This window comes from Symphalangus syndactylus, chromosome 22 (genome assembly GCF_028878055.3).
Source record: "Symphalangus syndactylus isolate Jambi chromosome 22, NHGRI_mSymSyn1-v2.1_pri, whole genome shotgun sequence".
Taxonomy (NCBI): Eukaryota; Metazoa; Chordata; class Mammalia; order Primates; family Hylobatidae; genus Symphalangus; species Symphalangus syndactylus.
The window spans coordinates 56,824,502-56,968,680 of NC_072444.2; the positions used below are offsets into that span (position 1 = coordinate 56,824,502).

Consider the following 144,179-nt stretch of genomic DNA (forward strand, 5'->3'; position numbering starts at 1 on the left):
TGCTGGTGTGTATCCAACAATGAACATGTACATTCCCCATCTCTTCCAAACAGAGAGAACTGGTTTTGTTCTAGTAGGACACACCCTTTCACTTGGTGTCTCACTAAGCCTGTCTCTGAAATCTATTCAACCTAGACACACGGTGCAGTTCTGACCATTAAGACATAAAGAACTCTTCTGGGAGACTTGTAGGAACATTTTCTTTCTCTTACAAAAGGCCACCCAGGAAGAAATCTCTTTTCTTCACATGGATTTGATTACGTCTGGGCCTGAAACAGCAACCACCGTCTGTCAACAAAGGCAGGAGACAACCTAAGGACAGAGCCTCCATGCTGAGAATGACACAACAAAATGTGGGAAAATACTGGGCCCCCGATGATGCTGGTGGGCCACTAAATCAATCAGTCCTGGAGCCTGATGTGAGAGGACATTCTTATTTAATTAATAATTGGAATTGGATTTTTCTGTTACTTGTATCCAAAAGGGTCTAGGCAATACTCTCTGTAACCTTGGTCAAGTCTTTTATCCTTACAAAGTGTCAATTTTCTCCTTTGTAAATGGAGTTGGCAATGCTAATTCATGAAATGGTTGCAGGATCAAATGCAAAATATCTAAACATTGCCTGGCACATAGTAGGTGCTTGATAGTTTTATCTTTACCTACTTGGCAGCTTTGTTTTCCGGATGTACTCCTTTAAGTACTTTCTCTAATTAATCATTTCTAAACCTGATTTATCTTAAATAATTTAACTTAAATAATCTTTCATGGAAAAATGATCAAAACCAGACTTAAGATCATGACTGGGAAGCTTAGTTATTTTTAATTTAACGCAGTGCATTCAGGGCTTGCTGATGCGCGTAGACTGTTTCTGTCAAATGTGAGAAGAGGAGCTCGACACAGGTCTGACAATCTCTGGCAATGCATCTGGTCCTGAAAACTAGACCCATTCCCCAGAGAAGGACTGGGGCAGGCAGGACTTGGCAGAAGGTGTAGAAAGAGACCCAGCCAGGAAGAAAACCATCCTGGAGACCTGGAGACGTTCTGTTTAGCATCAGGAGATTCCATCAGCAGACACATAAGATAGTGATGTGTAAAACAGTGGTTGCTGCTGAGGGAGAGAGCGTTACCACCTCACAATAATTTTCTTCTCAAGAATGGTTCTCTCTCCTTCCCATGGTCCAAGGGAGAAATTCAGGTTGTCCCCCAACTCCCACCCACCCAAGAAAATATTTCTTGGTGTCTGGAAATGTCTGCGTTTTACCCACCAGTTGGAGGTCTGGCCAGCCTCAGAGTTGAGAACCAAGGCTGTGATGAGATGGGGGTTTGCAGGCTCGTGGGGCTGCCACAGCAGAAGGGAGCTGTGTGTGCTTCAGTTGTGGCTGCCTCTCCCAGGAGGCTCATCACTGTCAGAGGAACCCAGGATGGCTCCGTTGTCATCAGGGCCCAATCTTCCACCATCTAGCCTTAATAAATCTATAGCATTAGGAATCAGATTGGCAGCAACAAGTCATCACAGAGAGGACAGCAATCTCCCCAACCTCTCACCCTTAACGGAGCAGGAGTAGGGAAGCAGGGAGAGAAGTCAGACCCTGGGCCTCTTAGCCCCAAGTTGCTGGAGCAGTCCTGCCTAAGTCAGCTTGTAGTAAAGGATAGGAGCTCTGAAATGACTTCAGACTGCAATTTTAATATACTCATTAGAACACAAGAGTGGACTGCAATGGATTCAACAGAAGAGATGGGTTCACTCCCTCCTGTTTCCTTCAATGAGTTGGGCAGGGGAGGGGCAATAAAACGGTTCCAGGCCGTTCTTGGCATGTATATCTCTGAGGTACTCACGCTTCATCAAACCAGTCAGAGCCTAGAAGGATGTAGGAACAGGGACAAAGGTAAGTAAGTCCCTTGTCACTAGCTCAAAATATAATATAGTGGCACTTGTTAGGGAACAAACACCAGAGAACAAAGCTTCAGAACTTTGCATCAAGCAAGCAAGAACTGAAGAGACATACTATGTGGTAAGAGAACAGGCTAACTTAGAATATTAACTTTATCAAATCCTTTTTGGCTACTCAAAAGCCTTTTTCTATTAATTCCCACTTTTGGAGGTTCTATGAGTAGGCGAGGTCACTGTATACCCAAGTTTCAAGTAAGGAAAAGTGCCACTGTAGGTAGGTCAATGACATAGATCCACTTTTAGCCATAGAGAGGCAGAGATTTCTGTTCTCCACTAATCCTCTACCTAAAGGGCATGGTCCACCTTGAAGGCACATCCAGTAAACCGAAGCTGCTTCTTCTACACTACTATATTCAGATCTATTGATTCTTCAGTGGTATGCTGAGCTATTTTTAATTTATGGTTTATTTCACTATGCTGTGACTAAGGTAGTGGATGAACAAATGTAAACATGCAAAGCTTTGAAAAACAAATTAGATTGGGGTGAAGAATTGTCCATTTACTTCTGCACATTTTCAGGTGCAAATGACATTCTATATTTCCTTAAGAGTAAAACCTGACAGCTATGACCTCTTAGTTCCTATGCATCTATTTCATCTCTAATGACACTACTAACAAGGGTTATTTGCACTTATCACACACTACGACAAACACATCTATCCACTGACATTTAGGTGACTGCAGACAAATGGAGCTATTAAAGGCTTCAATTGCACAGCGCCTCATTGCTTAAGAGTAATTTGTGCTTTATTAGGCAGAGGTGAAACTGTGATGAGGACGTCACTGATGATCTGTTAGGTTTCAAACTTTAGGAAAGTTCCAAGGAAATCGCTAAGATGGGAAACTTCTTTGATTCAATGTGGAAAGTATTTATTAAACATTTACTGTGTGTCCAATGCTGGCCAACGCAATTTTAAAAATCAGGTGGAACTGGCTGGGCACGGTGGCACACGCCTGTAATCCTTGCACTTTGGGAGGCAGAGTTGGGCGGATCCCTTAAGGTCAGGAGTTCGAGACAAGCCTGGCCAATATGTTGAAATCCTGTCTCTAACGTACAAAAATTAGCTGGGTGTGGTGGTGCATGCCTGTAATTTCAGCTACTCAGGAGACTGAGGCACAAGAATCACTTGAACCCAGGAGGCAGAGGTTGCAGTGGGCCGAGATCATGCCACTGCACTCAAGCCTGGGTGATAGAGCAAGACTCTGTCTCAAAAAAAGAGAAGAAAAGAAAAAAAAAAAAAAAAAAAAAAAAAAAGAAAAAAAATACAAAACCATTAAAAGTGGAAAAACCAGGATAAAGAGATATATGTTACGTATTATGTAAATACACATATATAATGCTAAATTGAGAATTACTGAAATAAAAAAATCAAGTTTTCTTGGTCTCATGTCTGCAGTATCAAATACTGTTAACAAACCTATAGTCTGACAAAGATGACCCATTATCATGAAGGAAACTATACACAGAGGAACCACCGAAATTAAGATTTAAGGGAAGGGTAAAATTCAAATGAATCAGTATTTCCATAGGCTCAGAACAAAGCAGGGCTGTGTCTAAAGGGATCAGGTGTGCAAGTGGGCCTAGGATCCTGTATCCATAGAAACTATAGTTAAGATAGATGTGGAATGTGTGTCCAAGAAGTCCTTATCTGAAGTTCTGCATCTCCTTTGGGAATCAAGGCTGCTTCTCTGTATGAAAGTGAATTATGTTAAAAGTGGGATGTTTCATTCTTACTGATAGAACTTTCAACAGTAAAATTTCTGATAGTCTATGATTTTAGAGAACAAAGTTTCTCAGTGAGTAAGAAGGGAAATAGTCACTCGAAGGGAGTTATGACAGGTGATAGCTGTAGAAGGTCCTTGGGAGAAATATTGTCTCCTGGCTTTATCTGTGTGTGATGAAGGACAAGGCAGATTTATACTTTCTCAGTCTGAGTTAATTTTTACTTACTCACTTCCATTACACTAAACACACAATGTCCTGCATTTTGGTTAGTAATATTCAGGGCTGTCTCCATGCTAGGCTGTAAATACAAAGTGCACTATATTCCGGCCAAGGTCTTAGCACAGTGTCTCTCATATGGCAGATACTTAGAAAAAAATTTTGGACTGAACCTGATTACCAAGAAGCAGCAGTATTTCAAGTTCATCAACCTAAAGAGGTGAGGTCAAGTGGCAGGTTAGGGAGCTCTTCTAAAATTAGAAGAGCTTCCCACTTGCAAAACTGAAGGCAAGCCACTCCTCAGCTGGAAAAAACATTATTTTAACAGGATTTCAATAGGAATCCATTCAACAAAGTTGCTCCAACAAAGGCAACTTTTCAAAGGAAACAGCTATGCACACAGGATAGCCTTCTGTGTAAATCCTGTTTACATAAATATACTTTCAAACCTGCACCTTTTAGATTTTGCTCTTTTTATGGATGATGACGAGCCTTTTCTGTCTTATCTTACCCTAGGCATACATTAACTGCTTAAAAAGGCATAGCCTATTGAGTTATTACTCAAATAATGTATGTTCAATCATCTCAGCTCAAATATGTCATTATTAAACAATCGCACCCATTATAGAGAACATAATGACACCATTTGGAGTGGAAAGCTGTTCTCAACCCTGTGGTACCCCTTGAGTAAAGGGCTTTTGTGTCATAGGAACACTTTCCATTTCATCTCATCATGAAATGTTAATACACTGCAAGGAGTTGTTTGTAAACTAAGTCTGGTGGGTGTAAATCAGAGAACAGATAGTACAAAAAGCTGTTGTTCAGAAGCGTGAAAAGACATGAAACTAGAACTTCTCTATGTTTTTAACAATTCTAGGGTAAACTTACTGGGATTTAGTGAACATGAGACAAAACTTCCCATCTGATAAAGCAGTTCAGCTCTGCACCAAAATATAATCAAGTTCATCAATGTTTAGATTACTTAATTAAAACTAGATTAATACATGAAAACCATTCCTAAAGAGAAGTCCTTACCAAGTATTCAACCATGTCCTGTTGATCAGCCACATGTATTAGAACTGGCCCTTATCTCAGAGATGACACATAAGGTACACATTCAAAGGCAGCAGTGATGACAAGTGTCAGGAAGTCCTCTCCATGTAAGATTGCTTTGTTTTTACTCAATGTGTGGAGCCCCCTCTTGAGGTCAGGAGCGACATCACATATGCATTACTACAGCTGCTTAGAGCCAGGTGTGTAAGACGTCTTAGAGCAGGAGTCCTACTTGGCACAATGAGATGCGAAGGGAAAGCTCTCTCACTCTAAAATAACTCAAGGCTACCTAAAAGACTTTTATACTGTCAGAACACATATTCCATTTTTCAAAATATTTACAAGCCTTCATTTGTATCTAACCTCAGGCAGCTTTTATCTCAATCTGAAGTGCTATCCCCAAAACTCACAACCTGGGATGTGTTAGCTTTAAGCTATCAATTTTGAGTCTATTTTGCAGGTTTTATAAGGATACTCTAAAAGAATTTCGCAGCACATGGAAGAAAGCTGCTTGCTTTCTTGATAAAGTGTAGCTTCAGCTCGTTTGCTTACTACTTAAGCTAAAATGGCCCGCATCCACTTTCTTAAGGAAATTTACTTCCTTCTATAGTTGCTCATTTGTAAGTTTATAATAAGCCCAAGGAGGCCAGCTGCTTTGGAAAGGGTAATGATCTAGCCAAGGATATAAGGGACCCCGAGCACATAATGCCTGGACCTCAGAATACCATACATTTTGAGTTAGTTCTTAACGTAATTTTATAACTTTGAGCATTTTTAAGTTATTGAAATTTTTCGTGGAAAATAGCCAACTTAAATTATTAGGATACAGAGGAAAGCATACTTTGAGTAAATATATTTTGGGATATAAAATCAAAATCCCAATCTTCTTCCATGGTAAAGCTCACCTTAGGAAAATTATCTTGGGAGCGGGATGCCAATGGTCAGTTCTATGCTAAAATAATAAAGAGCAACTAGTTAAACCAATCCATGCTGTCACTTAGGATTCAGATTGAAACATGAAAAACATACCACTTATGTAGTTCTAGATCACATGTTGCAAATAATGGAAACAGTTTCTGAACTTTCTGTTCCAGGGAAGAAACTTTCATTTATAGTGCATGTATTTTCAATGGACAAATGTAGGGCCAGTTTATGAGTGCCTCAAATCTGCATGATGAATTAAAGCCAGTTATCATGTATGTGTAATGTAATATTAAGGGATGAACATGTCTTACGTTTCAGTAGATTATGCAATTAACTTCGCATCTTTTCAACTGGAGAAACTGTACAAAGTCTAACCTTAAAAAAAAATGTAGAGAACACTAGCAAGTACTGTAAAAAGAGAATTTTAAGGGCAAAAAAAAAAAAAAAATCTTAGAATGTTACTCAATCCTTTACCTCTCCTGGATTTCACTAATGCAAGAATGCAAACAATTTTATTTCTGATTTTGAAATTTTAACATTACTTTGCTGTAGCTTGAATATACTTTTAAAGTTTCAGAATGCAAAAATCATGTGATTCATTCACCACTACCCCCAGCACCTTGAAGAGTGCTTAGCATATACAATGTTCCAAATCAATACTGCTGATAAATAAATCCCACTGCAAATTACTGTCACAGCCTAAAGAACATCTTTGGTTTTACTGAAGTCATGGGTATATTACTGAAAATGGCATGCCTTAAATGGGAAAATGAAATGCATTATTTCCATAGTCCAGATTCAATTTGCTTTTAGTAGCAAGCCTTACTGAAATATATTCACTTATAGGTAAGGGCAGGAAAGAGAGACATCTAGTGGGTGGACGGAAGGAGTAAGCTCAGAAGCCACATCTGCCACTCCTTCCATCTCTTGGCTAAATGTCTGAAAAAGTCATTTGTCAACTTTGTGAAACAGGTCAAAGGCATGTTGCTACTTCAATTTCAAAAAGAATACTAGAATACTAATGACTGAACGAAAAATCTTCCACTTGGGGTTTAAGAAGTCATTTCTTTCTCCTTGAGGGGAAAATACATAACACCATTTCATTCATTGTTCTAGTACCCTAAGGAATACTGCCCACAGAGTTGCAACCTCCCACTTTATAGAGGTGAAGAAAGATAGATATATAGAAAAAGACAGTACTGCCCAGACCAAATAATGCTTTCTTTTGAGATATACCAGTGGCAGGGGACTCCACAGACATTCAACTCAGATGTTATCTAAAGGTGAGATCACTAGAAGATCTCTGAGCTTGAGGTCATTAAAACATATATAGACAAATAAGGGTTTAAGCATCTGCCACGCGTTTAAGCATCTGCCACATGCCAAGCATTGTATTTTATAACATCATCACAAATTTCCCTTTTATTTGTAGCCTAAAAATGTTTTACCAGTCTTCAAAAGCCAAGTGAGGTACTTTCTAATTCATAAAAGATCCAGTTATGTCACTGGCAAGTTGAACTTTCAGCATTAGTGAAATCAGAAACGAGGTACACAAATTTAGCACCAATGTGGAGATACATAGCCAAAATGTGAAAGACCTCAAGTATGCCCTGTGGAGAAGCTAAATTAGGCAGTCTGAAATCCCCATAGTTTTTCTGTATATGGAATGTCATTTTTAAGAGCTCATTGCCTATTCATAAAGTCCAATCCAATCTCAAATAGACTGCTGAGTTTTAGGCTCCTGCATTAGCTCAGCACATTAGCCTGGTAACTACCTGGTAACTATAGTATCAGACATGACTTGGTCATCTGATACCTCCCTCTAGTAGTCTAGCACAGTAAAGTTGCTATCAGCTTTCCCAATAGAATGAGTCAGAGAAGCTAAGAAAAGTTGCCAAACTAATTTTGAAAAAAACATTTAATAAACCATATGCTATTCAGTAAAATATCCAAAGAATTATAACCAATAAGTTCTATTCTGCCACTACCTGTGTGGTCTTTGCAAAGTGACTTTTCCACAATGTTATTTATGTCAATCATGTGTGTGATTTCACCCTGAACTGCATCAACTTTTTCAGCCAATGTTTGTGTTTGAGGGTGTGTTTGAAGGTGTCAGATATCCTTCAGTCTTCTCTCCCACTCTTCTCCTAATCACAATATTCTAATCCCTTCCCCAATTGCTGTAACTCAAGTTGCTTCTGCCATATCTAAAATATCATCCCCACCTACTCTCCATCTACTAAAACATTCATCTTTCAAGGTTCGGGCTAAGAAAAATCAGTCTACTGCAGTAGAAACTACCCCACCAGTGCTTTAGTCATCTCATGAATGTATACATTATTCCAACTAACCATTATAGCATTTAAAACAAGTCTCAGATTTTCTTGTTGCTCAGGCATTTATTTGGGAAAGATCCCATGTACCCACAATAAGAAAAAGATATGTGGTTCCAATTCCAATATCGACTTTCTAATAGAATTCCAAATAAGATTAACAATTTACTGCAACCTTGAATCTTATTAATCAAAAATGGAGGAAGTTTAGAATTAAGTCATCTCTAAATCAAGTGGTTTAACATGGGATCTGGACAATATCAAAATTGATCAATAAAAGCAAGGCAGAAATTAGGCCTGTTTCTACTGTTAATGTTGAATGTTACATTTCAGGACATGTCAATTACCTTGTACAACAATCTGATTTAGAGCCCATGATCATTTACACTACAGAGACTTCGAAATGACTGAACACTTGATTATTTAAGACGTACTTCAGAAAAGTTATGATCACTTAGTAATCCCCCACTACTTTACACAGAGTGTCACTTTTAAGGTAGAAACTAGTGGAACAGAGAAAAAGTCGTAATTCGGTCATATTTGACAAATATGGGTATTTTGAAGGAACAGAAGTTGTATACTCATGTAATTCAGTTTTATTTTAACATGAAAAATAATTTTTATTTATTCATTCATTCATCAAACACATCTACTAAACAACTACTATATGCCAAGCAACACGTAAGGCACTGGAAATATGAAATGAATAAAGCAGATGCTACTGTCGAATTACTTTCATCTGTTGTTGCATGTAACATTTAGGTAAAAATTTTAGGAGCAAAGTACTAATTTTTAAACCATAGATCCACTTTTATAAGCCCTACTTTCACCCTACATAGCTGGACTTCTCCCTCTAAACAACTATCACTACCATTTTTATGAAGAGAAATTCCACACTTACTATCTCTCAAATCTTATCTAGGCAAAATATTTGTCCCTCCTCTAAGAGTGCCTTTACTATTAGACTAAGCCAAGGACAGAATATTTACTCATCTTTATGCACAGTACTTGAACCACAATAGACAGTCAATAAATGCTTCTGGGATTGAAGGCTCAAAACCTGATGCAATATATAGGTAATATAAGTGAATGTTGGTGCTTCAATAAAAGGGAAACTTTAATTCAGCATCTTAGTTTTAATGTAATTATAAAAGTCACCAAAAATTGACAGAACACTAGAAAACAAGTAATTGCTAAATCAAAACAGAATATCATATACTTTTAATCTTTCATTTTTTTTCTTTCAGGTTTTTCAGTTGCCTTCTTTCCTAGATCACATATTTCTATCGTTGTTCCTTTTTTATTGTTCCTGTGACCACTGGAGCACCAATAATAAATCCTTAACTCAAATAGGTTATATTTAATTTCAGCACCCAAGCTCCAAATGCATCAGCTAAACTGGGTTATAGCATGGAGAATACCTCAGACGACCACAGATTTTAATTTATTTTTGTTAAGATTCTATCAAGACCAAGGCAAATTATAATAAAAGTTCTCATATAATAGAAAACAAATTACGTGGAAAAGGATAAACATTTATACAGTACTGAAGCATTATCAACAATGAGTAGCAGAAATTCTTTTTCACTGAAGTCCAAAAGCCATCCCAGCCCTCCAGCAGATCTAAAGATTCTTGCTAAAGGTCAATTCAGGATATAGACCTAATATAAGAACAAAATATTTACTGTCAAGATTTGCTATGAAAGTTCCACATAACTTGTAACAACTCTGTCCTTGGGCAACTATATACACAAGGTGCTGTTACAATGAAATACATTTTAAGGCACAGTATTTCAAACTGAGTAGAACATTTTGCTCCCAGAGTCTGCACAGATTTTGGATTATTTATACCAGCTAATAGAATTAGTACCAATTAACCCGAGTTGGAAATCTGGGTGCTAACAGAGAGACTTCAGAGGGCTATCCAAGGTACTCATGCCTGGTGACTACGAACTACGAAAGATCAGAAAGAATGGGTCACAGGAATCAAGGTTGAGCTGGTAAGAAAAGGGGGAAAAGACTGGACTTCAGTATTGACAGATTAGCCCAGAATGAAGAGGAACAAAAACATCCTTTACTATTATGGTACAAATAAGGTTTTATAACACAAATAATCTTCTCAATAATTTTATAAACATTCTAGTATCATCTTTAGGGCTATCTGAAAGAAGAAGTTTCTATAGATATATTCTCTAGTACTTTTCTGTAGCAATTAAAAATAAAGATCATAATTGGCCTATTATCCCAGTATTATTTCTAAAAATATCCTAGAAATATCTGCAAGAATAGTTATTTTAATCTTTTAAGTAGCTGTGAAAACAAACCAAAAAACTGTATTGGGGGTATGAATAACCACTTTATCTCTTATAGAAAAGAAGATAGGTAAGAAGAGGGTGAGTACTTATAGTAGGTGCCATGAATTAATGTCTAAGGGTTAAGATGTGAAATTTGCTCACTTTCTGAAAAGCAGGCATCAACTTAGATAATGATCATTGATTTTATTTGTCCATTACCATTTCCCACTTGATCAAAGCACTGCCTATTAAAAAGGATAAATTAGGTAATACCTTTACTACTACAAATGAATCAATAGAAAAGGCTAGGTTTTGCAGTCAGAATCTATTACACTGCTAATATTGCTATTATTAAGCTACATTATATTCTAACAACTCAAAGAAATTGCAGGATAATCCAGCATAATGCCTTTACCTTACATATAAATTGAATCGAGGTCCAGAGAGTTCAAATAATTTGTCTAAAATAATACAAATATATTTTCCAAGTTTTAACAAAAAACAAAGTTCAAGGAGCTATATCATCAATTATCAGAATCAGAATTAAAAATTAAATCACTGGCTTCAGTTGGTGCTTTTAGTACCATGCTCATGTTGCTTGATATCTAATCAGTGTTACAGACTTTTTAGTTCACCTTGGCCAACCTCTACATATTTCCAACTGAAGTTGCTTTAAGTTGAAAAAACGGTATACAATCACAGGGGGGAGATATAAAGAAACAAGAATGCTGCTACCATCCTATTAGGGTTCACTCCTCTAAAAGTAGAGCAAAAGGGATATCAGAAAATATACAAGAAGGGCTAGAGTTTTGTTTCCCCAAATAAGTGTAAGCTTCAAGAAAGTTTTTGACCTTCATGTTTTTGTAGCAAACAGTTAAGAACACCTCTGTATAAATATGCCTGAGATTGTCATCAAATAGCTTTATAAACATGTCTTTCTAGCTTATTCACTTACTACCCAACCATCGCCGGTGGAAAAGACATATTTATGACAATGCTAACAATATTTTATTGGGCCAGGAGCATGACACCTTTACTGCTTATCAATATAGTTCTTTATCAAAAGATCTTTAATAAAAGCAAAGTGCATAACAGTATATACAGTAACTTCCTATTTGTGTAAAATAAGAAAGCTACGTTTATTTCTACCTACACAGAAAATTACAATACAAGGACATCTAAGACATTCCAAGTAGTCTGTGTAATGATGGAAAAATGAGACAGGCTAGGGAAAAAAACTTACTTTTGCTAATCTACTCTTTGGTACTGTTTGAATAGTATTTTTATAATGTTTGTGAATTACTTTTCCAAGTAAAAAATAGGAGACCTTTGATACTGATGATGATACTACTGTAGGATATACAGTTTGTCTTTTACAATCCCATACTCAAAGAATGAAGATTCACAAAAATTATTACAGGATTTTAAATATTCAGATCCACTCTAAACAAAAACTGAAGTTTACTCCCCAATTCTATCTTTATAGTAAAAACAAAAAACTAAACACTTTATATTCTTTCACTTTTGAATAGAAGTATTCTAATCCTAACGTGTTATTTTCAAGAATAATGGAGTTCAAGTGTTCACTGATATTGCTAGTAAAAAGCCTATAAAACATTTCCCATTTTATCTTTCTATAAATAACTGGTAAAATTTTAAGGTCACACGAAATTTTCTACCATACAGATTACAGAGATTTCAGTAACTCCCAAATCTCAACAGAAACAGGAATCATATCACATACATAAAAACAAAATAGAATTACATTACTTAAAAAAAAAAAGCATTAGAAAAGGTAATTCAGTTTTAATTTATTTTCATCACTTTTTCTTCATAATCCAGATATTTTAAAATGCAAAGAAAATTAACTTTCAATGATATGTTCAGGGACTGGCACTAAAAAAAAATTTTCAGACTGCAAATGAGTTATACAAGTGAAAATATCAAATGGAGATCCAGTTATCAAAATGAAAGCACTCAACATATTAAAAGTTCACAAGTATTTGTATTGAGCACATTAAAAAAGTCAGCTTGCTAACTGTTGTGATTTTAAAGAACTATTGCAGAAGTCTGAAGAAAATAGATTTATTAGTTAACTTATAAAGAGATTAAAGAGCCTGAAACAAGTATTAAAAAGAAATTTGTGCCTTTATTAGAATGTTGTTAGGCTTTAAATATGCCAATTTTGATAAATTATTGTTGTTGTTTTGTTTTTTATAAGAAATGACACTACAGAACTGCAATACTGGTCCAACACTCTTGTCTTTACTCTTCTTTTAAAGCAAGAAACAGAATGCAAGTAATCAGAAAGCACTAGCAGGCATCAGTTAATCCAAGATACTAGCTCTTAGTTCCAAAAGCACTTGCAAAGAAAACCTTTTGGGTGGAAGGGGTAGAGAGGGATGGAAGCACTCCATAATAACTGGAATCCCATGAGTGTGTATGCCAAGTCTCATGAGGCTATTTTTTGAATTTATCCTTTACTTGGTCATGGTTTTTTCCCTCAAATACAATTTTTCTTTGACTTTTTTTCCTCAAAGTATAAAAAGTATGAAATATAAACAAGCTCTTGCACTGCACACTTAGAAGTGTACAATTCAAGCATTATAGAGCTATCTACACACTGATAAATCCCATCGAATCTTGGATAATTCATTAATATACAAAATATTAGGGCACAGAAAGAACTAAAACCCACTTCTTTTTGTTACACGTAAGATTCAAATATTCAATCTAAAGAAAAACACAATCACTTTCGCTCTCTTCTACATCTGCATGGTGATACACTTATTAAAATATTCCTGTATAATCATGTTTGGTGTTACTATTTCAAGTTAGGTTTAAAACCTCAAAACCAGCCATCCAGACAAAACAGGTAATCAGAAAGATTATCTCTTCCCCACCTCCCTAACCCCAATAACTATGAAGCCAATTTTACGACATGACTCCAAACACTGGATTGTGACGACAAATGCTAGGTCCAATTTCTTCATAATCCTTTTTGGTGTGGCATACTTGGTAGAACTCAGGCTGAAAACAAAAAATATGTATTTTTATAAGGATCAAAAATCTACCATCTTGAAGGTATACTGAAATAAACTTTAAGAGTGATGCTTTAAAATAGATATTAAGTCTAAAATGTTTATTACTAGTCCATTCATGGCATGAAAGCTTAGAAATTCTAGCAGCCATGACTTAAAACCAGCTATAAATCTTTATCGGAACTCCAAAAGAGCAATTAACTCCTGTCCCCAATCCTTGTCTCACACACCTGCTGCGAGGATTCTGAAATTTTGAAAAACGGAACGTTCTCAAATGTCTAGTCTGTTCTGTTGAGACTTTCCCATACTTTCATTGCACCAATAATGTAAAGAAGTGGCATTCGCCTAACTACAGATAAACTACTCCTAGTCATGCTATGACTATTTTTTGTCTAGTTCTAAGAAATGTCTAGATCATTTGCCTTCCTCACTCAAGGTCTGGAAAAGATAAGACTGTTCCATGCTATGTTACCTCATTTCTCAAGGCAAAGTCACAAACTCAACTAGGTTATATGGCCCAATTGAAGAAGACTAAAATTGAGGAAGAAAATAACTTTCACCTCCTATGTTTGAAATGGTTTTAAATCCAAAGTTGTACAGTTATTCAATAATTCCGATAAAAGCTCCTTTATTTTAATATTCCACGCACTACCAGAACAAAGCACCAATACTTCCTAGGTTAATGGTATTAGAACACTACAACACCTTTTAAGGGGGCTTTAAAGACATTTTAATTTGGGGACAGGATTCTTAGAATAATTCCCTTTATTCACTGTAAAACATCATACTGTCTATGCAATCAAACTTAACTTTTACCTTAATGTTTTTAAATACTTAAACAGAACAAACAAGGACCTTCTGATGACTAAATTACCAGTTTTAATAGAACTTTCCCTACAGATAAACTTTAAAACATAGTATCAAATGGTCACTCTAAAATGTCTTGCAAGCTAAAAAAGAAAAAAATTAAATTCAAATGACTTCCAATTAAATTTAAATTACTTCCAATTTTTAAAATACTACAAACACATATATACAAAGTTTCCTATTATTTTTAGATACAATTTAAAGGAATTTGCTTTGTTCTTCTCTAAGTATTGATGGATTCTTCTATCTTAAACATATACATATATATATATATATATATATATATATATATATATATATATAAATTTAAACTAAGCTTCAGTCAGGTGCAGTAGCTCACACCTATAAACTCAGTGCTCTTTGGGAGGCTGAGGTGGGAGGATCACTTGAGCCCAGGAGTTTGAGACCAGCCTGGCAACATAGTAAGACCTCATCTCAATAAAAATAATAATAATAATAAAGGCCAGGAGCAGTGGCTCACGCCTGTAATCCCAACACTTTGGGAGGCCAAGGTGGGCGGATCACCCAAGGTCAGGAGTTCGAGAGTAACCTAGCCAACATGATGAAACCCAGTATCTGCTAAAAATGCAAAATTAGCCAGGTGTGGTGGCGCATGCCTGTAGTCCCAGCTACTTGGGAGGCTGAGGCAGGAGAATCACTTAACCCAGGAGGTGGAGGTTGCAATAAGCCAAGATCATACCATTGCACTCCAGCCTGGGTGACAAGAGTGAAACTCCACCTCAAAAATAAATAAATAGAATAATAATGATAAAATAAAACAAAAGTAAGCTTCATCACACTCACCGTGGAAGCCAGCATTGATCCTCCAAACCAAACTGCATATCGCTGCATGTGGTGTGTAATGACTTGTACATCAATAGGTTTTGGCTAAAGAAAGACATAGTAAGATCATCTTCATAGTAAATTCAAATAACAATTTCTGTGTCATTTAACCTTAAATGTACATATACAAAAATAATACCTATACTAAATTCAGGTGGTATCTTACAAACCAGAAACAACTGAGATTGGCTGTCTCAGAGGAAAGGGGTTGGGAACACTGTGGAAGAGATAGGGAGGGAACAGAGCAGAATAAATGGAAGGGAAATAGCAATGAGCACACGTTTTATACAGCTCTGACTTTAAGAATCTAAATGTTAGTGTTTTACATATTAAAAAATAACACCTTAAAAGAAGGGGAGGTTGGGGCAAAACAAAGTACAACAAAAACAAATTAAACTAATGGTACTTTTTTCAAACATAGGCACACTAAGGTGAGGAAAGGGACTAACCCAAGCAACTTGTGAACACAGTATTTTGAATCTTATAAGCCTTCAGGCTGAAGATAAAATATAAGCAAATATTGAACTATAGTTTTGGGTCTATTTTTCACAGTGGTGTGGATTAACAATTCTGAAACTATTATATACATATTCCAAGATTAAGCAAAAACATAAATATATTATAGATAATAGGAGCCAGGTTTCTCACTGTCAGAGAAGGGCATTACAACATGGAAGGGCAGAAAACTAGAGTGAACCTTCTGTAACTTGAGACATCTGTAAAAATTCATGGTTTTAATCTATGTAGAGAATTAGATATAGATGTATAGACACACACACACCCCTAGCTCTCATCACTGGGAAGGCCTAGACTCAGTGATACCCCAGCAGCAATGAGCACAAAGCTTGGTTTCTTAGTAACGTTCTCCACTAAAAGGAACAAGACAAGCTGTCTTGAAGAAAGAAAAGGAGAAAAAAAGGGCTGATTCCAGGGCCAGAAAAGAGAAAGTACAAGATCAGCCTGAAACACCTTGCTGTGCCAGGAAGTACAGAAGTAGGCAAAAAAAGATGCGGCTGCATAAAAAAAAAATCTAAGAGCCATTTGAATAACTCCCACTGGTCAAATCTGAAAAAAAAAAAAGGGGCATTAAAATTAATGATGAGTGGTATTACTGATATTATGATATCACAGTGATATTAAAGATATAGACCACAAAATGAGAAATCAGGAGTTCATATAGATATTACTAAAAGAATAAACGAATGTGGGAGAATGGAAAACTCTTGCTTATAGTAAAACAAGACTTAAAAACATAGAAGGAATGATGGAAATTGCAAAACGCCATTTAGCAACTACCACAGTAATAACTGTTTTAGGAAAGAATCACAATGGATGCTAAAAACTAGTGATTGAAACTTTAACAAGAAACAGGATAGTCTGAAAGTGTCTCCTCATAAGATTCTTATTAAATATAAAGGAAAACATAATAACTTTATAGTGAAAAAACCTGGCAGACACAACTTCAACCAAAAGCTCAAAATTCACACACAGGACAAATTCTATGTGTCTACTGATACAACGCACTAAAAATGATACAATATCAATTCTGTGGCATCACTGCCAAAAGTACATAATCTGAACCTACTCGAGCAGAAATATTAAACAAACCCAAGCTGAAGGATATGCTACAAAATAAATGACTGTACTCTTCAAAAATGTTACATTCATTCATGAAAGACAAAAAACATTGAGTATGTAACAGATTGAAGCAACACAGTAAATGAAACATGCAATCCTTGATTGGATCCTGGATAAGGGGGAAAAAGGTATTTTGTTTTCCTTTTGTTATAAGGGACATTAGTGAAACAACTGGTAAAATTAGAATCAGTTCTATAACTAGATAACACTGGATCAAGGTTAATTTCATGACTTTGATAATTGTAATATGTTCTTGATTTTAGAAATATACTAAAATGTTTGGGGATAATGAACCATCATATCTACAATTTAGTGTGTGTCTGTGTGTGTGTGTGTGTACACACACATATTTATAGAAACAGAATGATATGGCTTTTTTCAAAGCTGTTTGGTTGCCATTAAAAATTACAGACTGAAGGAGAATAAAGCCAGAGACAGACAGATAGATAAAGACATGCTATTAAGACCTATAAAAGTTAAGAGCAAGTAAAACTAAGGTGAAGAAGGCAGAGTCCTCCAAAACACAAGGTTTTTCCTATACATGATGAGCATCCCAAGTCTGAAAATCCAAAATGCTCCAAGATCCAAAAACTTTTTGAGATGATGTTCAAAGGAAATGCTCAGGATTTCAGATTTTTGGATTAAGGATGTTGAACCAGTATATAATGCAAATACTCCAAAATCCAGAAATACTCAAAACCTGAAACACTTCTGGTATGAAGCAATTCAAAAAAGGGACACCCAACCTGTTTCTTTCGATATGTCGATACAGTACTGATCACTGGGTAAATTTATTTATTTACAAGTGTAAAAAGAGCTTAAAAATGTTAAACAATCTTACTTTATTAAAATACTATACTCAAAAACATACAGCATTGTTTTGTACTTATATATCTGTAATGAGTTATTAAAAACTAAACGGCTACTTAATACATCCATAACCACACCATTAGGACAATCAACTTCAATCTTTCTAAGTATTCTAACAAAAAAAACAGAACATGCACTATGTTCATTCACTTAATCAATGTGATGAGTAGGATTCTCAGTACAGAGAATTTATACTTGCAAAACCCAATGACTTCTTTTTTAGGTAGGAGGTAGGGTAGATAGATATGTGGGTAAGGGGAGTAGATGGATGGGCAAATGAATGGATGACTGGGGGTGGGCTGGTGGTTTGGCTGGTTGGGAAGGGGATGCAAAAGCAAATGCAACATTTTAGAAGTCTATTGAGTAGACTTCCTGAAGTGTGAAGTCATGACATTATAGGGACAGAGTTCAATATTTTGCCTTCCACCCAAAACATACACTTTTTACTGCATTCCTAGGGATAGTTTACTCAAGATAATCAAAATATAGGCACTGACAACAGTCAGCCATCATGCAATTTCTCAACAATCAGCAAACCCTACAGTGTTGTGCTTTACTTTTAAGTAATTCTGAATGATTGTGGAGGTCTCAGATAAAGTCCTCATTCTTGGTAATCTTCCAAGCAGAAGGTGTTTTATTCAGCATGAAATACCTTTTTTCAAAATACCTTTTTTCAAGCAGCTTTGAAAAAAGCCATATCATTCCTCTAAATCAATGTTCTGCTTCAATATTTAACAAGGATGAAAAAAATGAAAAATCTATCTCTAAATATAGAAAGTAGACATCTAAGAATTTTAAATTAATTTTGATTTTTTTTTAACCTCAAGCCTAAAGGTCCAGGACATGTAATACAAAGGTTACTTTGTTAAACCACCAATTTGATTGCACACTTTGAGGTTGCTATGTGGAAGCTAAAGTCAGTTTTTGAGAGCAGGCTTAACTACTCAACAATGGCATCAATCTCAACTCAGCTTTGTTGTCCTTCTATAGTATATAAAATTTTGTGGATCCATAATTAATTTTGTTGGTGTATGCAAAGAAATCTACTATATTAATTATCTATGAGAGGTATTTAAAAAAAAGTCTTTCCACAGGTATTACTAAGAATTATTTTCCAGAAATACAGACAATATCCTAAAAAAATCAAATGATCCAGAATATCACAGACATAAATCTATAACATTAACCATTTCCATTAGAACACCTGACAAGTTCCTCTTATTTTCCTAAATCAGAGTGAATGTTGGCAAATATTTCTCATCCCAATCAAGGAAGGCACCCTCAACCTTCTCACCAATAATCAGGAAAACCAACCTTCAATCTACCGCCACTCAATTCCTCACTTAATTTCAGCCGGGCATCTACAGTTCTTTTCAAATCTCTTTGCAAGCGACGTCCAAAGTCCCTGAACATGGTTGAACCTCCAGAGAGGACAATATTCTAGTGGAGAGAAAATAAACATAATATTTAAACAGAGAAAAGTTTAAAGATATAATACACAGTACTGAAATGCTATTATATCCTTTTTATGAGAGGTGTTTAAGTTTTTTTAAAGTAAGACCTTGAATAACAATTTTGCTATAAATACCTTGTAGAGAGGACGTCTGACATCAATAGGACAATTCTGAATTACTTCATCTACAACTTCTGAGATAGGTTGTGTAAAGTCTGGATTAGCAAACTGAAAAATAAGTTGGATATATAATAGAGATTATATCACTACTGACAAATATCACAATAAAAGGTTAAACAAAGTTTTCAGTTCAAAAACAAAAGGCTTTTAGAAACTACTAACACTGGTCTCTAACAGATTCAGATTGAAGACACTGAAATCAGAGAAAACTCAAATATATGTACCATTTTATAACTATCAGAATAGCAAACATGTAAAGTCATACATATACTATGAGCTGGCAAAAATCTGGGTAAATGGAAACTTTCATATAACGCTGTGAGAGTATACGCTGATGTAACCACTATGGAGAATAATTTGGCAATAATAAAATAGTGACGTGGTCTGGCTCTGTGTCCCCACCCAAATCTCATCTTGAATTGTAATCCCATAATTTCCACGTGTTGTGGGAGGGACCTGGTGAGAGATGATTGAATCATGAGGGTGGTTTCCCCTATACTGTTCTCATGGACTGAGTAAGTTGCACAAGGTCTGATGGTTTTATCAGGGATTTCTGCTTTTGCGTCTTCCTCATTCTCTCTTTACCTGCTGCCATCATGTAAGACAGGACTTGCTCCTCCTTGCCTTCTGCCACGATTGTGAGGCTTCCCCAGCCACGTGGAACCGTAGTCCAATTAAACATCTTTCTTTTACAAATTGCCCAGTCTCAGGTATGTCTTTATCAGCAGTATGAAAACAGACTAATACAAATAGCTAATAAAATTTTAAATGCACATACCAGTAACTCCACTTCTTAGAACAAACCCTGAAGAAACTCCCCAAACATGTATGCTATTACATACGCATATTTACTATAGCCTTGTTTCTAAGAGGAAAAACCCATAAGTCCATCAATAGGGGATGAAATAAATAAATGTGGTCTAATCTCATTATTCATGGTTCCATATCTGTGAATTTACCTACTCGCTAAAACACATTTATAACTCCCCAAATCAAAATATGGTTATTCATGGACATGCACATGTGTAGAGCAACAAAAATTTGGGTCCACTGATGTGCACATTCCCCATTGAGGTTGAACAAGATGATACTCTGCTATCTAGTGTCAGCTCTCACACTATAAACAAGTGTCCTTTTCACAGTTCTATTTAGTGGCACAGTTTTCATATTTTTGTTAGTGATTTCATTATTTAAAATGGCCCCCAAGCATACTGCTGAAGTGCTGGCTAGTAAACACAAGGAGGCTGTGATGTGTCTTACAGAGAAAAAGCAAGTTAGATAGCTTTGTTCAGACATGTGTTTTAGTGCTATTGAATATAAACGAATATACTAAAATAATATACTAAATGCAGTGCCCTAAAAAGAAACACACATGAAACAAGGGTATACGTTAATGGGATAACAAAAATGTTACCAGAGGCTCAAAGAAACCTAATACTGTATTTCCCCTAGGAGCAATAGCTAGCTCAGTGTTCACTAATTCAGTGCTCTCAAGAACTTTTTGGCACATCTACTTTGAATAACAAACATCAGCTATATATTCAAACGATGATATACCATAGTCAAAATAAACTTACTATTTCCAAACAGCTGGCACTCAAGAAAAACACACTTTTTAAAAAACTAACTTAAAAAAAAAAAAAAAAAACAACTTGATGCTGGGCATGGTGGCTCACACCTATAATCCCGGTGCTTTGGGAGGCCAAGGCAGGACGACTGCTTGAGACCCAGAGTTTGACACCAGCCTGGGCAACATAGTAAGACCCTGTCTCTACAAAAAATTTAAAAACTAGCTAGGCATGGTGGCACATACCTGTAGTTCCAGCTACTTGAGAGGCTGAGGAAGAAGGATTGCTTGACCCTAGGAATTCAAGGTTACACTGAGTTATGATCACACCACTGCACTCCAGCCTGGGTGACAGAGAGAGACTCCGTCTCTAAATAAATAATCAAAATCTAGCTCTCATTAGTCAAAAACAAACAAGTATTGTATATCTCCTCAGCCACTCATTTTTATAATTAGGTTGTCCTAATTGAGAGACAATATTCCTTTATTTATTAAACTGAGTCTATAACTGTACTGATAATTATTAGGCATGTGTCAATTTTTTCTTTCTTTCTTTTTTTTTTTTTTTTTTGAGACCAAGTCTCGATCTGACACCCAGGCTGGAGTGCAGTGGCGCAATCTTGGCTCACTGCAACCTCTGCCTCCCAGATTCAAGTAATTCTCCTACCTCAGCCTCCCAAGTAGCTGGGATTACAGGCGCTCACCACCACACCCAGCCAATTTTTGTATTTTTAGTAGAGATGGGGTTTCGCCATGTTGGCCAGGCTGATCTCGAACTCCTGACCTCAGGTGATCCACCTGCCTCAGCCTCCCAAAATGCTGGGATTATAGGTGTTAGCCACCACGCCCGGACGTTTTCCAGTTTTTAAGATTAGTTCTAAATTATTTACAGGCTGTGCATACAATGAAAAGAGATTTAATGTTATCAAAGTGACACATACTAATACAAAATCTTTTAATTTAGATCATGTAAAACATCACTAACAAAGATTCTACTGACCTTTATTATCATAATAAAAGAAAAGAACCTGGCAGCCAAAATCTATCTTTTTGAAGCATGCTGAGGAGTGTACATAAGGAATTCAGAGAGGAATATACACTGGGTATGAAAATGTGGCTCATACTGAGCCTTTAGAACCCAACCTACAGACTAGGGTAAATTTTATCTGTCAGGGAAAATAGAATAGAGCTCAACTCAGCTGGCTCTATAAGTAATTTAAAGACAAGCTCATGTGCTGGCAGAAAATGACTTAGTTACTGATTAAGTGGAGTGAGCAGCAGAATCAGAATCCTAAAAATTTTATTTTCCATGAACACATCCATGATCTTCGACAATCATTTTCAGCTTCAGACTGTGAAATCTTCTAAAGAGCCTTCAGTTCTCAAAGCACTGTATTTTTATGATCCCATAGTGACACTTTAACCCGAGAACCTATCATTTGCTTTAACTATAAAAAATTTACTTCTCCAAAATCTGTACAGAGAATATTAACAACCTGACAAAAACGTGTTCCATAATACTCATTTTTAAAAGTGTATCAAATTGCTAACACAGAACTTGTAAATTCTTTACATCGTCCTTTGTTGGCTATACTCTTCAGTATTTGCCTAAAACAATAACACACACACACACACACACACATTAACCTTCCCATAGTCCTTTTCCTACCTATAAGATAGTTTATCTGCTATACTATGTTCAAGCAAAAGGAACAAATAAGGTTATTCAGTACTGTGCTATATCTCTGTGCCTTTTTTTTTTTTAGATGGAGTCTCGCTCTGTTGCCCAGGCTGGAGTGCAGTGGCGCCACCTAGGCTCACTGCAACCTCCGCCTCCCGGGTTCAAGTGATTCTCCTGCCTCGGCCTCCTGAGTCCCTGGGATTACAGGCACCTGCCACCATGCCTGACTAATTTTTGTATTTTTAGTAGAGATGGAGTTTCACCATTTTGGCCAGGCTGATCTCGATCTCCTGATCTCGTGATGCACCCACCTTGGCCTCCCAAAGTGCTGGGACTACAGGCATGCACCACCGTGCCAGGCCCTGTGCCCTTTTTATAGTAGTTTTTAACCAAGAATGCACAGAAGAGGCCAGGCACGGTAATCCCAGCTACTTGGGAGGCTTAGGCAGGAGAATCGCTTGAACCCAGGAGGCAGAGGTTACAGTGAGCCGAGATCACGCCACTGCACTCCAGCTGGGTGACAGAGCAAGACTCCATCTCAAAAAAAAGAACGCACAGAAGAAAAAAAAATACAGAACTTTTAAATATTAACATACCCTAGATCCACACACAGAAATGCTGATTTATTTTAAAAAATGAAGTCTGACTTGAGTATATATTTGAAAAATATATAGGGACTACTGAACCCCAAGTGAGAACTGGTAAAATACTGAGTAAAGCAGCAAGCAATGACTATTTAGTACATAAATGAAGAAGAAAAAGAATTAACAATTTTAAAAAGTGACAATAAATTGTTAACAGTATTCAATACTTTAATACTAACAGATTCAACCTAGGGTCTCTCAGTATTTTTCAGGCCTTTTCTTTCACTGCCAGCAAAAGAGTCAGTTCTGCCTCTAACTGCTCCCTGGTCAAGTCTTAAGACACTGATGTTGAGAACATTAGAAGAGACTGTCAAGGAAAGAATATCTTTTCTCTCCTCCAAAAAATACATGGGGTAGCAAATATACCCAAGTAAACACAGTAGTCCAAATCTTTCCTATACCTGGAAACTTATTACACAAGTTTTAAAAACTTAGGATGATTTTGTTAAAAAAACAAAAAATTTCCCTTTTAAAAACAAAATCCACATGCCAAACCCACTCTTTCTAAAAATAGCTCTTTCTAGTATTTGTGATGAACTTATAGAAGTACAAAAATAAATTTCCTTATTCTTTCATACATTTTATCTTCGGCACTGAAGTACCGGACAGTTCAGATGCCGACACTTTCATCTAGCCAAAACAAAACACCAAGTGAATCCTTCAAATGACAGAACTAGGACACAGAAGTATCCATTTAAAATTACAAAAATAAAAAATAAAAAGGTGTGTATGATACACTTTATAAAATACAAAAATCAGGTCTATTTTGAGAAAACATGGTGAAGTAAACATATGTATCTAATTTTGTTCTCTTCCAAAACACTACTCAAAATACCAGTAAAGAGAATTTTATTTTCTTTTTTTGAGACAGAGTCTCGTTCTGTCACCAGGCTGGAGTGCAGTGGCACCATCTCCGCTCACTGCAACCTCCGCCTCCCGGATCCAGGCAATTCTCCTGCCTCAGCCTCCTGAGTAGCTGGGATTACAGGCACACGCCACCACGACCGGCTAATTTTTTTTTGTATTTTTAGTAGAGACAGGGTTTCACCATGTCGGTTAGGTTGGTCTCAAACTCCTGAGCTCGTGATCCACCCGCCTCGGCCTTCCAAACTGCTAGAATTACAGGTGTGAGCCACCACACCCAGCCTGAGAATTTTTTTTTAAAGGCAAAATAAAAGTATTGAGAGCAAAGCAAAACCAGCAACAAATTTGGTAAGCTGGAAAGCAGATGGACAAGACTTTGCAAACACTCCAAAACACTTAATAAGTCACCAGTAAAAAACAAGTTAAGAACCAAGCTATTTTATACCACAAATTCCCTCTCCACATTCCCCAAATAACTGGCTGCCCCGGGTAGCTTTGAATTGGGGTGGAAGGAGGGCAGGAAGAAGGACAGGTTGAAAGTCTCTCTGAGAAGCTGTTAAAGCTCTAGATCCTCTCCAAAGAAGCATCAAATGCCGCCTCCTCATCCAAAGAGAAAAGTGGTTAACCCTATTCTCTCAACTGAAGAAAAAGAGTTTCCAGCACTCTAATACACAGCAGAAAGTACTAAAAGGGGAGTTTTATGTGAAGGTAGGCAACCTGCAAAGTCTCTTCCCGCTTGGCTGCCAGCCTTTACCTAGCAGCCAGGAGTCTTCTCTGGGAAGTAGACTACCTAAAAAGACCTAAAGTAACACATATATGGCATTCCCCCAAAGAAAGGCCACAGTCAACAAGCCCCACCCACAAAACTCAGACATCCAATCAGGTTTTTAGTGTCTCTTTTTTTTTTTCTTTTCTTTTCTTTTTTTTTTTTTTTAAGAAAGAGTTTTGCTCTGTCTCCCAGGCTGGAGTGCAATGGCGCGATCTCAGCTCACTGCAACCTCTGTCTCCTAGGTTCAAGCGATTCTTCTGCCTCAGCCTCCCGAGTAGCTGGAATTACAGGTGCCTGCCACCACACCCAGCTAATTTTTTGTATTTTTAGTAGAGACGGGGTTTTGCCATATTGGCGAGCTGGTCTCTAACTCCTGACCTCAGGTGATTCACCCGCCTTGGCATCCCAAAGTGCTGGGATTACAGGCATGAGCCACTGCGCCCAGCCTAGTGTCCCCTTCTTAAATGACTGGCCTGCGAAAGTCTCTAGCAGGAAAAACATAGGAATCGAAACAGAGAAAAAGCAACTCGAAAGAGACTAAGCAACTTGGAAGAGACTATAGAAAGAAGAAAACTTAAAAAAAAAAAAAAAAAAACCCTATGATTAATATCCTTAAAGAGCCAGAAGATATGCAACAATGAAATAGGAACAAGGTAGCATTTAAAAAAGAATATTCAAAAGCAGGGGTGGGGGAAGCTCTTGACAATTAAAAATGTCCAGGAATTTTAAAAATCCAATAAAAAACTCAGTAGGTAAAGTTGAAGAAATAACCTACAGATTAAAACAAAAAGACAAAACACACACACACACACACACAGAGAGAGAGAGAGAGATGCTAGAGGACAAAAGGAAGATCCTACAAGCATCTGTACAGGAAAAAAAAAAAACAAAAACCAGGTCCTATACATATAAATCAGCTTTTATTAACTTCAAGTTATAATGGAAAGCAATTAAGCAATGGCTTCAAAATGCTGAAGGAGAATTATTTCCAATCTAGAATTCTATACCCAAACTATCAACAAGTGTGAAGATAAAATGAATACACTTCAGACATTTTCCTCTCTCGTGCACCCTAAAAGGAACTCTATTGGAAGATGATCACCAAAATAAAGAACTGGACAGTAGGAGTGAAAAAGACGTAGGATATACGAAAAAGAGATTCAACATGAGAGAGAGGGAAAGGGAATCCCTAGAATGATAGTAAACGAATATGGCAACTCTATACTGGGTACAGACAGAAGCAAGTTCAGATTGGGATGTAACAGACACTTCAGAAAATTAAACTGATGAATGAACCCTATACATCTGAATATCCTGAGAAGAGATTTATATAACTACTGAATAGAGTTTGGAGGTGAATGAATGGTAATTATTTTAGCACTAAGCAAACAGTTTATTAATGAATTCTTGGAAAACAAAGTTACTTACAGGAAGGGAAAAGATTTCCTGGTTAACTACATGGCTCAGATATGAACAAAATTTGTGGTCACAAAAACATAAGCACTGAATTTCAACCTACTTGAAATTATAATGTAACAAATGAGATGAAAACGGAATAGAAAGGTCCTGTCCGTGATGACAGAAGAAGGATAAAAAAGACAATCTTCCTCTTCCATAGTTGTATTCGATAGACAATGCCTAACACAGGGCTGGGCACAATGGCTCATTCCTATAATCCCAGCGCTTTGGGAGGCCAAGATGAGTGAATTGCTCGAGCCCCGGAGTTCAAGACCAGCCTGGGCAACATGGCAAAACCCTGTTTCTACAAAAAATACAAAAATTAGCTGGAAGTGGTGGCACATACCTGTAGTCCCAGCTACTTGGGAGTCTGAGGTGAGAGGATTACCTGAGCCTGGGGAGACTGCAGTGAACCATGACTCAGCCACTGCACTGGGTGACAAAGCAAGACGCTGTTTCCAAAAGAAAACAAAAAAAGCCTAACACTGAAAAAAAATTTGAAGTTGCAATATAACCAAGCAATACATAGCTAAGGAGGCAATCAGCAAAAGAAGCAACTAAGACGGGTTTGAAGTGTTTACCTCTAGAAATAGAAAACAGGGAAAGAAACATGCAGGGCACTCCTAGTTTTTGTTAGGATACGCAGACCAAGACTTTCAAACCATGTGCATATATATAACTGATTTTTAAAAACAGCCTTTAAAAAAAAGAAAACAAAACAGGTTTTTTAAAAAGAGAAACAGGTTTCTCATAGAAGAAATTACTTATAAGGAACATAAAGCTATAGACAATAGAAAATGTTTTAAAGTTAAAAAATAAAGAAAAATTGGTGTATGACACAATAAAGGTTATTCAAATTAACAGAAAAAATGATGTATGAAACATTAGCAGCAAGATACATTTTCATCCAGCCAACTATACCTTTCCTAAACAATATGAAACACATTTTATTTACATATCTAAAGCTTCGGGGTTATTTATGAGACAGGGTCTTGCTCTGTTGCTCAGACTGGAGTACAATGGTGCAATGCCAGCTCGTTGCAGCCTCGACCTCCTGGGCTCAAGCAATACTCTCACCTCAGCCTCCCAAGTAGCTGGGACTACAGGCACACGCCACTCACCTGGCTAACTTTTTGTATTTTTTTGGTAGAGACGGGCTCTTGCCATGTTGCCCACGCTGGTCTTAAACTCCTGGGCTTGAGTGATTCGCCCACCTTGGCTTCCCAAAGTGCTGGGATTACAGGCGTGAGCCACCACAACCAGCCTACTTCAAGGTTTTTAAGAAAGCCAAGGCATCAGCTAAGCTCATTTGTCAAGCATATTCCATTCAAATGCTCATCTCCTATATCCTATGCTATTATCCATCTTGTGGTCATGATCCTATTCATACAGGACATTTGCTCAGGATCTTCTGCAATTTTCTAATTCCTGTCCCCAACTTGGAGCTTTAATATTTTTCTCTAAAATTTCAACTTCAAATTGACGTGCCTTAGCTGAAATGAGGTCTGGGTCTGACACACTTCTATTAATCTACTCACATATAAATGGCCCATACAAAAATCTGTCCTAACTTCCAGCTACATGTGGTTATCTCTCCAGTCTCTTGACTCTCCGCTAAAATGACAGCAAGAGAATTAAAAGGAAAGATAAATGACCAAGGATGAATCAGGGGGCAAAAAAACAATAAATAAAATATTTCAATACTGTTTGGAAAAGAAACTGTTAAAATCCTCCATATAGAATGAGACCCACCCTCCTCGGTTCCCTTCCAGACCTTGTATAACAAGAAAGTTAATTCAAACCCCAATAAATAAATGAATGAATAAATGACTGTACAAACAAAATGAAGCAAATTATACCATTCTGGACATGGGTACGGGCAAAGATTCCATGATGAAGATGGCAAAAGCAAAAAATGACAAATGGGATCTAATTAAAGAGCTTCTGCACAGCAAAAGAAACTATTAGCAGAGTAAACAAACAACCTACAGAATGGAAGAAAATCTTTGCAAATTACACATCTGACAAAGTTCTAATATCCAGCATCTACAAGGAACTTAAATAAATTTACAAGGAAAAAACAACCCCATTAAAAAGTGGGCAAAGGACCTGAACAATTTTCAAAAGAAGACATATATGTGGCCAACAATCATATGAAAAACAGCTCAACATCACTGATCATTAGAAAAATGTAAATCAAAACCACAATGAGATACCATCTCAAACCAGTCAGAATGGCTATTATTAAAAACTCAAAAAGTATTCTCACAACATCCCTCCTAAAAAATGAAGGAAAGAGAAAATATTTTTAAAAAATAAATACAATTTAAAAAGAAAAATAAAGGTGCTGGCAAGGTTGGAAAGAAAAAGAAACGCTTATACTCTGTTGGTGTGTATTAGGTGTAAATTAGTTCAACCATTGTGGTAAACAGTGTGGCAATTCCTCAAAAACCTAAAACATAAATATTCAACCCAGCAATCCCACATACCCAAAGGAGTATAAATTGTTCTACCACAAAGACACATGCATACGTATGTTCACTGCAGCACTTCACAAAAATAAAGACATGGAATCAACCTAAATGCCCATCAATGGTAGACTGGATAAAGAAAATGTGGTACATATACACCATGGAATACTATGCAGCAATAAAAAAGGATGAGGTCATGTTCTTTGCAGGAACACGCATGGAGCTGGGGGCCATTTTCCTCAGCAAACCAATACAGGAACAGAAAACCAATTACTGCATGTTCTCACTTTTAAGTGGAAGCTAAATGATAAGTAAACATGTACATACAGAGGGTAACAACAGACACTGGGGCCTATAGGAAGGTGGAGAGTGGGAAGAGGGAGAGGATCAGGAAAAATAGCTAATGGATACTAGACTTAATACCTGGGGACAAAACAATCTGTACAACCTCCATGACAAAAGTTTACGTACATAAAAACCTGTACATATACCCCCGAACTTAAAAAAAAGAAAACAAACTGAAGCAAATGAATAAACAAGGTGAAAATGCAGGAAAAGCTGAATTTTAAGGGAAAAGAATCACATTACACTACTTGCCTCAAAAGTGAACAACAGTCTCAGGTATAATACTATAAATATTACAATACTATTGATTTACCTAATAACAATAACCTAACATGTGGGCAGGCTGGAAGAAAAGAGAGTCTAGAAAGAACTAATCTAAAAGGAGGCTAGCATTTGAACCACTAACAGTGACATATCAAGAAACAGCTCCATCCAGTTCCTGCAATACCATCACAGTATTTAGAAATCTGGGGGTTATTACCAAGAGCAATAACTAAGAGCTAGTGGATGCTCTATAGAACTCAATGGCAGCAGGAGGGTGAAGAGCTGCTAATTTTAAGTCTGTCAGTGTTATTTGACCTTTAAAACTGTGTATATACATCCTCTTAATTTTTATGTTTTGAGAAATTGCAAAGAAAATGTACCACCAAAAACCTTCACACTCCAGTATACTAGTCTGACCACAATTCCTTATCCTTCTCATGCTCACTCCTCTGCTACCAATTCACAATTATTCATCATGATCTCCAATCCCTGTATCCCTCACTATCCCTAGATAATTCAGCTTTCAGGACTTGCTCTCTCCTCTATGCTGCAATACTTTAATCTCTGCCTTGTCAAAACCTTTTGCTCCTTTCCCATAACTGTCTGGGGGAGGTGAGGGGACACTATTGTACAACTAAAAGTTTTGGGTATCTAACCTGCTACCGTGAGTAGAGAATGGGTGCCCCATACTATTAATATGTACTCACTAGTCACCCTCTCAATTCCCCTCAACAGTAAATATGAAAGTCATTATTCTTCACAAGCCCTCAATTTTTCTTTTTTTTTTTTTTTTTGAAACGGAGTCTGGCTCTGTCGCCCAGGCTGGAGTGCAGTGGCGTAATCTCGGCTCACTGCAAGCTCCACCTCCTGGGTTCACGCCATTCTCCTGCCTCAGCCTCCCGAGTAGCTGGGACTACAGGCGCCTGCCACCACGCCCAGCTAATTTTTGGTATTTTTTTTTTTTTTTTTTTTTTAGTAGAGACGGGGTTTCACCGTGTTAGCCAGGATGGTCTTGATCTCCTGACCTCGTGATCCACCCGCCTCGGCCTCAATTTTAGTCCAGTCCCTTCTCCCAAAACATAAGCTTGATACCACCTCATAAAAAAATTAAAACTATGAACTATGATAATGAACTTCTTCAACTACCTACCTGTGCTTCTGCCCTTCTTAGTTCATTTTCCTGTACCTATACTTAATTCCTTCCCTCCTGTCACTGGAGTAAGCCCTCTTAAAAATTAAAACTATCTTGAGCCTTATTCTTGCAACTGAATTCTTACTAGTCCACTGTCTTTTTCTTTCATAGCCATCTCTCAGAATGTCCACACTGCTGATTTCCAAACCTTCACCTCTCACTGAGGCAAGAAGCTGCTCTAACATATCACTCCATTGAAACTGCTCCCCTATGATCATCAACAACCTAGATGCTGAAAAACTCCACGTACTTCTAAGGTTTCCTCTAATGTTACTTCACTGCAGCAACTGGCACTATTTACCCTTCCTTCTTGGAACATTCACTCCTCTCAATTTTATGACCATAATCCTTTAGCTTGGCTTCTACCTCTCTGTCATCTTCAGTATTCTTTGCAGGTTCTACTTACTCAGCCTGTCCATAATGTGTCTGTGTTCACGAAGGCCCTATTCTTCACCTTTCTACTCCACAGCCCCTTCTCAGCCAACCTCTTCCTTTGTGCCTTACATAGGGTGATGACTTTACAACACCCAAGTGTTTTTAAACCTTTTAAAAGATGCATATAATAAACTCATCTTTGTCTATTTCACCTACTCCTCCCCTTCAGTATTACAAATTTCAGTGGATGGCACACTGGGTTGCCCAAGTTACAAACCTGGGAATTTTCACAGATTCCTCATATTCTTACTCCCCTCATATCTAAGCAATTACTAATTACGTTGATTCTATTTTTCTCTCACCTCCTTCCTCATTCTCATTGACCCACAAATACTATTCATCTTTCATCTAAAATACCGTAGTAAAATCACCTATTTCCAACACAATTCACAACTCTGTTCCAACCCGTCCAAACCAATGCTGCCACAGTAACCTTTCTAATATGGTACACAATATCTTCTATGCTTAAAATTTTTGCGTGACTACAGAATCCAGCTAACTCCCTTGCATAGCATATCTGCCCTTCAAGACTGGGTCCATGAATACCTATCTGGATCCCTCTCCTACCAATCTGTCCTTTATACTTTTCTTATCTAGCACTCTCATGTCTAAGACCTCTGCCTAGCTAACCTTCTGACAGAAATACATATACTCCCCTACCACACATGACTGACAAACACCCATTCATCCTTTAAGTCTCAGTTCAACCATTATCTCCCGAGATGCTCTCCCAAGCAGACTTAGATGATCTTTGTTCCTGTGCCCTCACCAGATACACACACTCATTAAAGCAACTATAACCTTACGTGTTTAAATACTCATCTCTTTTATTCTTTGAGCTCAATAAGAGCAAGATAAAATAATTTTTCATCTTTAAATACCCAGTGCTTAAGCTGGGATCATGAAAATCCAAACCATTTAACATTTGCTGAGTGAATAAACAAAATTTTAAAAATAACTATTCTTAACATTAAATAAGCAGAGTAAGTACATAATATTAGTAATTCTATTAATAAAGTTACAATTCTGATACTAAGTTACCAGAAGAATTTTCCATCATTAAAAGCATGTATTTCTTAATAAAGCCTTTATGTTGCTAAAACTTCATAGACAGAAGACTATTTTGCTACTAGTTATATATTTTAATGGTCAATTGAAGGTTCTTTGTATAACGGTAATTTTACACAAATGGGGAGGCAGGAGCTTTCTAGAACCTTTCCCAAAATATTTTATTTAAATGATTACAAAACTTTACCTGAGTCCATGACTGAGGGAAGGAAAAAAAAATTTAAGGGCTCCCCTCTTTTCATGACCCCCCCCATAAGACACACATATTTTTGAAAAAGTTTTTTCTAAATCTACAAAAAATAGCACCAATTTTGCTTATTTTAACAAAAGGAAATTTTTCTTTAAAAAGTTCATAAAATTTTTTTATAAAACTTTTCAAAAAAACTCAAACTTTTATTTTAGTATACTAATAAAGTTTCTGAGATTAATTCTCTCTGAATATCTATTAATTCATATTTGCTGCTGAATATTTTTAAACAATTCCCTTAAAAAAAAAATTACCTCTGGATGAAAAAAGATTTCAGGTCCCAAAAATCTCTCATAACCAACATCGATAGAAAATTCTTTCTTTGAGATAGCATTGATTCCAGTATACTGTTTAATCCATTTTGACCCATCTGTATCATACTTGTTAAATTCTTTTACTAAATCTGGGCAGACATAACTATAGCGCTCCTGAAAAACAAAGAAACAAAAGTAACTTTTTTTACTTATTGTAGGAACAGTAAAAAAGAATGGCATGTTTTCAGTAAACTATAAACAAATAAAAAAAAACTATTCAGAAAATAAAATTAGGAAATTAAGCTGGAAGAAAAATTTGTTAGGATATTATCATATGTGTAGTACAAATAAACATACTCATCTCCTACACATATTTTCTGACTTTAAATATAAACAATATTTGAGAGATTGGAGAGCTGATTTCTACTATTTCAATGTTATTTCCTGAAAATGTTCATTAATGTCATTTAACATTTTCTGTCTCAGTAATAATGAATCTTGTGCTGTAGGTAAGGAGAATAAATAAAATATAGAACTGAAGAATAAGTAATAATTGTGATAACCACACAAATTAATATAGATCCTTAAATAGCTGAAACAAAACTGAATTCAGTCTGAGTAAATTAATGAGCAAAGAAAAAAGGCTAAAAATATAAACTACTCTATTTTGTTGCATATTTGGTTATATGACCTAAGTAAGTTTTCATCAAAAACACTGAAAAATATATTATAGATTATAACATATTTGTAATTAACTCCCAACTGCCAACCTATATTTGTTCTTATTTAAAAAAAAAAAAACTTCCTTTTCCAATATTTTTACACATCACAGGCTCCATCCAAGATAGATGCAAATATTACTAGTAATAATCAAAATACACAAAGAGAAAAAATACTGGAAACGAAAGACATTTAATTACACTATTGGAGGTCTTCTCCAAACCTTGGAAGTGGGAATGACAAAGAAATGATATTCCTTTAAAGACATTCAGACTGACCATCAATCTTCTCTGGAATAGATTTAAATCTCTGGTGTTTTCTCGTTTTGCTTTAATTTCACAGATTTCCCAAAGATGTTGAATCAGTAGTATTCACATTAACTTTTTATATATTTAATTCTTATGCCACCAACTTGGGGTAATTTTTGGTAGTCATTTACTAATTTACTACCTAGGAAGTAGTTGATACATTTTCATTCTTAAGCTCTGACGAGCAAGGAAAATCCGATAAACATGCAAAGAGGCCCAGGCATGGTGGCTCACATCCAGCATTTTTGAGATTCCGAAGCAGGAGGACTGCTTAAGGCCAGGAGTTCAAGACCAGCCTGGGCAACACAGCAAGACCTCCATCTCTACAAAAACTTAGCCAGACATGGTGATATGCACCTGCATTCCTAGCTACTCAGGAGGCTGAGGCGGGAGGATCACGTGAGCCCAGGAGTTTGAGGCTACAGTGAGCCATGACTGTGCCACTGCACTCCAGCTTGGGTAGCAGAACAAGATCCCATCTCTATAAAAAAATAAATCAATAAAAATAAGAAATAAAAAATTTTAAAAATTTATAGGTAATTAAAAAAAACCATGGAAAGAGAGACAAGTAAGTTACTTTTGCCATGGCAGTTTTGCTTTTCAAAACATGTGAAACCCACCAAAATTTTTTGGTTATGTGGCAAATAATAAGTTTGAAATACAATGCTAAAGTATTTTGATAGTTTGCATGAAGCACTGATATAATACTTACATGGCAGAAAAAAATTAATAAAATACTTTAGATAGCCTTCATGTTTTTCTTCTATGTGCCCTATCACTTGAGCCAAGCACTGCCTCTATACTATAGCACAATAAGTCAATTGTATCAAAATAATTTTTATGACAAAAGCTTTTAGAATTAAAGAATTCAGTGAAGAAACTGAGATGCAAGGACTTTACAGTGAAATAATTATTTATTTTTAATAAAGAGAAAAATCACAAAAATTTATGTTAACGTCATTTGGTAAAATGTTCTTATATTACTCCTCTCAAATATAAAATATGAAGAAAACAAACTGCTGTAATAATAATTTTCTTTCAAGAAACACAGAAAATGTAAACATATTTAAGAGTAATAATTTATAACTGGTTAACAAGATTATTTTAAGTACTGTTCTTCAATTAAAAATTTCTCATGTCAATGTTATAAATGTGATTTTAATTTTTAACTAAATTACACTTCTGTCACACTTTTTACCTTTACTGCCTTAGCAGTTTCCAAGGATTGTTCTGGAGGGATTCCTACTTCTCGGTCTCTCAGCAGTTGCTGAATAAAATATGTTATATCTCGTCCTGCTATTGGAATGTGTTTAATACAGCTGCCAATCACATACCCTTCAGCCTAGAGGGGGAAAAAAAGATACCAAATTTACTTTCAATGTTTTGAAAATTAATATAACCTAAAAATATGAACCAATAAAGACCAATTTATTAAGTTAGTGTATTTATGTTCTCAAGTACTGCTTTATCCCAGAATTCACCTTTATTCCTCAGAAACTATAACTAAGAATAGCCAGCAACTTTTCCCATTGACAGTTTATAACTATGACTAAAATAACTCAACAATATAGAAATAAATTTCAAAATATAAATATCAAATGGTTTAGATAGCAGACTTTATATCAGACGGTACTATTTTTAAATCATTTATAATTTCAGTAAAAAATTTAGATTGTGTCATAAGAAATTTGACAAAGTGCTTATCATTTTCCTAATGAAGTATGTATCCATTTCACAAACCTGAAGCTTTCCACACAACATCATAATGCCAAATAACTAAATTCTGTAGAACTAATTCACAAATTTACTGATGTGTCCGAAGTATAACAGTGTGGCAAAATTAAATTTCATTAGGAAAGAATATTAAGGATGCCTTCATCATCTGGCATGACAAAATATTAGGGATTGAACTTACCCTCTCAACTTAAAGAGAAAACAGGACAATTAATAAGAAATAAAGGTTTTCAGACATTTGACAATCGGCAGAGTAGGGCAGAGATACTTTCTAAGAAAAGGGAAACAAATAAACACTCTATCCTACTGCCTAGGGAGAGTTACTAGGCCACAACAATGGGAAAGAGAACTCAAACAAAACTGGTCTCATTAAGTTAGGGATACAGAATTTAAAGGTCAGAAAGGCCAAAGTGGCTGAAGTTTGTAGGCCAAATTATTGGAGGAGGAGCAGTTCCACCAACAGAGAGCTGGGAAGATGTGAAGAGAGTACCTCCTTAACTGAATACTGATCAGCACATTCCTGTGAGGAAACCACCAAGGTGAGAGAAAGAACCTCTAGAAAAAAGTAGACAGAACAACCACCAGAGCTCACACACAGCCAGAAATAGTTCCTGATCCCACTAGCCAAAGTTGAAAGATGTTTTCAAACACAAGACATGAAGTAGAGTCCTCAGAAGAATACTGCCTCAAGAAGGGGACAAACCAGCCCTGGACAAAAACCTGTTATGGACCTGCTTAATAACATTTAAAAGGAGCCCCTGAGAGGATCAAACTAGTTCCTGGTATCTTAACCATGTCCCAGGGAAAAAATCCTAAATACTTATTAAGAACTCCAAAAATACAGTACACAACAATGTACAGAGTGCCAAATCAAAAATCATAAGCATGCAAGGAAGCACAAAAACACAACATTTAACGAGGAGAAAAATCAAACAATACAGAGGAATGACAAGGTCATTAAAACAGCAACTATATACTCCATATAATGAAGAAGGTCAACAATGAGGATGAGGAAGAGAAAAATGGAAGATATAAAAAGACCCAAATGGAACTTCTAAAGAAAAAAATATAGTATCTGAAATTTAAAAATCTACCAGAAGAAAAAAAAAAAAAAACACTAGATGAGATTACAGTAGACTACACAGTGAAGAAAAAATAGTGAATCTGAAGACAGAGCTATAAGAACTATCCAAAAAAAAGAAAAAGATTATAAAAAAAATAAATGAACAGAGAGCATCATGACCTTTGAGACACTGTAAAGCAGCCTAATATACATGCGATTAGAGTACCTAAAGGAGAGAAAAGAGGAAGAGAAAAAATATGTAATCAGTAACGGACAAAAACTTTCCAAATATGATGAAAATTACAAACTATATATACAAGAAGCTCAATGAACCCCAAGAAAAAGAGACATAAAGAAAACTTTACTTAGGTACATCACAATCAAATTGCTAAAAACCAATGAACCAGGGATAAAAAGAAAATCTTGAAGACAGCCACCCAAATAAACATTACATTCAAAGAAACACACACAAGAATAACAGCTGACTTATTTTCAGAAACAAGGTAAACCAGAAGACAGTGGAGTGACATCTACAGGGGAAAACTGTCAACCTTCTACACCAAGCAAAAATCATCTTTCAAAACTAAAGGAGAATAAAGACTTCAAAAGATGTACAAAAGTTGAAAGAATTCAGAGCCAGCAGATAAGCACTATAAGAAATGTTAAAGGATGTCATTTTGACAGAAGGAAAATGATACTAGGTGGAAATCTGGACCTTCACAAAGGAATAGAGAGCACTAGATATGGTATGTGAATAAAAGAACTCTATTTCAAGGCCGGGCACAGTGGCTCACGCCTGTAATCCCAAGACTTTGGGAGGCCAAGGGAGGTGTATCACTTGAGGGCAGGAGTTCGAGACCAGCCTGGGCAACATGGTGAAACCCCATCTCTGCTAAAAATACAAAAAAATTAGCCAGGTGTGGTGGCACATCTGTAATCCCAGCTACTCGAGAGGCTGAGACACAAGAATCGCTTAAACCCAGGAGGCGGAGGTTGAAGTGAGCTGAGATCGCACCGCTGCACTCCAGCCTCGGCAACAGAGCAAGACTCTGTCTCCAAAAAAGTTATCTTTTAAAAATAACTTTTTGCTACTGGGTAAACTGTGTTTTTCCTCCCCACCAAATTCCCATGCTGAAGTTCTAATCTCTACCTCAGAATGTGACTGTTTTTTGGAGATAGGGTATTCAAAGTAGTATCTAGTCAAAATGAATTCATTAGGGTTGCTATCTCTAATCCAATATAAGTGGTGTCCTTAAGAAGGGGAGATTAAGACACAGACATGTATGGGGAGGACTATGTGAAGACATATAAAGAAGATAGACATCTAGAAGCCAAGAAGAAAGTCTTCAGAAGAAACCAACCCTGCCAAAATCCTGGTACCTATCCTTTCCCACTCCTCACATTGTAGTTATATCACAATTTTTGGTTCTAACCTCCAGACCTGTGAGAAAATAAATTATTCCTTAGGTACCCAGTCTGTAGTACTTTATTATGGTAGTTCTAGCAAACTAATACACCACTCAAAATGAAACAAGTTAATAATGTATTATTGAGTTCACAACATATAAAAGTAAAATGAATGACAATAAAGGAACAAAGACTAGGAGGTCAAAGCTGTTGTATAATTATTATTTATGAAGTAGTAGAATGTTTTTTGTAATTAGACGGTGATACGTTAAAGATGTTTACTACAACCCATACAGCAACCACCACCAAAAACAAACAAATGACAACAGATATAGCATAGCTAATAAGTCAATAAAGAAGAGAAAATGAAATAATAAAAAATACTCCACTAATTCTAAAGAAGGCAAGAAAAGTAAACAATAAACAGGAATACCCCCCCACCTTTTTTTTTGGAGACAGGGTCTCACTCTGTTGCTCAAGCTAGAGAAGCTAGAGTGCAGTGGTGAGATCATGGCTCACTGCAGCCTCAACCTCTCCAGGGTCAGGTATCTTCCCTCCTCAGCCTCCAGAGTAGCTGGGACTACAGTCATGAACCACCACATTCAACGAATTTTTGCATTTTTTGTAGAGACAGGGTTTCAGCATGTTGCCCTGTTGGTCTTGAACTCCTAGGCTCAAGCGGTCTGCCCACCTTGGCCTCCCAAAGTGCTGGGATTACAGGCATGAGCCACCATACCAGCCAGAATACCCACTCTTAATGTCCTTACTAAAACTCATTCTTTTCCATATTGATAACTTCTATTCTGCAAATTACCTATTCTAATTATCAACATACTGATAGTACTGCTCAGATGTGCGGGTGTTAAGAAAAGACTGAAGAAAGGCAGAACCAGGTCAAATCCTAGCCTCACTACCTATTATTTGGTGACCTTAGGCAAGTCAATTATTTGCATTTAATTAATGAGTAAACTGAGGTACTCAAAGAAAAATATAATCTTTATCACAGACTGATTTTCAGATTTAAATGATAATTTTACGATGAACAATTATTTTATGTACCACTAAGAAAGAAAAATAAACTGCCAAGTAAACTAAAAAAAGCTATCAAATGCTGGACACGTCCTAATTTCCAAGCTTACTAAAATATCTCCCAAAGGCTACATAAAATCTCATATATCCATATAATGAAATATTATTTGGCAATAAAAAGAAATGAAATACTACATATGCTAAAACATGGATGAATCTTGAAAATGTTCGGGTAAGTGAAAGCACCCAGTTATAAAAGACCACAGTGTTTAACTCCACTTATATAAAATGGCCAGGACAGGCAAATCTAACACAGACAAAAAGTAGATTCGTGGTTGCCAGGGGCTGAAGGCATCAAGGGGAAATGGGTGGTGACTATTAACAGATACAGGGTTCCTTTGTAGGGTGATGAAAATGTTCTAAAATTGGGATGGATGGACTTTGTGAATATACTAAAAATCAATGAACTGTACACTCTAAACAAGTGAATTGTATGGTATATGAATTTTATCTTAAGCTATCGTTAAACAATGGCAGTTATTACTAAAACTATTATGACACATCATGAGGGTGAAAGTGGTGGAGGACCAGGAGTCTAATCCAAAGGTAGTCACCCTGAGGATGTAATCTTCAACAGACATTGCCTGATGCATTAAACACTGGAGTGAGAATAAAAAAATAAAAGTTCAAAATAATGTAAATCCTTAAATGATATTCATTATAATATAAAAATTACTTTAGAAGATAAACCTTTCTATATATACCCATTTAATAATAATCAGTATGAATTCTAGCAGTCATTTTGAATTCACTAGGCATAATTTTTTTAAAACTTGATTTATTATTAAGAACTGAAGCACAACGGCCTTGGAAGAAAAATGTTATTTCTGACAATCTAATTTGATGCATTTTTCTTAATATGCTTTATTAAATGCAAACCATAAAGCATCTCCTAAAGTTCATGTACTTACAACTAACTGTTATACAGTTACCCTGTATACCAGTCTGAAATCTGTTAATTATGAATAAAAGAGGTCATCAAATGGCTAACACACATCCAACTGAAAAACAGAATGAAAGCCATTAATATACTTCCATTCCAGATATTGCAATTTGTAATTTTCTTAATTGCAGTACAACCCTACAGTAAAAGAAACATTTTGAATTGTTTATAAAATTTTTAAAAGGTGAGCAAAACATAGCTATAACTGAACAAATGACCAAATTACAGCATAATTTTTTTTTTTTATTATACTTTAAGTTTTAGGGTACATGTGCACAATGTGCAGGTTTGTTACATATGTTTCCATGTGCCATGTTGGTGTACTGCACCCATTAACTCGTCATTTAGCATTAGGTATATCTCCTAATGCTGTCCCTCCCCCCTCCCCCCACCCCACAACAGTCCCTGGAGTGTGATGTTCCCCTTCCTGTGTCCCTGTGTTCTCATTGTTCAATTTCCACCTATGAGTGAGAACATGCGGTGTTTGGTTTTTTGTCCTTGCGATAGTTTACCGAGAATGATGATTTCCAGTTTCATCCATGTCCCTACGAAGGACATGAACTCATCCTTTTTTATGGCTGCATAGTATTCCATGATATATATGTGCCACATTTTCTTAATCCAGTCTATCATTGTTGGACATTTGGGTTGGTTCCAAGTCTTTGCTATGCTGAATAGTGCCGCAACAAACATACGTGTGCATGTGTCTTTATAGCAGCATGATTTATAGTCCTTTGGGTATATACCCAGTAATGGGATGGCTGGGTCAAATGGTATTCCTAGTTCTAGATCCCTGAGGAATCGCCACACTGACTTCCACAATGGTTGAACTAGTTTACATTCCCACCAACAGTGTAAAAGTGTTCCTATTTCTCCACATCCTCTCCAGCACCTGTTATTTCCTGACTTTTTAATGATTGCCATTCTAACTGGTGTGAGATGGTATCTCACTGTGGTTGTGATTTGCATTTCTCTGATGGCCAGTGATGATGAGTACTTTTTCGTGTGTTTTTTGGCTGCATAAATTTTAAAGTGCAGTATTTAAAGTTTTTTAAAAGTAATATTAATTCGTATAATTTAACTTTGCCAGATGTGTTATTTCATGTTCTGTTCAGTAACTGTAAAATAGCCTTACCACAGGAATGACATGAGTGACACCATCTCCACTGTCTATTACCGTACCGGTCAACGTCCGTTCTCCTACTTGTCTTGAGGTCCAAGATGCAGCTAAGGCAAGAACAGCCTTCAGCACAAAGAAAGAAGAAAGGCAAAAAAAAAAACAAAAAAACAAAGAGTTAATCGAAAAAATAAAAAAACTAGTTTCCTGGAGTACTTTATTCAATTTTAAATGCAGTATCTGTGGAAAGAAAATACATAGAATTAATTTTGTATTATGCAATAAAATAGCTCACTCCCTACATTTTATTAAGACAAACAGGTTTGCATTTGCTCTTAGGAGCATGATTTGTAAGATTTATGTATTTTATAAAGGCTATTTCTGTCCTAAAGCTAAAAATATGGAAGATTGCATTAAATAGTATAGAACTAACTGCCTGTAATCCCAGCACTTTGGGAGGCCGAGGCGGGCAGATCACGAGGTCAGGAGATCGAGACCTTCCTGGCTAACACGGTGAAACCCCGTCTCTACTAAAAATACAAAAAATTAGCCTAGCGTGGTGGCAGGCACCTGTAGTCCCAGCTACTTGGGAGGCTGAGGCAGGAGAATGGTGTGAACCTGGGAGGCAGAGCTTGCAGTGAGCCGAGATCATGCCACTGCACTCCAGCCTGAGGGACAGAGTAAGACTCCATCTCAAAAAAAAAAAAAAAAAACAAAACAAAACAAAAAAAAAAAAACTGTATACACTAACTTGCCACAACTTAAACTATGTCCACCTGGGCTGGCCTGTTACAAACTGCAATGTAAGGCAAAAAGTACACAACCACCCTACCTCCAGTTATTCAACACATATATGGCCATAAACAATGATTACTAAAAGATTACCTTCTTTTTTTTTTTTCTTTGATACAGAGTTTCTTTCTGTCACCCAGGCTGGAGTGTAGTGGCGTGATCTCGGCTCACCGCAGTCTCTACCTCTTGGGTTCAAGCAATTCTCTGCCTCAGCCTCCGGAGTAGCTGGGATTACAGGTGCCCACCACTACACCCGGCTAATTCTTGTATTTTCAGTAGAGATGGTGTTTCACCATCTCGGCCAGGCTGATCTTGAACTCCTGACCTTGTGATTCAATTGCCTCAGCCTGCCAAAGTGCTGGGATTATAGGCGTGAGCCACCGTGCCAGGCCTACCTTCAAATTTTTTTAAGGCAACATGTGTTTAGGACTATATGACATAGAGAAAACGCCATCGCACACTTCCAAATACTACTATGATTTAATTACGGAATAACGTTGATAAAATTTTTCTATGAAAAACCTTGGTACAGACAATACAACACAATTCTTTTTTAAGTGTGAGAATTAAGAAATTAACATAGTTCATTTTTTAAAAAACTAAATTTCTTACAATCCAAGCCTCAAACAAAGTATATGACTAGTAATTAAAAACAACTAAACTTATACTGGCCTTATTTTACCTACCTGGACTATAATAGCTAAAAGGAACCTAGAAAGCTATCTGGGTCACCCTCCTATCTGAACACAAGATCATACTAACACAATCACCACATTATCACTATAGGCTAACAGAACTATACATTATTTTTTGACAATCTCACAATGAAAAATTCCATCCTAATACTAGTAAAATAGATAGATAGATAGATAGATCGATCGATAGATAGATAGATAGATAGATAGATAGATAGATAGATAGATAGATATAGGTATGTATCGGCACATCATATTACAGAAATGTTATCGACTACTGAACATCAACAAAACAGAACAGAGATTAAATAATGAAATTATGAGCACTCAGAGGCCACTAAGGAAATCACTGAAATACCAAATTATGACTCCAGAGGAATGAAACAAAGCTCATGATGCAGTGTTTTAAAGTAAGCTTTACCTGACAATATGGTTAAACATAAATTTATTATATTTAATATAAGATGAGAAGCAAAAACTCTCAAGTGAAAGATGAATTCTCCCAACTCCTCACTTTATTCAGATTCTAAGAACTAAAAAAGGGCCTCCCACTCAAGACTGAATTCTTCTATAAAGTTCATGACAGGTGTAAGTGACTCCTTAAATATTTTTAGCAACAGAGAACTTAAAAGGCAGTTCATTAAATTTATGGATTGCATTAAACATTAAAAAGTTCTTTGCTATCCAAGTTAAAATATTCATCCATAATTAACATTTCTTGATTCTGTGTACCATGGAGTTACAAAAACCAGTGTGATCCCAAGAAAGAGCGAAGTCAGACAGACCTCAGCTGCCTGGTATCACAGCTAACCATTTAACTCTGAATAAGGTGCCTTCCAGCTTTAGTTTTCTTCCTCCACAAAAAACAGAAACAAAAATATCTACATTTAATAGAAATAATGAATTAATACACATATAAAGCATTTGTGTTATGTCAGGGATTGCCTTTGCTACAAGGAAAAAAAAAATGAGGTAAGCTCTGATCCTGAGGGGTGGGAGAGAAGCTGTTCCATACAGATAAATGTACAAATTAAGAGAAGTGAAATATTAGGGTGTCAAATATACTTAAAGATAAGTCAATCAAAAAGACTATAATAAAGGACAAAAAGATTTATAAGGATAAATGATAAACGATTATTTACAAGGATAAATATATATACAATGTTCTTGTCATGGAGTAAGCATTCCATAAATATTAGCTCCTTTATTTCTGTCCTATGAAAGCCCTTGAAATACCCAAACACCACTAACTTACTTTTTTAACACTTCTCTTTTCCTGAATAAATATCTCCACTTCCCATATTACTTCTAAATTAACAATTCAGGAGAGAAGTATAACATGCTTTGACATTATGTTTAAACCTTTGCAGAAAAAACAAAAGTATGTATTTTAGGCAGCAAATTAAACTAGGTTAAAATTTAAGAACCAAACTTAGATAAGTATGAACCTGCTTACCTGCACAGCAATGTACAAGCCTGGAACATTGAAGGACTCAAACATTATTTCAGCAGTATATTCCCTGTTTTCTGGAGTATTCAATGGAGGTTCAGTCTATTGAAATAAATAACATTTTAAATAGATAATATCAGATTATTTTGATAACTTTCTTGACAATTTTTAAATGAGAAGTAATTTATTTCAAACATTTTATTTAAAATGCATTAAATTTACAAGTAGAAAGACAGACACAGAGATCAAAGGAAAACTACTGAGAATTCAAACATATCCATACGTATCTGAAAACGATATGGTAATTCACATTTAAAAAAAAAAAAAACCTTGAATGCCTATATCATACCACTCATACAGATTAAACATTAGAAAGAAATGAAGCAGGGAGACAGAGGGCTGGAGGGAGGGAAAAGGTGGTCCAGTCAAATCATCCTTTAAATATGGTAATGACAAACCTCCAGAAAAAACATCGATGGTATTTGCCAGTGGGAGAGCCCTCATTTAAGTAACGCTTTTAGAAGAATGTCCCCGAACTATATAGGATTACAGTAAACAAGCCGAGATTCTACAGATCTAATGGTACAGCTTTCTGAAAAATGTTATATTAATTTACCTGTTAAGAGCATAGAATCAAGATGTTTCCAGAGCACTCTTCTGTTTATATGACTGCATACATCACTTAGAAACCTCATAGGTTAAGTCTGGGACAGAACACATTCTAAAGAGGCAAGGAAGGACTCAGAGATCTGGCAGTCTTGGACTTCATATTTCACCTATGCCTCATGATCACTTAAATCGTTTCAATTTTTAAAGATTAACACTGGGTAAGACCTCTGACTCTTGTGAGTCTGACTAGCAATCTAATAGGTATCTCAAATACTTAAATGTAAAAGAAAAAATTTTAAATTTGAAAGACAAAGAATTCTCTTTTTGACCTGAAGGTAAGGAATAATTCCTTAAATTTATGAAGCACAAATCCCAAAGGGAGAAAGTGATAAAATTTGAATCCATTAAAAATTAAGTATTTTTAAAATTATTATTTCAAAAGAAATATAAAGCAAAACAACTAAGTATACTGTTACCTTACATAAAACCTTTATAAGCTAAACTCCCTGCGGTGTTTAAACTTCTTTAGAAGAGTTCTGGAGCTATGCTTAAAAGTCTGGAGACAATTTACTGATGAATACATACAAAATTAAGTAAACTAAAAACCAAGGCAGTGAAATTATAAACTCCAAGAAAAAAAATCTACATAAAAGATAATCAGAGGACCCCACAAAAGAAAATATACAAATAGCTAGTAATAATAATCGTACATGAAAGACTACTCAACATAATTAATCAGAAAATGAAAATTAAAATTAAAAGCAAATGAAAAACCTTACACACCCACCAGAATGGCTAAAATTTTAAAGACTGACAAGCCAGCAGCACAGTAGCTCACACCTATAATCCCAGCACTTTGGGAGGCCAAGGTGGGCAGATTACTTGAGGCTAGGAGTTCAAGACCAGCCTGGCCAACATGGCAAAATCCTGTCACTACTAAAATTACAAAAGTTAGCCGGGTGTGGTGATGCATGCCTGTAATCCCAGCTACTCAGGAGGCTGAGGCACAAGAATCCCTTAAACCTGGGAGGCGGGGAGGTTTCAGTGAGCCAAGATCACATCACTGCACTCCAGCCTGGGTGAGAGGGCAAGACTGTCTCAGAAAAAACGTATAAAAGATTGATAAGCCAGGCGCGGTGGCTCACGCTTGTAATCCCAGCACTTTGGGAGGCCGAGGTGGGTGGATCACGAGGTCAGGAGATCGAGACCACGGTGAAACCCCGTCTCTACTAAAAATACAAAAAATTAGCTGGGCGTGGTGGCGGGCGCCTGTAGTCCCAGCTACTCGGAGAGGCTGAGGCAGGAGAATGGCATGACCCAGGAGGCGGAGCTTGCAGTGAGCCGAGATCACGCCACTGCACTCCAGCCTGGGTGACACAGCGAGACTCTGTCTCAAAAAAAAAAAATAAAAAAAAAAAAAAAAAGATTGATAAGCCAAATCTTGAATAGAGCAACCAGATTACTAATGCATCACTGGGGGGTGTGCAAAAAGGTTCAACATCTTGGGAAAAGTTCCCACGAGTTTCCCTAAAAAAACCAATCAGGTACCTACCCTATGATGCTGCAATTCCATACTTACGTATTTAGACAAGAGAAATGAAAACATATGTCCACAAAAAGTCTTGTAGAAGAAGGTTCACAATGGTCAAATTATTTTATTATAACCAAAAACTAGAACTAAGCCAGACATGGTGGCAGCACTTTGAGAGGCCATGGCGGGAGGATCACTTGGAGCCCAGGAGTTCAAGACCAGCCTGGGCGACAAAGTGAGACTCCATCTCTAAACCAGAACACATTACCTGGGTGTGGTGGCCCGGGCCTGTGTGTTCTAGCTACTCAGGAATCTGAGCTGGGAGAACTGTTTGAGCTGGGAGGTCAACACTGCAGTGAGCCATGATTGGTCCACTGCATTCCAGCCTGAACAGAGCAAAATTCTGTCTTGAAAAAAAAAAAACAAAACTAAAAATAGCCCAAATATTCATCAACAGGAAAATGGATAAAGTGAGGCAAATTTATACAATGGAATACAATCCAGCAACAAAAAGCAACAAATCACCAGTATATGCAACATGAATCAATCTCCAGATTATGCTAAGTAAAAGTTTCACCAAAATGCACATATTGCATGATTCCATTATTTGACACTCAAACATGGGCAAAGCTAATCTCAGATGAAAAAGAAACAAAACAGTGGTTGTCACTAGGGCACGGCGGCAGAGACTAATTACAAAAGGGCATGAGAAAACTTTCAAGCCTGATAGTAATTTCTCTGTATCTTGGTAAGAGTTTAGGTTACACAGATGTATGTAACCGACAAAGATTGGACAAACCACATCATGCATCCTGTAGGTCAAATACAGCCCACCACCTGTTTTGGTAAAAAAAAATTTATTGGAACCCAGGCATATCTCTGAATTTAAGTATTGTCTATGGCTGCTAACATGCTACAACAGCACAGCTGAGTAGCTGTGACAGGGACCATTGTATAAAAAGTTCCCATTAAGTTTCCTCAGGGACTATATCCCCTGCAAAGCCAAAAATATTTGCTATCTGCTCCTTTAGAAAGTTTGCCAAACCCTGGTCAAAATCCACTGAATGGTGCAGACCGGTGATTCATGATATGTAAATTTTATATGAAAAGAATAACCATACACAAATGATAGCTCTAGTTGATGAAAGAAGTGCTAAAGTATTTAGGGGTCAAATGACTCCCACTTGCAACTCACTTTGAAGTGATTTAAAAACTAAAATGAAGTGAAAGATGGATAGACGTCATGAAGCAATTACAGCCAAATGTTAACGTTAATCATCAAATCTAGATTGTGGGTGTATGAGTGTCCATAGTATGGTTCTTTCAACTTTATAGTCCATCAAAATCACCAAAAGACACAGAATATTGATTTAACCAAAAATTGTGATATAACTACAATGTGAGGAGTGGGAAAGATAGATATTTTGTGTTGAGGGAGAGAAAAGGAAAAAAGGGAAATTCTCATTTTTCCTATTAAGAAGTTGGTAAATAACGTATAATATTTTTAAAAACATAAGAAATAAAAAAAAATGTTAAATAAAAGAAACATGTTAAAAGATTACTACCAGGGCAAATTTTGTTAAAATTGAAAATGTTTGCCTCCAGGGAATATGAACCAAAGGTTGGGACAGGTAAGAAAGGAAAGTGTTATTTTGTTGTTTTAAATCTTATAAAGTCATTTGATTTTTTAAGTTATGAACATGCATTGCTTCAATAAAAAGATGTTTAAAAGTTAAATTATATTGTATTTTTGTTATGAAGAAATACCAACGATATAATAATCAGACCATTGTTTTTTAAGCAAAAAAGGAAGTGCCACAGGTTTCCAACATTTTTCTGAACATTACTTACTGTTTCTATCATAAAGATTAGATATTAGCTACCAAAAGCACTTCTTAGGTGTTTAAAATGTGGTGCTTTGACATACTACTATTCTCCTGTAGCCATAACTAGATGGTCTTAAAGATGATACAGCTTTATTACAAAGTCATTTAGACATATGACAATTTAATAACCAAAGTATACCAAAGAAGTGTGATGAAAATGTTCTCATTAAGTGTATTCAAAAATTTCCTCAGTGAAATTATAACTTGTAACTTACCAAAAGAAAATAATGGTCTTCAGGTTCTGCCCTTAAATATTTAAAGATCACTTGCTCCATAAACCTTTCCATTAAGTCCCAATCTTCAACTATACCATGGCGGATTGGCCACTATTAAAACAAAAAGGGAAATACAAATTAAATCTTATTAATATAAAAAATAAATAAAAATACAAAAAAGGAAATATTAGATCATTAGTGGATATTAGATGAGGATATATTCATAGGTGTAATACTACAGAACATCCTTAAAAGGTGTGTACTTAAGGATTTAAAGATAAATTAGTTCAACAACGCATTGTCAGATGGATAGTTCAATAAAAACAAAGTGAGTATGTCAAAATGTTAAAAACTGTTAAATCTAGATGGAAGGTCATTGTACTAGTCTTTCTAGATTTTAAGTTTTGTAATAAAAGGATAAGTTAGCCTACAAAAATTAAGCCTAAAAAAACTATATCACAATTTCCTTAATTTTTAATGCATTAGGTCATTAACAAGTATTTATTGTATGCCAAATATAAAAAGTGCACCTGGTAAGTACATAACTAGAATAATCATAAGAATCAAGCATATAAAATGTTATAAGAAAAGTTTTATAAATGTTTAAGAGTCATGCTTCCAAAACTGTGTGCCAAGATACCTACTATGATTTGGATGTGGTGTGTTCCCACCAAAACTCATGTTAAAATTTAATTGCCAGTGTTACAGTATCGAGAGGTGGTGGGGCCTTTAAGAGGTGATCAGGTCATTAGAGGAATTAATGCAGCTCTCAGCAAGACTGAGTTAATTCTCCAGAGAGTTGAAGGCAGACTGTTATAAAGTGAGGCTGTCCCTTGTATTTTGTCCCTTTCCTCTTCCATTCCCCAATATGCTGTGAAGCAGTATGAGGTCCTTACCAGAGGTCAATCAGATGTGGCCAACTCATCTTGGACTTCCTCACCTCCAGAACCACGAGCCAAAATAAACCTCTTTTCTTTATAAATTACTCCATCTCAAGTATTCATTATAGCAACAGAAAATGAACTAAGACAGCACCCCAGTGTACTACCATAAATTCACAAAGGCGCCACAAAGTTATTTTAAATTTTCCAGGGAAATACAGTGTTACTCAACATCAGTTGGACACTGCATGATCTACAAGTCACAGTAATTCAGTTTCAACAATAAATCAAACTATTATATATTCCTATCAATGACATTATTTCTTAAGGAAGTTGGTTTGTCAGCAGTTGCTGGCATAAAAACCAAGTTATCACATAAAATAACATCGATGTAAAACAAGAAATCAGGGTGGCAATGTCCCATCTGATTCCAGGTTTGAGAAGTTGTGCAACGCCTAAGCATCCTAACAGAAATGTGATTACTCAGCAGTGAAATAATATTTCCAATTTAAGTGTCTTATTTTTTTTCAAGTGGCTACTAAGTTGCCTGGACCTAGGTATTTAATAAACAGAACTATCAGACACTTCTTTTGATCCAGGTGGCACAGTGAAAAATGTTACTGAGACATTAATGGCACTGAGAAAGTTTGTGAACCTCTGCAACAGAATATAATTCCATGAACATAATACACATTCAGTACCTAAAGTTAAACAAATTAATGAACAAAGAAATAAATACCTTGCAGTATCAATCCCTAACATCTACTTCTTACTCTAGTTCCCACACTACTTTTTAAGGCATTATACTTATAAAAGGACTTCTACTCCCCAGTTTGCTTTAAGGAAGGAAAAAATTGCAGTTTAGTGTATCATTCAATTTTTAACACTACTGGAAGTTTACAAATTTAAATGTTTTAAGTATTATTTATTCATCAATTATTACTGTGTACCTACTGTAAGCCACTGGCACAAATGGTAAGGACACAGACATCCTGCACACACAAAACTCAGTCTAGTAAAAGAAATATATACGAACAAATATTACACTACAGGTTTTTAAAAAAATAAAGTTCCAACTGGGCGTGGTGGCTCATGCCTGTAATCCCAGCACTTTGGGAGGCCAAGGCAGGCAGATCACCTGAGGTCAGGAGTTTGAGACCAGCCTGGCCAACATGGTGAAACCCCGTCTCCACTAAAAATACAAAAATTAGCCAGGCGTGATGGTGCATGCCTATAATCCCAGCTACTGGGGAGGCTGAGGCAGGAGAATCAATTGAATCCAGGAGGCAGAGGCTGCAGTGTGCCAAGATCACTCCGCTGCACTCCAGCCTGGGCGACAGAGTAAGACTCTTGTCTCCAAAAAAAAAGTCAGCACAATGGCTCACGCCTGTAAACCCAGCACTTTGGGAGGTTGAGGTGGGTGGATCATTTGAGGTCAGGAGTTCAAGACCGGCCTGGCCAATATGGTGAAGACCCATCTCCACTGAAAATACAAAAATCAGTCAGGCATGGTGGCAGGCACCTACAATCCCAGCTAGTGGGGAGGCTGAGGCAGGAGAATCTCTTGAACCCAGGAGTCAGAGGTTGCAGTAGGCCAAGATCACATCACTCCACTCCAGCCTGGGCAACAGAGTAACACTCTGTCAAATAAATAAATAAATAAATAGTTCCTTGAATAAGATGACCACCTTGTTTTGTGAGAGAAAAGGTTTCACTGAGGAGGTCATATCTAAGCTGGGTCTTAAAGAAGCAACATTCTCAGTTCTGCTTTCTGGTTTTTCTTTGGCAAGGGAATGAGAGGTATGGAGGAACTTGTGGGGAACAGAAAAAGATGTATAGAAAGACAAACACTGCATGGTATACAAAAACAAAACTGAAGTTATCAATGAGAAGTGTATGTGCCAAAAGATTTGAGGTAAGGTGTGTAGCGATATACCAGTTCTAGATCAAAGGGACTAGATTCTCAAAAATTTGCCTTGTATTTAGGTTTTATTCTATACGAAATAAAACAGCAGAGAAATTTTTCAGCAGGGGAATAAGAACAGCTTTAATTTTTAGGAAGACTATTATAGCAGCATTGGGAAAGCTCAAATGAAGCTTAACAGAACCAAGTGAGAACAAGAGTACCAATAGTGGTATGGATGACACTGGGCTACACTGAAGATTTCTCAGTCAGTAAGAGTAAGAAAGGGCTGGGCATGGTGGCTCACACCAATAATCCCAGCACTTTGGGAGGCCAAGGTGAAATGATGGCTTGAGCCCAGGAGTTTGAGACCAGCCTAGGCAACGTAGTGAGACCCTGTCTCTACAAAAAAAAAATTTTTTTAATTAGCCAGGTGTGGTGGCACACACCTGTAGTCCCCGCTACTCAGGAGGCTGAGGTGGAAGAATCACTTGAGCCCAGAAGGTCAAAGCTGCAGTGAGCCAAGATCTCACCACTGCATTCCAACATGGGCAACAGGGCAAGACACCTGTCTCAAAAAAAAAAAGAGAAAAAAGTCAGAAGATGGCAATAGGTTTCCAGCTTTGAAGTTAGGATGGACAAGATCCATTAATCAAAACACAAAAATTGTGTTTTGTCTGATCTTGGAATAAACAAGAGTGGAGTATATACAATACATTTTGTTTTAGATATACTAAAACTCAAGAGCCAGGAAATAGGTAGGTGAAGATGTAGTCAAGGAACTGAAAGTAGAGATCTAGTCTGTGGTTGCAGACAAAGGAATGGATGAGATCACCTAGAGAAAGTCTTTAATGAAAGAATAAAAGATTGAGTCACACCATTTTATGAGAAGATAAAAAAAAAAAGAGAACTGAAAGCAGTGCCTGGAGAAACCAATGTTTGAGTAGTAGGTAAAGGAGAAATCAGTGACAATAGAAACAACAAATAAAAACAAACAAAACAGGCCAGGTGCAGGGGCTCACGCCTGTAATCTCAGCACTTTGGGAGGCCGAGGAGGGCAGATCATGAGGTCAGGAGATCGAGACCATCCTAGCTAACATGGTGAAACCCCATCTCTACTAAAAATATAAAAAATTAGCCGGGCGCGGTGGTGGGCGCCTGTAGTTCCAGTTACTCGGGAGGCTGAGGCAGGAGAATGGCGTGAACCTGGAAGTCGGAGGTTGCAGTGAGCCGAGATTGCGCCACTGTACTCTAGCCTGGGCAACAGAGCCAGACTCCGTCTCAAAAAAAAAAAAAAACAACAACAACAAATATTCCATGTTAGGAAGATAACCATTAGAGTAATCCTGCAAAAGAAAATCAAGAAGGATGAAAACTGTTACATATAATTGGATTTAACAAAGAGCATATCAAGTATCTTGAGACTCACTAAGAAGTGTCGTTTTAAAAGGAAAGAGAAAAATAGCTAAATTGCTGAGGACAGAAGGTAGGAATAAAGATTGAGAGAAGTTTTGTTCTGGTTTGTTAGTAGCACTTAGAAGACCTAAAAATGCATTTAAAGTGAGTGGACAGAATCAGTGAAATGGAACTCTGGCCTCTCGACTGACTGACTTCATCACCTTCAATGGTATCTCTTTTCCATTTTGGCCACAGTATAGATCTTATATCATCATCACTATCACCTCTCAATCCCTGAAATGCAGGTATACCCTTCTCTGATCACAACCTCTTATTATTCTAGCATACTCAACCACCTCAAAAGAGCTCTTCTGAACACCAATTAAGACTTTTGGTCCACTGATTGCTTTAATTATTCCCTAGCCATCAAAATACACAGTCTAGATTTTGACCCATCACCTTTATTTCACATATGCTTTTTTCATCCCGTCCACCAAAATCCAACCCAGCATATGTCCCTAACATAAACTTGCCTATATCCAGAATGCTGATTATACTACAGAAACATTTGTAACTCGGGTGCTAAAACTAAGAATTCATAATCATTATTCTCAAATGGACCTAACCTTGCCTGGCAAGCCTTTGCTCTTCTACTTTGTTCATCTTTACTCTTCACAATGATGATTTTCAACACCGCCCCTACCACTAAGATTTCACCTTCTCCCCACATCCATTCCATGACCAGCAGATGATGCCACTACATATTTCACAGAAGCAGCAGAAGCCAACAGTCAGGAATTCAAATCTGTAAAATGGATCCCAAATCTGTAAAATGGATTCCATATTTAAGTCTTTTTTCTCATTTACTTCCATTATAATGTAAGATATTCCTCAAGTCAATTCAGTCATCTGTGTTCTGGATTTCATCCCTCCAGCTTTTGCAGAGACCTTGATTATACCTTATCTTTCCTGTTACTTTAATCTCTTTCTAATAGTTCTTTCATATTAGCATTCAGACATGTCTTCCATTTTAACGTTGAAATGTGTCTCTTCATCTCTCTGTCCCTCCCAATCACAATTCAAACTCAATGAACAGTACTCTTACTGTTACTTTTTTCCCGGCCTATCACTCAAAAGACTACTTTCATCTAGCCCAACTACTCTTCTAAAACTATTCTCATTCAGGTTACAAATGACCACCTTGTAGCTAAAGACAGCAAATTATCTATTGGCTCTAGCTCATCTCAGCACCATTCTACAGTATCTACCTCTACATATCTACCCATACATTCTCAGTCTCTTTCACAGACTTTTCTTCCTCTACTCAAACCTAACTGGCACACTGCTCTGTCTTAGTTTTCTTCCCCTGTGATACGTTCCCCTAGGTAATCTCATCCCCTCTAAGGTAATTGACACCTTCTGAATCTCTGTCTCCAGGTCTGCCTTGTTTCTTACCTCCAAAATCCACATATTTGACTAACGAAATCTCAGATGTCTCACAAGTACCTCAAACACAATGTGTTCAAAATTAAACTTATTTTCTCCTCTCTACTACTACCTAGTCAAAAGTGTTTCTCCTTATGAAACAAGACCTCTAGCTCTCACCTTATACAAAAATCAACTCAAAATTTATTAAAGATTTAAATCTAAGACCCAAAACTATAAAAGTACTAGAAGAAAACTTAGGGGAAACCTCTCACAACATTGGGACGGGAAAAGATTTTACAAATAAGACCTCAGAAGCACAGGCAACAAAAGCAAAAATAGACAAATGGGATTATATTAAATTAAAACGCTTCTGTGAGGAAAACCAACAACAGAGGGAAAATACAAGTTATGGAATGGGTCAAAATGCCTGCAAACTGTACATCTGACAGGGGATTAACATCCAGAATATATAAGGAACTCAATTCAACAGCAAGAAAAAAAAAAACACCAATTTTTTTAAAAGGGCAAATAATCTAAATAGACATTTCTCAAAGGAAGTCACATAAACGGCCAACAAATACATGAAAAAAATGTCCAACATGACTAATCATCAGGAAAATGCAAATCAAAACCAAAAAGTAATATCATCTCACCACAGTTAGAATGGCTATTATCCAAAAGACAAAAAATAACAAATGCTGGCAAGGATGTGCAGAAAAGGGAACTCATATATACTGTAGAGGGAATGTTAATAGATAAAGACGCTATAAAGCATAGTACAGAGGCTCCTCAAAAAACCACAAATAGAACTACCATATGATCCAGCCATCCTACTACTGGGTATATACCCAAAGGAAAATAAATTACTATATCAGAGATACCTGCACCCTCATGTTTATTGCAGCACTCTTCACAATAGCCAAAATATGAAATTAACCTAAGTGTCCATATGGATATGTGTAGTATATATGCACAATACTATTCAGTCATAAAAAAGAGTGAAATCCTGTCATTCCTGACAACACAGATGAGCCCAAAGGACATTAAGTGAAATAAGCCAGGGACTAAAAGATAAAAAATTGCATGTTCTCATTCATGTGCAAAAGCTAAAAAAATTGATTTCATGTAAGTAGAGAGTAGAAAAGTGGTTACTAGAGGCTGGAAAGGGTAGGGGAAAGAAGGGAATAGGGAGAGCTTGAATAAAGGATACAAAATTACAGCTGAATAGGAAGAATAAGTTCTAGTGTTCTATAGCACTACAGGATGACTACAGTTAATTTATTATATATTTTCAGATAGAACAGAGAATTCTGAATATTCTCAACACAAAAAATGTTTGAGGTGAATATGCTACTTACATTGACTTGATCACCACACATTGTACATATCAAAATATCACTACATACTCCATAAATATATACAATTATTATATGTCGAGTAAATTTTTTTTAAAAGCCTGGCGCAGTGGCTCATGCCTGTAATCCCACACTTTGAGGGAGGCCAACATGGGAGGGTCACTTGAGCCTAGCAATTTGAGACAAGCATGGGCAACAGAAGGAGACCCTGTCTCTATAAAAAAATAAAATAAAAGGCCGGACACAGTGGCTCACACCTGTAATCCCAGCACTTTGGAAGGCCGAGGTGGGCAGATCACCTGAAGTCAGGAGTTCAAGGCCAGCCTGGCCAAATGGTGAAAGCCCATCTCTACTAAAAACACAAAAATTAGTTGGGTGTGGTGGCACATGCCTGTAATCCCAGCTACTCAGGAGGCTGAGGAAGGAGAATCGCTTGAACCCAGGAGGTGGAGGTTGCAGTGAGGTGAGATCATGCCACTGCACTCCAGCCTGGGAGACAGAGCAAGACTCCATCTCAAAAATTAAAATTAAAATAAAATAAATTAGCGAGGCATGGTGGCACACGCCTGTGGTCCCAGCTACTCAGGGTACTGAAGTGTGAGAATCTCCTGAGTCCAGAAGTTTGAGGCTGCAGTGAGCTGTGATTGTGCCACTGCACTGCAACCTCAGTGACAAAGTTGAGACCTTGTCTCAAAAATAAAATAAAATAAAATAATGTTCAGATGTTTTTCCTTTAACATTCTCAATTTCAGCAGATAAGCGATAAATAAGACTATCTTGGAGCTGGGAATTACCCTCAATTGATACATCTAGCTTATCACCGATGTCCCATTAATCACGTCCTGTTACTCTTTAATTATCCACCTTTTCCTTGTCAAAACAAACAAAAACCCCCCATAAATCTAATCAGACTTCTATTTAACTACCATTTACAACAAAAAAAAAGTAAATATACAAAGTAGGGTACCATGTTAAATGACCCAATGAGTATGTAATAATCAGAATCCCTAGAATATAGGAAATTCTACAAGACATCTCAAGTTTTTTTCCATAAATAAATGGCAAGAACAAAAAAGAAACATAACACACAGGGAAAATAACCTATAGATAAAAAGAGACTTAAGAGATTTATCAACTAAATCCAGTGAGTAGACCACATTTTAATGTTGATTCAAACAGAATAACCAATATAGTAAATAATCAAAGAAATTTAAGCAATGACTAGATATCAGATAAAGAAACTGCATACTAAATTAAGGTTGTCACATTTATCTTTTTTAAAAGTCTGCATATTTAAGAGTTAAGTATTTGTTAAGTGAAATAGTATGTACAATTTACTTTAAAATAATTGGAGGCTGGGGGCGGAAAGATTATAGACAAAATGAGATTGTCCATAGATTATAACCGCCAAAGTTGTGTGATAGGCACATGGGGGTTCATTATATTATTTTCTCTTCTTTGACATGTGAAGTTTCCACAATAAAAATTAAATGTGTGTGTGATTGCATATACACAATTTCCATGTCTATCCCCACTGCCGTCACTAATATCTCTTGCTTAGACTATAGCAATAGTCAATTATCTGGTTTTCCCAGAATCATGCTTACCTTACCCAAATAATTTCTCTTCATTGTCTATGTGGCCTAAGTAATCTTTTCTAAGTAAAATAAGCCAACATATATTGAGTAACCATTATGTTCAAAGCACTAGAGTGTAACAATTTCTGTATACACATCTCCTTAAGCCTTATAACAATCTTGGCCCAGGCGTGGTAACTCACATCTATAACCCCAGCACTTTGGCAGGCCAAGAGGACAAATTGCTTGCGCCCAGGAGTTCAAGATCAGCCTGGGCAACATGATGAAACTCCGTCTCTACCAAAAATACAAAAAATTAGTTGGGCATAGTGGCACGCATCTGTAGTCCAAGCTACTTGGGAGGCTGAGGTAGGAGGATCACTTGAGCCTGGGATATCAAGGCTGCAGTGAGTCATGTTCATGCCACTGAACTCTATCCTGGGTAACAAAGTGAGGCTCTGTCTTAAAAAAAAAAGAAAAGAAAAATCCTGAAGTACTAATAATATCTCCATTTTACAGATGAAGAAATCAAAATTCAGAAAAGTTAAGTCACTGAACGGTATCACAAAATTAGAAATTATCATAGACAGGATTCAAGTTCAAACACGTAGATTCCAATATTTGCACTTTAAGCGCAAAAATTATTCCTCTAGGTATACTCATTTATGTTGCCTATAGGATAGGGTTCAAATTCTTTAACATGGTCTAACAACACTTTCGGTGCTCTTTCCTGGCCTACCTATCCAGCCTCCTCACTTCTTTCCACCTCATTCTCCATGCTTCAGGCATATTGGTCATGCACTTCTAGTCCCTCTCATACTGTAAAGCCTTTTCATATATTGGTTTCTCTACCTAAAACAACTCAGCCTGCCCACCTCAGCAGCTAACTCCTATTTTATTCTTCAAGCCTCAGCTTAAAGATTTACTCCTCAAGGACATTCCTGACTCCCCACACTAGGTTAGCTACTCCTGTGATACATGCACAGAGCACTGTGTGTGTGTTTCCCTTTTTCTAACCCCCAGCACACTTGTAATTATTTCTTCAATGTCTTCCTTTCCACCACATTATAATAGCCTTGCAGTCAGGGGAATTATTTTTCTTATACACCATTTTACTCACGATACTTGGCAAAGTATTTTACACATGGTAGCTGTTCATTAATGAATAAATTATGAGAAAGGAAGAAGTACAAATGAGGATATTTGCAAATCAGACAAAGTCAATGTCAAAAAATAAGATGATAAAGGTCAGAATAGCATTTATTTTTTGGTGGGATTGGAGTAGTGACTGTGTGAACAAGTACAAGAAAAGCTTCAGGGTTATAAAATTTGTTCTGTATCTTTACCTGTTATGATTACAGTCATAAAAATTCTTCGAACTGTATAATTAACACTTACATACTTACACCTCAATTAAAAGAGGGAGGGAAAAGGGTAGAAAAGAAAAAGGGAAAAAGAAAAAGAGGGAGAAAGAGAACAGCACTTACAGATGGCATAAACGTCAAAAAAGAGAAAAATGGTGTAAGTTTGAGTAAATACGGGGAAAAAATGTTTGCAGAAGTAGCAATGTGGAAGTAAAGCTAATTTTATTGAGGGCCCTGAGATCCAGTGGGTGTGGAAAAATAAATACTGCTCATTTGAAAGAGCTAAAATTTTCCTCTTAGGGGCTATTAAAAAAAAAGAAAAAAAAAGTTAAAGCAACAGGGAAGGATGCCACAGGGAAAAAGAAATTTCTACTGAGAAGAGGTTTGAGGATACTAATAAGGTCTACTATAGAGTGAATTCCAGAGGGCACAAGCATTGAACAAACTATTTTTTGAAAATGTTATTTACACAAAAAATAAAAACATACCTTCGTTGCATATGTAGGTTTTTCTATTGCTTCATCACCAATGAAGAAGTCTAGGTCATCAACACCTTTCATCACCCTCCTTTGAGCTTGATCACCCACTTTTGCTGACTCCTTAATAGCAATACCTTTAAAATAAGTTAGACATGTCAAAGAATTCATTTTCTTCAAATGAGAAACACTTTTCCCTTACACTTCTCCCATTACAAAGTGCTACAAAGTAAAACATGACCTAGCCTATTTAAATTGTCAAACTAATTCACAAAAGTCATAATAAACCAGTGACAAAATTCATTTTACACAATGAAACCTCAACTTCCACTCAGAGACAAGACCTCAAATGCAAAAAGCCAGAAAAACAACATCTGTGGGAAAGTTTCAAATATGTATTTTTTAAATTATATAAATCCTCTTTTGATCCTCAATAAAACTGTAATCCCACCAAGTCCACATATGCTTGATGAACAACTGGAAAGAAAAAACTGAAAAACACAAACGAGAAAAAAACTTCAAGGATAATTTTTTAAACTTTCTTTACATCTCTAGCCTATCACTATTGGGTCTAGTAACAGTAATTACTATTGTGGTCCAGTAATTTAAATGTAATACAGATCTCTTAAACTACATATACAAAAGGAAATCTCAATTCATTTAGGTAAAACCCACAACAATATCCTTAAATAATTGCAGAAATCCAGCATACAGTTTGAAAGCTAAAACTTGTTATGTATTTTTAGATTAAGTTATAAATGTATGAATCCATCAAGTTCAGTTCGTCATTCAAAATAATTGTCTGAATGCACTTAAACTGATCTGGCATTCAACTGTTACTTTCATTTAGTAACAGCTATATCCCTAAGAAAGTGGGCAGAAAATAACTGGAAGAAAAAAAATTTTTAATCCACCATCTAGTCCTTCTAAATGCTAGAAATTCTCTCCAGCAATTTACTTATAGTGTACATAGACATCCAGGTGGCTCACTACAAATTTCCTAAAAATAAATATGCATGTATATAAAAAAACCTTGAACCACTTGCACAGGCTTTCCAGATCAAATATCAATACTCATTAGTAAAAGATAGTGGCAATGTCTCTATCTGCTAATTATAAACACTGTACCTGCAGCATTAAAACTGGGTGGGTGAGAAAAAACACTCAAAAATCAAAAACCTTCTTACGGCAGGCAAACGAATTTTTAACATACTGCAACTAGTCGTAGCAAAGACTTCATATTTTGGCAGAGAGATAAGATAAAAAATGGATTCAAAAGTGATGAGATCCAATGGTTCAAAAAATCAAGATTATATAGGCCTCCAACAAAAGGTTAACACAGCCATTTAAGAATATAACCAAAACCAATTTTGCTAAGATGGCAGAAATAACTTTAGTAGTCTCCCTAAATATACAATCATAACAAAAGATTATACACAAAAGATTAAAAGTCATCAGCATTGTTACAGGTTGAATTGTGTACCCCCAGAAAGATAGGATGAAGTCCTAACCACCAGTACCTCAGAATGTAACTGTGTTTGGAAATAGGGTCTTCACAGTTAAAAAGAGGTTATCAAGGTGGCCCCTAATCCAATATGACTAATGTCCTCATAGAAAGGGAAAATCTGAACACAGACACACAGAAGGATGATGATGTAAAGACGCACAGCAAGAAGATAGCCATGTGACTGGAGTGATGCATCTATCAGCCAAGGATCCTGAGGAAACATCAGAAGCTAGAAGACACCAGCAAGAGCATGACCCTGCTGACTCATTGATTTTGTACTTCTGGACTCCAGAATTGTAAGTTTCTGTTGTTTTCAGCCACCCAATTTTTGGTACTGTGTTACGGTAGCTTAAAGAAACCACTAAGTACATACACAATGGTCTAACACTAAACTGAAATACAACTAAAGTCAAGTACTAGCCCAAAGAAGTACCTCTACATTAGTCAGCAATAAAGCCAACATGTATCACCGAATTCTTAAAACAGACAAAAAACAATCAATGTATTGACATATAAATGTGAGAAAAACTATAAAGAAAAGCAAACCTATTCTTCATGTTCAGTAGATAACAAACATGCATGAATAAAATATTTAAAAGGTAATAATAAAGGCCACTAGACTCACATGAATGAGCTGTTTCATCAATATCAACTAAAATCCATTCTGGGTTTTAAAAAGTGTTAGATTTAGGTAGTAGCCTAAGTTCTTACATAATCGATTCCTAGAAAAGTATATCAAAATATGAGAAACGCACAAGTCGAATAAGTTTGTTTCTAGAAAGTGAGGAGTACATAAAAACCCTAAAATCATTTCCCCTTTTAGGTGCAATTTTGATAGTGTATTTCTTTTCTTTTTCTTTTTTTTGAGACTGAGTCTTGCTCTGTCACCCCCCAGCCTGGAATGCAGTGGCGTGATCTCAGCTCACTGCAACCTCCACCTCCCAAGTTTAAGCGATTCTGCTGCCTCAGCCTCCTGAGCAGCTGGGACTACAGGTGTGCACCACCATGCCCAGCTAATTTTTGTATTTATAGTAGAGACGGGGTTTCATCATGTTGGTCAGGCTGGTCTTGAATTCCTGACCTCATGATCTGCCCGCCTCGGCCTCCCAAAGTGCTGGGATTACAGGCGTGAGCCACTGAGCCCGGCCAGACAGTGTTATTTCTTTAATGCGACACACTTAATTTTGTTCTTACTACACAAATGACAAAACAGTTGACCTATTGTGTCCAATGAGTGCTCAAGTGATACTAAAGATCCAGTTTTGGGCAAAGCCTAACAATTTCTATCTTATTCTCAACTTCATTGATTCTGAAACATACACTGCTTTCATTACTCTCTACATATTCATTTTTCCATTTTCTTATTTTCATAAATAACAATGAAATACAAAAATTTCAGTCACATAAATAAGACTGAAAAATCAGTGACACTCTCAAAATTAAAATGTCTAGGAGTGAGAACCACTAAGCAACAGCTCAAAAGGTTTGTCATTTGGTATGCAAAAGTTTTAATTTGGCTGTAAGACAAACAGATCAGAAGTGTTACTATATTATGCACAAAAAAACATGAACTGTTTGCAAGTCAAAAGTGTAAAAGTACATTAATCAAGGAACAGACCTATGCTAACAAACAAGAGCACTAACAAACCAATGTCAGAATATTTTTTAAAAACTACTGAAAGTTAATGGTCAGCTTAAGCAAGATTAACAAAAATAGGATAAAACAAAAATACTCTAAAGACATACAACAGTATGGTTATGGGATATTAGAAAACAGCTGAGGTCAACATCTCTAAAGGTGAAATACTGTCCTTCCATCCTTATTTTGAAACACGGGCACTTAGTGAGGACGTCAACAGATACAGGCCCTGCAAACAGTAGTCATATCCACAAACCAAAGGACAGTCTTCATAGGTATATGATGGGGAATGGACTACTTGATAATTAGTTACACCCACATACTGTTAACTGCAATATCACCCTAAAAATTGGCGTACTGTTTCATTATCAGCTCATTTCTTTTTTTTCTTTAAAAAGAGATACTTAGTAGACATGGCAAATGGGGAGCTAAACATAAAGCTGAAATGAATGGTCAGAGGTACAAAAATGAGGTCACACTTAGAACCTGGCAAATAATGTTTTTAAAAGGACTAAATCTTACAGGATTTCAGAACTGATTACTTCTTTTACTTAAATTATTAGGGAAGGAGATCTTTTAAATCAGCTCATTTGTGGCTTAAAAGAAATACTTACAGGAAGGGATGATAAACTGTGGTTCTGTATTTCCAGCATATCCTAGTTTTGTATACCTGCAAAACAAAATAATTTATAAAGATTTCGCTAATATTTTAGCAATTATACCTTTCTTTCTTAGAATTCATTTGTTATGAAGTGAGATTCCATCGTAGGTAAATAATATACCAAACTCCACAGTTTCACTTCATTTAACCCCTACTTTCACAATTGTATTAAAATTATAAATGCACAGAGCTTCTGAAAAGAAATTCCACTTCAAGAAATTGGTCCTTCAGGAATATATGTGAAATAATATACAACCAAGGTCATTAGCTACAATCTTGCTTCTAACAGCAAAAGACTGGAAATAACCTAAATATCAATCAAACTGGAAACTATTGAAATATGCTAAGTTTATACTATGGAATATTATGCAGCTACAAAAAACAGAATGAGGAAGCTCTTTACTAAGAGTGATATGAAACAATTTCCAAAATATATTACCAATTGAACAAAGATACAGAACAATGTATCAAGTATGGTACATCTGTATAAAAGTAATGGGGAAGAGTAAAAACATATGAAATATTTTGTATATGCACAATGTATCTCTAGAAGACTACACAAGAATAATTTTGGTTGTCTCCAAAAAAGGGAACTGGGAAGGTGATGAACAGAAATGAGAAGGAGATTTGTTTTCATTGTACATCGTTTCATACCATTCAAATTAACTACTATTCAAAAATAAATATAATATTTAATGTTTTGTCACAGTAGATTTGGCCTATATTCTTCTAACAAAACAACAACAACATAAATAAGGATTAGAAATTATAAAAGCTGAGCTCTGACAAGCAGTATGTGGGGGCTACTTAGGAGATAGCGGGACATTTTTTAGCTATGTGGGAAAAGCTATTAACTATAAGCAGGCTTTAAAGAGAATGTAACATTTTATGTTATTCCATATTCAAACTCACTGCTAAATAGCAGACAGGTAATTGCTGTGACATTCTTGGACTCTAATATCTGAAGAATCTTTTTTCTAAGATAAAGTGAAAAAAAAAATCTACTGGGGGCCTGACGTGGTGGCTCACACCTGTAATACTAGCATTTTGGGAGGCTGAGGCGGGTGGATCACCTGAGGTAAGGAGTTGAAGACCAGCCTGACCAACATGGTGAAACATTCATGCTACTAAAACTATAGAAATTAGGCTGGGAGCAGTGGCTCACGCCTGTAATCCCAGCACTTTGGGAGGCTGAGGCAGGTGGATTACCAGAGGACAGGAGTTCGAGACCAGCCTGACCAACGTGGTGAAACCCCCAACTCTACTAAAAATACAAAATTAGCCAGGTATTGCGGTGGGCACCTGTAATCCCAGCTACTTGGGAGGCTGAGGCAAGAGAATCGCTTGAACTTAGGAGGCGGAGGTTGCAGTGAGCTGAGATCACACCACAGCACTCCAGCCTGGGAGACGGAGTGAGACTCTGTCTCAAAAAATAAACAAATAATATCTTTGGGGAATGTTTTAGCCTCCAAATTAAGTTCAAGAACTGAGTGTGCCAAGGCCAAGGAGAGAGGATCACTTGAGGTAAGGAGTTCGAGACCAGCCTGACCAACACAGTGAAACCTCATCTCTATTAAAATATAAAAATTAGCAGGGTGTGGTGGCGGGCGCCTGTAATCTCAGCTACTCAGGAGAGTGAGGCAGGAGAATTGCTTGAACCCCTGAGACAGAGGTTACAGTGAGGCAAGATCACGCCACTGTATTCCAGCCTGGGTGACAGAGCAAGACTTCGTCTCAAAAAAAAAAAAAAAAAAAAAAAAAAAAGTGTGCCAAGTAAGAGTAAATCATTAAAAATAAGGGGAAACCATAAACTGTTGAAAAAAATGATATTGGTCTACTGACTAACCTCTTCAACAGTTCCCCACTGTCCACGTTTAAAAAAAAAAAAAAAAGGAAAACAAAAAATTTCCTTGAAAGGTATACAAAAAAGTCCCTTTATTATTTGGCCTCTGACCTCTCCCAGCTGCCCTGACACCACATTAAACTCCCTAACCATAAAAACAGCCGACAATTTCTCAACACTCCAACTCATTTCATGCCACCAAGCCACTATTAACGCTGCTCCTACTACATTAGATGCTCTCCTTCCCATCCAGTATAGTTTAATACCTTACCAGTGGACAAATGGAAATGACTAGTATACTATACCAAAATAAAAACTTGTTTAATACAAAGCAGTCTAAAACTGTTGAACCAAAACACTCTACCTAAAAGCCTACTACTATCTGACCAATAGTGAATTATTAATACCTAACTATTCCTTGGTCTGATCCCACATATTAATCTCTCTACTTTTATTCTTATTTGTCACCACCACAATTCAAGTTGCTCTACCCAACAATATCCTAAAACAGGACAAAACAGTATTTTCAATTCTAGAACTCCTACAAAGGACAACAGAATAATATACCTAAAAAACAATGCTCAAATTGTTTCTTCCTCTGCTTTCACACCACCACCACAACAATCAACACAGAAGACTTCTGGGACCAAATGTGTGGAGGGTTTCTCCCAACAACAAAAAAGCAATCAATTCTGCAGTGGACACCAGCTGGGTGTTCTGTAATTCAATTCCACTACTATCTACCTGAAGATAACATCAGAATCCACAGGTTGAAGGCTCAGTCCCCAAGACTGCCCCCCTTCTTCAGACACCAGTCAAAAGCCCCAGCCTCTGGAACTTCTGACTCATCCGCTTGAAGATGAGTTTCCCATACTCCCTCTTTGAGTTCAATTAATTTGCTGAAGTGGCTCACATAACTCAGAGAAACACATTAGCTGGTTTATTATAAATAATATTGCAAAGCATACAGATAAAGACACACACAGGGTGAGGTGTGTAGGAAGAGACGTGGACATTCCACACCCTCTCAAGCGTACCACCCTCCCAGAACCTCTACTTGTTCAGCTATCTGAAAGCTCCCAAACTCTGTCCTTTGTGTTTTTATAGAGGCTTCAGTGCATAGACAGGATTGATTAAACCACTGGCCATTGGTGATCAACTTAACCTTCAGCCCTAGTGGTTGGAGGGTGGGGCTGGTAGTCCCAACTCACTAATCATGCCTTGGTCTTTCAAGTGACCAGCCCCATCTTGAAGTTACCTAGGGGCTGCCAGCCAACAGTCATCCCATTAGCACTCAAACAGACATCACTTTGGAGTTTCTAAGAATTTTAGGAGTTGTATGTCTGAAAACGGAGTTAAAGACCAAATACATATTTCCCAATTTCAAACGGCCTAACTCAAAAATCTTCAAATGATGCTCTGGTGCCTACAAGATTAAGTACAAGCTTGTTTCCATTTCTGTAAAATTATTCATCGTAAAATTGTTCCTAAAGGCCCATCCACATGAACAATTACATCATTCTGATTCCTTCAGCTGAATATTAAAGTTCTCCATAATCATTTCCAATTTTTATAAGCATCTGCTATCACTTGCTTACATAAACCCAGCTCTAAGCATACTACACCTGCTACTCTTTTTTCCCCCTATATCTTGTCTAATCACCCCTCACATATTATCTACGCTCACACTGCACCCTCTGGGGGGGAAAAGAAGAGCTTTGATCACATGATCACAACTTAAAACTTCTCCAGGAAGTCTTTCCTGATCATTTTAACTATCAGGCATCCTTTCTTTCAATTACTCTTCATCTCTACCACGAGCCACACATATTTTTATGTGTGTAAATATCATCTTCTAAATATGACAGTAATATTTGAAGTACAGACCACATTACAGTAGAAATTCCCTTAGGAAACATTCATTTAACCAGCTTACCAGACTGATCAAGACCCCATTCTTGGCCAAAATCAAATTTCCTAGGCTGAGTATATTCATCAATGAATTACTTTCAAAATAAACACCAAAAGGATGAAATGAACTTAATACAAAACAGTCAATATGTAATCAAAACAAATATGCTCTTCTCAAAACACAAGAATAAATGCATATAGTATCCAACTGTATGGCTATACCATAATTTATTTAATCACTTCGAATGTATTTTAAATGCCACAGCAAAATAATCTGCTACATTTTGGGGAACACTAACTAATGTTCTACTACGTCAGATTTAAATTTTAAATATCCCAAAAGAACTAAATCATGTAAAGTCTATATTAGTTATGCAGACTGCTAAATTACAGCATTTGATAATAATCATAGACAACAATATTTTCACCAATTCTTTAAAAATATGAGGGGAAATATCACAGTTTACTTAACTTCATAAGTTGCTTAGACTCTAAAAACTAATTTGGTTCCTGGCTCAAAAAAAAATGTGGTACAGGACACAATCTAAAAAAATAAAGTTATCTCCTAAACTTTAAAAAAGGTTTGAAGGCTCAATCTTCAAAAAGTCACATTTTCTCCACCAGGGAGTAAAGTACTGAATGACAAAAAAAATCACTCTTTAAAACCACTCACCTCATACTATTAGCAAACTTTAAAAATTAAGATTTGAAAATAAAAAAAAAAAACACAAGTCAAAGTTCAGAGAATAAGCATACAGAAAATACACTGCAATAATTTTAAAAATAAGAACAGAACCGTAGAAATCTCAGACTAAAAAAATACTTTTTAACGCTCATATAAAAATACTTTAATGCTCATATATGAGATGAGAAACATTTAAGGAGAGGAAGAGATTTGAAAATTGTTATTAAAAAAAGAAAAAAATTAGAAAGTATATTAAATACTAAATTTATTTAAAACTTCAAAATAAAAGCTTTTCAAATGTAAACTAGCCTCCATTAACCTACCAATTCTATTGAGTTTTACACATGAAATAACTACATACTATCCTTGATTAAGATATTTTTATGAACTCTAAAAATTCGATAGTCACCATAAAGAAAAAATTTTGTACAAGTAGATGGTAGAAGTTTCCCCCGCTTTTTGACAAAAAAAAAAAAAAAAAAAAAAACTGCTAACAGTTAACTGGCATTTGACATATGAACTTTTGTAATAATACAAATAGGTTTCAAATGAGTTTCCTATTAAGCATTTCTCTAAGCATATACACGTTTGTTGCGCTCTAAAGAATAATGATGTTCTTTAGGATACTGACCAAGTGTATCACAGCAACCCACTTTCTTTTTTCTTTTTTTGTGAGACAGAGTTTTCTCTTGTTGCCCAGGCTGGAGTGCAATGGCGAGATCTCGGCTCACCACAACCTCCGCCTCCCGGGTTGAAGCGATTTTCCTGCCTTAGCCTCCCAAGTAGCTGGGATTACAGGCATGCGCCACCATGCCTGGCCAATTTTGTATCTTCAGTAGAGACAGGGTTTCTCCATGTTGGTCAGGCTGGTCTCCAACTCCTGATCTCAGGTGATCAGCCGGCCTCAGCCTCTCAAAGTGCTGGGATTACAGGTGTGAGCCACCATGCGTGGCCAGAAACCCACTTTTAACCTTACTTTTCCAAAATAAATTTTTGCTTTGAATTTATAAATCCCACAGCCCTTGCAATTTTCTGTAGTTTTCCTAGATATTCAAAAAGGTCATTTATGAGCTGGATGTGACGGCTTACGCCTGTAGTCCCAGCACTTTGGGAGGCCAAGGCAGGAAGGTCACTTGAGGACAAGAGGTGAACATCAGCCTGGGCAACAAATCGAGATCCAAATCTTCACAAAAAATTTAAAAATCAGCTGGACATAGCAGCTCACACCTGCAGTCCTAGCTACTCGGGAGGCAGAGAGGATCACTTGAGCCATGGGGGAGCTATGACTGCTCCACTGCACTTCAGTTAGGCAACAGAGCAAGACCCGTCTTTAAAAGAATTATTATAAAATTACAATAAAAAATAAACAAAAAAGTAATTCATAAAAGCAGCTTCTCCCCTGCTGTAAGTTACATTTAGCAAAAACTCTCTTTTGGACAGCTAGTAAACAATCTGATCTCATTCCCTCCTAATAAGCTTTAAAAATAAGTTTAAATGGCTTCATTTTTTCTTAAATTTGCCATCTGGATAATTGCATTTAGTACAGAATTCAGACTTGGGACAAACTTTCATATCTGAAAGCTATTTACCCAAATCAATCCACAGATTCAAGCAATTCCCATCAAAATCCTAATAACATTTTTGCAGAAACAGAAAAATCCATTCTAAAATTCACAGGGATCTCAAAGGATCCTGAATAGCCAAAATAATCTTGAAAAAGAACAAAGTTGGAGATCTCACACTTTCTCATTTTAAAAGTTACTACAAAGCTATAGTGACCAAAACAGTATGATACTGGCATAAGGACTAACAGAATCAGGAGGCCAGAAATAAACTCTCGCATATATAATTAAATGATTTTTAACAAGGATGCCACAACTACTAAGATGAAGAAAGGACAGTCTTTTGAACAAATGGTGCTGGAAAACTGGATATCCACATGCAAAAGAATGAAGTTGTACCTTTACCTTACACCATACACAAAAGTTAACTCAAAGTTGATCACAGACCTAAACACAAGAGCTAAAACTATAAAACTCTTAGAAAAAAAACATAAGGTGAAAAGCTTCACGATACTAAATTTGGCTATGATATCTTGGCTGTGACACCAAAAGCACAAGTAACAAAAGAAAAAAAGAGAAAAACTTCATCAAAATTAAAAACTTGCGTGTATCAAAGGTCACTATCAACAGTGCAAAGGCAATCTACAGAATGGGAGAAAATATTTGCAAATCACTATCTGTAAGGGATTAATATCCAGAATAAAGAACAACACAACAATCAAAAAAAACCCAAATGAAAAATCAGCAAAGAACTTATAATGACATTTCTCCAAAGAAAATATACAAATGGCCAATAAACACAAGAAAAGATGTTCAACCTTACTAATAATAAAGAAAATGCAAATCAAAACCAGAATGAAATACCCCATTACACCCATTAGGATGGCTATTATCAAAAAAACAGAAAATAACAAATGTTGGGGAAGATGTAAAGAAATTGAAACCCTTGTGCAATGCTGGTGAGAGTTTAAAATGGTGCAGTGCTGTGGAAAACTATACAATAGTTCCTCCAAAAATTAAATACAGTAATTACACGACCCAACAATTCCACTTCTGGGTATATACCCAAAAGAACTGAAAGCAGGAACTTGAACAGGTACTTGCACATGCATGTTCACAGCAGCAATACCTGCAATAGCTAAAAGGTGGAAGCAACCCAAGCATCCATCAACATGTGAATGGATAAACAAAATATGATATATACTTCCAATGGAATATTATTCAGCCTTAAAAAGGAAACACATGATACGTGCTTACAACATGGATGAACCTTGAATACATTATAAGTAAAATAAACCAATCACAAAAGGACAACTATCGTACAATTCCACTTATAGAAAGTACCCACAAAAGTCAAATGCATAAAGACGGAAAGTGGAATGGTATTTGCCTGGGACTTCGCATGTGAGGAGAGAACGGGAAGTTACTGTTTAATGGGTAGAGTTTCAGTTCGGGAAGATAAAAAAGTTATGGATCATGGAGGATGGTGATGGTTAGACAATAATGTGAATGTACTTTATGCCACTAAACTGCACACTTAGAAATAGTTAAACAGTAAACTTTATGAGTATTATACCACCAAAAAAAAAATTTTTTTTTTTTTTTTTTGAGACGGAGTCTTGCTCTGTCACCTAGGCTGGAGTCCCGTGGTGCCATCTCAGCTCACTGCAACCTCTGCCTCCTGGGTTCAAGAGATTCTCCTGCCTCAGCCTCCCAAGTAGCTAGGACTACAGGCATCCACCACCACGCCCAGCTATTTTTTGTATTTTTAGTAGAGACAGGGTTTCACCATGTTGGCCAGGCTGGCCTTGAACTCGTGACCTCATGACCCACCAGTCTCAGCAGTTACCACAAAGAAAATAATACTGGATACCTACTGCACATGTTAAAGCAGGATAAATCTAAATGTATCAAATATAAGGTTTAAAAGAAAATGTGATACAGTTTATAACCCTGGAGTGCAGGAGACTTTCTAACTATAACTTAAAAATCATACACTAAAAAAGGTTATTTCAACTATGTAAAAATTAAAAACTTCTTTACAAAAACACACCCAAAGTAGCCAAAAGAAAAATGAGTAACAGAGAAAAATTACCTACACTGAGAGACAGATATAATCTCTTTAACATATAAAGGGTACCTAGATGTTAATGATAAGGGAGGGAAGGAAGGGAGGAAACAAAAGAAGGAAAGGCAAAAAGACACTAACCATTCCCAGAAAAATAGAAATGGTTATTAAATGAAAAGACACTCAACTCCATGGGATTTTTAAAATGCAAATTAAAAGTGCACTGAGGTGCTTTCAAACATTACTAGTTGGAGGGAGGGTTGTATAGCAACAACAACAACAAAAGAAAAAAACATTACTAGTTAGAATGCAAAATGATACAGCCACTTAACCAAAACAATTTAACAATCACTTACCATCTGACCCAGGAATTCTACCTCTAGTTAGAATCTACTAGAAACAAGGAAAATAAAAACAGTTGTCCACACAATTGTGTACATGTATGTTCACAACAGAGTAGTTCATAAAGACCCAAAACTGGAAGCAAAACAAATGTTTAACAAGAGAATGAATAAACAAGAGTGTTATATTCATACAAACCAAAATTACTTCACATAGGAAGAACCAGGAAAACATAACCTATTCTCCTGGGAGAAGACACTCAACAGAAGGCAATTCTAAGATGACCCAAATGCTGGAATTATCAGATAAAGACTTCGAATCAACAATAAGTATTAACATAGACCTGTAATTGATAATAAAGGAAATATCACCAGATAAATGAAAATAAAGGCCGAGCAGTAGAAATCATTCATTATGAAATCGGGGGAAAAAAAATAAAGAAAGAGAAAAGAACAGAGCTTCAGGGACTTATCAAGGACAATATCAAAAAGGTGACACACATGGCCAGGAGCAGTGGCTCACACCTGTAATTCCAGCACTCTGGGAGGCCGAGGTGGGCGGATCACGAGGTCAGGAGATCGAGACCATCCTGGCTAACACGGAGAAACCCTGTCTCTACTAAAAATACAATAATAAAATTAGCTGGGCGCGGTGCCAGGCACCTGTGGTCCCAGCTACTCAGGAGGCTGAGGCGGGAGAATGGCATGATCCCGGGAGGCGGAACCTGCGGTGAGCTGAGATCAAACCACTGCACTCCAGCCTGGGCAACAGAGTAAGACTCCATCTTAAAAAAAAAAAAAAAAAAAGTGACACACTGAAGTCCCAGAAGGAGAAGAGCGTAGTAAAAATATTTTTAAAAAGAAATAGTGACGGGCCAGACAGGGAGGCTCATGCCTGTAATCCCAGCACTTAGGGAGGCCGAAGCAGGCAGATCACTTGAGGCCAGGAGTTCAAGACCAGCATGGCCAACACGGCGAGACTCCATCTCTACTAAAAATAAATTATGGGAGGCTGAGGCAGGAGAATTGCTTTAACTCAGGAGGCAGAGGTTTCAGTGTGCCGAGATTGCGCTACTGCACTCTAGCCCGGCAACAGAGCGAGACTCTGTCTCAAAAAAAAAAAAAAAAAAAAAAGGAAAGAAAGAAAGAAAGAAAATTAGCTGAGCATGGTGGTGTAAGCCTGTAATCCCAGCTACTCAGGAAGCTGAGGCACAAGAATCGCTGAATGTGGGAGACAGAGGTTGCGGTGGGCCAAGATTGTGCCACTGCACTCCAGCCTGGGCAACAGAGCAAGACTCAGTCTCAGAAACAAACAAATAAAAAGGAATAGTAGCTAAAAATTTTCCCAATTTAGTGAAAGACAGAAATTTAGAGATTTAAGAGACTCAAGAACACCCACACAGAATAAATATAAAGAAAACCACACTTAGGCACAATCAAACTACAGAAAATCAAAGAGAAGGAAAACAATGTACTCATATATGGAGATCTAAAATAGAACCTGATAAATAAGTAGCACGGCAGTTGCCAGGTACTGGGAAATGGAGGAATTGGAGAGACGTTGATCAATGTGTACAAGTTTCCAGTTATAAGATGAGTAAGTACTAGAGATCTAAGCTATGGCGTAGTAACTACAGTTAATAATATACAGTATTTTACAGTGGAAATTTGCCTAAAGGCGATCTTAAGTGTTATCACACAAAAAAGGTAACTATGTCAGGAAACAAATACATTAATTAGCTTGATTGTAAGACTCATGACACAAGGTTTACTTATATCAAAACAGCACGTTGTGGCCAGAAGCAGTGGCTCATGCCTGTAATCCCAGCACTTTGGGAGGCCCAGGCGGGCGATCACCTGAGGTCAGGAGTTTGAGGCCACCCTGGCCAACATGGCGAAACCCCATCTCTACTACAAATACAAAAACTGGCCAGGCGTGGTGATGGGCACCTGTAATTTCAGCTACTTAGGAGGCTGAGGCAGGAGAATCGCTTGAACCCGGGAGAAAGAGGTTGCAGTGAGCCAAGATCACGTCACTGCACTCCAGCCTGGGTGACAGAGCAAGACTCTGTCTCCAAAAAGAAAAAAAAAAACTAAACCAAAAATGTTTCTTTGTGATCTAGAGAAGCAAGTTAAATATATAGAGAAGCTCTTACTATGGCAGTAATGAAAAAAATCTACAATGCTGATTTTGGCTGGGAAAGGGAGGTGGTAAGGGACTTGAAAAACAACTTGCTATTGTACTCTAAAATCCTGTAGCTGAGGTTTAGCTGTACTCAATTTCCTTGTATAAAATATATAATACATCATTTTACACTAAAAAAAAAAGAAAAACAACTTGCTTAGAGAAAGGAATATAGAGAAAAGAATTCAAAAGCACTTTTGAAGCTATCAAAGCCTTGGTGACTAGAAGAATAATAGTAGAAATATAAGAAGGCTAGGTGAGAGAGTAGGCTGGACTGGCAGAAATCAACAGCAAAAGAAAGACGAATTTTATACAAAAAAAAAGGCGAGTCTGTCACAACAGTAATTGCCTCTGAGGAAAGGGGAAGTGGATTTGGGGACAGTCATCAATAATCCTCTTTCGTTCCTTAAAACAAGAAAGATAAAGTAAGTATAATTAAATGTTCATGGGTCATAATTCTAACAAATGCAGGTATGTGTTATATTATTGATTGTACTTACCTAAAAGAAATCCATTAATAGAATCTTTTTCAGTAGTAAAACAACTTATGCCTGTATTGTAAAAGCATTAACATCCTTTGCCTTGGATATTATTTTTAATTTTACAAATTTCAAATGCTTGTACATTAAAACATGTACAATTACACTCTCTTGCTAGGGGCTAATATAGTGGTGACTTTGAAGCCAATGTTCCATCACAATTCTGAAAATTATAGGGCCCTTAAGAATGATGCTAAATCTACACTGCCTGTGCCTCTATACATGGAACAAGTTTTAACTTTCAATAGTTCAACAAATGAAATGATATAACAAAATAAATATAAGACCCCAGAGCTTAAGGACAGAAGAGACTTTAATGATCTAGCACAACTCTTTCCAAAACCTTAATACTGACAACCACTAAAGTTCAAATAATTCTATCCTAATATGAATGACTTGCTTATACTCTTACCATATCATAAAAATAAAGTACATCTTATATAATTTTATGTAAGATATGATTACCAAATAAATTCCAAATGAAAATAGAGTTTATAAATTGATCCCAATGCCTACTTCCATAATATCTCAATTCTCAGCTTACCCAGTTTTTGTCATACAATACCAAAGCCCAAAAAGGTAATTTGGTGTTAAAAACTTTGTTGTTGCTGTTGTTGTTGCTGAAACAGAGTTTTGCTCTTATTGCCCAGGCTGAAGTGTGACAGCGTGATCTTGGCCCACCACAGCCTCCACCTCCCAGGTTCAAGCGATTCTCCTGCCTCAGCCTCCCGAGTAGCTGGATTCAAGCGATTCTCCTGCCTCAGCCTCCCAAGTAGCTGGGATTACAGGCATGCGCCACCATGCCCAGCTAATTTTGTGTTTTTAGTAGAGATGGGGTTTCTCCATGTTGGTCAGGCTGGTCTCAAACTCCCGACCTCAGGTGATCCGCCGGCCTCAGCCTCCCAAAGTGCTGGGATTACAGGCGTGAGCCACCGTGCCCAGCCAGAAACTTTTAAAACAAGAATGCAGTGGCTAATTCACAGGGAAATTTGTCAAGTAGAGTAAGACAATATTAGCTACAAAGATAAACAGCAATGGTTTAAAAAACTTTTCCAATTCCCTCCAATATTTTTCTCACTATATGCAAGTCAACGTTTAACCTGACACAAAAATACTGATGGACTGTTGAGTGGAAGAACCTGGACGCCTACTCTGTGTGTCAACAGAAACATTCTCCTGGTCCCTTCAAGCCTAAACCTTAAAATCTTAACTCCTTTTCACTAGTGGGGAGAAAATAACATGAACCTTGAAATAAAAAAGACATGAGTGAATGCTTGTTCCACCATTTACTAGCCTGTGATCCTGTGATCATAAACTATTCCTAATGCATCGGGAATAAAACTAAATACATGAGGATGTCATAAGGATTAAAGGACCTAACAGTGAATAGAACTCACTAAGTATTTGGTACACATTTCCTTCCCAAGATGATTTTCCTTTATCCACAGGCCTTCCTTTATCCCTCTACCCATTCCTTTAATTTTGCCTTCAAAGATTCTCAACGTTTTCCCAATCCCTTTGCTACACATCCAACTATCACCACTGAAGACAACGACTACAACAGTCAGCACTTGCCCCATGAAAGAAATCAGTCACAAAAAGCCACAAATTGTATGATTCCATTTACATGAAATGGTCAAACTAGGCAAATCCATAAAGACAGAAAGTAAATTCGTGTTTGGCAAGGGTTGGGGGTAGAGGTAATGGAGAGTGACTGCTACTGGGTGTGGGGTTTTTTGGGGTCATGAAAATGTTCTAAAATTGACTAGATTCCAGTAAGTGGCATCCAGGCACTAAAAAAAAAAAAAAGAAATTGACTGGAAATAGTTGCACAACCTTGTGACTATATTAAAAACTACTCAATTACACACTTTAAAAGAGTAAACTTTATGGTATGTGAATTATAACTCAATACAGCTGTATAAAATAAAATACTAGACCCAGACTAATACTGCATAGATTTACCTTTTATCACTCTTTTGCTTAATGATCTACACAATCTACCACTGTCTATCAAATAAATTGCAAACCATTCTGCCCCATTTAAAATCCTTCTGAAATAAGGCAAGATGAGTAAATAAACTACTTGTTGTCCCACAGCTCCCAATAGAAATATCTGAATTCCAAGTAGGGCAATTTCCTAACTGACCCATCCCCCAAATACTTTGAAACTCCTTCATGACTTCCCTTCATCAGTAAAATATTTACTGGGCATTATTAAATACCATGCAGGAGGCTATCACTTGAATAGAGAATGAACAAAAAAAGAAATAATCCCTGCCATTATGGAGCTTTCAATTTAGCTCACATCCTAGATTTGAAGTCCTTCTTCCCATATATCTATCACATCCTATTTATGCTTTTCCAAGGATCTGATCAAGTTCAGCTTCTTCATAAATCCTCCTCCAAATACTACAGCCCTTATTAATCTGCCCAAACAATTAAATGCTAGTAAGCCATCCATAATTATTTCACACATATAGTTTCATCTTTGAAACTAAACTGTAAACCTCAAGTATAAAATCATGCCTTAGTTTTCTTGTATATACCATAGTGTTCAGCACAGAACTGAGATTGAAATAAATACTTGATTACTTTCTTAAGTTCTTCTATGTTTTTACTTTGTGTTTTGTGCAGTCATTAATGAGCACACAAAACACAGTGAGTAAAATAATTACAGTAAGCAACGCATCAGTGGAGATTATTCATTTTCAAATTACAGCTTCAGAAATATGTATGCCTTCCTTTTGAAGATATATGTAATTAGCATCATTTCCTTGAGCTGTCCTGAATTTATCAGCAATTATCAGTCCTTGCAATACTCAAATTAGCAGTAAGCAAATCCATATTTCACTTTAATGTGTTACAGGTTAATCAAATCAGTGAACTGGTCACTAAGACCTCCCTATATGTTTCATATTTGTACTAAAAATTAGTACCTTTGGGTTTAAGTATGTATAAAATAGACACTCTTAAAAACTGGACTAATAATTTGACCACTCTCCTTGGATGTATCTCAATTAGGGAACAGTAGAGCAGTGAGCTCTGGAATGAGACTACCCCAGGGCTAAAATTCTAAACCTACTACTTATCTTTGAAATGTGATTATATATAATAGTAACTACCTTATAAGGCTTCTGAAAAGGTAATAACATCAAAAACAAAACGTGTAAAGGGCCTTGAAATGGCTGATTGGTACACATCCCACTTAATACATCTTTAATAACTAAAATCCAAAGATATAAATCTCTGAAACCATAAAGAAAAATTTTTTTAAAAAGAGCATTCATTTTATGAAAGTCATCTGTCCTGGCACCTACAGAGTACAACTTTAAAAAAATCTCTAAACTTGGTTTAAAACATTATTATTGGGAAACATAAAATTAGTTTCTCATGTGTGCCATACAGTATGTCTCTGCATTACAACGAAACAATGAAGAATTCTGACGCAGGTCTCAACTAAAACTACTTTAACTATAAATAAAATACATTATGTTATTCCAACTACTTAATTTCAACTACTGTAATTCATAAATGTGAAAATTTAAGAGAACTCAACAATACTATCAATTAATAATTAGGAACACTCCCAAAAGACATTTCTCAACTCTGAGCCTCTGTTTCATTTGTAAATGAAGAGTGGATTAAATTATCTCTCAAAATCCCTTTTCAGCTCTATAATTCTGTGTGAGTCATTAGGCATTTCCCTTAATTTACTAAAGCAAGTTTCACAAATACACATTAAATGCTATATTCGTACTCCTGAGTAACTGAATTTTAAAAATGCTTATAGCAGAAGCACACTAGATTTAATTAAAATAATCCCTATAACTAGGCAAACACTTGTGTCCTGTCATATACTAATACTAAAAACATGGTTTACATGTTTACGGTAGATTAAGCCAATCCTAAACTACAAGGTCTTCTGCACCCTAATTCTCTCTCTAGGACTTTTATCCTCCTCATTGTAACCTCTCCTTTACACTAAATACTGAAAAGCATAGAAACTCTTCCCAAGAGTATTGCATTTTCACAAATGACACAAAGTCTTAAAGCAAGGACAAAATGTTTAAAAATAAAATGTTTAGGTAGTGTCCTTGGGCAGGAGGAAAAGATGGCATGTTGAGTATCCGAACAGATGAATATTCTTCTCAGGTATGTATTAGGGTTGGGGAGCAGAAGGAAAGCTGAAAGAATACATCTGGCCGAGACGGGCGGATCACTTGAGCTCAGGAGTTCAATATCAGCTTGGCCAATGTGGTGAAACCCCGTCTCTACTAAGAACACAAAAATTAGCCAGGCGTCGTGGCGGGTGCCTGGAATTCCAGCTACTCGGGAGGCTGAGGCAGAAGAATAGCTTGAACCCTGGAGACGGAGGTTTCAGTGAGCCAAGATCACACCACTGCACTTTAGTCTGGGTGACAGAAGAACACTCTGACTCAAAAAAAAAAAAAAGAATACATCTGACTACACAAATTCAAGCTATTCCTTTCCTAGTTCCAAGGAGTATGTAAGAATGGCTTGAGTTTAAATCAACAGTTCGGAAAGAATTTTGAAAATTCTGAAACAAAATTATTATTAAAATTCTGCAAAATCGTCCTTTAAAAAAACTAGAATTTTTTTTCTTTTTTTTGCTCTGGTATTAGTCAACTATGTAGGTTATGTTGTTTCCTGATATAAAGGCCCATATAAAGTTATAAAATCAGCACACAAACTAGGATTAGTCACTATCCTATTTCAAAGAACTAAATTTAAAACAATCCAGTAACATCACCTTATCTCCTATCTAATAATTCATAAATGTTGTGTTTGGTAAGCTACAGCACACATTTTTGTAGTGCTATTAATTGCTTTGCTCTTGCTTCTTTATGCTACTATCACTGATTATGGTTGTGTCATATAAAAGGCTACAAGCTCTAAGAGAATTACAAGGGAGCATTCAAATGCTTTTTTATTATAGTGGAATTTTGTTTCAGGAAACACATGTTGCTACATTTTAACCATTCCAAACTTCTGCTCCTAGTCCAATCCTTTAGCTGTTTCCACAAGTTGGGGGAGCCGGAGCATGCTGGACTAGGGAAATTTAGCAAGAGGTAAACTCTCCTCCTGATTAAGGATTTTGCCTCTTAGAAAATTGAATGAGATAGGTGGAGATAAGACTCAGCATAGTGATCAATTACCACGAGCCAATCAGTCACTGTGATGCTCAAGAAGCTAGATCACATACCCACAATTTTTTTAAAGAAGGGAAACTGATATTCAATCTTTCTGTTCTTTTCTCTCTGAATGCTCTCATTTTATTAGCTTCAGTTAACAAATTATGATTCCCAAATATCCACCTTCATTCCCAAAGGTCCTGTATTTTTAATTTCCTCTAGAATGTTTCCAATTATAAATCATCATTCCAAATTCAACAACAAATTCCAATTTTACTCAGTTTCTTAAAACTAACTCCCTTATCCCAATCACTCAGGCTTACAATCTTGAAATATTCATTGATGCCTATTTACAATCCACTGGAATCAACTGCCAAGTCCTAGCTATACCTCCTTCAATCTCTCAAATCAGCAAAAACATTTTGACTGTGCAGAGAACTGTGTGTGGTAGGCAGGCCAAGGACTGCAGGAGATAAGAAAATAAGCCTAACACACTGTATTCCTTTCTTTAAGAACTTAAACTCAAAAAAAAAGAAAGTCAACCAATTATCATATTTAAAATATATTGTGCCCTTACATTTGCCAGGCACTGTGCTGAACCATTTTCATGCATTATCAAAAAAAAAACTGGGCATGGTGGCTCACTCCTGTAATCTCAACACTTTAAGAGGCCAGGGCAAGAGGATTACTTGCGCTAGAAGAGACCAGTCTGGGGCAACACAGTGAGACGCCATCTCTACAAAAATTTTTTAAAAGTAGCCGCACATGGTGGCATGTACCTGTAGTCCCAGCTACTCGGGGGACTGAGGCAGGAAGACAGCTTAAACATAGGAGTTTGAGGATGCAGTGAGCCATGATCTTGCCACTGAACTCCAGTTTGGGCAACAGAGACCCAGTCTCAAAAACAAACAAAAAAAACCTATAAGGTATACACTATCATCTCCAAACTACAGATGGGAAGAAATAACACCTGCAGAGGTTGAAGTGTTTAAAGTCATACAGTTATTAAGTGATAGAGCTTGAACTCAAAAACAGATGACTACAAAGCCTTTGCTACCCTTAAATAAAATAACAAAATATAACTGCCAGAAGAAACGTAAAAAGAAAAGAAAAAAACAATCTCTTCCTAACTTATCTCTTCTGCTCCATCTCCACTGACAATACCAGATTTCAGAATTTCTGCAAAGTTGGCCCTTGAATGGGCTGCTGAAAAATCATCTAGGAAGCCTATGTAAATGAATATTCACAGTCCAACCCTAGAGATTCTGAGTCACTGGGTATGGGGTGTTTCTGATGCATAGTTTTTTTAAAAACCATACTCCTAATTCTTGTTCATTCATTCATACAACAAAGATTTGAATTCCTACTATGCACCAAGCCATGTCAAAGGTTCATCTTCTACAGAAGGAAGATCTGGTGTAGTGGCTCTGCCATACTTACTTGCTATAGTATCTTGGGTAAGTAGCTTAACCTGTCTTAAATCTAAATTTTCTAGCTTATAAAACAAAGATAATACTTTCCAGGTTGTTGTGAAAGTTAATGAGATAATATAAAGCATTTAGCACAGGGGCTGACATACAATTCTTGATAAATGCTAGCTATTATTTCCTGAGAAACACAACCTAGAGAGTAATTTTTTTCTAGAGATTAAATTTAAGCAAAGTAACAAGGAAATAGTCTAGGCATTCACACATCGGCGGGGCGGCGGGGGGAATCTAAACCATGTAACAAAGATTACACAGAGAGTTTTCTCTAATTAGGTGAATCAAATTCATAAGGCTGAGATTTTTTTTTTTTGTAAGATTTCTTTAAACAGAAATACAGTTAACTTTACTAACAAAAATGAAGCAACACCTCAAGTTCTGAAAAGGCAGTCAGGAGTCCCCAGAGTATTAACAGAAAGAACACAGGACTTAAATACAGAAGAACTCAGGTCCCAATAGCAGATCGAACCACCTGCCAGGTAGACGGCATCAAAAAAGTAATTTAAATTCTCTAATTCTGTTTTTTCACTTATAAAATTAGGTTAAAAAATAGCTGTCACAGAAAGCATGGCCAGCAGGTCCTCCACAGGACCTTTCCCTTCTGTGCCTAAAATTCTGAACTGTGTTTTACAATAAGCCTGAAAGTTCATTCACCGCAATATAGTATTTGCAATCCAAAGTCAGTATTTCAACACGAAATTGGCAGGCAGGAAAGGAGGGAGAGTCTTTCCCTAAGTCTAAGTAAGAATCGGACTTCTCACTAGGAGTATGTCTCTTGTACTTATTTCAAACAGCATGCAAAGCATGACTCATCAAGGAATAAGAATTTCAGTGAGTGCTTTTTGATTAAGAAGATATTGTGAATATTTCTGCCTTTGGAGATGGCTAAAGAAATAGCATTATTAAGTGGGTGCAGTGGCTCACGTCTGTAATCCCAGCACTCTGGGAGGATCAGGTGGGTGGATCACCTGAGGTCAGGAGTTCAACACCAGCCTGGCCAACATGGTGAAACTCCGTCTCTACTAAAAATACAAAATTTAGCTGGGGGTGGTGGTGGGCACCTGTAATCCCAGCTACTTGGGAGGCTGAGGCAGAAAATCACCTGAACCCAGGAGGCAGAAGGAGGTTGCAGTGAGCCAAGACTGTGCAATGAGAGCAAAACTCCATCTCAAAAAGAAAAAAGAAAACAGCATTATTATTAAACAATATGCACAGAATTCATGGAAGAAACGTGAACTTCCCACATACACCTTCCTTCGTTTACCCAGCTTTTCCCCACTGCTCTTCAAACAAGATCATTCTTGCACTAATTGCTGGAATGTGGCCACAAGATGAACATGCTCCTCATTCACTGACTCCTACAAAATATTTAAGCTTACATTTTAAGATTGCTAAGAAGTTGAAGTCAGTTAGCAAAATTCCTTAATCCGCTCCAGATATGAATATATCCAAGACTTTGACCATAAGGCTATATTAACCTCTGCTATCATAATCAGTGGAACTAATTTACCAATATTTTACTCACCGGGGAAAAAAAGACATAAAAGGGAAAAGGAAATTCACAATGCAGCTCTGTAACCAAGCTACGATATAACAAGGAATTAATAAGGAGTCCCCTCATTTGGCTTGAATGATGGAGAAACTTGAGTAAAAACATGCATTTAAAAAAAACATTTAAGGCCAGGCGCGGTGGCTCACGCCTGTAATCCCAGCACTTTGGGAGGTTGAGGCGGGCGGATCACGAGGTCAGGAGATCGAGACCATCCTGGTCAACATGCTGAAACCCCATCTCTACTAAAAATACAAAAATTAACTGGGTGTGGTGGCACGTGCCTGTAGTCCCAGCTACTCAGGAGGCTGAGACAGGAGAATCGCTTGAACCCGGGAGGTGGAGGTTGCAGTGAGCCGAGATCATGCCACTGCACTCCAGCCTGGCGACAGAGCGAGACTCCATCTCAAAAAAAAGAAAAACAAAAAAACAAAAAGCAAAAAACATTTAAAAAACGATCCCCTCCACCACCCAGAGAAAAAAAAAAAACCTTAGGATGATCGTACAAGTGTTATAATGTTTTTTTAAAAAATGTTTGTGAATGCCTTTTAAAAAAAATGCTTTCTTCACCACTAATAGCAGGTTTCAGTTCTGTTATTTAGTTTTTAAGCCACCAATGGGAACCTATGTGCCCAAATTGTATTTTACAATGCTTTCCAATACAGACCAAAAGTGTAGATAAGGGTATCAATGTGAATGAAGTATTTCTTTTCAAATTCTTTTCAAAATAAGTATTCTCTTTTATGACCTGAATCTAGGTGATTCATATGTTGTTTTGCTGGACGATCCCTAGAAGTTTTGGGATTAAGTTTGAAGTTTCCTAACTCTTAACAGCTTTCTTATCTAAGACGATCAAGTTTTACAGATGGCCACTTTTTGTCAGCCACCTTTTCCCTAATTTATATAAGGAATGAAATGAGCAACCTGATTCAGGTTATAACTTTTTACTTAAACTAAGTGAGTAATTGTCATTTAGAGACCTAACAGCTGAATGCATTCTCTAAAGCATAAAGAAACAGACAAATTATAGGTGCACAATTTGCTTTCAGGGACCACAGAATTTTGAAATGTAAAAGCTTCCTGTTAAGACCATACTTAGAGATGTTTATCTCAGGGTCCTCAACCTCAAGGACTTATCCTCCATGTGCAAATAAAGCTGAAGGTGTAACTTCCGAGGAGGCACCACTGGCAACTTGTAAGACCAAAAAGCCTTTTGAGAACCAAAATAACTGAAACTCTAAAGGGGGAATTTCAGATTGTGACAAACGGTAAAAGAGAGTGAGGTGGCAAGGGGACTCCTAACCAGTTCCATTCAAATCATCAATGTGCAGTTAACAACCTCTCCTTATTGGAGAAACCAATGTAATAACTTAAAAATATATTACTGTAATAATCGTAATTTTAAAACATAAATAGCCTAGGTTAAATTGAACCCCTCTCCCCGATCCTACTGGTCATTCAGCATGTTTTAAATTCAAGGTTGCCCTTTAGGAAAGGAGGTCACTTAAGGACAGTTTACCTCAATGAGACATCTTGCATACTAATTCAAAACTATTTTAGAAGGGGGAAAATGGAGATGAGAAAAGTAACATACTACTTGAGATACTTGAGATGTTACCATATTATTTCTCATGGCCACAATTATTTACACTATTTTTTTTTGAAAACTCAGTAATTTCTAAAGCATTAATTATGTAGCAATATTTGTCACTTTAACAAAACACATTTGAAAAGTCCCATCCTACTGACTCAGGCCAAATCTAATTTTAAAACTGAACCTAGACATAAAACTACTCACCAATTAGACTAAGAAGGGAGAAAGAAAAAAAATTATTGGTTCAGAGAAATGACACTGGATTAAGGAAAAACTTTTAAATAAAGTGTTCATCAAAAAAATACATAGAAGTTCCAAGGCTAATCTAAGCTAGTGTTTTCCTAGGGAGAATATTAAGAAGTTGGTTGTTTCTCTCTACCTAACTGGGATTTTAGAAACTGCCACACTAGCTAGTTATGAGAATGAAGATTAAAGAAATTTCACATAAAGAGCGAAGGACACACAATCTTTTAAGTAACAATAATGAAATCAATAATTATAATAAATAATAAAAAAACAAGCCTGGCAGTCCACCCCTCACTGACTTCCCCATCAAAAAAAAAAAAAAAAAAAAAAAAAAAACTGGGAGTGTTCTGGGAATTGGAGAGATGTCATCAGCACAGGAAAAAAAAGCACTTTTCTATATGTCATCGTGAAGCAGTGATTTTACATAAAAATAAGGGTAGTCTATTCTCTATGTAGTTATGAGTGTGGTACAACTCTCTAAAACGTCTATTAATACAAAGTAAACGACCACACTTTAAAGCCATTCTACATTTTCGCAAACTACCCCACATATCTAGGAGTAACTATTTGCAACTTAAACACATTCGTATATACCTCTATACCTTCCGGCTTCCTTCAAGATACCATCACAGAATGAACGAATACAACTTAAATTAGTTTTTTTTCCAGGGTGCTTCCTTTCCCCCTCTCCATGAAACATAAGTACATTTTTTTAAGTCATATAAATGGACACCAAGCACCGGTAATTCAAAATCTTTAAAACCTGCTTAATTTTAAAAGTTCTAGTAAGATGTGCTCAGGTTGGAAACTAAAAACTACCTTATAAGGGTATAAAAGACTGAAAGCAGGAAGCGGCTTTGACAAAACTAAGGAAGTTGCAGCGCGCTTGCTCACTGGGGGACTTTTTTGAGGCTACAGAAGTAACACATGACATCTTTCTCCCTCGAATTAAAATGTGACTTGGTTCACCGGTTAAAACGCAGAGGGAGATGGAAATGACCCGGAGTCGAAAAGAGAAGGTGGGTGGTCAAATGAAAGCCCCACTGTAGGTTCCCATTTTCAGAGTCCGATTCTTCCCCTTCCCCACCCACACCCTGGGCAGAATGTTGTCACAGCGATCTTGCAAAACCAACCAGGAGCGCTTCTCTTTTCTAGCTCCCCTGCCAAGCCAGTCCCCGAGCTCGGCCCCTGGGTCCCCAAACCGACTGGCAAAAAGGGGCGCGGAGGGAAAGGAAAGCCGGATGGGTCGGGCCCGGGGACCACCCCCAAGACGACCGTCCCCAGCACTCTTTGGGCGGCACTGCCCACCGTAGTGGGGGAAGGGCCGGGAGGGGTCGCGCGGAGGAAGCTGCTGGGAGGGTTGGGGGTTGAATCTCGGACCCCCGCCCCCGCCCCAGTCCTAGGAGGGAGAAACGAGGGGACCCGCGAGGCCCTGGCTCCGGGCCCCACCCCTCGCTGGCCGGCGGGTCTAGGACTGACAGCCGGCGGCGGCACCTCCCCGCACCATTCATTTCCCAGCCTCCTCCCTCCCCCGCCATTTTCCTTCCTCCGCCTCAGTTTCCCCACCCCCGCCCGTAAGCCCCCTTACCCCGTGCCACAGTCCACCACACAGGCCGGCAGCCGTCCCGCCATCTTCCTCCTCGCCTGCTGCTGCTGCTGCCGCCGTCTGCTCCGTGCTGCTAGGGGCCAGAGATTGGCGGCGGGAGACAAGGGCTATCTGACCATCCACAGCCGGGCCGCCTTCACCGTCCGGGGGGTAGCCGGGAAGCCGAGGCAGTAGCAAGAAAGCAGCAGGCTCGGTCAGCGGCTATCACTTCCGCAACCCAGGCAGGCAGGCAGTCCCCGCCCTGCCCTGCCGCGGCCTCCTCCCCCTCTCTCTTCCCTCCTCCTCACTCCTGCCCCCACCCTACAACTTATTCCCCTCACGCCGCCTTTCCCCGGGAAGCCAAGATGGCCGCCGGTGCCGACGCCCCGGCCAGGCCAGGCCCAGGCCCCCAGCGCTCCCCGTTCAGCTCCGAGCGGGAGGGGCTCGCGAGCATGCGCAATAAGGTGCGTTCGCCTGCCGGGGCTCCGATCCTAAAGTTAGTGAAATCCACTGCGGGTTTTCCAGGAGTGTAGAGGCGGAGAAGTCTAGCCGAGCTTCCAGTTCTGCTTCTGAAGCTGGAAGGGGCTTTTCGGTTGTAACCCTTGGGTTAGTTTCAGTTACTTCTTTGCTAGGTTGAGGAAAGGGTGGAAGCGCCTCCTGCAGCCACGAATATCCTCCAGTGCCTGGGAGAAAACGGCCTAATCGAAAACGTCCGCGGCATACATCCATTCTTAAAACTTGAGTGGCTGCTTTTCTGGGTGGAAAAGAGCGGTGTCAGACAGGGTGAGCAGTCGGGGAACGGATGAACAAAGACTTGCACCGTGGCCCTGATGCCTTTGTTCCGAGCTTTATTCAGTTGTACTTGTGCGTCGTTACAGGACTTTAGAATGTAGCCCTGCCCCCCAACCCCCACCTCCCAGGGCCGACCTGTGCTCCTAAGGAAGGCAAAACTCCCAAGAATATATTCTGCGTAACTATACAAATAGGCCATTATTCAAGGCTTTTGGATTATGACAAAGATTACCCTCAGGAGTAGTAAGATTCTACTAGCAGGATAATAGAAAGGATTAAGGCTCCCTCCCAAAAAAAAATTTTAAGTTAAAAACGGAGGCGGGCCGCAGTGGGTTATGCCTGTAATTTCAATGCTTTGGAAGGCCGAGGTGGGAGGATAGGATAGCTTGAGGTTAGGAGTGCGAAACCAGCCTGGGCAACATGGGGAGCCCCCCCCATCCCTCCAAAAAATAAAAGAAAACTGGAAATCCTTAAAGAAGCCTTTCAAACTTTAGATCAGAATCACCTGAAAGGTTTGTTAAAACAGATTGCTGGGCCACACCCCCAGAATTCTCTGACTGGGCTGTCTGAAATAATGCCTGAGAATTTGCGTGTCTAATAAGTTCCTAGTTCCACTTTAGGACCCTAGAAGGTTAATAATATCTTTCCTCTCTACCAGGCTTATCTTACGATAAACCATTCTGGCTTTGCTAATGTGAAGCTAAAATAAAAATATTCTTTAAAAGGAAAGATGTCTTATTCAGTCCAAAAGATCATCTAATGTGGTATTAAGCTGGCCTGGGGGATGAATCGGGTGTTTCATTCATTCGTTTGACAGGTAAGTATTGCTTACCTGCTGTATTATGGCAGGGTCTGTGCTGACTCCGAATATTCGGTGGGATGCAAAATAATTAAGTTCTCTTGTAGAGTTTACAGATTAGCGGAAAACAGACAAATTGTGTTAAGAGCAATAGAAAGGGCCGGGCGCGGTGGCTCAAGCCTGTAATCCCAGCACTTGGGAGGCCGAGGCGGGCGGATCACAAGGTCAGGAGATCGAGACCACCCTGGCTAACACGGTGAAACCCCGTCTCTACTAAAAAAATACAAAAAATTAGCTGGGTGCGGTGGCGGGTGCCTGTAGTCCCAGCTACTCGGGAGGCTGAGGCAGGAGAATGGCGTGAACCCGGGAGGCGGAGCTTGCAGTGAGCCGAGATCGCGCCACTGCACTCCAGCCTGGGGGAGAGAGCAAGACTCCGTCTCAAAAAAAAAAAAAAAAGCAATAGAAAGAAGAGAGCAGAGGTCTCAGAAATGAGGGCGAGGAGTGGGAGAATGAGAGGAAGGTGGAAGGCAGGGAAGGAGTCTGACCAGCTGGTATTTAAAAGCTGAGATGCGGGGAAGAGTCTCCCAGGAGAGTGAACAGCAAGTGTCAAGGACCTGAGGCAGAAACAAGCTTGGCTTCTTCCACAAATTGAAAGAAGATCCATATGATCCATATGAAAGAGTCAGAGAAGATGCAATGGGAGATGAAGCCTGAGAGATAAGGAAGAGTCAAACAGTGCAAGAATTTGTAGACTGCTCTAAGCATTTTAAAGTTTATCTTAAAAGCAGCTTGATAAATTAGATTTATGGTAAATAGTTTAAAAATAAAAATAAAGCAACTTGAAAGGATTTAGGCAAGAAAAAGTTGTGGCTGCTTTGTAGAGAACGGCTCCAGCAGAGTCCAGATTGAATCATACATTGTATGATAATGCTGAGTTCCAGAGTTCACAGATAGAAGCATGTAAGGGCCAGCATCCAGATGGAATCAGGTATGTGCAGAGGAGACTCACTAAAGGGCATCATCATCAGTTAGTGCCCAGCATATCTACAGGTATTCACGAGAGAAGGCTTTTCTTAGAGGTTGTTTTCAAAGAAGTCAAACAACTGGTTGTCTCAAATTCGTTGTCATTGGTTTCTCCACTACATTTTAGAAGATGCTAGATGGGGATTCTTTGCTGCCGCCTCTACTATCTGGTAATTAAAGTCCTTTGAGGAAGCATATGCTTGAAGATTGGCTCTGACAGAAAAGACAGATGTGGCTTAGTAGGGGTAGAATAAATGGTTGTTTCCAGCAGTTACAAGTAGTAAGTCAGGAGCGAAGAGATTCTACCAAAGAAGTTTCGAGAGCAGAGGTTAGTGCCCTTGATCACTTGGGTAGCCCATGCCGGTGGCCCTCAAAGTAGCCGCCCACACTCTGGCCTTGCACAGTTGTCATGGAAGTAGTTAACTCAAGCAGGGTTGGAAACTAGTGCTTCGAGGTCTAGGCAGGTACTGTTATGAGTGAAGGGGGCCGTGAGGAGCGTATGGCGATGTGGAGAGCCCACAACCCAACAGAAAGCAACAGACAACTGTTGCCGTGTGGAAATACAGCCCTGATATTGCCAGAGCATTTTTTCTTCCCCAAGAGAAATCTGAAATCTGCATTTTTATCTTTGGTAACTGTAACGGTTTGAATGTGTTCCCCAAAGTTCATGTGTGAGAAATATAATTTCCAGTGCAACAGTGCTGAGAGGTGGGAGCTTTAAGAGGTGATTAGGCCAGGAGGACACTGTCTTCATGGATGGATCACAGGACTGGGTGCCTGATAAAAAGGAGTTTGCCCCCCTTCCCCCTCTCTCTTGCCCATGTGATGCCTTCCACCATGTTTTGACACAGCAGGGATGCCTTCACAAGATGATGGCCCTTTGATCTTGGACTTCCCAGCCTCTAAAACTCTGAAAAATAATTTCTGTTCTCTATAAATTACCCAGTCTCTGATACTCTGTAAGGAGCACAAACTAGACTAAGATAGTAACTAATTTTTTTCTGCGTGTCATATCTCACCTGTGGCCTGCCAGTTTGCATCTTTTGATTTCAGAAGCTACATGTGGTTCAGTAGTTTGCTGCCTTCAAATATGAAGCTCATGTCAGTGCTAAGTACTATCTCTCATTTCATAGGCATGAGGAAACTGTCACAGTCTCACATAGTCAAGACTGTCCTGTGTTTGTAAAGGCAGTAACTGTTAGAAGCATTTGGAAGTTTTCAGTGCTTGTTGGAAATGTCACTGGTGCTCATTCCTCATACTCTTGTCTACCCAAACACTTTGCTTGCTTAAGATCCCTTCTACTTCCTGTTTGCTGCATGCCAAATTGGCCAGCCTCTCTGCTACTGTGGTGGCCCAGCCTTCCTCAGCTGCACATAGCCTTCAGTCACACATCCGGCCAAAGCATTTCTGACCACCCTGTTTGCATATGCACCCCCTCCCTGCTTACTTGTCTCCAAACACAGAAGCAAAGGATGTCAGAGACAGTTCACCCTTCATTTCATATTTCTCCCTAATAGCACCTCAATTTCCTTTCAGTTCAGGTCAACCTGGTCTTTCATTCTTACCATTTCCAAACCTGTTCCCAAACTTTCAAGCATTTGTGAGTCTTGCAGTATCCTTCTCCTGTGGCTCAAGTTAGCCACAGCAAGTTCCCATTACTTGCATGAAATTTGAGAAGCCTTAGTGGTACAGAAGCCCATAGAGTTTAAGGGAGTTTTCCCAATATCTTTTTTTTTTTAATTTACTTTTTTTTTGAGATGGAGTCTCGCTCTGTTGCCCAGGCTGGAGTGCAGTGTGGTGCGATCTCAGCTCACTGCAAGCTCTGCCTCCTGGCTTCATGCCATTCTCCTACCTCAGCCTCCCGAGTAGCTGGGACTGCAGGCGCCCGCCACCATACCCGGCTAATTTTTTTTTTTTTTTTTTTTTTGTATTTTTTGTAGAGATAGTGTTTCACTGTGTTAGCCAGGATCGTCTTGATCTCCTGACCTCGTGATCTGCCCGCCTCGGCCTCCCAAAGTGCTGGGATTACAGGCGTGAGCGACCACTCCCAGCCCCCAATAACTTGAATTGAGTATGAACTCTTTAGCTTACTCTGTTTCTTCATCTATAAAATTGACAGGAATATTTAACCTATAGGGTTGTTGTAAAGCTTGAATTTGGTAAGAAGCCTATTATAAATTACAGAGTGACCTTATTATGGACAAATCAAGAGGAATATAGTTTAATTATAAAGTAATGACTGACTTAAACATACAAAATGAAACACACACTTGTCCTCCTCTTCACAGATGTTATCTTGGGGCCCGTGTGCCTACTCTTTTAATGCTACCATTGTGCAAAATATTTTTAGAAGCTCCTCTTTAGACTTGCCTTCAAAGCCTACAGCACATTGTTTTAAATGTCTTCACTGGTGGCAGATCTTGCCCTCTGTGAGTAGATTTCATTTTGAGGATTAGCCAAAAGTCATTTCTTCAGAGCCAAGTCCAACTAGGGTTGTTTTTTATCAAAAGTTTTATGTGCCTATAAGTAAAATTGGTTTCTTATGTGACTTATAAACTGCCTCTAGATGAAGTTCTAGATTATTTTATTCAGTGGCTACATCCCTGGGGGCTATAGACTGAATGTCTGTGTTCTCTCACCCCCCAACCAATTCGTATGTTGAAAGTCTAACCCCCAGGGTGATGGTATTAGGAAGTGGGGCCTTTGAAAAGTGATTAGGTCATGAGGGCAGACCCCCTCAAGAATGGGATTAGTTCTCTTTTAAAAGAGACCTCAAAAAATTGCCTCACCCTTTCCACTGTGTGAGGACACAAGAAGATAGCCATCTATCAAATGGAAAGCAGCCCTTCACCAAAGGTGGATCTGCTCACATCTTGATCTTGGACTTCTCAGCTTGCAGAACTATGGGAAATAAATTTCTATTGTGTTTGATTGTTTGTTTGTTTGTTTTTTGAGGTGGAGTCTCACTTGTCGCCCAGGCTGGAGTGCAGTGGCTCAATCTTGGCTCACTGCAACCTCTGCCTTCCGGGTTCAAGCAATTCTCCTGCCTCAGCCTCCCGAGTAGCTGGGACAACAGGCACATGCCACGAAGCCCTGCTAATTTTTGTATTTTTGGTAGAGACAAGGTTTCACCATGTTGACCAGGCTTATCTCAAACTCCTGAGCTCACGTGATCTGCCCACCTCAGCCTCCCAAAGTGCTGGGATTACAAGCGTGAACCACCACACCTGGCCAAATTTCTATTTTTTACAAAGCCTAAATTTGTGTTGTTTATAAATAAATTGTTTTTGGATAAGGGATGGAATATCCCTTATCCAAAATGCTTAGGACTACAGATATTTAAGATTTTGGATTTTTTCAGATTTGGGAATATGCACATATACAAAATGAAACATCTTGGGGATGAGACCCAAGTGTAAACACAAAATTCATTTATATTTCATATATGCCTTATACACATAGCCTGAAGGTAATTTTATACAATATTTTTAATTCGTGCATGAAACAAAGTTTGTATTTACATGTAGAATTTTCCATTTGTGGTGTCATGTCAGGGCTCAGAAGGTTTCAGATTTTGGAACATTTTGGATTTTGGATTTTCAGATTAGGGATGCTCCACTAGGGATGCTTTGTTATAGCAACCTGAACAAGCCAAGACGCTGGAATAAAAATAGTCATTATATGCTTGATTTCATTGAAAATATATTCCGTTTTTTTTTTTTTTTTTTTTTTTTTTGAGACGGAGTCTTGCCCTGTCGCCCAGGCTGGAGTGCAGTGGCGTGATCTTGGCTCACTGCAAGCTCCACCTCCTGGATTCAAGCAATTCTCCTGCCTCCGCCTCCCAAGTGGCTGGGATTATAGACATGTACCACCACACCCGGCTAATTTTTGTATTTTTAATAGAGATGGGGTTTCACCATGTTGGCCAGGCTGGTCTTGAACTCCTGACCTCAAATGATCCACCCGCCTCGGCTTCCCCAAGTGCTGAGATTACAGGCGTGAGCCACCGCACCTGGCCTGAAAATATATTTCCTAGATAATATCTGTACAACATTTGAAATGAGGTGAGATTCTGTGGGATAAGATCCTAATCCCCTCACTGCCTGTAAAGAATGAATAGTTTAATTAAATTTTGACTCGAGTTTAAAGAAAAGTTACACCCTGTCTCCCCCCACCCCAACCCCCCAAACACGTACACACACACTTGCGCAAACATATACACCTCCCGTTATATATAAAAACAGATTCTAGATGGATGACAAATCTCCAGTATACAATAAAATCCATACTCCTTATTGGGACCTACAAAGCCCTCCATGTTCTGGTGCCCACCTCAGTGTTCAGCTTGTCTCATCTTCACTCCGTTCCATTAAGCCACATTAACCTTCTTGTTGCTGTTCACACCCACCAGGCTATTCCCACCTGTGTCCACTCCCCAGACTTCTCCACCAGTCATCAATGAATCATGAATCGCTTGCCTCCTGAGAGAAACGTTTCCTGACCTCCCAATGTAAAGTAGCCTGTCTCACTGTCTTCCCCCGTCACCAAGTATTAATTATCTGGGGGAAATGTCTTATTTACTTATTGGTTTGTTTGTTTCTTATCAACTAGGGTTGTCTCTCCCAGTTGGAAAATACTCCCACCAGAGTTTGAAGAGAGCCTGGCATGTAATAAGTGCTCAATAAATATCTGTTGAGAGAATAAATGAATCAAATAACAAAAATAAAACTATAAATTATAAGAAATTAGAAGGGAATTTAGAAAAAAATGTTGATATAATCTCAAGGTGGGGAGGACTTTCCGAAGTAAAAGAAGAAACCCATAGCCTTTAATGGAAAGATTTGTTTACATGAACAATTAAATTCCCACTAAGTTACATTTTTAAATTATAGATTAGAAGAAGATATTTTAAAATAGAAAAAATATCCAGAGCTGTATGGAAAATGAACATGCTGATCACTGGTGAAGATGTGAATTGCCACACCCTTCTGGAAAGTTATCTAGCAGTATCTGCTAAAACAACATTCACATATATTAGACTTAGGAATTTCATTTTGTTGAATTCTAAAGACATGCAAATACTGATGTCGGAGAGATCACGATTATGAAAGATTTCAAAATCAGAAGATTTAGAAATATATTGTTTGTTCCCAGTGTCACTATGGCCAAGTAAATCTCAGGGGCTTTCTTAGCCCAGAAGACAAGGCTGGATCTTGAGGGACAACTAGCAATCTCTTCCATCTGTCTGTATTAACCTAGAGAGATATGGAGCAGAGATTGACACTTACTCCTTCCTGAGTAATAACACCTGGATTTTATTCAGATGCTGTGTACCCAGCCAAAAGACTACATTTCTCAATCTCCATTGTAGCTGGATATGGCTGTGTGATCAAGTTATGACCAATGAGATAGAAGTAGCTTGGCCAGGCACAGTGGCTCACACCTGTAATCGCAGCACTTTGGGAGGCCAAAGCAGGAGGATCACTTGCACTCAAGAGTTGGAAACTGCAGACCAGCCTAGAGAACATAGTGAGACATTGATTGTCTCTACACAAAATGAAAAAATTAGCTGGGTATGGTGGCATGTGCCTGTGGTCCCTGCTACTTCCAGCTACTTGGGAGGCTGAGATGGAAGGATTGCTTGAGCCTGGGAGATTGAGGCCTCAGCGAGCCATGATCATGTCACTGTGCTCCAGCCTGGGTGACAAGAGCAAGACCCTGTCTCAAAAAAAAAAAAAAAAGTATCTGCGTGGAACATCTGGAAAACATCTTTAAAGAAGGCTGACTCAGGAGGAGCGCCATTTTGTTTCTTGCCTCCACCCTTCTTCCTGCCTGAAACAGGTAAGGTGGCTACTGACTACTGCTCTTTGGCCATTATGGATGACAAACTCACCTTGAGACTGGTAGCCATGTCCTATAAAAGATAAATAGAAGGAGCCCAGGTACCTTGTGACACTGGAGTGTCATATTAGCCCTGGACTACTCACCTCCAGACTTGTTTTATATGGCAGAAAAATAAACCCTTAGTGTTTAAGCCACTATAATTTGGCATTTTTGATTATATGCAACTGAATCGAATACTAATTGATAATACTATGTTATAATATTAAATATAAAAGGTAAGTTGCTAAGTAAAGCCAAAAGAATATAAACTCAAATGTGTATAGGTGATAGGCCAGTAATATAGAAAGGTGGATGAGTGATAGTATATATAGTAGGGATGCAGAGGACATGTTGAATTGGAAAGCCCCTGCAACATTAATAATATTACCATGTGGCCATGTGGATTGAGATCTTCCATTTTTCATGTTAAATTTCCCCAATGTTCTGCAAACAAAACATTTTCCCAGCTGTATCTACATTGCAGCCTATCAGTTTGTGACTTTTGATTTGTAGTATGGTCTAATGTTTAGAAAAATGGAATAAAAGGGAGAAGGATGGAAGGGAGAAAAGAAGGAAGGGTGGACCAGCACTTTGGGAGGCCAAGGTGGCTGGATTATGAGGTCAGGAGTTCAAGACCAGCCTGGACAACGTGGTGAAACTCCATCTCTACTAAAAATATAAAAATTAGCTGGGCATGGTGGCATATGCCTGTAATCCCAGCTACTCGGGAGGCTGAGGCAGGAGAATCGCTTGAACTCGGGAAGCGGAGGTTGCAGTCAGCCGAGATTGTGCCATTGCACTCCAGCCTGGGTGACAGAGTGAGACTCCATCTCAAAAAAAAAAAAAAAACAGTTATTGTCTGCTGTGTGTTAAACTGGGAGTCTAATATATAAACATATGACCTTGCCAGTTTGGAGAAAATCCAGGAAATGGTACAAATGGTACCCTGATTTTTTTTTTTTCTTTTTTCCTTTTGAGGCAGTGTCTCACTCTGTCACCCAGGCTGGAGCTCAATGGCACAATCTCGGCTGACTGCAACCTCCGCTTCCCAAGTTCAAGCGGTTCTCCTGCCTCAGCCCCCCGAGTAGCTGGTATTACAGGCATATGCCACCCCACCCAGCTAATTTTTGTGTTTTTAGTAGAGATGGGGTTTCACCACATTGTCCAGGCTGGTCTTGAACTCCTGACCTCATGATCCACCCACCTTGGCCTCCCAAAGGGCCGGGATTACAGGCATGAGCCACCGCGCCCGCCATGTTGATTATTTTTTAAATAAAAGATGAATAAAAATGCATTCTTATTTTAGATTATAATGTGGCCCAATGTATACATTTCACTTAGTGTAGCACGTCACATTGTTCTTATTAAAACTATTTCTAATTTTACACCAGCTCAGATTTTTAAATATTCATTGCTTTTTTCTACTTCTGTCTCAGGCATTGCCATTCTCTTCAAAACATATTTGAAAAATGTTCAGGCTTCTCTTCTCAGTCTAAAACTGTTCAGTTTGTTCCAGTGTGACGAGAAGAAATTGGACTGAGAATACTTTCTTTTATGAGACATCCATTTTCTTCCTTTGATGAATTTGACAACTTGTGACAATTCTCACATTTTGGAACAAGTCTCCTAATTATAGAAGAAGCTAATAATGATAATATAATGAATTATAAATTATTTGACTGTTTTCAATTTATCCAAAAGGAAGTTTATCAAACTTTCTCCTCCTGCTTTCTGCTCCACCCCACCCCCCAGTCCCTGATGCACACGCTGTGCCATCACAGCACTTATGCCTAGAGAATTATGATCCTTAAATAGCAGTCAATTGCTCTTAAATAGCAGTCAGTTGTTCTAGCAGTGTATCAGTTAAACATTCTAGAATATTTCACAAAATAATAATTTTGCAGAAGGAACATTATAGCTCCATAGTCTAGCAAATGAGGGAACTAGGATACAGAGAAATTAAGTGACTTAAGATCTCACAACAAACTAGTGGAGTACTTCTGCTTAAATATATCTCTAGATACTCATAGAAGGTAAAAGCTACATTGAAAATTCACACAACTCTTCTGGAAAGTGGCAAATTCAATGATGCTATAAAGTCTGGCATAATATTCTAGTTGTCAAGACACTTTGGGTAGTAAATGAGAGAAGCCAAATTCAGATCAGGCTAAGAATAAAAAGATGTTTTCTTTCAAGTGGGTGGAGCTCAAGTAAGTGTAAATTCTAGGGAATAAATTGGATTCAGGCATAGCTGGATGCAAAGGCTCAAAAATGTCATCAGAATCTGCCTCTCTTTCTCTCTTGGTGTGGCTTGCCACTGTTGTCTTCATTCTCAGGTAGCTTGACTCACACAGTGACAACAATGGCTTATATCCTAATGGTTGATCAACCACAGGGCAGAGTACACTTTTCCTCAGTGGTCCAAGCAAAAATCCTGGGGCTGACTCACATTGGCTGTCTTGGATCAGGTGTCCTTCTGGAGCACAACACTGTGACTCCAGGTGGCCAAGCTTGAATCTCATGCCGCATCCCTGCCATCAGCTCCGCTAAAAAGAACCACATGGACAGAAGGAGAGGAGGGGTTACAAAGGGAAAAATAAATGTTTATTACCCAGAGAGGGATAATGAATGTAAGGCAAGCAAAAACGGGAAAAAAAAAGTCCATTAAAAATTGCATTTACACTATTTACACTCACATTGCACTGTAAACTAATGCAATTAAGAGTCTCGTTTCTTGCTTAGTGGTTAGGGATTTATATTTCATTAAAAAAATACTACCAACATTAAGTAAGGGGATACTGTAAAAGAAGAAAACAAGGATATGCAATGAAAAAAACCGTGGGCTTTGCAAAAAAAAAAAAAAAAAAAAAGATTTACTGTGAGTGTGTGTTTATTACGTTGTTAGTCCATAAATGAACACAAAGGCAAATGAAAAACAAAAACACTGGACATCTGCCAAACATTACATTAATCTCAATGTTTGATGATTCCATCAGTCCTGCACTGGGGAAAGCAGTCATTATGTTTTTGTGGTAGCATTTGTTTATTTTGCTTTCCATATCATCTCAAATGCTGATGAGCTTGTGCTAGCTACACGTAATAGTATTTTATTGAAAGGCATATAATTATTTAGTTCATAAAGAGAAGTAGTCTCATACACGGCCAGTTCTTTATCATAACTAACATTCTCTTCATTCATTTGTCCGTTCATTCATTCGTTTATATTATGTGCCAGTTAGGAACTAGGAACAAGGCTGGACTCTAAGGAGATGACTAATTTGCAGCCCCACCCTTTGAAGTCAAAGTACAGTAAAGGGAAACAGACAAGTAAAAATTAAAGTACACCATGACAAGTGATTAACACGGCTTTAGAAGCAGAGGAGGACTCTAAGTTAGAGATGAGAAAAAGCTTCAAAGATGGCTTAGGGAATGCTTTCCAGGGTGGAAAGGAGGTTAAAGGCAATTCCAGAGAAAATAACATGCAATGACACAGAGACTTAAAAGAACCCTGGGTGTTTCAGAAATGGGTTACAACTCTGGCTGTGACATAGGGTGTGTACAGAGGAAGAGTTGATGTGAATGACTTTGTGTGCTAAGTTTGGACTTTGCCTTGTAATTCAAAAACTCCCTCAGCCAGAACCAGACTGACAGTAAAGAGCCATCTGGATAACTTGTTAAAAATACAGATTGCTCAGACCTCACTTCTAGAAATTTTCATTCGGAGGAATCTGTGTTTTAAAAAAAATTTCCAACTGGGCTCAGTGGCACGCACCTATAATCTCAGCTACTTGGGAGACTGAGGCCGGAGGATCACACGAGGCCAAGAGTTTGAGACCAACCTGAGAAACAGAGCAAGACCTCGTCTAAAAAAATGAAAAATTTCCTATGTAATTCTGGAGTACCTCCAAGTCTGAGAACCACTGTGTGTAGGAAATGAGGATCCGTCAAAGGGTCTTGGGAAAAGTAATAACATACTTTGGAAAGAGAGGCCGGGCATGATGGCTCACGCCTGAAATCCCAGCACTTTGGGAGGCCGAGGCAGGTGGATCACCTGAGGTCAGGAGTTTGAGACCAGCTTGGCCAATATGGTGAAACCCCACGTCTACTAAAAATACAAAAATTAGCCGGGCTTGGTGGCGTGCACCTGTAATCCCAGCCTCTAGGGTGGCTGAGGCAGGAGAATCACTTGAACTTGGGAGGCAGAGGTTGCAGTGAGCCGAGATCATGCCATTGCACTCCAGCCTGGGCAGCAGAGCGAGACTCCGTCTCAAAAAAAAAAAAAAAAGCCCTTTTTTCCAGTGGCAAATTGCTTTACAGCATGTCAAAACAGGAGATGGGGAGACCTGATAAGAGAGTGTGTGACAGAACAAATCAGAAATGGCAAGCACCTGCACCGTAGCAGAGGCAGTGGGGGCGGAGAGGAGGCGAATGTTCAGAGGCATTTCGGAGAAATGTAATCCACAGGACCAGATGAGCTGTTTGATGTGAAAAGGGGTGGATTTTAATTTGAAAAGGGTGCCCTTGAGAACTGGAAGTGACAGGTAAGCAGGAAGCATGGCTGTGTCTACAACAGCTGAATGTTAGGTCAAGGTGTGAGACCAGGCTGGAGCTTGCCATGGCAGGAGGCCAAGGCTTGGGGCTTGACTAGCCAAGAGCCAGAGGCTTAGATCCGGGAACCCTGAGGTTGCAAGCTTGCTGACTACTCTTTGCCTGGGGACACATCCCCTTTGTTCTACCTGTGGCTCCTTGCCAGTAGTCATCTCTCATAGCCCTGTAGTTAGGTTTGGTTTTTCTGTTTGTTTTGTTTTGTGTTTTGAGACAGGGTCTCACTCTCTGTCCCAGACTGGAGTGCAGTGTCGTGATCTCGGCTCACCACAACCTCCGCCCCAGGCTCAAGAGATTCTCCTGCCTCAGCCTCCCGAGTAGCTGGGATTACAGGTGCGCGCACTACCGCCCGGCTAATTTTTGTATTTTTAGTAGAGACAGGATTTTACCATATTAGCCAGGCTGGTCTCAAACTCCTTGACCTCAGGTGATTCACCCGTCTCGGCCTCCCAAAGTGGTGGGCTTATAGGTGTGAGCTACCGTGCCCAGCCCCTGTAGTTAGGTTTAATCTCTAGTCTATATAACTCCCTGAAGCCAGAACTATGATTTATCTGTATGTTCTCAGACCCTAGCCTAGTGCTGACACATATTTGATGCTCACTAATAATTTCTAGGTGAATGAATTTTATTAATTTCCTAGATAATTACAGCTACCATAGCCTAATTATATCTGAATAGTCCTTTGACCTCATTTTTTGTGATAATTATATACATTTGTATTTCTGTAGTTCTACATGCTTCCATTATTACTTTACAAAATTCACATTTTTGTGAAGAATAAGAGAGTAAGCAAAAGACATTCCTTCCTCCCAAACATTAATTACTGCAAGATGCCTGTATAATTAGTGAAACAAGCATCTCCTACATGTGTTAATTTAGATTCCACCAAAAAGTCCTTGATTAACAAAAAAAAATTTTAAAATTTTTAATTGAATTAATTTAAAACAAGGAATAATTTTCAATTTAGTTATCCAGACAAATTGTATGGATCCAGAGAGATTATTTTTAAATAAGTTGTTATGGGCCAGGCATGGTGGCTCACACCTATAATCCCAGCACTTTGGGAGACCAAGGCGGGTGGATCACCTGAGGTCAGGAGTTTGAGGCCAGCCCGGCCACCATGGTGAAACCCTGTCTCTGCTAAAATTACAAAAAATTAGCTGGGCGTGGTGATGCGTGCCTGTAATCCCAGCTACTTGGGAGGCTGGGTCAGGAGAATCACTTGAACCCAGGAGGCAGAGGTTGCAGTGAGCCGAGATCGCACCATTGCACTCCAGCCTGGGCAACAGAGCAAAACTCTGTCTCAAAATAAATAAATAAATAAAAAATAAAGTGTTATGATCATGTCTAAAGTATCTATTTGTCTTTTTTACATATGATGCTACATGGAATAAACTAGAGAAGCTTTACTCAAGCCCGAAAGTAGTCACTACCATGAATGATAAGTAATATAAGGAAGAAAATGTAAGACAAGTAAGTTTCTTCACTGTGTATGTGGTTTCGTTCTGTTCATGGATTGGATGATTCCTTTTTCATTAACTTTTCCATTTTCTTTGCCTTTCTTGCAGATAAGTGCCCTCTGAGTACCAAACAGGAATGTACTGTTTATAGAGATTTCAAATCAGCAGAAAATTCAAATAGTTATAACTTTTCTTTATAATCCACCATGAGAAAGAGGAACGACAAGTAAGCAAGCTAATATCAGCTATTTCAATAGTTTCTTTTCCTTTTTTTTCTTTTTGAGACAGAGTCTCGACAGGCTGGAGTGCAGTGGTGCGATCTCAGCTCGCTGCAACCTCCACCTCCCGGGTTCAAGCCATTCTTCTGCCTCAGCCTCCCGAATAGCTGGGACTACAGGTGCATGCCACCATGCCCAGCTAATTTTTGTATTTTTAGTAGAGATGGGGTTTCACCATGTTGGCCAGGATGGTCTCCATCTCTTGACCTCGTGATCCACCCGCCTCGACCTCTCAAAGTGCTGGGATTACAAGTGTGAGCCACTGCACCTGACCTTTTTTTTTTTTTTTAATAGGATTTTGTTCTGTCACCCAGACTGGAATGCAATGATGCAGTTATAGCTCACTGCAGCCTCTAACTCCTGGGCTCAAGGGATCCTCCTGCCTCAGCTACCCCATGTGCTGGGATTACAGTCATGAGACACTGCACCTGGCCTAAATACAATTTCCAAGCAGATATGAGTGTTAACTTACTTTGTTGAACAAAAAAAAGCGTAGCTAAGATATTGGCAAAAACTAAGAAAACATCTTTTTTGGATTCTCATGTCTACGTTTCAGCCTATTATTTGGAATGAATTCCTGCATGTGCATAATGAACTGTACCACTCTAAGCCTATTGACTCTTTGTTACTTCGCTGTGTGTGTTGATGTTCTGTTTCCTGGATGTGGCTGAATTATCCTGAAAATCTATAATTTCCTGTTTCCCTGATCTCCAGGAGACTGTTTTATGCTTCTCTACTAATATTTATGATGTGTATGTGCTAGTGTCCTGTATTGACTCCACTCCTGTTTATGACCCTCTTCCTGTATACAATACCCGTCATACCTCATTGACCTTGCCCACCCCCTAGTTGTGGCTTCTCTGACCTACCTGCCTTCATCTTTTGCTACCCCAAACCCTGTATAACATACTGTGTGCTAGGTTTAATATGCTGGTCATTTGCCTGCTTGCTCTCAGATTCATTCATTTTTGTCCTTCTCTTACTCTGTCTATGTCACAGGAAGCTGATTCCTACCAATTGCATTTCCTGGGCTCATTTAACCATGCCCAGAAGGAATTAGGACGATGAAAGATAAAAAGATAAAGGAGCACTGGTAGAATAAGAGGAGGAGCCAACATATCCTCTCCCCTTTGATTCAGACAACTTCTCCACCATCACCTTCTTCACAATGGCCACTTTTCCTCTGCAATTGTGGTTCTTCTTCCCTGGCAATGGGTCCAGGGCTCTGTTAACTCAGCTCCTCCCCAGTCCTAGAGGTAGATGGTAGAGGCTTCCTGCTATTGTTACTCTCTGGGGTTCCCCTTCTTCTCCAGTTTGGCTTTCCAGCCCTTCCAACTCCTTTGTAACTAGTTCCTGGTATTAAATTCACTTAACTGAACTACCTGACTTGGGCCCTGATGTTTGTGTGAACCACATCTCACACACTGAGGTTGACAATACTTGGCAAGTTGTTAGGCAAAGAGCAAAACAATTATCATAATCATAGAAGCATTCATGTAGGTATTGCAAGACTCACGTCTCCAAAATGTCCAGTGGAGACATGAAATAATGAATATGTCACATAGTGACAGTCATTTAAAATTCTTTAAAAGCCACTTTCATTTTGTTCTTATCTTCATTCTTTAGTAATCCCCCATCAATAGAGAAACTATGGGGGAAAGGAGCAGTGTGTACAAAGAATGATGCCCAGTGAGCCCAAAATAGCTCCAAGTGGATTTGCCTGCACAAAAGAAAGATGTAATCAGCACCCAGAGTAGGTAGCGAAACACAGTCAACACTGCTGTTCCTCTCAAGACCCCTGCTGCTCTCCCACCAGAAACGTAGTCGCTCTCTGCATTAATTTGATCTTTCCATGACATGAAAGCATCAATTATAAGTTGTATAATAAGTCAAGCTTATTATATGTAAGAGTCCAGGCCAGGCGCGGTGGCTCACGCCTGTAATCCCAGCACTTTGGGAGGCCGAGGTGGGTGGATCACAAGGTCAGGAGATCGAGACCATCCTGGCTAACACGGTGAAACCCGTCTCTACTAAACAAAATACAAAAAATTAGCCAGGCGTGGTGGCGGGTGCCTGTATTCCCAGCTACTTGGGAGGCTGAGGCAGGAGAATGGCGTGAACCCGGGAGGCAGAGCTTGCAGTGAGCTCAGATCACGCCACTGCACTCCAGCCTGGGTGACAGAGCAAGACTCCGTCTCAAAAAAATTAAATAAATAAATAAATAAATAGTCCTGGGCAGTTGTCAGTGGCCTAAATGACTAAGGAGTAACCCATCTTTTGAAACAAGCTTTGAAAAATCAGACTTTTGCGCTCTTTAAAGGGTTTTGTGGTTTTATGACCTTAGGCAAGATCCAGTTCATCGTGTCTAGCTTCTGAACAAATCTTTTTTCTGGTTTTTTTTGAAATGGAACAGAACTACAAGCCACAAGGGGGATTTGTTTTATTATTTAAACAAAATAAATGCATGGAAATGCATGGTTCCAGTGAGGAACTATGCATTTGCTAAGACTGCTGTAACAAAGTACCACACACTGGATGATGGCTTAATGAGAGAAGCTCATTGACCCCAGCTCTGGAGGCTAGAAGTCTGAAATCCAGGTGTCAGGAGAGTTGGTTCTTTCAGGGGACTGTGAAGGAGAATCTGTTCCATGCAGCTCTCCCAGCTTCTGGTGGTTTGCTGGCAATCTTTGGCATTCCTAGGCTTCTGCTACATCATTCCAATCTCTGACTTCACCTTCACTAGCACTCTCCCTATGTGTGTGTCTGTATCTGTGGTTAAATTTCCCCTTTTTTATAAGGATACCAGTCGTATTGAATTAGGACCCACTCTAGTGATCTCATTTTAACTTGCTTACCTCTGTAAATATCGAATCTCCAAATAAAGCCACATTCTGAGGTACTGGGGGTTACGACTCCAACGTATCTTTTTGCAGGGAGGAGAACACAGCTCAACCCATAACGAGCCATTTGTAGAGAATAGCTCACTATCTGTTTCTGACTCTTCTTTCCATACCTGCCTACCCATTTCTCTCCACATTGTCTCTTGACAGAACCTGTGGTCTGGAAAACATCTGGTCAACTTAGTCACACTGAGGAGTAAGTGGCCAAAGCTGTCTTTGTCTATCTGTAGTATACAGTGGTTCAAAAGGATAAAAGTAATGATAGGAAACTGTTAAATTTTATATGATATTCCTCCTGGAAATATCTGCATTTTAACGAATCACAAATAATTACACCCATTTCTCATTATAAGTCACAAAACCTGGAGTTATGAGTAAAAACTTGCTAAGCAACCCTTGATTTTCATTGTAATTAACAGAAAAACTGCATTGTCTGCTAACAGAAAGATAAAATTGAGTCTCAGATTGGTGATACAGTGATATGCACTCATAAGTCTCTACTTAAGATTACCATAAACCGGGTGCAGTGGTTCATGCCTGTAATTTCAGCACTTTGGGAGGCCAGAGTAGGAGGATTGCTTGAGCCCAGAAGTTTGAGACCAGCCTGGAAAACATAGTAAGACCTTGTCTGTATAAAACATAAAAAAATTAGCTGGGCATGTTGATGCATGTGTGGGGGCCCTGGTTACTGGGGAGGCTACAGTGGGAGAGCCTGGGAGATCGAGGCTGCAGTAAACCGTGATCAAGCCACTGCAATCCAGCCTAGGCGACAGAGTGAGACTCTATCTCAAAAAAAAAAAAAATCTATTACTATAAATTTCTTCTTTACCAGCAGTAAAAGATATAAGCATTCCTGAAGGAGCTGCAAACATAGCTACTGACATATCATCAGTATTATTTCATAAGTGGTTCAGAAGCTATGAAATTAGCAAAACATTTAAACCACTTGAGCCAACCATGGCTTCCTTAGCGGTCCAGCCCCTCCAGAAATGCACACAGGAGCCATTTCTGTACCCAATAAAAGATTAATTTTTTAATCTCAAGAATGTGGGATATGATAGCACAGCTATCATATTTTTTAAAAACTTAAATGGACTCTAAGAACTAAAAACTATGATGGTAAACTTCACTTCAGGTATTATGATCTAAAATACAGTCAGTTCTCATTATTCATGGTAGTTATAGTTTATAAAGTTGCTGTAAACATTGAATTAGTGAATAATGAACCATTGCTCTTAAGGGAAATACAGGGTTAGATTTCTGCAAGCTTCTGATTGTGATATTTTTGCTAACCAAACATATAACCTTGTTTTATGTGTGTTTCTGTTTAAAGACACTTTAGCATATATTGTTGATCTGTTAACATTGAACTCACAGCTAATAGCACCATAACTCATGCTTGAGTGAAACTGATCCAACACACATATTTTCTCCATAAGATACATCATAGCCTTCTCATGCTTAAGAACCCTAGGCAGCACTTAGCGCTATACTTATTGGCCATTTTAAACTGCAAAATCACCACCAAAAAGAACAAAAGTGTGAAAAACATGGTACTAAATAAACAGAAAAAGGACACACATATAGTAAGAAGGCTGAAGTGGGAAGGCAGAGTGTTGCTTTGTTGAAATTCAGCTGGGAATGTGTGCGATCAACAACTCAGTTTTTTTTTTTCTGTTCTGCACATGTCTGCCAATGATCACAAAAGTGCTGTGGGTATTCATTCGGGGGTTACAAATAAATTTTAATGAGTAGGAGAATTTGCAGATATGAAAGCCATGAGAAATGAGGTTTGACTGTACGTCTGCCTGGCTTCTATTGCCCATAAGCCAAAAATATTTTTTTTTAAAACAGGGCTTTTTTTGCCTAGCAAAGTGGGTTACATTTACACTCCATATTTGTAATTTGTCATGTGAGACCTCAAAGGATGTTGGATAACTGTAATTAATGTCCAAGCCCTGCTGCTGATTATCTGAGTGAACTTGGTCACAGGGACTGGTTTTCCATGGGTCTCCTCTTATTATTCATAAACTGATAGCCTTGGACTACTATACACACACACACACACACACACACACACAAATATACACAAATTATCATAAAACTTTTTAAATCCAACACTCATATCCAACAGTCACATTTTAAAATACTCAAAAATCAGGAAAATATATAAGAAATAGTACTCTAGACAGCGATATGATAGGAAATTTTTTACTGTATTTCTTTTTATACCTTTTGGTTTTTGAACTATGAAAATGTATTACCTTTTTAGAAATTATTATTATTATTATTATTATTATTTAACTTGAGACAGAGTCTCCTTCTGTCACCCAGGATAGAGTGCAGTGGCATAATCTTGGCTCACTGCAACTTCTGCCTCCCAGGTTCAAGCGATTCTCCTGCCTCAGCCTCCCGGGTAGTTGGAATTACAGGTGCCTGCCACCACGCCTGGGCAATTTTTGTATTTTAATAGGGATGGAGTTTTGCCATGTTGACCAGGCTGGTTTCAAACTCCTGGCCTCAGGTGATCTGCCCGCTGCAGCCTCCCAGAGTGCTGGGATTACAGGCATGAGCCACCATGCTCAGCCCCTTTTTAGACATTAATAAGGGGAAGAAGAAAGAGGAGGATGAGAAGGAGTCAAGAGGAGGAGGAAAAAGAAGGAGAAGGTGAAGAAAGAAAACCCTTAATAGGCATTTTACCTTCTGTATGGTAGGGAGCAGGGATATTAAGCTCAGATTATTCTGTGACCATTAGACCACAAGGGTTTACATACTTACATATCTTTTTATAAATCATGTACTTACAAATATCTTTCACATATCTTCTTTATAAATCATTTATTTGTTAAGTACTTACTCCAGGGACAGTTGTTAGTATGTTATTCTATTTTTTTCCTTATGCCTGTGAAGTAAGTATTCGGTTGAATCATATGAAAATGCAAATATTCAACCATTTTTGACCTGCAGAAGTGTCCATTTCTTATACTCAACCCAACATTAATGTCCCCATTTTAATAATGAAGAATCCAGGATTCACAAAAGCTGAGCAACTGCTCAGTGGTGCCACAGTTGGCAAAAGAGACTCTTGACCAGAACCCAGATCTCCTGTTTCTACTAAATAGTGGGATGAATTTCACAGTAAATGCATAACTTTCTTTACCTGTGTGTGAACTTAAATGCCACCAGGTGGCATTTCTTTAATCTTGACATCAATTAAGTCAAGATTTTCTCCCATCACCACTTGCACTCCATTCCCAATAACTGTGTCTGGGAGGTGGCACAGGCCTGAGTGCCCTGTTCTCCCCCTCACCTTCCTTTTGCTGCTGCTGTGGCTGGCAGGCCTCTAGAACTCTGGTATCTTTCTGTCTATCTCAGCTTTGGAGGCACACGTCCTGACTGCTCCTTTTCTTTTCTTTTCTATTTTTTTTTTTTTTTTTTTTTGAGACGGAGTTTCACTCTTGTTGCCCAGGCTGGAGTGCATGTGCCACCATGCCTGGCTAATTTTTTGTATTTTTAGTAGAGACGAGGTTTCTCCATGTTGATCAGGCTTGTCTCGAACTCCCGACCTCAGGTGATCCGCCCACCTTACAGGCGTGAGCCACGGCACCTGGCCTCCTGGCTGCTCTTAAGCAGAAGGTCTACCTCACAGACCACTTGACCACTTCCTCTGAAATCATGAAAACTGTCTTGAATTCAGACCATTATCTAGTCTCAGGAAGGAGAAAAGTCCAGCTCTGACATACTGTACACACTCCAAGCCTCGAGTCTCTTCAAGGCAGTGACTTTGAAATTTCAAAACCTTCATTTTTGGCTTTGGGAAGACTCTTAAACACCTCTTTGCTTACGGTTTCAAAGTCCATTTTAAAATGCAAAAAAAAAAAAAAAAATCAGAAAGAAATTCTGTTTACTTTTGTTCCTTTCTTGAGGAAATAAAGGCAAAATAACTGTTGCCTGAATAATGAGACTGAGCAGAGGGATAGGGATGATGGAAGAGAACAGATGGGAAAAGAGGAAAAGGAAGTTAATGTTCAATATTCTGTCCTGCCACATTCATTGGTTGTTCTTTTCTCCAACACAGCTTTTCAGGTAGTTCTCAAATTTGAGAATGCCCATGAAATTGTTCAGGGGAGTTGCTTAAAATGCACAGACCCTGCTTTATTTGGAGAATACTCTGGACCAATGAAAACAGGCTAATCTATAAGGTTATGTTAATGTCCACTTGTGAACAAGTCCAGATTGAAGTAAGAGCATACAATCTTACAAAATAGAAGGAAATATCTTAGGTGAATGAAATTGAAATTTATTTTTCAACCAAGCGTTGAATAGCAATCTGGTGCTGTTTGAATAGCAATACCCATTGTGACTTCGGATCCGTGGGCTTTTTGATTTGCCTGTGAAGCAGTTCTTTTAAACACAGGTGGGGTGCTGGGCCATTATTTAACCAAGACTCTTGGACGATAGAACCACATCAAAACAGCGTGACAGTTCAGAGGACAGTCAAGCAAAATGTACTTCTATGCTACATCTAAATTGCAAAGGAGAGGAAGGACTCAGAAAGACAGGGTAATTAGAGGCAATTTAAGCTCCCTAGTAGGAGGAAAAGCAAAATAGTCTGTATTTAAAATTGTAGTGGGAACTTGAAGTTTTAAGGTCGTAAAGGTAAGGCTCAGGGAACAAGGAGAAGGGAGGGCTAAAAGGAAGAAGGAACAGTGTGTACTCAGACATCTTAAAGAACCAGAGAAACAGTTCTGGGAGAAAAGCATAGTAACATAACATTTCTCTTAAGCGGTACAATGAGAGACATCAGGCTGGAGCGAAAAAGAATAGGAAATGTGGGGAGAGGTTTGGCAAGGTAGGAAGAATTGAGATGAAAGCAGATTGAATATTTGTAAGAAAGAAAATAAAATTTGATTTTTTAGGGAGAAATATTTTTCTAGTACAAAGTCTCCAGGCATGCAAGTCATGTTTAATTTCGATTATACAGCTTTATTGTGCTCACTATATATTTTCCTTTCTTTTTTTCTTTTGAGATGGAGTCCTGCTCTGTCACCCAGGCTGGAATGCAGTGGCACAATCTCGGCTCACTGCAACCTCCGCCTCCCAGGTTCAAGCAATTCTCCTGCCTCAGCCTCCTGAGTAGCTAGGACTACAGGCGCACACCACCACACCCAGCTAATTTTTGTATTTTCAGTAGAGGTTTCACCATATTGATCAGGCTGGTCTCAAACTCCTGACCTCAGGTGATCCACTCGCCTCGGCCTCCCAAAGTGCTGGGATTACAGGCATGAGCCACCATGCACGGCCTATTTTTCTTAAACTACCTTAAAAAGTGCTACCTAATCTTGTTGGCCACAGTTCAGAGGAGGGTTATGGAGCCTCCTAGAGTGTCAGAGAATTTCCTCTCCTGAGGGCTAATTTTGCTTTCCTACATGGTCCTGCCATACTGGGAAAGTAAACATGGGTTGTTTCTTCGACAAGAAACAACTCCCAAAACGACTCTAGTTGTTAAAAAGGAGGCAGAAATACCAATGTTTCAAGTTTTTCCTGTAAAAGCTTTCTTCTTGCACCAATAATCCCTCATGGCTGCGTAATACTTTAACTCTTAAAAGTAATGCACTTGGCCGAGTGTAGTGGCTCACGCCTGTAATCCCAGCACTTTGGGAGACCGAGGCAGGTGGATCACCTGAGGTCAGGAGTTTGAGACTGGCCTGGCCAACGTGGCGAAACTCTGTCTCTACTAAAAATACAAAAAATTAGCTGGGTGTGGTGGTGGGTGCCTGTAATCCCAGCTACTGGGGAAGCTGAGACAGGAGAATCGCTTGAACCCAGGAGGCAGGGGTGGCAGTGAGCCGAGATCGTGCCATTGCACTCCAGCCTGAACAACAGAGTGAGACTCCGTCTCAAAAAAAAAAAAAAAAAAAAAAGTAATGCACTTTCAGGTGCATTACCTCATTTAAATTTCAGTACAGTCTAGCATAAAAGGTATTTTCTATACCATGTGTTTTTACATACTGCTTTTTCCACTATCAAAACCAATATTTGGTTAACATAGTTAGTTTCTTGCAACCTCAATACTTCAACTTTTCACAGTTTTCTCTTTATTGTTTCCTTTCTGTTTCCTCCTGACTAGAGAGTATTTTATGCTGCCGGGCAGTTCTCTTGACTCTGGCAAATTGCTAGTCCTTCATTTAGTGAACTAACCAGGACTCGTAAGACCTAGAAGTCTGGGTTGCGATACATATCTGGCTTCCTGTGTCATAGCCAGCTGCCCGGTCACTCACTGGTAGTGGGAGAGCCACTGTGGCCTATTGAGGCTGTCGAAGGACATCCAGGGCTATCAACCAAAGTTTGAAAGCCAGACTAGACTTGGCTTTGAACCCTAAATTTACCATTTAATAGCTCTGCCGTGTCCTCTGTAAATGGTGATATCCACTTAATGTTGTTTGTAAGTTTCTGAGGGTGGTAGAGTTCCTGCTATATAGTAGGCATTGAAGGAGTTTCATTCCTCTGCCTTGTCCCATCAAAGGAGCACTGCCAAAGAGAGTAGTCACCCACCACTTAGGAGACAAGGGTAGGATGTGATCTCCATAGAAATAGAGAAGTGAGGCCCGGTGCAGTGGCTTATGCCTGTAATCCCAGCACTTTGGGAGGCTGAGGCAGGCAGATCACCTGAGGTCCACCTGAATACCATAATCCCAAGATGGCCCCAACAGTGCACAGTGACCAGCCCAATGAGCCCCAGAAATATGTAACAACAAACCCAGACCTTGCCAGCCAATCAACATCACCCAGACATTTTACTTTCACAATGTGGGATAGAGACAGTTTTAGTGTTTCTGTTTTAAAGACCCTCATCCCTGAGGGTCTCCTAGACTGTTGCCTCTGTTTGTGCCAAGTTCCCCACTTGGCAGTAAAACTTTTCCTTTCAGTCACAATCTTAGGTCCCTAATAGTCTTTTTTGTTTTTTAACAGCACATTGGAAGAATTTGTATCTTAGTCTTGGAGGAAGAGGGATGGTAGTTAGTCCCCCATGGGAGAAAATATAAGAAAGCCCCTGTGAACTAGATACCATAGCTGTTGATTGTCTGCTTAAAGAAGAGAACAAAGCTGCAAGGGCTGCACAAGATGGTAGGAAGAAGTTGCTTTAACAGCACAACCCATCTCTCTGTGACTGGCAGTGGATGTGCTGACTCAGTGAGGATGTGCTGAGTACATACATTGGCCAAGTACCACGTCAGGTGCCAGGGACAGGAAGGTAAGAACATGGTTCTTATCCTAAAGACTTCAAAGCCTAGTGGGAAAGGACAAATGAAATATTAACACATTATGATGGTGGTTCATGCTAAAATGTGAGCCAAGATGAAAATCCTCTGTAATTATCAGAGGGGGTATGGTCAGTTCTAGCTAGGGCGTAAAGAGAAAGTGTCACACAATGGGGAATACAGATGCTAATTAGGGTCTTCATGTTGGATCTAACCAGCAGTTATTATGTGAAAATGAAATAAGTTATGGAGTTTTTTGAAAGCTCGGGTTTGTCGTTATTTTTCTATTTTCTTTTGAGGCAAGGTCTCACTCTGTCACCCAGGCTGGAGTACAGTGGCATGATGTCGCCTCACTGCAACTTCTGCCTCCGGGGCTCAAGTGATCCTCCCATCTCAGCCTCCCAAATAGCTGGGATTACAAGCACATGCCACCATGCCTGGCTAATTTTTTTGTAGTTTTTGTAGAGATGGGGTTTTGTCATGTTGCCCAGGCTAGTCTTGAACTGAGATCAAGCTATTTGCCTGCCTCGGCATCTCAAAGTGTTGGGATTACAGGCATGAGCCACCATGCCTGGCTGATTTTTTCAGTTTATACATAAATGTTTATTTCACAAATGTGTGTATATATATGTATACCTGTGTGTATATATGTGTGTGAATGTATGCATACATACATATATGTATGCATATGTGTGTTGGGGATATGTATATATTAGAAATACTGGGCTTTCTCAAAAGAACAAAGCTGGAGGCATCATGCTACCTGACTTCAAACTATACTACAAGGCTACAGTAACCAAAACAGCATGGTACTGGTACCAAAACAGATACATTGACCAATGGAACAGAACAGAGCCCTCAGAAATAATACCACACATCTACAACCATCTGATCTTTGACAAACCTCACAAAAACAAGAAATGGGGAAAGGATTCCCTATTTAATAAATGGTGCTGGGAAAACTGGCTAGCCATATGTAGAAAGCTGAAACTGGATCCCTTCCTTACACCTTATACAAAAATTAATCCAAGATGGATTAAAGACTTAAATGTTAGACCTAAAACCATAAAAATCCTACAAGAAAACCTAGGACATAGGCATGGGCAAGAGCTTCATGTCTAAAACACCAAAAGCAATGGCAACAAAAGCCAAAATTGACAAATGGGATCTAATTAAACTAAAGAGCTTCTGCATAGCAAAAGAAACTACCATCAGAGTGAACAGGCAACCTACAGAATGGGAGAAAATTTTTGCAATCTACCCATCTGACAAAGGGCTAATATCCAGAATCTACAAAGAACTTAAATTTACAAGAAAAAATCGAACAACCCCATCAACAAGTGGGCAAAGGATATGAACAGACACTTCTCAAAAGAAGACATTTATGCAGCCAACAGACACATGACAAAATGCTCATCATCACTGGCCATCAGAGAAATGCAAATCAAAACCACAGTGAGATACCATCTCACACCAGTTAGAATGGCCATCATTAAAAAGTCAGGAAACAACAGGTGCTGGAGAGGATGTGGACAAATAGGAACACTTTTACAATGTTAGTGGGACTGTAAACTAGTTCAACCATTGTGGAAGACAGTGTGGCGATTCCTCAGGGATCTAGAACTAGAAATACCATTTGACGCAGCCATCCCATTACTGGGTATATACCCAAAGGATTATAAATCATGCTGCTATAAAGACACATGCACATGTATGTTTATTGCAGCACTATTCACAATAGCAAAGACTTGGAACCAACCCAAATGTCCATCAATGATAGACTGGATTAAGAAAATGTGGCACATATGCACCATGGAATACTATGCAGCCATAAAAAAGGATGAGTTCATGTCCTTTGTAGGGATATGGATGAAGCTGGAAACCATCATTCTGGGCATACTATCGCAAGGACAGAAAACCAAACACCACGTGTTCTCACTCATAGGTGGGAATTGAACAATGAGAACACTTGGACACACGATGGGGAACATCACACACCTGGGCCTGTTGTGAGGTGGGGGGAGGGGGGAGGGACAGCATTAGGAGATATACCTAATGTAAGTGACGAGTTAATGAGTGCAGCACACCAACATGGCACATGTATACCTATGTAACAAATGGTGCACATGTACCCTAGAACTTAAAGTATAATAAAAATAAAATAAAATAAAAAGAAATACTGGACTTTATTTTGTGACTATTCTTGCTTCTCTAGCTTAAATGTTCAAGGGCTTGGATCAGTGTGACTCTGAAACAGCTGGAGGAGAGACAGCTTTAGGCAGGTTGAAACAGAGAGCTCCAGCATATGTACTTTTTTATTTTATTTTTTGAGACGGAGTCTTGCTCTGTCACCCAGGCTGGAGTGCAGTGGCGCAATCTCGGCTCACTGCAAGCTCCGCCTCCCGGGTTCACGCCATTCTCCCGCCTCAGCCTCTCCGAGTAGCTGGGACTACAGGCGCCCGCCACCACGCCCGGCTAATTTTTTTGTATTTTTAGTAGAGACGGGGTTTCACCGTGGTCTCGATCTCCTGACCTCATGATCCGCCCGCCTCGGCCTCCCAAAGTGCTGAGATTACAAGCGTGAGCCACCGCGCCCGGCCTATTTCTTATAACTATCTTTAAAATTTGTTCCACCAGCCTGACTGAACTCCCACAAGCCTGGTCAACATAGCAAGACTTCATCTCTACTAAAAAAAATTAAAAATTAGCCAGATGTGGTGGCCCATATCTGTAGTCTCAGCTACTCAGAAGGCTCATGCAGGATTGCTAGAGCCCAGGAGTTCAAGGCTGCAGTGAGCCATGATCACAGCACTGCACTCCACCCTGGGTGACAGAGCAAGACCCTGCCTCTAAACAAACAAACAAAAAAATTGTGATGAACATTGATTAATTGTAGGTACATGTATATTTTTTATTATCATCTATGCTTTTTCTCATTTATAAATGTCTCTAGATTTTTTTTTTTAATTCTGTAAGCAGAACTTCATAGCTACTAGGTTAGGCTAAAACATAATTAATGTATAAGAAACAGGACCCAGTTCCATTGAATCCAAAGGTAAATTCTAAATATCTCACATTTATCTTTTTTCTTTTAAAAATTTATTTGCTAATTTTTCTTAGCATTCCCTTCCCCCATTTATGCTAAGAATACCCAATGTACTTATAGCAGCATCATTTATAATAGTAAGCAATTAGGATGATAGGCACACTATCAAATGATATTTGGAATGGTAAGTCTAATGAATGAAATTGTGTCAATAAAAATGTTAAATTTTAAGTGTGACATACAAAATTGTATACTTTTTTTTTTTTTTTTTTGAGACAGAGTCTCACTCTGTCACCCAAGATGGAGTGCAGTGGCACAATCTTGGCTTACTGCAACTTCCACTTCCCGAGTTCAAGTGATTCTCCTGCCTCAGCCTCCCGAGTAGCTGGGATTACTGGGGTGCACCACCACGTCCAGCTAATTTTTGTATTTAGGTAGAGATAGGGTCTCACCATGTTGCCCAGGCTGGTCTCAAACTCCCAAGCACAAGCTATCCACCCGCCTCAGCCTCCCAAAATGTTAGGATTACAGGCGTGAGCCATCATGCCCAGCCTAATATATAATGTTTATGGATGTCAAAGTATGTGTCAAAAGTATAAAATCAAGTGGTTAGAATGGTAAATGCTGAGTTAAGAGCGATTTTGATATAATGGTGAACATTGAGGTAGAAGAGAAATACAATCAATAGTACACGGGGCCTCTGTGGACTGACAATGCTTTCTCTCTTTAAAGGAAAGCAAATATGTGATAATGTTAATATTTGAAAAAACTGAATGACGGATGGATGTGTGTTCCTATATTAGTTTCTTGCTTATGTACATGAACGACTTCACAGTTTTTTGAATGTCATTGTTAAAACTTCATATTCCATTGTGCTGGTCCTTTAAACTTTTTCACTTATTCTATTGAAATCTTATAGAAAACAACATGCAGACAGAATTTTGGGAGTAGAAGGGAAGAAGACCCACACAAAGTGGGGACTTGAGAGATACAAGTTACAGTTAGCAGAACAGGAAGCAAATATTCATATATTAAGAAAATTACAAAGAGGAACTCAAGTAAATAAGTTACCTAAAATTACAATAGGGGAACTAAAAATAATGAGACATCCATATTGGGAGGGAGGAGGGTGTAAGTGAACTAAGTTCTCATCTATCAGAATAGGAAGGAAGTCCACAGATAAAGCCTGTCTGTCTGATAAATAAAGAAGTGGTGATATGACTGTATTATTTAGAGATAGGGAAGTAACCACCCAGAAGAATTTTTAAAACTGTAGCCGTTAAAAAGTCAGACTTGTTCTAGGGCTCGAGTGGAAGGCAACGGGGTGGGGGCGGGATGGAGTGGCAAAGCTTTCTTACCTCTTACAATAAGCTCTTCAGCAGTGTTGTTTTTTTGTAAATATGTGCATGTACTGCTTTGGTTAAAAATTTTTTTTGAAGATAACACAATAGTAAAACCATGAGACTCAAGTAAATGTTCCTTCCTTCAATAATCTGACCTAGTGCCATTTCACTTTTTTTTTTTTTTGAGATGGAGTTTCGCTCTTGTTGCCCAGGCTGGAGTGCAATGGCACAATCTCGGCTCACTGCCACCTCCACCTCCCGGGTTCAAGGGATTCTCCTGCCACAGCCTCCCGAGTAGTTGGGATTACAGGTGCCCACCACCATGCCTGGCTAATTTTTTGTATTTTTATAGAGACGGGATTTCACCATATTGGCCAGGCTGGTATCAAACTTCTGACCTCAGGTGATCCACCTGCCTTGGCCTCCCAAAGTGCTAGGATTACAGGCATGAGCCACCGCGCCTGGCCCTATTTACTTCTTCTTCCTTTTTTTTTTTTTTTTTTTTTTTTTTTTTTTAGTGAAAGCAAGTTTACTAAGAAAGTGAAAGAATCAAAGAATCCCTATTCACTTCTTGAGCTGTGTTGTATACTTGCTAATAAATTGTGTATATTTTCATCTTTTAATTGGTATCCTGGAATGACCCTTTTTCTTTCTGTTTTTCTTCCTTTTATATTTTGCCCTCTGCAAATATTTTAGAGTTGATTTTCTGTACAAAAGATTGAAGACTATTCACTTATGGAAAGCTTGTTTCTGACAGACAGTTAAATGAAACAAAGAAGGCTTCTATAATTCAAATGGGTTTAAAACATGCCTATGACAAACAGAGACAGAAAGTAGATTTGGGCTGAGGGAGGGGGGATGAACAGTAACTGCTAATGGGTTGCCATCATGTTTTCTGGGGCGGGTGATGAAAACATTTTGGAATTAAAGAGTGGTGATGCTTACACATCTTTGTGAATATACTAAAATCCACTAAATTGTACCCTCTAAAGGAGTGGATTTTATGGCATGTGAAATATCTTAACAAAAAAATGCCTATGAAAAAATATTGCAAGGGATTAAACAAAAATGATAGTCATCGTGTTATACTCAGGGGATGTTTTTTCTATTTTCTATTTCCCTAAAGTTTTGGTAATGTGATAAAAGTTTCATAATTTAAGAAATATTTAATTTATTTTATTTTTGAGACAGGGTCTCACTCTGTTGCCCATGCTGGAGTACAGTGGTGTGATCACTGCAGCCCCAACCTCCTGGGTTCAAGTGACTCTCCCACTTCAACCTCCTGAGCAGCTGGGACCACAGGTGCATGGCACCATGGCTGGCTAATTTTTTATTTTTCACAGAGACAGGTTCTCACAGTGTTGCTCAGGCTGGTCTCGAACACCTGGGCTCAAGCAATTCTCCCACCTCAGTCTCCCAAAGTGCTGGGATTACAGGCGTGAGCCACTGTGACAGGCATAAGAAATATTTTAAAATAACATCATTGGCCTGGATGTATGGTACCATCTTCAATCGTCCAAGTTTTCCTCTTAATTCCATAACACTTTTTATTTTCTTCTGCACTCTAATGCACATAATTGTTCATACTCTAATCTGTTTTATTTATAGTTTTGGCTTTGGTGTTACTCTTTTTTAAAATATTGTTTTGAGACACGGTCTCTTTTTGTCACCCAGATTAGAGTGCAGTGGTGCAGTCATGGCTCACTGCAGCGTGTGCCTCCTGGACTCAAAGAATCCTCCTGCCTCAGCCTCCCAAGTAGCTAGGACCACAGGTGTGTACCACCACACCCAGTTATTTTTTTTTTTCGTAGAGACAGGGTCTCACTGTGTTGTCCAGGCTTGTCTCCAACTCCTAGGCTCAAGTGATCTACCTGCCTCAGCCTCCCAAAGTGCTGGGATTACAGGTGTGAGCCACTGTGCCTAGCCTGGCATTACTCTTATAAAGGGTACACCATGGTAAGGTTATAAAAACATTTCTATGAATTTGTGAATTTTGTTCCTAGTAGTTTCATACTTTGCTATTTTGTGTTTTTTTTTTTTTTTTTTTTTTTTTGAGACAGTCTTGCTCTGTCACCCAGGCTGCAGTGCAGTGGTGCAATCTCAGCTCACTGCAACCTCCACCTCCCAAGTTCAAGTGATTCTCATTCCTCAGCCTCCTGAGTAGTAGCTGGGATTACAGGTGTATGCCACCATGCCCAGCTGATTTTTGTATTTTTAGTAGAGATGGGGTTTTGCCATGTTTGCCAGGCTGGTCTCGAACTCCTGGCCTCAAGAAATCCACCCACCTCGGCCTCCCAAGGTACTGGAATTACAGACATGAGCCACCATGCCCGACTATACTTTGCTTTTTTATTAAAAAATGTTCAAGTCTTTGATCTGGAATTTAGCTTTGTATATAGCTTGAGAGGGAATTAATATTATTTATCCTAATCAATGGCCAGATGTCATAAACCAATTCATTTTATATTATATACTGATGTTGTTTAAAATATTAAGTGTGTGTGTGTGTGTGTGTGTGTGTATACAAAGTCTATCTCTACATATTCTAGTCTGTTCCTTTGACTTATTGCCTGTTCCTAAACCAGTACCATGGCTGCTAGGTTTTATGTCTAAGAGAACAAATTCCATCTCCTTGCAGTATCTTTTAAAAAACAAAAATCTCACAAATAAGTAAATAAAACTTGCATCCAAATATGCTAAATGACTTGCTCATATATCATTTAGAGTTACAATTCAGAGAATAATCTCAGTCTTCTGAGTTCAGTCATTTATTTGTTCTGTTTAACAGATTTTTATTGAGCATCTACTATATAACAGAGTCTGTTCCAGCTTCTAAGGATCCAGTAGTGAAGGAAACACAAAAATCTATGCCCTCATGGAGCAAACACATATCCAACATTATTATTCATTTTTAAATAGCTACATCTCTGCTAAATTTTCCAGTTTTTGAGAAATAAATTTTAGTTATTAATTCAGCATAATTAGAAGAGTTGTAATCTTACACTTCGTATCTCACAGCTTATTTTTATTACACAGTACATTTTTTATTTTATTTATTTTGAGATGGAGTCTCGCTCTGTTGCTCAGGCTGGAGTGCAGTGGTGCAATCTCAGCTCACTGAAACCTCCACCTCCTGGGTTCAAACAATTCTCCTGCCTCAGCCTCCTGAGTAGCTGGGACTACAGGCGCACGCCACCACACACAGCTAATTTTTGTACGTTTAGTAGAGAAAGGGTTTCACCATGTTGGCCAGGCTAGTCTTGAACTCGACCTCAGATGATCCGCCTGTCTCAGCCTCCCAAAGTGCTGGGATTATAGGCATGAGCCACCGTCCCTGGCCGCATTTTTTTAAAACTCTACAGTTTCATTTCTCTTTTTTTTATGCAAAGTAGTCTCTTCTCTACATCCATGGTTGATTTCTAAAAACCCCTTTGTAGGAGAATTCCCTGTCAAGAGCGTAAGACTTTATGGAGCAAATTAGGAAAATTGAGGCCACTATTAACTACAAAGAATGCATATTTTCCTTAGCCATTTGTTCAAATAGGACAATACATCTGGCACATATTATGTATCTAAAATTAGTAATTAATTCCCGTTCACCACTTCTTGCTTTGGGATAACTTTCTAGAACTTCTCTTTTATGAAATTTCAGCAAGACACATGATTATTTTATAACACATGATATTCATGATGAGTCTTTTTTCTCCTGTTAGTTCTGGTTGCTACATTTCTTGTTTTATGACTTAAAGTTAAATTACTTACACTCTCTACACCCGAAATGATCCCAAGGGAACTGAGTAACTTGAGAGAAGTTAAATATAATTACATGTTTGAACTCTAGAGTTATACAGATCTGCTTCAGACTTAGCTCCCCCACAGAAGATGTGACTTGGACAAGCAAGGTAACCTCTCTAAGTTAGGTTTCTCCATCCATAAATTGGTAAGAATAATATGTACCTGCCTCGTAGGATTGTTGAGAAAATTAAGTGAGGTACAATGTGCAAAATTAATATCTCAGTGCTTGGCACATAATACATGTTAAATAAGTGTTAGCCAATGTTATTATTGAGATGTTTGTTAAGACCATTTCACTACAAAGAACAGTGGTTCATCTGGGTGATGGGAGCAGGGGTATCGTGATGGTATTTATGGAAATAAGGACTTTAAGAACCTTCTGGCATATCAAGAAAAGCTGTCGAGCTGGGCCTCTTGAACTCTGGAAGTCACTCAGGAACTAGAAGCATCCAGTGGAAGAGTCACTGATCTGAGTCACTGATCTGAGTCATCTTCTGGCTGCCTTGGCAAGTTCAGGGATCCCATAAATGCAGCGACTCAGCATCCCTCCATCTGTACTGCTACCATTCCCATTTCTACTAATTTTTCAACTCCCTTATAAATATCTTTTGATTTTGGCTTACCTATAGCTTCTGCTTGTTCATAACTGCTCACTCATCCTTTCTGATAACTCAAAACTTCAACTTATTCACAATTTGTCAGTTCCACCTGAAATTTCTAGGCAATAATGTCTGTTTGACTCAGCAGTATCCCTATTGAAACAGAGGTTCTATGCTAAACCTCCTCGTGGGCCATAAACCCATAGAAAAATTGATGGCCTTTGGATCATAAGCACATTCCTGATTCTAGTCAGCTGAGCTGGGAGAACTGGGGGCTGAGGGGTTCTGGAAGCGAGGTAGAGAACGTGGCATAGAACATGGCGACCTTCTTAGTAGGACCTTCAGGCTCTGCAGTTCCCCCCAGAAATGGGCTGTGTGGTGACTGGCTTGTCTGTAAACCACACTTTGGGCAAATTATATCTCATCTATTCAACATAGCCAAAAAGAAATGTCTCACTCCTCCTCCAGTTATAGTTTTTATTACTTTGGTTGGTTGATTTTAAAGGGTAGTAACCTAACTTGAACTAACTTAGACAAAAAGAGGAATTTATTGGCTAACAGGATCCAGGAAAGGTTTAAAAAGTTGATGTCCAAGTTCAGTCTTCCCATATAACTTTGTTTCTTATTTTATTTTTATTCTTATTTTTATTTTTTGAGATGGAGTCTTGCTCTGTCGCCCAGCCTGGAGTGCAGTGATGCGATCTCAGCTCACTGTAACCTCCGCCTCCTAGGTTCAAATGATTTTCCTGCCTCAGCCTTCTGAGTAGCTGGGATTACAGGTGTGTGCCACCAAGCCCGGCTAATTTTTGTATTTTTAGTAGAGATGGGGTTTCACCATGTCGGTCAGGCTGGTCTCGAACTCCTGACCTCATGATCTGCCCACCTCAGCCTCCCAAAGTGCTGGGATTACAGGCGTGAGCCACCGCGCCCAGCCTGTTTCTTATTTTAAATTTAAACCCTATTTCCTTTTTTCTTCTGATCCCCATAAACTGTGACTCCAAGCTTGAATGATCTAATGCTATCTCAGTGACCTGTTTCTCACTTATATAACACTTGGCCCATATGTGTATGGTTTGTTTTTAGCTCCTCCAGTTTTCCTTCAAACTCCTTTTACTCCCTCACATTCTTCATGTTTTACTTTCTTTAGTCTTGGGATTCATGTTACTTCCCCTTCCTGTATTCTGTCTTGGGTAGCTGAGGTATCTCCATAGTGCTTCTCATTTCCTTTTAGTTTCATTCCATTCTCTTCCCTAAAGTTCTCTCCTGCTTCTTCCTTGCCTTTTTCTCATTGAGCTCATGAAGCTCTCTCCACTGTCTCAAGACAAAGGTATCCCTGTTGGAGTAAGTAATCTTGATTTTCTTTCCTCAGCAAAAGTTCATGTTGGGGATCCCTGGTGCACTTTTTCTTATCCTCTTATTGCTATCTCCACTATTTCCTGAAATTCATCTTCTTGTTTTAATCCAGTCTCTTTTATTCCTCCCTTTATCTCCTCTTTCTCTTATAGAATCAGTTAATTCTCTATATTCAAAAGAGTAAATGTTACCAGGTATTTCCCGTATTGCTTTGCTAGGTCTGCTATAATGGAGTACCACAGACTGGGTGGCTTACACAGCAGTTGTTCTCACAATTCTGAAGGCTATAATCCAAGGCCAATGTGTCCACAAGGTTCATCTCTTTTGAGGCCTCTTTTTGGCTTGTACATGGCCATCTTCACCCTGTATCCTCATAGGGTCTTTCTTCTCTGTGTGTCTATCTTAATTTGTGCTTTTCATGAGGACGCAAGTCATATTAGATGGGGCCCACCCTAATGACCTCATTTTAACCTAATTATCCCTTTATAGACCCTGTCTTTGTTTGTGCTGCTATAACAGAATACCACAGACTGGATAATTCGCTAAAAAAAAAACCACAAAAAAACAGAAACTTATTTTTAGCAGTCTGGAGACTGGGCCAAGATCAAGGCACAGGCAGGTTCATTTTCTGGTAAGGGTCCTATCTCTGCTTCCAAGATGGTGCCTTGAATGCCATGACCTCCAGAGGGGATGAATGCTGTGTCCTCACATGGCAGAAGGCAGAAGGACAAAAAGGGACAAACTTCCTTCATCAAGCCCTTTTATGAGGGCACCTCATTCCATTCATGAGGAAGGAGCCCTCGTGGCCTAATCACCTCTTAAAAGCCCCACCTCTTAATACGATAACACTGGCAACACTTAAATTTTGGAAAGGACACATTCAAACCATAGCAGATTTTATCTCAAAATATACACAATACAGTCAGTCACATTTGGCATACTAGGGGTTAGGACTTCAACATCCAAATTTGGGGGTGGAGGCAATATTCAGCCCATAGCATTGCCTATATTTTAAAATCCAGATGAAAATTTTACTTCTTACCAGGCATAAAGGCACACACCTACCATCCCAGGCTACTTATGAGGCTGAGGCAGGAGGAATGTTGAGCCTAGGAGTTCACCTCCAGCCTGAGCAACATAGTGAGACTGTGTCTCTTAAAAAAATTTTTTTTTTAATTTCTTTTCTTCTTCTCCAGGAAGTTTCCTGATCCAAAGAGCTCACAGTGATTTGGTCCTTGTAGAACTTGTATCAAAGTTTTTATTCTTATCATTTGTTGGTAATCAGCCTGTTGTTTTGCCATATTAACTTATTAGATGTGATTTATGTTGTTAATTTCTTATGTTCTATTTTATCTACCAAATAAGATGAGATGAAGATAAACCACACCTTCCGCTTTCTGAATCTCCATAGTATGTGATATAGCACTTTGCTTGTTGTATGTCCTCGATATGTAATCTTAATAATTTAGTCAATGTTCTACCACTTCAGATTCTCCTAAGTTCAAACCATATGAAAGCTGTCCACCCATTAATTGTTTTCAGTCAATTCCTAAAAAATGGAATTCTTTTTTAAAAGGGTCCTATTCAGTCACATTAATAAGAATTCAGTTTGGTGAAATCAGAGCAGTTGTGGATAGTGTTTGAGGTTGACCCCATTTAGATCAAAACCAGCAGAAATTAGTGGTAAGGTTTCGATGGGGTCAGTTCAGGAAGAGGTTTTTAATAAGATAACGGTCAGAGGGAAGGTGATGGAGTACATTCAGTTGGCAAGAGGAATTTTGAGTACAGGACACCCCCAAGCTGCAAGTCAGGCAGAGGGACACTGCAGATCCTACTCAAGTCTGTGGCAGAGGAAGAAGCATCTGCTCAGAGGACAGCACCCTGGGTGAGTCTGAGGGGGGATGCATCCGCTCAGAGGACAGTGCCCCAGGTGAGTCTGAGAGAGAAACGCTGCCTCTTGACTCAGTGGGTGCAGAAGCCCTTTTTACTGACTGCTGCATTGTCAGGATCCATGGTTAATCCGTGGACAAGATTTTATCTTCCTACCTGGAGAAAAAGCCTCCTGACCCAACGAGTGTGGCCTTGCAGAGGTCCTCAGTTTCCACTTCACCAGAGACTGCTTCCCACTGGTGCCTCAATCTCCTACCACTGGGTCTTGAAACAGCTCTCCAATATTCCCAAATGGTCCTCAAAGAACACGGGGCTTGAGGCCTTTCTCATGTAGCCACATGCACATTACTAACCATGGCCTCTCACAAAGCAGCGCATAACTTCCTCTTTCTCAGCAGGACCCTTGCCCCTCATCGCCTTCTTTTCTCAAACATGGTCATCCAAAATTCCGTCTACTGTCAAGGCTTATTAAATATTCACTGTTTTGGGGGCACAGTGGTAACTAACTTCGGAAACTTTTTTCTTTGACTGCAACAATTTGCTGAAGTGTAGTACATTGCTTTTCTATTACTGCATGACAGATTATTACAAACATAGTGGCTTAAAACAAATATGTTCTCTCGCAGTTTCTGTGGGTCAGGAGTGCAGGTGTGGGTTACCTGGGTCCTCTGTTCTGGGTCTCACCAGCTCAGACATGGAGTTGTAAGCTGGGGCCATGACCTCATCTGAGGCTCAGGGTCCTCTTCCAGGTGCATTGGTAGTTGGCACAGTTCATTTCCTTGCAGTACGTTGATTGCTACTGTCTAAATGTATGTGTTCCCCCCTCCCAAATGTATATGTTGAAACTCTAACTCCCAAAGTCATGTTATTAAAAGATGGGGCCTTTGGGATGTGAATAGGTCATGAGGGAGGAATTAGTGCCCTTATGAAAGAATCCACAGAGAGCTTGTTTGCCCTTTTTGCCCTTTTGCAAAGAGAAGGGGCCATCTATGAAGAGTGGGCTGTCACCAGACACTGAGTCAGCAGGCACCTTGATCTTCACTGTCACAACCTCCAGAACTGTGAGAAATAAATTTCTGTTGTTTATAGATTGCCCAGACTAAGGTATTTTGTCATAGCAGCACAATCAGACTAAGACAGTGACCAAGGTCATTGCTAACTCTTGCTAACTCTCAGTCAGGGACTGCTTTCAACTCTAAGAGGTCACCCTCAGCTTCTTACCAAGTGGCTCCTGCAGCTCCCCATACCTCTTCTCAAGGACTGTTTGATTTCTTCTACGCCAGCAGAGTCTCTCTGAGTCTTCACCTTCAAGAAAGTTACCTTCTTCTTTTTTATTTTTATTTTTTTGAGACAGAGTCTCACTCTGTTGTCCAGGCTGGAGTGCAGTAGTACAATCACAGCTTACTGCTGCCTTGACCTACCAGGCTCAAGCAATCCTCCCACCTCAGCCTCTTGGTAGCTGGGACTAGAGGCACACACTGCCACACCCTGCTAATTTTTAAATATTTTTTTGTAGAGATGGAGTCTCTCTGTTTTGCCCAGGCTGGTCTTGAACTCCTGGGCTCAAGCAATCCTCCTGCCCTGGCCTCTTAAAGTGCTGGGATTACAGGTGTGAGCCACCATGCCTGGCCAAATGTTATCTTCTAAAATTTAGGCTCACCTAGGATTATCTCTCTTTTGATTAACTCCAGCATAACTAATTAATAACCTAATTGCATTACTTCCGTCTCTCAAAGTTCACTATAATTCTCACAGTCCTCACGAAGTTCTTTTGATTAACCACCCTGATGTTGACCAAAACTAACCCTCATAGCTCCCAGGTATTCCAAACCATCTATCTGTTAAATATATACAAGACACACTGTGTATCAAAAACTAGTATTCTGTGTTTATGCTGGAAATATATTGACTGCTTTGTGTGACTGGGCAATTCTTTAGGTCAAAAAGCCTAAAGAATATTTTATCCCCCAGAAAAACCTAAACATGATTAGAAACAAAAAACTGAAAGCTTCACTTGTTTCCACCCCCTCCAAAGGCTACAATTAATATTATGCTCTTAGACCAAGAGATAAACTGCATTGGAAAACTAAAGTGTCTTTTGGGGATTGAGTCGACAACAGATGTAGCCTCATTGTGATCCCAAACTCCAGGCCAGGCTAAAAGTATCCAGACCAGTGGTCTAGGAGAAGCTTTGCTTTCTAATGCAGAGGGTCTCAAACTTAAGTGCATCAGATCCCTCGGGAGCTGTATCCCTAAGCCTCTTCCCCAGAGTTTCTGTTCAGTAGGTTTAGGGTGGAGCCTGAGAACTGCATTCCTAACAAGTCCCCAGGTGAAGTTGTTGCTGCTGGGGCTGAACCACATTGAGAAGCACTGTTCAGGAGGGAAGAACCAATGCACAGAAAGTACAGAGAAGCTAGGTTTAGCTCAAGATCTGGTGAATCTTTCTTTAAAGCAGCTCCTATTCTTCAACAGCAGAACAGGCTCTTTCATAAAAAGAGTTTTCTATTATTGGAAATAAGCAGACATTGAATAATTGCTCATTGGGGGATATTATAAAAATGATTGCTGCAATAGACAGTAGTGTCCTGAGTACAAGAAGCTGGGATTGATCTGGGAAGATTCATGCAGCAGAGGCACATGGAGTCCTACTAGGACACACCATCAGGAAAAGAAGTGTAGATGGCACATGAAATATCCTTGGTATTACCTGGGAGGGAATTTAAAATTTCACCAACCGTAGATGTGAAGTTAAAGCGGTAATTAGGAAGCAATGATTAGACTAGGGCCAGGAATAACCAGATCTGTATCATTCTAGAAAGGATTATGTGGTTCATAACTGAAGGGTGAGTAGAAATAAAAAATTAGAGCAAAAGGAAGGAAACCAAGGCATTCCAGGATGGTCATTCACAAGTGCTGGGCATCCCATACAGTGTCCCTATGGCACAAGTCTGGTCAGTTGTTTCTAGATTGAAAGAGTGGGTGGAGGATGGGGTGGCAAAGCAGGATCCCTAAAGGAGATGAATTAAGCAAAACAACAAGTTGTACTAGAATTGCTTCTCAAACCTAGCTGATCATCAGAGTCACCAAAGGGTAGCTTTTAACAACTACTGATCTCTGACTCCCATTGAATTCAAAATTAGCAATGGAGGGTCACAAGTAGTGGGAGGAAGATAGGAATCTGTAATTCCCAGGCACTGTCCAGTTTGTAATTCATTGGCCCTGATGATCTCTACCAACGTTGCCTGGTAGTCACACCTAAAGCTGTTTGGCAATGGAAGACTTGGGCCTTTGGGGTATTTCATATAAGCAATCCCTTCCAGTCTTCTTGATAAAAACAAAATTATCTTTCTGCGTAGGTCACTTCAAATGAACTAGAGCACATCCACTTTTATGTTTGTTTTCTCTATATTGAACTATAATATAGTAATTTTATTATATTTTCATTAAAAAATTTAAAAAGACTTCCGCTTTTGTAACAAATTGTTTAAAAACCATCAGATAGTTGTAGAAGGAGAGCCAGGCTTTGAAGACCGTTGTAGAAGGAGGGCCAGAATTTGAATCCCAGCACTACCACTTAACTTGCAGTAACCTTGGGTGAGTCGTGTAATTTTTCTGAGTCTCACTTTCCTTATCAGTATATTGTGGGAAATGATGCCAACCTTGGAAGTGGTTATGCTCACCTTGAGGTCATTGTCGTATTCCCAGTTCCTGGTACTTTGTAGTTGCTCACAGTACATTTGCTGAATGAGCTAATAGCTTATCTGTAACCGTCTAACACAGCCCCTGCTTAAGAAAAGGGTGTTAGTGTTATGATCACTGCAAGCTTGCCTTTTCCTGTTTTTTTTTTTTTATTTTGTTCATCATGCTGAAATACTACATATGCTCGTATTCCAGATTTCCAAAAAAGATACGCTGGGGAGGGTGTTGGAATTTGGCAGGGTAGAGTTGAGAGATGGTCAAAGTTGACTTCATTTTGACCTATAAATTTTGTAACTTTTTCAAGGAAAATATATTCACGTACTACTTATTCAATTAGAAAAAAATAGAAAAATTGTAAAAGTAAGCTAAAAAACTGCCCGGCTGGGCACGGTGGCTCACGCCTGTAATCCTAGCACTTTGGGAGGCCAAGGCAGGCGGGTCACGAGGTCAGGAGATCGAGACCATCCTGGCTAACACAGTGAAACCGCATCTCTACTAAAAATACAAAAAATTAGCCGGCCGTGGTGGCGGGCGCCTGTGGTCCCGGCCCCTCGGGAGACTGAGGCAGGAGAATGGCATGAATCCGGGAGGCGGAGCTCGCAGTGAGCCGAGATCGCGCCACTGCGCTCCAGCCTGGGCGACAGAGCGAGACTCCGTCTCAAAAACAAAACAAAACAAAACAAAAAACCTCCCTTATATCACCCCATGAAAGCTCTGCTTAGGAGTTCATCTTTGATTTTTCACTTAGAATTCTGCCCCCTAACACACACACACCCATAGTAGACAGCCCACTTTCCATCCAATTAACATATTTTGCTTCCATTGTACAAGCTGCCCTGGATTGCATAACCTGTTTCTGCTGGAGAAATATGTACATCTCTTCTTTTTCAGCAGCTGCATCACCCTCTCTCATCTAAACCCTACATCTTATCATGTTCAGAACCATTTCAATTAATTTATTTAAGCCTCTTATCTTATCTCATTGCGAAAGTCTCTGGTTACCACATCTCTTTTTCTCAGTAGTACACACGCTGAGTTTAATGCGGCCTGGGCACAGAGTGGCCTCTTAACCCTTTGCTGCCCGAAACTCCCTTTCTGACAGCTGTCAGTCCAAAATTCTCTGCCTGGCTGTCAGGACCCTTTGGAATGGGGCCTCACTTGACTTAGTACTTTCTTGCACCCAGAGGTAGACTCCTCCGCTCCTCTAGTGAATGATAAATTTCTTGTGAGTAGAGCCTGATGCTTTAAATTGTTTATGTCTCTTGTGTCCAACAGTGCCCCTTGGTCATATTGGAAAGCCTCCTACTGAATGAATGAAACTGGAGTTTTGATCTTGTATTTTAAAAAATTCATTTAGTCTCTACTTTTTGTCTCTGGTAAATAGAAGTTGCGGCCAAGAAGCAATCTGTCATTTTTGAAACAAGTAAATGGTCTATTATTTTTCAAGGTTATCTCTAACCTCTGATAAAAATTTTTAAATGTTAAGGTTTTAGCTTTTTTTTGGCCATGTACTTAAACCTGTACTGAATTCTGCTCTGGGACACCCTTTGTAGCTTTCCCTCTATTAATGTGGCTGAAGACATCTTTAACTTCTCCATTGGCTGTAGCAGAATATATTGATTTTATAGTTTATTTTCAGTGACAACTAAATCATTTGTTGGAAATATATTATTGGAGAAATTTCAATATCTTATCAAGAGATTTTGTTTGTTTTGTTTTTTGGAATGTAGGGGATACTACTTAGTAAAGACCACTGCCTTTGGAATTAAACCTGGGTTTGAATCTTGGATTTGCCATTTAGTAGTTATGGGGCTTGGGAATACTAATTTCACTTTTCTTTTTTTTTTTTTTTGAGATGGAGTCTCACTCTGCCGCCCAGGCTGGAGTGCACTGGTGCGATCTCGGCTCACTGCAACCTCCGCCTCCTGGGTTCAAGTGATTCTCCTGCCTCAGTCTCCTGAGTAGCTGGGACTACAGGAGTGCACCACCACGCCCAGCTAATTTTTATATTTTTCAGTAGAAACGGGGTTTCACCATATTGGCCAGGCTGGTCTCAAACTCTTGACCTTGTGATCTGCCCACCTTAGCCTCCCAAAGTGCTGGGATTACAGGCGTGAGCCACCGTGCCCAGCCCTTATTTCACTTTTCTAAGCATCATTTTCTCATCTCTAAAATTAAGATAAAAAGAAAAAACTGCCCATATAAGACTGTTACAAGGATTGAATGAGAAAATGATATTAAAGACAGACCACAAAACAAAAATGAGACATTCTCTTCCTGCTTTTGCTCTATGTATACACATCTGTGTGTGTGTGTATTCCTTTACCATCTCTCTATATTTCACTATGCAAACCATGGTGATATATGTGATAAAGCAGTACCTGCAAGAAGTTCCTCTGAAGCTATAGTTACATATGTAACAAAGGAGGACTACACATAATTAGAATATCAAGGTACAAAACTGTGGACTGCAGATCAGTGGTTGTCAGCCTGCTTTCAGCCAGAACACACCTGAGGAATGGTGATTCACAAGGACACACTCCCCTTTTAAGCCCAGTTTCTGGTGTATCAACACATGCCCTGTTATTCTTACTCAGCGGGATTGAAAGTGAGTAAGTGTGGTGTTAGGGTAGCAGTAGCTCTGAAAACAATCATTTTTTTTTTGAAAAAAATTACATTATTAGCAAATCTCGTCACTTTCAGTGCTAGCAGGCACAAATGATTTGGCTGATGTTGAGAAACTGTCAGAAAAGGGCCAGAAACTAAAATGTCTGCAAGGCCAGGCTGATAAATGAGTGAAGTGAACTGAATAGGAGAACCCACAGGAAGCCATTAGGAAGACCTTGGTGCACAAGAATACACGTGCACACACAAATACACACACACTCACACACCTCTAAACGTTCACATGCTCACCAGCTCCAGCACATCACAGGTCCAGTAATGCTAGCTCCTCTAGTGTCTCAAAAACAGCCAGAAGTGGCTCACGCCTTTAATCCCAGCACTTTGGGAGGCAGAGGCAGAGGCAGGCGGATCACATGGTCAGGAGATCGAGACCATCCTGGCTAACATGGCGAAACCCCGTCTCTACTAAAAATACAAAAAATTAGCCCGGCGTAGTGGCGAGCACCTGTAGTCCCAGCTACTCAGGAGGCTGAGGCAGGAGAATGGCGTGAACCCGGGAGGCGGAGCTTGTAGTGAGCCGAGATCACGCCACCGCACTCCAGCCTGGGCGACAGAGCAAGACTCCGTCTCAGAAAAAAAAAAAAAAAAAAAAAATAGCCAGAAATCTGGAATTTTATGTGAAATCTCTGGATTTTATTCAAACCATTTTAAAACAGTACAAGACAAGTCAAACACGTTCACCATTTACAAGACCTATGGGCTACTAGTCTGTAACTAAACTTCTGCAGATCAAATGTCTTTGATTCCATACTCTTGTCAGTAAAATCACTGAGCATGCAATCTAGAATATAATTTATAAATTATAAGCAAGTACTAAAAATCTATAAATTAAATATTAATAATGCCTTTTTTTTCTCTTAGGAAGAAAGCAGACAAATATGTTGATGCTTTTGTAGTTCATAAGCATGATGATTAGGTGTTCACATTCAAGTGTGGGATGTGCCATCCTCAAACCTTGTCATGATGTCAGCACTTTGCCCATCTGACTTGAAAATAAATAGCAGATAAATAGATGTTCTCACATTTCCCTTCGACACTTTCATGAATCTCTGTGGGTGTGCAGTGCCGTGGAGACCACCACTTGGACCCTGAAAGCTGTAGGGATTGGAAGACAGGGGGACCTAAAGAAGTAAAAGTCAGTTCATTTCTCCTGATCTTCCACTCCTGATACTCAAATTCTCAATTCATCTACCAAAGCAGCCACTATAAAGCGTTGTGGTGTTTTTTTTCCTTTCTGTGTGTATTTTTTGTTTTCATTAATTTATTCTAAAGAAATGGTTTTCGGCACCTGGGGACAAATATGGCTGCCCACATGGGACTTTACATTCTGTTAGGGGAAACAACTAATAAAAAACTAAATATGAAATAATGAAAAAATAATAAACATGACATACGGTGGTGCATATCTGTAATCCCAACATTTTGGGAGATCGTGGCGGGTGAATCACTTGAGCCCAGGAGTTTGAGACCAGCTTGGGCAACAAAACAAGATCTCATCCTTACTTAAAAAAAAAAAAAATAATGCCAGCAACAGCAACAATAGCAATGATTCCCTTTCTTGTGTCTGTGTTCCTTTGCTCTGTAACTCTGAGTGTACTTTCCACTTTGGCTCTGACCTTGACCATGTGACTTGCTTTGACCAACGAAATATGACACAGTAGAGGCCTGAAGAGTCCTTGTGGTTTGGGCTCTTGGACCCCTGCTGTCATGTGATGAACTAGGCTCACCTTCTTGATGAGGAGAGAAACACAGTCGAGTCATCTCATCACTGCAGCCAACACCAAGACATGTGTCAGGCATTTGAGTGAGGCCATCTGGAACCAGTCAGCCCCAGCTAAACTGCCAACTGACCACAGATGCATAAGTGAGCCTAGCTAAGATCAGCCAGAAGAACCGCCTAGCAAAATTGTGAACTAAATAGATGGTTGTTTTAAGCCACTGCGTTTTGAGTTGGTTTGTTATGCAGCACAAGATAATTGATACAAGCTGCAGCATGAACCAGATACCATACTGGGATATCTCTTTACCATCATCCTGGGGCTGTCCTCTGCTTTTTTTCCTGTATTGGATCTCATGTTTCTAGTAATCCACATTTTCCTCTTGCTTGATTTCCTTCAGTGACTTCCCAAGAAAGAGTACATGAGCAGTAAATTAATTGTATGAAAGCTTACATGTCTGAAAATGTCTTTTTTTTTTTTTTTCGATTCTTGTGTTTAAGTGCTAGTTTGGTGGGGAGTAGAATTCTAGGTCGTTAATTATTTTCTCTTAACATTTTCAAAACCTTTCTCCATTGCTTTGTAGCCAATACTCCTGTTCACAAGTTAAAAGTCTATGCCAAAAGATGATGAGACCACCACTTAATATCTGAAATAAAAGGACCAAGCTGAATTTACTCCTTGCTCTAGTGAGAGCTATGATGGTCAGAAACAGTCTTTCCATGTGGAGCAGGCTACTACAGTTTTGAGGAAGCATGAGTTCAGGGAGCTCAGAGACTTCAGTAGGATGTCATCATTTGCAGAATCACAGTTCCTTACGGGAGGGGAAACTGTTGATTGTTCACCACTCAAAGGTGTTTTTACAGGAGTGAGTTCATCTATGACTGGCTGTTTTTCAGAAACAAAGACCTGATTTTGATGAGTTGGTTTGTAAACGTGTGTACATTGAGGGGAATTGTGTTGATTGATTACATGGGTTTAAAACCAGTTTTTGATAGCTACTTCTTATAATGACTACAGAACAATTGCCTTTCCCTAAGTTTTGGGGAACACTTTTATTCTCATAAATTGCTGATCCTGTGTATATGACCTGTATATTTTTTCATTTTCTACAGTCTTGCAGGATCTTCTCTTTGCCTTCAATGTTTGAAATTTCACAATGTGTGCATTAGCCTAAGACTGTATTCACTTAATAAATTTTTCCATCTGGAAATTCAGATTATTAACTTCTCTTCATTTTTTTCTTTTAGATGCTCTATTAGTCCATTTTCCTGCTGCTGATAAAGATACTCAAGACTGGGTAATTTACAGAAGAAAGAGGTTTAATTGGACTTACAGTCCACATTGCTGAGGAGGCCTCACAATCATGGCAGAAAGTAAGGAGGAGCAAGTCACATCTTACATGGATGGCAGCAGGCAAAAAAAAGAGCTTGTGCAGGTAAACTCTCATTTTTTAAAACCATCAGATCTCGTGCAACCCATTCACTATCACAAGAACTGCACAAGAAAGACCCATCCCCATGATTCAGCCATCCCCCACTGGGTCCCTCCCACAACACATGGGAATTATGGGAGCTACAAGATGAGATTTGGGTATGGACACAGAGCCAAACCATATCAGATGCTAACACCCTTGACCAATTTCCTAATTGTCTTACATTTGTATCTCCTGTTTTCCATTCCCTTTTCTTTTTGCTGGAAAAATTCTCAACTCTATATTCTGACCTTTCTATTGAAAATATTAATTTCTAGTTGGGTGGATTGGCTCACATCTATTATCCCAGCACTTTGGGAGGCTGTGGCTGCAGGATCACTTGAGCCCAGGAGTTTGACACCAACTAAGGCAACATAGTGAGACTCATTTCTAAAAAATGTAAAAGAAATTAGGCAGGCATAGTGGCATGCATTTGTAGTCTCAGCTACTCAGGGAGCTTAGATGGGTGGATTGCTTAAACCCAGGAGGTCCAGGCTGCAGTGAGCTATGATCATGCTGTTGCACTCCAGCCTGGGTGACTGAGAAGGATCCTGTCTCAAAAAAAAAAAGAAAGAAAATAAAATATTCCTTTCAGCTATGTATTTAATTTTCAAGATCTTCTGTATGTGTTTTGTTCCATTTATTTATTTGCTTGTTTATTTTTGCATAGAATTCTTTTCTTGTTTTGTGGTTATACTAGTTTCTCTTTGTGAGATGTTTGACTTTGACTTTTTCTTTATTTCTGTGACATTACTTTTTTCTTTATTTATTTTCTATCTTCCAAGTTAAAGGCTTTCCTCACATATCTTTTAATCTTTGTATCTGATAATATTTAAGAGTGAGATGCTGAAACACTGGCTGGAAGCCCTGAGAATATGAGAGCTGGCTGGTCTGATGTGGGTTTCACTGTAAGAGCATCAGGGTGGGTTGGGTCTACTGAGGGAAGTTCCGATGTCAATATCTTTCCAAGGTCAGGTCTTTCATCACGGACCAAGCATATTTCCCAGATCAGCCTCTATGTCCTGCCTGGAGGGTGAAGGTCTAACTTTCAGTGTTCTTGGCCTAGAGAAGGAAAAGATGGATATGCACGAGGTATCCCAGAAGCTAATATGCATAAATTCACTTAATCCACTATTTTTAGCACAGTTCTCTCACACTCAACTGCATTGGTGTTCTTCCAGTGTAGAACCATCTATTTTATCCCATTCTGAAAATAAACTATCACTCTTTTGTCAATTAAGGAAGGTGCAGTCTCTGGGATGCTGCACAGATCTGGGGAGAAGGCTAGGGATCCAGGCAAATTCCTCCTAAAGAATACTTCCAAACAATCCTCCTTATTTAGTCCATATCCCTTTTACTCTCACTTCTTCAGGGACCTGCTGCCATTAGTTTCCAAGTCTTCAGATATGCTATAAATCAGATTAGTTTTTAGTTTTCTCTTCTGCCTGATGGGATTTAAATTTCTCAAATCTGCTAATTCTATCACTATGTATTCAACTGTTTTCCAGCTTCCAAAATTGTCCCTTCTTCAGCTCTCTCCATCTATTGGGTTTAAGCCTTAAAATACCTATTTACTGGTAGTTTTACCGGTATTTCCGGAAGTCAACAAAACAGAATTGTATGTTAGTCTCCTACCTTTACACAAAGCTTGCTTTTCATTTTCTATTTATGGGAAGTGTGTTAATGGCTTCATAGTTGAATCCAGCTTATAATTTATTTGTGATAGGTCTAAAACTGGTTAATGAAAGATGGCTTCAATTACAGTAGGCTTAAAGCAATATCTTTCTCCTTAAAAATACAGAAAAGAAAAAGCAACTCAGCACTAACCCAGTGAAGGGGGATACAGATAAGTCAAGATTTGTATATGGGGGACAGGCACAGTGGATCATGCCTGTAATCGTAGCACTTTGGGAAGCCAAGGTGGGTGGATCAACTGAGGTCAGGATTTCAAGACCAGCCTAGCCAACATGGTGAAACTCTGTCTCTACTAAAAATACAAAAGTTAGCCTGGTGTGGTGGCACATGCCTGTAATCCCAGCTACTCAAGAGGCTGAGGCATGATAATTGCTTAAACCTGGGGGCGGAGGTGGCAGTGAGCCGAGATCACACTACTGTACTCCAGCCTGGGTGACAGAGTGAGACTCTGTCTCAAAAACAAAAACAAAAGTTAAAAAAAAGATTTCTGTATGGGAATATGCCCTTGCTATAATGCAGGTTGCATAACAGCCTTAATAAGAAAATTCCTAAGCCTGTGTAAACTTGTGGGAGGGGTGTAGTCATGCATAATCTCACATTGAAATCTGCCAAGGCAGTGAATACTATAGAATTCACAACTTCAGTTTTCATTCTGCCCCACAGCTCAGAGCTGGAAACATATGTGCTTATGAATCTTTGTCAAGTTAATCACTTTTTCCTTTTGCACCAAAAATTTAAAACAGACTTCTTAACAACTGTCACTAGCGTAATCTGTTTACTAATCATATGATAAATCACACTCGAGGTAAGTTACTGTTGTTCTGCAAGTTCCTGCTACTCTGTTAATTGCTGTCATTTTTTTCCAGAGTTGTGCTCTCCTGCAGCCTTTTGCGGATGGCTGGCTTTCATACCCAGAATCAATCACGCTGCGACACTGAAAAAAAACAAAAAAAAAAGGAAAGTAAGTAGAGTCAGCTATTTCATCTCTTTGTGAAACGTCTCCTCATTCTCAGCCTGAAACCATAATTTACCTTCCCAACCTTAAGAAAATCTTTTCTGCATTCTGCCACTTCTTGAAAGTTGCCTTTGACCTTCCAGTGGTCTTCTCTCACTTCCATTCTCTTTCAGCCCTGGCAGCATTTGCGAAGATGACTCAGACCCTCTTTACTGAAAGATAACTTATAAAACAACTCACATGTCATGAGCCTCCACAGAAAAACTTCATTTCCCACTTCAAACCCAAAGTTTCCCTCCTTTAACTATATCCTAATTGGTAATAACAAAAGCATATATTGAACAATGACTTAAATATTGTGCTAAGCACTTTACATATATTAACTCTTTTCACCATCACAATAACACTATGAAATACAATCTATTGTTATATCCATTTTGATAAATAAGAAAATAGAATCCAGAAAGTTTATGTAATTTGCTCAAGGAAAAACATTGGTCAGTGGCATGCCATTTGGTAATTGGTACCACCAACCATGCAGTCAGTTGTCCACACCAGAAACCTAAGAATCAGGATTAATTGCCTTCTCTCCCTTTCTCTCCACATTCTTACCATCTTAGGCCAAGCTACCACCATGTCTCACCCAGACCACTGCACCAGCCTTCCAACTATTTCCATTAATGTTTCCTTATAGACTATTCTCCATGTAAATGATGTATGAATTTGATAAATCCATAATCATAATGAGAGATTTTTAAAAACCTCTTTTTCTTTTTTTTTTTTTTTTGAGACGGAGTTTCACTCTTGTCGCCCAGGCTGGAGTGTAATGGCATGCAATGGCACTCTCTGGGCTTACCACAACCTCAGCCTCCCAGGTTCAAGTGATTCCCCTGCCTCAGCTTCCTGAGTAGCTGGGATTACAGGCATGCGCCACCATGCCCGGCTAATTTTGTATTTTTAGTAGAGAGGGGATTTCTCCATGTTGGTCAGGCTGGTCTCGAACTCCCGACCTCAGGTGATCTGCCACTGTATCTGGCTGGTAAAAACCTCTTTCAAAAACTGACTTCATGCAGACAAAATAGTCATATGACTCAAAAATATTTATTTTTATTGTGCAAATAACACAATTAATGATCCAAATCTTACAGAAATATATGGAACACTGCACACACACATGCAAATAAAGAATACACAGCTACACTTAGAACATTTACAAAAATTGGCTGGGTGTGGTGGCTCACACCTGTAATCCCAGCACTTTGGGAGGCTGAGGCAGGCAGATCACTTGAGGTCAGGAGTTTGAGACCAGCCTGGCCAACATGGTGAAACCTCATCTCTACTAAAAATACAAAAATTAGCCAGGAATGGTGGCACATGCCTATAGTCCCAGCTACTCAGGAGGCTGAGGCAGGAGAATAGCTTAACCCGGGAGGCGGAGGTTGCAGTGAGCCGAGATTGCGCCACTGCATTCCAGCCTGGGTGACAGAGCAAGACTCCATCTCAAAAAAAAAAAAAAAAAAAAAAAAAAGTTTACAAAAATTGACTATGCCTTATGTCTCAAAGTGAGTCAACAAACACCACAGTCATTATTATATAGACCACATTCCCTGATCACACTATAATAAAGTTACAAATCAGGAACAAAAGGATAGTTAACCCCTCTGTGTGTTAACTCTTCTTTACTCTTCCCTCTATAAAAAGGAACTAGCATTTTCCAGCTCCTTTGGTCTCTGGCAACCTGGTAGGCTCTGCAATGGGAAGCGCTGACTGCAATGTGGGGAATCACAGAGGGTAAAGGAAAGATGTTCCCCACTTCCCGTGGGGGGCACGAGGAGAGGATTCCTTACAGAGAAATTTATATCCCAAAAAGCAAGTTCTAGTTTTGAGCCTCCTCCTCGTTTTGCTGACTTCTTTGCACTTTGTTCACCAATCTAACTTTTTTCCTTTCTTTCACCATTTCTGTATAATTCCTTGATCTTTTATTTATTTATATATATGTATTTTTTTGAGGTGGAGTTTTGCTCTTGTCACCCAGGCTAGAGTGCAATGGCACGATCTTGGCTCACTGCAACCTCTGCCTCCCAGGTTCAAGCGATGCTCCTGCCTCAGCCTCCCAAATAGCTGGGATTACAGGCATGCGCCACCATGCCCGACTAATTTTTGTATTTTTGGTAAAGACAGGGTTTCACCATGTTGGCCAGTCTAGTCTCGAACTCCTGACCTCAGTTGATCCACCTGCCTCGGCCTCCCAAAGTGCTGGGATTACAGGCTTGAGCCACTGCGCCCAGCCCCCATTCCTTGATGTTTGAAGAATCTGTAGCTCTGTTAGGAGCCTCCACTTGTCCTACCATCACCCCTGAAAACAGTGCTTTCCTCCTTCATGTCTGCCTCATAAACTTTATGCCGGCAGAGAGACTCTAAAACATCTGCCTCTTGCCTTGACTTTTCTCTTGCCCTTCTTTCCCATGTTTATAACTGTGTACAGGACATCTCCACTTTACATTTTCAGAATGCCAAATTTTACACGGATAAAACTAAATTTACCATCTGCCTCCCCACTCTCTAGAACATGTTGTTTTTAATGCAGCACTTGACCCCAGCACTTTCCCACAAACACCCATCCTGGAAATCTCAGATACCCTCGGGGTACTGACTGCATCTCTGTCTGTAATGGCTTTTGTTCCAAGCCCAGAGCCTGACAGGTATGCAGTGAAGATTTTTTGAATGATTGTTAGACACTCCTTTCTCTTTTTCATTTCCTGTCCCTTTCTAATTTTTTTTTTTTTTTTTTTTGAGACAGAGCTTCACTCTTGTTGCCCAGGCTGGAGTGCAATGGCACAATCTTGGCATACTGCAACCTCTGCCTCCCAGGTTCAAGTGATTCTCCTGTCTCAGCCTCCTGAGGAGCTGGGATTACAGGCGCCCGCCACTACGCCTGGCTAATTTTTGGTATTTTTAGTACAGACAGGGTTTCACCATGTTGGCCAGGCTGGTCTTGAACTATGGCCTCAGGTGATCTGCCCACCACGGCCTCCCAAAGTGCTGAGATTACAGGCGTAAGCCACTGCTCCCGGCCTCTGATTTTTATACCTCTGTAATGCCCTCTCGAATCCCTTCTCCTCTTTCTATTTTCTTTGTGACTAGTCCTCTGGCCGCTCACCTGGAAAGGCAGTGAAGAGAGTTGTAACTCTGGGAGTTGAATTATAACTAATCGTCTAATGATAGTGTTTAACAAAAGCCATGTTAAAGGCAAAGTGCTTCTGTTTCGAAAAATACTCTCAAACCCAGTTTTCTCTTGGCTCTCACACCACCACAGCAACAATCAACAACAGAAGAAGACTTCTTTGCCTAAATATGTGGGGAATTTCCCAACTCTCATAGCAGCAGACACCAGCTGGATGTCCTCCAATTCAATTCCGACACCATCTACCTGGAGATAGCATCAGATTCTACTGGTTTGGGGCTTAGTCCCCAAAACTGCCCATTCCACAGACATCCGTTGCAAATCTGGGCTTCTGGAACTTCCGACAAACCAGCTTCAAGCTGGAGTTCCCACACCTTCTGTTTGTGTTTGGTTAATTTGCTAGAGCAGCTCACAGAACTCAGGAAAACACTGAAGTTTACTGGTTTGTTATAAAGGGCATTACAAAGGATACAGATAGAGAGATGCGTAGGGTGAGGTATGGGGGAAGAGGTGCGGAACTCCCATTCCCTCCCTGGGTGGCCACCGTCCAGGAACCTCCATGTGTTCAGCTATCTGGAAGCTCCCTGAATCCAGTCCTCTTGGGTTTCTGTGGAAGCTTCATGATGTCAGCATTCCTTCCCCCGGCTGATAGGGCAGGAGCATCTCTGGAGAGGATCTTAAGACCCGTGGTCAGAAAGGTGGGGTGAGATTAGAGTCCTGCCTTGGGGAAGGTGAAAGAAGGGCAGGAAAAGGTCAGAGAGATTCTGTTTTCTGAATCTGCTCCTGAGGCCTAACACACCCAACGTTATAACGAAAGATAGTAACGAGGGCTCTGGGAGATACGGTCCAGGAACTGTGGACAGAAATGTGTGTATGTGTGTGTGTGTGTGTGTATCACAGCTTCCTAGCCAGAAAGGAGGCCGACCTTGACTGTAATGTCTTAATGCTGTTAACACAATTGAGAAAAAAAAGTGTCAATCAGATGGGGCATTGGCAATTGGAAAACAACAGCAAAGGCTAAGGCCAGTGGGTCTGGTCAAGTTAGTTAGGATGCCTCTCTGTCGTGATTATTTTGTTGGATTTAACCTCTCTGGAACCAAATGTAACCAGTCTTTACATTTCTGGCAATCTCACACCGTTCCTTCAGTGATGCAGGCTCGAAATGTATACATGATCGCTGACTCTTCTTCCCCTGTAGTCCTCATTATCTGCTTGATTGAGCCTTTTTGATGTTTACTCATTTTTTTTCTCTTCCCTCCTCCCAGCCAACCATAATTTCAGGTGCTTATTAAAACACACTCAGATTAATCCTCCAATTAGACCTCTTTGCTTCTTCCTGACCCTCCCAAGAGTCCTGCCCTACTGTTAGGTAATGACATAAGACCCAAGAACAAGTATAAGGATTCCTACTGGCCTTTCCATCCTAGTATTTAAAACAGGCACAGTGGCTCACACCTGTAATCCCAGCACTTTGGGAGGCCAAGGCTAGAGGACTGCTTGAGTCCAGGAGTTCAAGACCAGCCTGGGCAACATAGGGAGACCCCACCCCATCTCTACAAAAAAAAATTGAAAATAAAAAACAAAAAAACAAATAAAAAACTAGCCACTTGTAGTCCCAAATACTTAGGAGGCCGAGGTGGGAGAATTGTTTGAGCCTGGGAGGTCAAGGCTGCAGTGAGCCATGACTGCACCACTGCACCCAGCCAGGTGACAGAGTAAGACCCTGTCTTAAAAATAAATAAATAAATTAATTAAACAAAGCAGGCCTCACTTTCCTTAGGGAACCCTGGACAATGTAGGTGTCCCTACTCCCTACCCTGGACACTGTAGGTTCAGTTGGGTGAGTTCTCTGCTTTCCCCTAAACATGTTATGCTCACACTCGGCCCCCAGGGTTTGCACTCAGGGTGCCCAACTCACAGCTATACCGCAAAGTCCTATTTCCTCCTTGAGTCTTTTGCTGATATGCCCTGGTTTACATTGATTCCTACCCTGGCTTTCTTTAGGCCCAAAGACATTTAGGCAAGGGTAGATGGGCCATGTTGCTAAAGAGGCTTACACTTGAGGGCCCCTTAACTTGGACAGTCCCCTCCAAGACTGTGGACCTAATTTTTATTTATAATTTTGTATTATTTGTCTTAAGAAGATCATTTAAATTGTAAAAGCCTCAGGCCCCGCACAATCTGGGTCTGTCCCTGAATTTAGACATTAATTTATATTCTTTTCTTGAAGGATTTTCTAACTGGTTAATGTACAATAAACCTGTTTTCTCAACTTAGTATGAGCTTCTTTGCTAAATAATGCTGTGCAGTGTATAGTGTGGTGGTTGAAAGGGTCATCAGTAGAGTCCCACAGACCTGTGTCCAAAGATCACTTCTGCTGTTTCCTAGATTTGTGGCTTTTGGGCAAGTTTAAATTTTCAACTTTATTGATCTTCAGCTTCCTCAGCTGTTAAATGGGAATGATTATGGTGAAGGTTGCATTATGACTTTCAGAGGCCCAAGGCACTTTTGCCTTCATAGGCCTCTTTCTCCATGAAAGTGATTACCAATTATATTTTGTGACTGTGTTGGTAAAAAGGCTGATATAATTCAACAGGGATTCTGTTCTTTTTTTTCCTTTCTGATGCAAAAATGAACAAAAACATTTTCATGAGCCCCTAATAGTATCATGGACCCTTGACATAGTGCCTAGTGAGCCTAATGGATAAGTTGACCCTGATTATAGAGCACACAGAGAAGCCTGGTGAATAATAAATGAGACAACGTGCATACAACATTTGACAAAGTCCTGGTGTGTATTAGGTGTTCAGCGGATGTCAGATATTACATTTGTTATTATTATATGCCTCTTTCATATAGAAATGCTTACTAAATGGGATTGAATAGAGCTTATTTTACACTAAACCATTTATAGCAATGGGAGTTTGGAAACACATATCACTTTCTTGTATATTATAACAGAATGTCAATTAAAGCTTTTCTGTTTCCCGACTTGGTACCCATCCTGTATTTACAAGCAGTTATTGCCTACGGACCAGGTGCTTAGATGTTTTGAATTTGAACAGAGTTCCTTAAACACTAGGTTCCCAAGCTCCACTCAAGAGATTCTGACTCAGTGGCTCTGGAGGGAGATCTGAAAATGAGTACTTAAAAAAAATCTTACTCCCATGGTGATTTTGAAGAGCAGCTAAATTTGTTGGAAACCACTATCATAGGCAAGCCGGTAGAGGTCAGTGACAGCTGAAAGAGTGGTATACGGGGGAATTAGCTTACCTCTTCCCAAACTCTGTAACACCCACCCTCAATCACTGCAAATAAAATGAAGTGTCTGCTATGCAAATGCAGCTTCCAGACAACTCCCCTAGGCACTCCCTTCCCAATCAGATTGTACCACTAGCCCCCCTCAGTAAAGTAATTTTGGAGCAGTCTGCAGGAGAGATATAATTCATATTGTAGCTTTCAAAGAACTTCCAGGATATATACCAACATAAAACTAAGATAGCATACTTTTAAGATTTTAAGGACCGAATGGGTACTGTGGACATTGAGCACTCAGAAGAGGAAGCAATCACGAAAGACTGAGTTGCTGGGGGAGCCTCAAAGTGAAGAGTGACTTATGTTGAATCATGAAAGAAGGTGGACCTGAGACATATTGAGACAGGAAAAAAAGAATAATGGACTGGGGGTTAGGGGATGCAGGAATAAAACTGGCTTTGTCGCACACTAGCTGGGTGTCTTTGAAAATAAAGATATGAAAAAATGTAAACCTGTCAACACCTATTCCAAACAAAAGAAACCTGCTATAAAAATGCTAATATTTGCAAAAATATAATTTAAGACAAAAAAGCATTATTAAGAATAAAGAGGGGGCTGTGTGTGGTTGCTCACGCCTGTAATCCCAGCACTTTGGGAGGCCGAGGCAGGCAGATCACGAGGTCAAGAGATCGAGACCATCCTGGCTAATATGGTGAAACCCTGTCTCAACTAAAAATACAAAAAACTAGTCAGGCATGGTAGCACGTGCCTGTAGTCCCAGCTACTCGGGAGGCTGAGGCAGGAGAATTGTCTGAACCCGGGAGGCGGAGGTTGCAGGGAGCTGAGACTGGGCCACTGCACTCCAGTCTGGGCGTCAGAGCGAGACTCCATCTAAAAAAAAAAAAGAATAAAGAGGAATACAACACTCCCATAAGGAACAGTTCACCAAAAGGATAGAATCATCATGTATTTGTATGCACTAAAAAAAAAAAAAAAGTCCTGGAATATGTTAATTCTCAAACTGGGAGAATTAACACATGCACATCAGATAATGATGGATCAAGTATTTAAAACATAATAAGGACAAAGAATAAGTGGTTTGAACAAGGCGGAAAAACCAAGGCACAGAGCAATGAAATAACTTGCCCAAGATCTTGTAGCTAGTAAGTGAAGAGCTGGGATCCAGACCCAGGAAATCTGCTTTTATGCCATCCTCAGCTGAAGTTTCATCTTGCGTGATAGAGCCTTAAAATGTGTTTTACATCAAAAAGAAATATTAAAGATAAGTCAATTAGGCATTCAATATACAATTCGAGAAGTTAGAAAGGAAAGAAGAGGTCAGGCGCAGTGGCTCAAGCCTGTAATCTCAGCACTTCGGGAGGCTGAGGTGGGCAGATCACGAAGTCACGAGTTCAAGACCAGCCAGGCCAAAATGGTGAAACCTCGTCTCTACTAAAAATACAAAAATATTAGCTGGGCCTGTTGGCCCGTGCCTGTAATCCCCGCTACTTAGGAGGCTGAGGCCAGAGAATCTCTTGAACCTGGGAGACGGAGGTTGCAGTAAAGCCGAGATCATGCCACCGCACTCCAGCTTGGGTGACAGAGCAAGACTCCATCCCAAAAAAAAGGAAAGAAGAGATAGAAGAAATATCCAAAAGGAAAGAGAGTAAAAAGTAAAAACAAGAATAAAAAAGAGGCTGGCTGGGCACAGTGGATCACACCTGTAATCCCAGCACTTTAGGAGGCTGAGGAGGGCAGATCTCTGGAGCCTTGCAGTTGAAGACCAGCCTGGGCAGCATGGCGAAAACCCATCTCTACAAAAATTACAAAATTAGCCAGGCTGGGAGGCATGCACGTATGGTTCCAGCTACTCAGGAGACTGAGGTGGGAGGATCACCTGAGTGCAGGAAGTTGAAGCTGCAGTAAGCCATGAAAATGGTAACTATGTGAGGTGATAGATATGTCAATTAACTTTGTTGTGATCATTTTACAATCACATATTGATATATGTATCAATATGTTTTGATACATATATCAAGACATCAAGGCCAGGTGTGGTGGCTCACACCTGTAATTCCAGCATTTTGGGAGACTGAGGTGGGAGGCTTGCATGAGCCCGGAAGTTTGAGACCAACCTGGGCAACATAGTGAGACCCTGTCTCTAGAAATAAATAAATAAATAATAAAATAATAAAAAAGTTTAAAGGGTCATTTTGTTTTATAGTATACATATAATCATACAACTTTGCTATTTGCATATGGAGGGCAACAGTGAATATTCATTATCAAGAAGGGCTTTGGATTCAGAAAAGGTCGGATTTTTTATTCCAGTTGAAAATGGTCTGGAAATAAACATGCACAGTTGTTTGTCCTCGTTCACTGTCTCTTTCTTTCTCTCTCTCTCTCTCTCTCTCTTTTTTTTTTCTTTTTTTTTGAGACGGATTTCACTCTGTTGCCCAGGCTGGAGTGCAGTGACACGATCTCGGCTCACTGCAACCTCTGCCTCCCGTGTTCAAGTGATTCTCCTGCCTCGGCCTCCCGAGTAGTTGGGATTACAGGCATGTGCCGCCACACCCAGCTAATTTTGCATTTTAGTAGAGACAGGGTTTCTCCATGTTGGTCAGGCTGGTCTCAACCTCCCAACCTCAGGTGATCCGTCCGCCTCGGCCTCTCAAAGTGCTGGGATTACAGGCATGAGCCACCGCACCCGGCCTTTGCTTTTTCTTTCTTTCTTTCTTTTTTTTTTTTTTAAGACAGAGTCTCGCTCCATTGCCCCAGGCTGGAGTGCAGTGGCATGATCTCGGCTCACTGCAACCTTCACTTCCCGGATTCAAGTGATTCTCCTGCCTCAGCCTCCCCAGTAGCTGGGACTATAGGCCTGTGCCACCATGCCTCGCTAATTTTTTTTATTTTTATTTTTATTTTTTGACAGAGTCTTGCTCTGTTGCCCCAGGCTGGAGTGCAGTGGCGCTATCTCGGCTCACTGCAAGCTCCGCCTCCCGGGTTCACGCCATTCTCCTGCCTCAGCCTCCCGCCCGCCACTGAGCCCGGCTAATTTTTTGTATTTTTTGTAGAGACGGGGTTTCACTGTGTTAGCCAGGATGGTCTCGATCCTCTGACCTCGTGATCCGCCCGCCTCGGCCTCCCAAAGTGCTGGGATTACAGGCATGAGGCACAGCGCCCGGCCTTTGCTTTTTCTTTCTTTCTTTTTTTTTTTTTTTTTTGATGCTTTTTCTTTTTTATGACTTGCAAATATTCTTTGTTTTACTGCTTTGAGTTTTTGCAATGAGTTCTTATTTTTTTTTTTTTTTTGAGACGGAGTCTCGCTGTGTCACCCCGGCAGG

General features: G+C 38.9%; 1 protein-coding gene, 1 long non-coding RNA gene and 1 other non-coding gene across 8 annotated transcripts; 2 read left to right on the top strand and 1 right to left on the bottom strand.

The window, feature by feature from the left end:
• Positions 1–12,288: 12,288 nt before the first annotated feature.
• ACTR3 (actin related protein 3) lies at positions 12,289–85,651 on the bottom strand. Its single transcript, XM_055262402.2, has 12 exons — positions 85,148–85,651; positions 62,350–62,405; positions 58,602–58,726; positions 48,208–48,318; positions 43,973–44,068; positions 41,048–41,155; positions 34,875–35,018; positions 32,649–32,822; positions 19,345–19,437; positions 19,071–19,196; positions 15,210–15,293; positions 12,289–13,527 (listed from the first exon to the last, which is right to left on the bottom strand). Exons 1-12 carry the CDS (start codon positions 85,189–85,191, stop codon positions 13,432–13,434), a joined length of 1,257 nt encoding a protein of 418 aa, XP_055118377.1. The 5' UTR covers positions 85,192–85,651; the 3' UTR covers positions 12,289–13,431.
• Positions 78,153–101,363, top strand: LOC134735539 (uncharacterized). 6 transcript variants are annotated; one of them, XR_010118730.1, is made up of 7 exons: positions 78,153–84,578; positions 85,777–86,753; positions 92,171–92,269; positions 92,371–93,600; positions 99,647–99,720; positions 99,816–99,933; positions 100,985–101,363. It is a non-coding gene; the product is annotated as an uncharacterized lncRNA (long non-coding RNA). The 6 variants fall into 6 exon arrangements; XR_010118728.1 differs by lacking the exon at positions 78,153–84,578 and adding an exon at positions 85,479–85,608; XR_010118727.1 differs by lacking the exon at positions 85,777–86,753 and having other exon boundaries at positions 100,280–101,363.
• Positions 101,364–129,441: 28,078 nt separating this feature from the next.
• Positions 129,442–129,545, top strand: LOC129472786 (small nucleolar RNA U13). The gene has a single exon (XR_008654064.1). It is a non-coding gene; the product is annotated as a small nucleolar RNA U13 (small nucleolar RNA).
• Positions 129,546–144,179: the final 14,634 nt, after the last annotated feature.

Coding starts and splice junctions, on each gene's coding strand:
- ACTR3 (XM_055262402.2), bottom strand. CDS start 85,191: ATGGCGGGACGGCTGCCGGCCTGTGTGGTGGACTGTGGCACGGG. Junction 48,319..58,601: donor AACCTACATATGCAACGAAG/GTATGTTTTTAT, acceptor TTGTTTTAATAG/TGGCCAATCCGCCATGGTAT. Junction 19,197..19,344: donor TCAGACGTCCTCTCTACAAG/GTATTTATAGCA, acceptor TCTCTCCACTAG/AATATTGTCCTCTCTGGAGG.